This window comes from Mobula hypostoma, chromosome 2 (genome assembly GCF_963921235.1).
Source record: "Mobula hypostoma chromosome 2, sMobHyp1.1, whole genome shotgun sequence".
Taxonomy (NCBI): domain Eukaryota; kingdom Metazoa; phylum Chordata; class Chondrichthyes; order Myliobatiformes; family Myliobatidae; genus Mobula; species Mobula hypostoma.
The window spans coordinates 249,037,808-249,172,584 of NC_086098.1; the positions used below are offsets into that span (position 1 = coordinate 249,037,808).

General features: G+C 50.1%; 2 protein-coding genes across 7 annotated transcripts; one reads left to right on the forward strand and one right to left on the reverse strand.

Moving 5' to 3' along the window:
* The first annotated feature begins 21,028 nt into the window (after positions 1-21,028).
* On the forward strand, positions 21,029-90,656 carry LOC134343088 (platelet endothelial aggregation receptor 1-like). Of its 6 annotated transcripts, none has more exons than XM_063041973.1 (20): positions 21,029-21,205; positions 49,087-49,229; positions 53,831-53,932; positions 54,599-54,699; positions 56,330-56,422; positions 58,610-58,853; positions 59,746-59,854; positions 60,090-60,226; positions 61,194-61,406; positions 62,184-62,358; positions 67,581-67,701; positions 69,895-70,058; positions 70,653-70,755; positions 74,958-75,104; positions 80,775-80,951; positions 83,489-83,604; positions 86,621-86,741; positions 87,502-87,564; positions 87,873-88,064; positions 89,460-90,654. In XM_063041973.1, exons 2-20 carry the CDS (start codon positions 49,132-49,134, stop codon positions 89,600-89,602), a joined length of 2,619 nt encoding a protein of 872 aa, XP_062898043.1. In that variant the 5' UTR covers positions 21,029-21,205; positions 49,087-49,131; the 3' UTR covers positions 89,603-90,654. The 6 variants fall into 6 exon arrangements, with proteins under 6 accessions (XP_062898043.1, XP_062898046.1, XP_062898045.1 ...); XM_063041974.1 differs by having other exon boundaries at positions 21,030-21,205; positions 80,778-80,951; positions 89,460-90,653; XM_063041972.1 differs by having other exon boundaries at positions 21,030-21,205; positions 80,730-80,951; positions 89,460-90,652.
* Positions 90,657-100,998: 10,342 nt separating this feature from the next.
* LOC134343089 (ras-related protein Rab-11A-like) lies at positions 100,999-113,254 on the reverse strand. Its single transcript, XM_063041978.1, has 5 exons — positions 112,998-113,254; positions 107,138-107,333; positions 102,760-102,953; positions 102,162-102,242; positions 100,999-101,607 (listed from the first exon to the last, which is right to left on the reverse strand). Exons 1-5 carry the CDS (start codon positions 113,035-113,037, stop codon positions 101,468-101,470), a joined length of 651 nt encoding a protein of 216 aa, XP_062898048.1. The 5' UTR covers positions 113,038-113,254; the 3' UTR covers positions 100,999-101,467.
* Positions 113,255-134,777: the final 21,523 nt, after the last annotated feature.

The window sequence follows — 134,777 nt, forward strand, 5'->3', positions numbered from 1 at the left end:
CATCTGTCCTAACGAATAGTCTCGGCCCAAAACGTCGACTGTACTCTTTTCCATAGATGCTGCCTGGCCTGCTGAGTTCCTCCAGCATTTTCTGTGTTGCTACGAGTGCAGAGGAGATTTACAGGATGTTGCCGGGATTTGAGGGCTCAGTTACGGGGAGAAGTTGAGCAAGTTGAGAATGAGGAGTGACCTTACAGAGGTGGATGAAACCATGAGGGGCATAGGCAGGGTGAATGAACACTCTTTTTCCCGAGGATAGGAAATCAGGAACTGCAAGGCACAGGTTTATGGTGAGAGGGTAGAGGTTTCATAAGAACTTGAGGGGCAACTTCTTCACCTAGAGGGTGGTTAGTCTATGGAATGAACTGCCAGAGGAAGTGGTAGATTAATGACATTTAAAATGCACCTGGACAGGTACACGGATAGGAAAGGTTTAGAGGGATACGGACAGGTACACGGATAGGAAAGATTTAGAGGGATATGGACAGGTACACGGATAGGAAAGGTTTAGAGGGATACGGACAGGTACACGGATAGGAAAGGTTGAGAGGGATATGGACAGGTACACGGATAGGAAAGGTTTAGAGGGATATGGACGGGTACATGGATAGGAAAGGTTGAGAGGGATATGGACAGGTACACGGATAGGAAAGGTTAGAGGGATATGGACAGGTACACGGATAGGAAAGGTTGAGAGGGATACAGACAGGTACACGGATAGGAAAGGTTTAGAGGGATATGGACGGGTACACGGAGAGGAAAGGTTTAGAGGGATATGGACAGGTACACGGATAGGAAAGGTTTAGAGGGATACGGACAGGTACACGGATAGGAAAGGTTGAGAGGGATACGGACAGGTACACAGATAGGAAAGGTTTAGAGGGATACGGACAGGTACACGGATAGGAAAGGTTTACAGGGATACGGATAGGTACACGGATAGGAAAGGTTTGGAGGGATATGAACAGGTACACGGATAGGAAAGGTTTACAGGGATACGGACAGGTACACGGATAGGAAAGGTTTAGAGGGATATGGACAGGGAGACGGATAGGAAAGGTTTAGAGGAATATGGACGGGTACACGGATAGGAAAGGTTTAGAGGGATATGGACAGGTATACGGATAGGAAAGGTTTAGAGGGATATGGATGGGTACACGGATAGGAAAGGTTTAGAGGGATACGGACAGGTACACGGATAAGAAAGGTTTAGAGGGATATGGACGGGTACACGGATAGGAAAGGTTTAGAGGGATATGGACAGGCACACGGATAGGAAAGGTTTAGAGGGATATGGACGGGTACACGGATAGGAAAGGTTTAGAGGGATATGGACAGGTACAGCGAAAAGAATGTTTCAGAGGGATACGGACAGGTACATGAATAGGAATATGGGTCAAACACGGGAAAATGGATCTAGTTTGGATAGGGTATCCTGGTCGGCATGCATCGGATAGGCCAAATGATCCATTTCTGTATGACTCTGTGACTTACCACTCTGCGTAAAGAACTTGCCTGGCACATCTCCTTTAATGTTTTCCCCTTTCCTATTAAACCTGCACTCTCTAGTCTTTGACACTTCTACCCTAAGGAAAAGACTGTGTGTGCGTGGTAGGGATGGAGTTTGTAGGGACAGTTTTTTTACACAGAGTGGGTGGGTGCCCCGGATGTTTTGCCTGGGGTGTTGATGGAGGCAGATACGACAGTAGTGTTCAGGAGGCCCTTAGACAGACACGTGGATGTGCAGAGAATGGAGAGATATGGACCAAGTGCAGGCAGGAGGGATTTCGTTTAATTTGGTGTCAGAGTCAGCACAAATACTGTTGGTCAAAGGCCTGTTCCTGAGCTGTACTGTACCCCATTCTGTGTTCATCTCACGCTTGACAGACTTTCAGGGAGCAGAGGTTAAACCCCCTCCCCCTGGGTGAGAGGTAGAAGCTGGGGGCAGTTGATGGGAATCTGGGGAGGATAGGGAACGGGGATGAATAGAGGAGAGGGGCGGGATTTCTCAGAGAGCTGGCATAGACACGATGGGGCCAATAGCCTCCTTCGCGGTGGCAGCTGAAATCGCAGCAGTGGGATCCGTCAGCTTCGAGGTCTGGACCCAGCCGGTTGCCCTCCCTCTGGGTAATCATCCCACTGTGCCCTGGCGAGGTACTGATCCTTGGCACCGGGAGAGCTATGCCCACGCATCGGCCAGGATCGGGGTACGGATGCCAGAAGGTCGGCCTCTGTGGTGTGACTTGACCCCACGATAAACCTCTGTCCAAGTCACACACGGTTCACGCACATCCCTCCCTCACGGCCTTGGTGTGTCTCTTGCCCACCCACCGCCAACACCTCCTGCACTCCTGCTCCTCTGCTGCTTCAACCTTGGCCCCGGTTTCCCACCAGATGGACCAGCACCCTGGAGATTGCGGCAGTGCCAATCCCTGACGCCAAGAGAACGTCACTTGAACTGATCCAACCCATGATGTCACAATTCAGCAGTTGGTCAGCTGATGTGGATGGCCCATGCTGATTGGAACATTGGGCCGAGGGGCGGTGTGGTTTGATTGTGTCACAAAGGCTGCCAAGGAGACCACTGCGTGAGAAGATAGACGATCCACCATCTTACCACTCCCCAGTGAGGGCCCAAAGGATAGAGGACAGCCAGTGAGGGAAAAATGTCAGGAGGTCCCGACCTCTCAGCACTTGAATCTGTCCCAGCAACAGGGTCCTTTAAAGCAGGGTCAACATCTGGTCCTTCAGCCATGAGTCCCAAATCTGGGGACACATAAAACTGGGAGCCAATATCTGGATCTTCAAAATGGCTTCAACAACTTTGACTCCCCAACTAGGGTGCGGCACATCTGAGTTACAGAGCCTACTAACAAGGCCGATATCCTCTGGACGTTCAAAGTTGGTGCCAACATCGGTAACTCAAGGCTGGGAGTCACACCATCAAGGACCTTTTAAACCCAACGTCATGGACCAGAATTAGAAAGTGAATCAGATTTTGAGATGTGAAATTTGTTGCTTTACGGCAGCAGTAGCATGCAAAGATAAAATTACTGTGAATTACAAAAATGAATCAAGAGTGCAGAAAAAGTAATGAGGTCGAGTTTGTGTTTGTGGGTGCACTGAGGTGGAATTTGTGGGTGCATTGAAGTGGAATTTATGAATTTTCTGAGGTCAAGCTTGTGAGTTCATTGAGGTTGTATTTGTGGGTTGTTTGAGGTCATGTTGGCGAGTTAATTGAGGTGAAGTTTGTGAGTTAATTGAGGTGTTGTTTGTGGGTTCATTAAGGTCATGTTCGTGGATTAATTGAGGTTGTGTTTCTAGGTCCACTGTGATCGTGTTTGTGGGTTCCTTGAGGTGGTGTACGTTTGTATGTGGTTGTATTGAGGTGGTATTTGTGGGTTCAGGAAGTTTGTGTTGTGGGTTTCTTGAGGTGGGGTGTGTGAGGTCATTGAGGTCATGTTTGTGGGTTCATTGAGATGTGGTTTCTGGCTTCATGAGGTAGTGTTTGTGGGTGCCTTGTGGTCATGTGTGTGGGTTCATGAAGGTGTTTTTGGTGTGTTGATTGAGGTTGTGGTTATTCATTGAGGGTGAGTTTGTAGGTTCATTGAGATTGTGCTTATGGGTTCATCGAGGTGAGGTTTGTGGATTCATCGAGGTAAAATTTATGGGTTCACTGTGGTCACACTTGTGATTTCATTGAAGTTTATAGGTGCAATGGGGTCATGGTCGTGGATTAATTGAGGTTATCTTTGTGGGCGCATTGAGGTTAAATTTGTGGATTCACTGAGACCGAGTTTGTGTGTTCACTGAGGTTGTTTGATGTCATGTTGGTGGGTTAATTGAAACAGAATTTATGGGTTCATTGAGGTAGAAACATAGAAACTTAGAAAACCTACAGCACAAAACAGGCCCTTCGGCCCACAAAGCTTTGCCGAACATGTCCTTACCTTAGAAATTACCTAGGGTTACTCATAGCCCTCTATTTTCCTGAGCTCCATTTACCTGTCTGAGAATCCCTTCAAAGACCCTATTGTATCCGCATCTACCACCTTCACTGGCAGTGTATTCCATGCACCCACCACTCTTTGTGTGAAAATCTTACCTCTGACATCCCCCTTGTACCTACTTCCAAGCACCTTTAATACTATGCCCCCACGTGTTACCCTTTTCAGCCCTGGGAAAAAGCCTCTGGCTATCCACACTATCAATGCCTCTCATCGTCTGAGACACCTCTATCAGGTCGCTCCAAGGAGAAAAGGCTAAGTTCGCTCAACCTATTCTGATAAGGCATGCTCTCCAATCCAGGCAACATCCTTGTAAATCTCTTCTGCACTGTCTCTATAGTATCCACATCCTTCCTGTAGTGAAGCGAGCAGAACTGAGCACAGTACTCCAAGTGGGGTCTGACCAGGATCCTATACAGCTGCAACATCATTACCTCTCGGCTCTTAAACTCAATCCCACGATTGATGAAGGCCAGTGCACTGTATGCCTTCCTAACCACAGAGTCAACCTGTGCAGCAGCTTTGACTGTCCTATGGACTCAGACCCCAATATCCCTCTGATCCTCCACACTGCCAAGAGTCTTACCATTAATGCTATATTCTGCCATCATATTTGACCTACCAAAATGAACCACCTCAGATTTATCTGGGTTGAACTCCATCTGCCACTTCTCAGCCCAGTTTTGCATCCTATCAATGTCCTGCTGTAACCTCTGACAGCCCTCCACACTATCCACAACACCACCAAACTTTGTGTCATCAGCAAATTTAATAACCCATCCCTCCACTTCCTCAACCAGGTCATTTATAAAAATCACGAAGAGTAGAGGTTCCAGAACAGATCCCTCAGGCACACCACTGGTCACCGACCTCCATGCAGAATATGACCTGTCTACAACCACTCTTTGCCTTCTGTGGGCAAGCCAGTCTCAGATCCACAAAGCAATGTCCCCTTGAATCCCATGCCTCCTTACTTTCTCAATAAGCCTCGCATGGGGTACCTTATCAGATGCCTTGCTAAAATCCATATATACTACATCTACTGCTCTTCCTTCATCAATGTGTTTAGTCAATCCTGAAAAAATTCAATCAAGCTCATTAGGCATGACCTGCCTTTCACCAAGCTATGCTGACTATTCCTAATCATATTATGCCTCTCCAAATGTTTATAAATCCTGCCTCTCAGGATCTTCTCCATCAACTTACCAACCACTGAAGTAAGACACACTGGTCTATAATTTCCTAGGCTATCTCTACTCCCTTTCTTGAATAATGGATCTACATCTGCAACCCTCCAATCCTCCGGAACCTCTCCCGTCCCCATTGATGATGCAAAGATCATTGCCAGAGGCTCAGCAATCTCCTCCCTCGCCTCCCATAGTAGCCTGGGGTACATCTCGTCTGGTCCTGGTGACTTATCCAACTTGATGCTTTCCAAAAGCTCCAGCACATCCTCTTCCTTAATATTTACATGTTCAAGTTTTTCAGTCCACTGTTAATCATCCCTACAATCGCCAGGATCCTTTTCCATAGTGAATACAGAAGTAAAGTACTCGGTCAGTACTTCTGCTATCTCCTCCACTTCCATACAAACTTTTCCACTGTCACACTTGATTGGTCCTGTTCTCTCACATTTTATCCTCTTGCTCTTTACATACTTGTAGAATGCCTTGGGGCTTTTTCTTAATCCTGTCAGCCAAGGCCTTCTCATGGCCCCTAATTTCTTTCTTAAATTCCTTCCTGCTAGCCTGATAATCTTCTAGATCTCTATCATTACCTAGTTTTTTGAACCTTTTGTAAGCTCTTCTTTTCTTCTTGACTAGATTTATAACAGCCTTTGTACAACACAGTTCCTGTACACTCCCATTGGAATGTTCCTATGCAGAACTCCACGCAAATATCCCCTGAACATTGGCCACATTTCTTCTGTACATTTCCCTGAGGACATCTGTTCCCAATTTATGCTTCCAAGTTCCTGCCCGATAGCCTCATATTTCCCCTTACTTCAACTGAACGCTTTCCTAACTTGTCTGTTCCAATCCCTCTCCAATGCTATGGTAGGGGAGATAAGACTGTGATCACTATTGTAACAAAGGCGGGAGGAGAAGATGGCGGTGCGCCTGCATGTGCGCTGCTCTCCGGTGAAAAATGATATCATATCTGTTAAGTAGGAGCTGTGGACAATTCTGATTTGATGGAGACGGACGTGAAAGCACAGAGGAACATCTGGAGAAATTTCTGAAACGCTCGTCTGCTGCTGTCGTTACTGTGTGGTCGGGAAACTTTCGGAGGGTAGGCCTCAAAATCCCCGGCCTTACCTGCTTTTGGCAACTGAGAAGGAGGTCGAATCATTCGGCAGAGATACTGCTCAGTACTCGGTGTCGGAGAGCTGATCAGAGCTCGAAGTTTTCGGATGACTCAGAGTCGGATTGTGGTCGGGCATGGCAGGGAGAGTTTTTCTTCCTTCTCCCGTCTGCGTGAGATGTGGGACATTTGAGAAACTTTGAACTTTACTGTGCGCATGGACTTCTTCATCAAGTTATGGTATTGTTGCTCTGTTGTAACTATATGTTATAATTCTGTGGTTTTGTCAGTTTTTCAGTCTTGGTTTGTCCTGTGTTTTGTGATATCACACCAGAGGAAATATTGTATCATTTCTTAATTCATGCATTACTAAATGACAATAAAAGAGGACTACTTGTCTTCATAATCATATATCTCCAAAATGCTCTCCTACTGAGGGACCCGACACCTGACCAGATTCATTTCCCAATACAAGATCAAGTACAGCCTCTCCTCTTGTAGGCTTATCTACATATTGTGTCAAGAAACCTTCTTGAACACACCTAACAATCACCACCCCATCTAAACCCCTCGCGCTAGGGACATACTAATCAATATTTATAATTAAACTCTCCCACCACAACAACTGTGTTATTATTACACCTTTCCAGAATCTGTCTCTCTATCTGCTCCTCGATGTCCCTGTTACTATTGGGTGCTCTATAAATAACACCCAGTAGAATTATTGACCCCTTCCTTGTCATGGTCTGGTCGGTGAAGTCCGTGTTCCGGTTCACGGTCCGGTCCATGGACTCCGGACTCCAGGTCTTTCGGCTGTCCCTTGTTTCAGTTGGGATTAATCATAAGTACTTGATGCTCATCTTACGGCTGGGAATATAAGTGGCCCTGGGTTCGAGTGTGGTTGCTAGTTTGTCTTGTCAGTATCCCGTCCTTGCCTCTATGGGGTAAGTCAGGCTTTCTTTGCTGTTACCCTACAGTTGGATCTGTCCCTTTCTGTCCTTGCCTCTGTGGGGTAAGCCAGGCCATCTTTGTCATTACCCTGAGGCTGGACTGTTCCATTTCCTTCCCCTTCCTTCTGAAGCCTTGCTTGCAACCTGGTCAAGTTCAACCACCAGAGCAAGACCAGAGCCTTGCTATGTCAGGATAAGGAACTGTCCATCATTGAGTTGGAACTGTCTCTGTCCATGCCTTTGCTAGGGAGGTCCAGCTGTTTGCTGCTACCTAGTGTTGGGAACTGTCTCTGTGTCCATGCCTTTGCTAGGTAGGTCCAGCCGTTTGCCGCTACCTAGTGTTGGGAACTGTCTCATTGTGTTCAGCATTCTGTGTCTGAGTACCGGCCCTACGTCCTGTTCCCAAGGAGGGGTTCTGGTTCTGTGTTCCATGTTCCTGTCTCTCAAGTCCAAGGCTCTGTGTTCCTGTGCTCTAGACCAAGGCTCTGTGTTCTTGTCCTCCCCAAGACCAAGTCAAGGCTTCCGGCTTTGTGTTCCGAGGTTCCTGTCTCCCAAGACCACGTCATGTCTTTGCCTAGTTCCGGAGTCCGAGCCCGAGTCAAGACCCAGATTCTGGGTCCTTGTCCAGTCTTTGGCTCGGAGTCCGAACCCAAACCTCGTCGTGTCCTCGCCTCGAAGAAACCCAAGCCATGTCCAGTCCTGTAGCCACGTCATGTCTTCGCCTAGTTCCGGAGTCCGAGCCCGAGTCAAGACCCAGATTCTGGGTCCTTGTCCAGTCTTTGGCTTGGAGTCCGAACCCAAACCTCGTCGTGTCCTCGCCTCGAAGAAACCCAAGCCATGTCCAGTCCTGTAGCCATGTCATGTCCTCGCCTGGTTCCGGGTTCCGAGCCCGAGTCAAGACCCAGGTTCTCGTCCTTGTCCAGTCTCTGGATTGGAGTCCAAGCCCAGGCTCCTAGTTGCCAGTTCCTCGTCTTGGTCCCGCTTTCCCAGCCAATGTCCTAGCCCAAGACTGTGTTCCTGTTCCAGCTGCTTGTCTGCATCCAGTCACATCCCTAACTCCAGTCCTGTCCTGTTCTTAGTACTTCAGTGTCTGTGTCTTGGATTTGGGTCTGCTCCCACCGCCCCCCTTATGACATTCCTGTTCCTAACTTCTACCCACAGAGACTCTGTAGACAGTCCCTCCATGACTTCCTCCTTTTCTGTAGCCGTGACACTATCTCTGATCAACAGTTCCATGCCCCCACCTCTTTCGCCTCCCTCCCTGTCCTTTCTGAAACATCTAAAGCCTGGCACTTGAAGTAACCATTCCTGCCCCTGAGCCATCCAAGTCTCTCTAATGGCCACAACATCATCGCTCCAAGTACTGATCCACGCTCTAAGCTCATCTGCTTTGTTCATAATACTCTTTGCATTAAAATAGACTCATCTCAAACCATCAATCTGAGCGCCTCCCTTCTCTATCACCTGCCTATCCTCCCTCTCACACTGTCACCAAGCTTTCTCTATTTGTGAGCCAACCGCCTCTTCCTCCGTCACTTCAGTTTGGTTCCCACCCCCCAGCAATCCCAGTTTAAACTCTCCCCATTAGCCTGAGCAAACCTCCCCGCAGGATATTGGTCCCCCTGGGATTCAAGTGCAACCTGACCTCTTTGTACAGGTCACACCTGCCCCAAAAGAGGTCCCAATGATCCAGAAATCTGAATCCCAGCCCCTGCTCCAATCCCTCAGCCACGCATTTATCCTCCACCTCATTCTATTCCTATACTCACTGTCGCGTGGCACAGGCAGTAATCACAAAATGACTGCCTTTGAGATCCTGCTTCTCAACTTCCTACCTAACTCCCTGTAGTCTGCTTTCAGGACCAACTCCCTTTTTCTGCCATGTTGTTGGTACCAATATGTACCACAACTTCTGGCTGTCCTTCTTCCCACTTCAGGATATCATGGACATGATCAGAAACATCCTGGACTCTGGCACCTGGGAGACAAACTACCATCCGTGTTTCTTTCCTGCGTCCACAGAATCATCTGTCTGACCCCCTAACTATAGAGTCCCCTATCACTGCTGCCAGCCTCTTCCTTTCCCTACCCTTCTGAGCCACAGGGCCAGACTCTGTGCCAGAGGTGCGACCACTGTTGTTTCCCCCAGGTAGGCTGTTCCCCCCCCCCAACATTACTCAAGCAGGAGTACTTATTGTCAAGGGGTACAGCCACAGGGGTGCACTCTAGTCTCTGACTCTTCCCCTTCCCCCTCCTGACAGTTACCCACTTATCTGTCTCCTGAGGCCCCGGTGTGACTACCTGCCTATAGCTCCTCTCTTTCACCTCCTCACTCTCCCTGACCAGATGAAGGTCATCGAGCTGCATCTCCAGTTCCCTCACACAGTCCCAAAGGAGCTGCAGCTCGATGCACCTAGCACAGACGTGGCCTTCCGGGAGACTGGGAGTTTCCCGGACCTCACACATCTGACACCGAGCACAGAAAACCGGCCTCACACACATACTTTCTGTCTGTATTCTACACAGATAACCTACCTCACCTCGACCCGTTATCGCCTAAGCCCCATTGAGCCAAAGCCTTCCAACTCTGTCTCCCTCTATTCTGTCGCCCGCTCTGTAAATCTGTCTTCCTTTTAAACTCTTCTCACTGTTCTCACAGGCTGACAGCCACGCGTTTGCACAGTCGTTCCCCGATCAGGTATCCAGTTTACTACCTCATCTTGAATGCCAAACGACTGAACCTCCTTGACAAACCTCCCTTGTGGGACCTTGTCAAATGCCTTGCTAAATTCCATCCAGTAACTTTCCTAGTAACTTCCTTGACAAATTCTATAAGATTGGTTAGACATGACCTACTACACATGAAGCCATGCTGTCTATCCTTAATCAGTCCATGTCTATCCAAATACTTATATATCCGGTCCCTTAGAATACCTTTCCCACTACTGATATCAGACTCATCAGCCTATAATTTCCTGGTTTATGTTTAGAGAATTTCTTAAGCAGTGGAACAACACTGGCTGCCCCCCAATTCTCTGGTACCTTCCCTGTCACTAAGTATGATTTAAATATCTCCGCTCAGGCCCGGCAATTTCTGCACTTGCGTCCTGTAGGGTCCAAGGGAACACAAACTTCTGTCACCTGCCCTATCTCATTCCTTAATAGCAGATCAGGTATCACAATTCTCTCTTTGGTACTTCTATGTACTGCTAAGGAAACTTTCCTAAACACATTTGGCAAACTCTATTCCAAATCGTCCTTTTACAGTATGAAATTCCCAGTCGATATGTGGAAAATTAAAATCTCTTACTATAACAACCTTATGCTTCTTGCAACAGTCTGTGATCTGTCTATATCGGACTGCGTGGTCTGTAATATAGCCCCATTGACGTGGTCATATTTCTCAGTTCCATCCATAATGCCCCACTGGACGTGTTCCCCAATCTATCCTGCCATGAGATTTCACCTGACTAGTAAGGCCAATCCTCCTCCTTTAATCCCTTCTGCTCTGTCTCATCTAAAACAATGGAACCCAGTAATATTGAGCTGCCGGTCCTGCCCCTCCTGCAACCAAATCTCACAATATCATATTCCAGGTGTTGATCGGTGTCCTGAGCTCATCCATTTTTCCTATGATACTTCTTGCATTGAAATATACACAGTTCAAGACACCGGTCACTCAATCTTTTGATTCCTGACTTTGTCTGAGGTCTTACCAACATCTGTCTTCACAACCTCTCCCCTCACTGTTCTGCCACTCGGGTTCCCATCCCCCTACAACCCTAGATAAGCCCCACCATGCAGCACTGACAAACCTCCCCACTAGGATATTTCATTCCAGGTGCCAGCTGTCTCTTCTGTACAGGTCCCACCTTCCCTGGAGGAGAGCCCACAGATCCAAAAATCTTATGTCCTCCCTCCTACACCAACTCCTTAGCCACGTAATAAATGGGCAGACTCTTATTTAAATGCGGAAAGAATTCAAAGTTCTGAGATGCAACGGGACTTGTGAGTCCTCATACAGGACACCCTTAAGGTTAACCTCCAGGTTGAGTCGGTGGGGAAGAAGGCGAATGCAATATTGGCATTCATTTCCAGAGGAATAGAGTATAGGAGCAGGGATGTGATGTTGAGGCTCTATAAGGCGCTGGTGAGACCTCACTTGGAGTACAGTGGGCAGTTTTCGTCTCCTTATTTAAGAAAGGATGTGCTGACGTTGGAGAGGGTACAGAGAAGATTCACTAGAATGATTCCGGGAATGAGAGGGTTAACATATGAGGACCATTTGTCCGCTCTTGGACTGTATTCCTTGGAGTTTAGGAGAATGAGGGGGGACCTCATAGAAACATTTTGAATGTTGAAAGGCATGGACAGAGTGGATGTGGCAAAGAGGATTAAAGACTTAAGGATTGAAGGGCGCCCATTCAGAACAGAAATGCGAAAAATTTTTTTTAGTCAGAGGGTGGTGAATCTATGGAATTTGTTGCCACGGGCAGCAGTGGAGGCCAAGTCATTGGGTGTATTTAAGGCAGAGATTGATAGGTATCTCAGTAGCCAGGGCATCAAAGGTTACGGTGAGAAGCCGGGGAAGTGGGACTAAATGGGAGAATGGATCAGCTCATGATAAAATGGTGGAGCAGACTCGATGGGCCGAATGGCCGACTTCTGCTCCTTTGTCTTATGGTCTTATGGTATTGAACTGTATAATCTTCCTAATTCTGGCCTCACTAGCATGTGCTATGTGTAGTAATCCTGAATCCACAAACCTGGAGGTCCTGCCCTTTAACTAAGCACCTAACTCCCTGAACTCCCTTTGTAGAACCTCATCACTCTTCCTAACTATGTCCGAGATGTCCCAGACCCTGGCACCCAGGAGGCAACATATCATCTGGGAATCTTGTTCTTGTCCACAGAACTTCCTTTCTGTTCCCCTGACTAATAAATCCCCTTTTACCACAGCTCGCCTCTTCTCCACACTTCCCTTCTGAATCACAGGGTCAGACTCAGTGCCAGAGATCTGACTGCTGTAAATATCCTCTGCTGGGTCATTCCCCCCAGCAGTATCCAATGTGGTCTACCTGTTGTTGAGGGGTTGGCCACAGGGACTCTGCACTAGCTGTTTAACCCCTTTCCCTCTCCTGACTGTCACCCAGTTGCCTGTGTCCTGCACCTTGGGTGTAACTACCTCTCTATATGTCCTGTCTATCACCCCTCAGCCTCCCGAATGATCTGGAGTTCATCCTGTTCCAGTTCCAACTCCTTAACGTGGTTTGATAGAAGCTGCAGCTGGGTGCACTTCTTGCAGTTGTGGTCAGGAACATGGAGATCTCCCTGCCTTCCCTCATCCCACAAAAGGAGCATTCAAATCTCCTGCATGGCATCTTTACTGTTCTAACTGAGCAAGTGTAAAGAATGGGTGGGGGGGGGAGGATCTCTATGTATAACTTTTTTTTTGCCTTTTGTGACTGAAGCCTCACCTTGCTGAAGCCTTGAGGAGCTAAAGCCTCAAAAGTCTCCACTCTAACTCTGCCGCTCTGACAATGGCTGCTCTGACGATGGCCGCTCTGACGATGACCACTCCGACGATGACCACTCCGACGATGGCCGCTCTGATGATGGCTGCTCTGACGATGACCGCTCTGATGATGGCTGCTCCGATGATGGCTGCTCTGATGATGACCGCTCTGATGATGGCTGCTCCGATGATGGCTGCTCTGACGATGACCGCTCTGATGATGGCTGCTCCGATGATGGCTGCTCTGACGATGACCGCTCTGATGATGGCTGCTCCGATGATGGCTGCTCTGATGATGACCGCTCTGACGATGGCTGCTCTGACGATGGCCGCTCCAACTCTGCCATTCTGACGATGGCCGCTCTGACGATGGCCGCTCTGACGATGACCGCTCCGACGATGGCTGCTCCGACAATGGCTGCTCTGATGATGGCCGCTCTGACGATGGCCACTCCGACGATGACCGCTCCGATGATGGCTGCTCCGACGATGGCTGCTCTGACGATGGCCGCTCCAACTCTGCCGCTCTGATGATGGCCGCTCCGACGATGGCCGCTCCGACGATGGCTGCTCCGCTTGCCTCTGCGTTTGTTCTTGCTAATCAATCCCACACGCTGGTTGACCATGGCTCAAAACTGCTGCGAGCTGCTGCCTTTTCTACTTGATCAGCGAACCTGAGTGAATGGCTTCTCAGGTTACTGCCATCAGATTTCTGAATGGACCCATGAAAGCCACCTCATTGTTTTTTCTCTCTTTTTTCAATGCTGAATTAATTTATATTTATTTATACTTATTGTAATTTATAGTTTTTATTATTATTTATTGCAATGTACTACTGCCGCGAAACAACAAATTTATCAACATACGTATGGCAGATATAATAAACCTGATTCTGAATCTGATTCCCGATGGTAGTAATGAGAAGAGGACAACTCCCTCATGGGAAGTTGAAGGTTTTTAATGATGTATGCCACCGTCTTTTGAAGATATCCTGAGTGGGGGGGAGGATCGTGCCCGTGATGGATCTGGCTGAGCCTACAACACTGCAGTCTCTTGCTTTGTTTTGGAGCCTTTATTCTGGGCTGTGATGCAACCATTCAGAGTTCTCTCTCTGGTGCATACATCTGTAGAAACATCTGGACCTTCAGAACTGGGCTTCCCGACATCAAAGACACTCTACGGTTTGAATAGCAGCACATCCCAAAAACTGGATAGCAACATGTGGACTAAAGCAGCTAATTCCAACATCAGGCACCCTAAACACAAGAGATTCTGCAGATGCTGGAAATCCAAAGTAACACACAGAAAATGGTCGAGAAACTTAGCAGATCAGACAGCATCTATGGAAAGGAATAAACAGTTGATGTTTCAGGCCCAGGTCCTTCATCAGGACTGGACTGGAGTCAGGCACACAGTCTGTGCTGACCCATTTATTGTTTATTCTCCATTCATTCCCATTAATTCCTGTTGCCTGGATTGGAGACAAGAATAGACTCCAAAGAACTGTCAGGGCTGTGAAAAGGATTATTGGCGTGAATCTGCCCCCAGTCCAGCACTTATATGCATCTAGAGTCAGGAAGTGAGCAAGCAGCATCATTGTAGACCCATCATAGCATTTATAGCGAGAGGATTCGAGTACAGGAGCAGGGAGGTACTACTGCAGTTGTACAAGGCCTTGGTGAGACCACACCTGGAGTATTGTGTGCAGTTTTGGTCCCCTAATCTGAGGAAAGACATCCTTGCCATAGAGGGAGTACAAAGAAGGTTCACCAGATTGATTCCTGGGATGGCAGGACTTTCATATGAAGAAAGACTGGATGAACTGGGCTTGTACTCGTTGGAATTTAGAAGATTGAGGGGGGATCTGATTGAAACGTATAAGATCCTAAAGGGATTGGACAGGCTAGATGCAGGAAGATTGTTCCCGATGTTGGGGAAGTCCAAAACGAGGGGCCACAGTTTGAGGATAGAGGGGAAGCCTTTTAGGACCGAGATTAGGAAAAACTTCTTCACACAGAGAGTGGTGAATCTGTGGAATTCTCTGCCACAGCAAACTGTTGAGGCCAGTTCATTGGCTATGTTTAAGAGGAAGTTAGATATGGCCCTTGTGGCTACAGGGGTCAGGGGGTATGGAGGGAAGGCTGGGTTCTGAGTTGGATGATCAGCCATGATCATAATAAATGGCGGTGCAGGCTCGAAGGGCCGAATGGCCTACTCCTGCACCTATTTTCTATGTTTCTATGTTTCTATCACACCCTGGACATCACCTGTTCCAACTCCTTCCTTCTGGTAGGCGCTTTAGATCACTGTATGCCAGGACAAATAGATACAAGAACAGTTTCTTTCCGTTTGCCATCAGTCTTATAAACACTTGAATTTTAGTCTATTATAAACCAAGTCCACCTGTACATACACAGGTATACCTCATTGTATATAGTTCACGATTATTTGCACTATTGTTTTGTTTACCTTTTGATTCTGTACGGGGAAACCGACATCAAATTCCCTGTATATGTCCACATACTTGGCGATAATAAAGGATTCTGATTCTGATGTGCTGTAGTGAGGTTGGACAAGCTTGGATTGTATTCACTGGAGCGACAGAGGCTGAGAGGAGATGTGATGGAGGTTTATGAAATTCGGAGAGGCACAGACCAAAGCAGACAGCCGGTCGGTATCTTTTCCCCAGTGTCGAAGTGTCTGAAATGTTTAATACCAGAGGGCATGCATTTAGGGAGAAAGGGGTAATTTCAAATAGATGTCAGGTACAAGTTTTTTTTCACACAGAGAGGATGGTGCCTGGAATTAACTGCCGGGGCAGATACAATAGAGGTGTTTAAGAGGCTGTGAGATAGGCCCTCGGATGGAGAGAGGGAGGAGAGATATGGACATTGTGTTGGCAGAAAGATGGGTATTTAATTAGTTTGGCCCGAGGGCTGCTCCTGTACTGACCTGCACAGCTCAGCGAAGATGGAAGTATGTTGGAGAATGGAATTTCCATTGATTCACGCAGAACAGAAACAAGCCCTTCGTCCCATCAGCTCTGTGCTGACCATCAACATGGATCCCATCTTGTTTTCCCCAATCCCACCAGCTTCTACTCCACACCCAAACACGGGGGTGGGGGGTGGGGGGTGGGGGCGCTGGTTAACCCACCTACCTAGAACGTCATGGTGATGGGGAGTACCCCGGTGGCTGTGCCCCTTAACAACAGGTACTCCTGTTTGAGTACTGTTGGAGGGGACAGCTTACCCGGGGGAAGCGACAGTGGCCCTGCCTCCGGCACAGAGTCTGGCCCTGTAGCTCAGAAGGGTAGGGCAAGGAAGAGGAGGGCAGTTGTGATAGGGGACTCGATAGTAAGGGGGTCAGATAGGCGATTCTGTGGACGCAGTCCAGAGACCCGGATGGTAGTTTGCCTCCCTGGTGCCAGGGTCCGGGATATTTCTGATCGTGTCCAAGATATCCTGAAGTGGGAGGGTGAGGAGCCAGAGGTCGTGGTACATATAGGTACCAATGACATAGGTAGGAAAAGGGATGAGGTCCTGAAAGAAGAATATAGGGAGCTAGGAAGGGAGTTGAGAAAAAGGACCGCAAAGGTAGTAATCTCGGGATTACTGCCTGTGCCACGCAACAGTGAGAGTAGGAATGCGATGAGGTGGAGGATAAATGCGTGGCTGAGGGATTGGAGCAGGGGGCAGGGATTCAAGTTTTTGGATCATTGGGACCTCTATTGGTGCAGGCGTGACCTGTACAAAAAGGACGGGTTACACTTAAATCCTAGGGGGACCAATATCCTGGCAGGGAGATTAGCGGGGGCTACTGAGGTGACTTTAAACTAGAATGGTTGGGGGGTGGGAATCAAATTAAAGCGGCTAGGTGTGAGGAGGTTAGTTCACAACAGAGGGATGGGAACCAGTGCAGAGAGACAGAGGGGTGTAAAGTGAGCGTAGAAGCAAAAAGTACAAAGGAGAAAAGTAAAAGTGGCAGGCCGACAAATCCAGGGCAAGCATTAAAAAGGGCTAAGAGAGTTGTAAAAGAGCGCCTGAAGGCTTTATGTGTCAATGCAAGGAGCATTCGTAATAAGGTGGATGAATTGAAAGTGCAGATTGTTATTAATGATTATGATATAGTTGGGATCACAGAGACATGGCTCCAGGGTGACCAGGGATGGGAGCTCAACGTTCAGGGATATTCAATATTCAGGAGGGATAGACATGAAGGAAGGGGAGGTGGGGTGGCGTTGCTGGTTAAAGAAGAGATTAACGCAATAGAAAGGAAGGACATAAGCCGGGAAGATGTGGAATCGATATGGGTAGAGCTGCGTAACACTAAGGGGCAGAAGACGCTGGTGGGAGTTGTGTACAGGCCACCTAACAGTAGTAGTGAGGTCGGAGATGGTATTAAACAGGAAATTAGAAATGTGTGCAATAAAGGAAAAGCAGTTATAATGGGTGACTTCAATCTACATGTAGACTGGGTGAACCAAATTGGTAAAGGTGCTGAGGAAGAGGATTTCTTGGAATGTATGCGGGATGGTTTTTTGAACCAACATGTCGAGGAACCGACTTGAGAGCAGGCTATTCTGGACTGGGTTTTGAGCAATGAGGAAGGGTTAATTAGCGACCTTGTCGTGAGAGGCCCCTTGGGTAAGAGTGACCATAATATGGTGGAATTCTTCATTAAGATGGAGAGTGACATAGTTAATTCAGAAACAAAGGTTCTGAACTTAAAGAGGGGTAACTTTGAAGGTATGAGTCGTGAATTAGCTAAGATAGACTGGCAAATGACACTTAAAGGATTGACGGTGGATATGCAATGGCAAGCATTTAAAGGTTGCATGGATGAACTACAACAATTGTTCATCCCAGTTTGGCAAAAGAATAAATCAAGGAAGGTAGTGCACCTGTGGCTGACAAGAGAAATTAGGGATAGTATCAATTCCAAAGAAGTAGCATACAAATTAGCCAGAGAAAGTGGCTCACCTGAGGACTGGGAGAAATTCAGAGTTCAGCAGAGGAGGACAAAGGGCTTAATTAGGAAGGGGAAAAAAGATTATGAGAGAAAACTGGCAGAGAACATAAAAACGGACTGTAAAAGCTTTTATAGATATGTAAAAAGGAAAAGACTGATAAAGACAAATGTAGGTCCCCTGCAGACAGAAACAGGTGAATTGATTATGGGGAGCAAGGACATGGCAGACCAATTGAATAATTACTTTGGTTCTGTCTTCACTAAGGAGGACATAAATAATCTTCCAGAAATAGTAAGGGACAGAGGGTCCAGTGAGATGGAGGAACTGAGTGAAATACATGTTAGTAGGGAAGTGGTGTTAGGTAAATTGAAGGGATTGAAGGCAGATAAATCCCCAGGGCCAGATGGTCTACATCCCAGAGTGCTTAAGGAAGTAGCCCAAGAAATAGTGGATGCATTAGTGATAATTTTTCAAAACTCGTTAGATTCTGGACTAGTTCCTGAGGATTGGAGGGTGGCTAATGTAACCCCACTTTTTAAAAAAGGAGGGAGAGAGAAACCGGGGAATTATAGGCCGGTTAGCCTAACGTCGGTGGTGGGGAAACTGCTGGAGTCAGTTATCAAGGATGTGATAACAGCACATTTGGAAAGCGGTGAAATGATCGGACAAAGTCAGCATGGATTTGTGAAAGGAAAATCATGTCTGACGAATCTCATAGAATTTTTTGAGGATGTAACTAGTAGAGTGGATAGGGGAGAACCAGTGGATGTGGTATATTTGGATTTTCAAAAGGCTTTTGACAAGGTCCCACACAGGAGATTAGTGTGCAAACTTAAAGCACACGGTATTGGGGGTAAGGTATTGGTGTGGGTGGAGAATTGGTTAGCAGACAGGAAGCAAAGAGTGGGAATAAACGGGACCTTTTCAGAATGGCAGGCGGTGACCAGTGGGGTACCGCAAGGCTCAGTGCTGGGACCCCAGTTGTTTACAATATATATTAATGACTTGGATGAGGGAATTAAATGCAGCATCTCCAAGTTTGCGGATGACACGAAGCTGGGTGGCAGTGTTAGCTGTGAGGAGGATGCTAAGAGGATGCAGGGTGACTTGGATAGGTTGGGTGAGTGGGCAAACTCATGGCAGATGCAATTTAATGTGGATAAATGTGAAGTTATCCACTTTGGTGGCAAAAATAGGAAAACAGATTATTATCTGGATGGTGGCCGATTAGGAAAAGGGGAGGTGCAACGAGACCTGGGTGTCATTATACACCAGTCATTGAAAGTGGGCATGCAGGTACAGCAGGCGGTGAAAAAGGCGAACGGTATGCTGGCATTTATAGCGAGAGGATTCGAGTACAGGAGCAGGAAGGTACTACTGCAGTTGTACAAGGCCTTGGTGAGACCACACCTGGAGTATTGTGTGCAGGTTTGGTCCCCTAATCTGAGGAAAGACATCTTTGCCATAGAGGGAGTACAAAGAAGGTTCACCAGATTGATTCCTGGGATGGCAGGTCTTTCATATGAAGAAAGACTGGATGAACTGGGCTTGTACTCGTTGGAATTTAGAAGATTGAGGGGGGATCTGATTGAAACGTATAAGATCCTAAAGGGATTGGACAGGCTAGATGCGGGAAGATTGTTCCCAATGTTGGGGAGGTCCAGAACGAGGGGTCACAGTTTGAGGATAGAGGGGAAGCCTTTTAGGACCGAGATTAGGAAAAACTTCTTCACACAGAGAGTGGTGAATCTGTGGAATTCTCTGCCACAGCAAACTGTTGAGGCCAGTTCATTGGCTATGTTTAAGAGGAAGTTAGATATGGCCCTTGTGGCTACAGGGGTCAGGGGGTATGGAGGGAAGGCTGGGTTCTGAGTTGGATGATCAGCCATGATCATAATAAATGGCGGTGCAGGCTCGAAGGGCCGAATGGCCTACTCCTGCACCTATTTTCTATGTTTCTATGTTTCTTTGTCATTGAGATGAGGGAGGGAACTGGAGCACCCCGGAAAAACCAAGTAATCTCAGAAAATATACAAACTCAACTCACACTCACTCACAGACAGACACACTCACAGACACACCCACAGACACACACACACACACTCACAGACACACACACACACACCCACACACACACTCTCTCACAGACAGACACACTCTCACAGACACACACACTCACAGACACACATACACACACACACACACACACTCTCAGAGACACACTCACACACACACACACTCACAGACACACACACTCACAGACACTCATACACACAGATACAAACAGTCACACACAAGCAGAAACACAGACACTCACTCACACACAAGGACAGTCATAGACCACTATAGTAGAGAAGTAGGCCCTTCGGCCCATCTAGTCCGTGCCGAATTGTTATTCTGCCTAGTCCCAACGTCTCGCATCTGGATCGTTGCCTTCCATAACCATCTCATTCATGTAATTATCCAAACCTCTCTCAATGTTGCCAACACTAGAAAATCAGCAGATGCTGGAGGTCCAAGCAACACACACAAACTGCTGGAGGAACTCAGCAGGCCAGGCAGCATCTATGGAAAAAAGTAAACAGTCGCCGTTTCGGGCCGAGACCCTTCGGCAGGACTGAGTTCCTCCCGCTTTTAGTGTGTGTTTCTTAAATGCTACATTTGACTCCGCATTCACCACTTCCGCTGGCAGCTCGTTCTACGCTTTCAGCACTCCCCGAGTGAAGAATCTCCCCTTTAAGTATTTCACCCCTTAACCTGTGATATCCAGTTTTAGTGTCTCTCTCTCTCACACTCACACTCACACTCTCTCTCATTCTCACACTCCCGCACACTCTCACACCCTCATACACACTCCCTCTCTCTCTCACACACACACACACACACACACTCTCTCACACTCACACACATGACGGAGCGCCGGGGATGGTGACTGAACCCGTGTCTCCGAGCTATGATCAGCGGTTCCCTCCCGCTGCGGCGCACAGGGAGGAAACTGGATCTATAGAGGGGGAAATACGGACGGGGAATTGAGGGGAGGGGTGGTGTGCCGGGCGGGGGAGCATTGAGGCGTAGGACAGATTACCGTGGAGGGAAGGCGGGGGGAGCGGGGGGCGCTGAGAAGTGACTAATTTCCTGGCCGAGGACGGTGCTGAATCCCGCGAATTCCTGCTGTCCCGCGGGTCCCCGCTGGAGCGGCGCCAGCCCCAGGCTGTCTGCTGTTTGTCAGGCTGGGAAGGAAAACCATTTCCTCTCGGGATCCTCTGGAGATGGGGCGGGAAATGGAAGCAGAGGCTCCGAGCTGCCACTGACGTGACCGGGGAGAGTTGGGGGTGGGGGGGCGGCTACGGGGAGCGAAGAGACCGTGACCGTTGCCGCTGCTCTCTGCTCCGACGCTCCGATTCGGAGGAATCGGGCTTCGAAAGGCTTCCATCGTGGCTCGCTGCTGAAAGCTCGGGTAATTCCGGAGAGCGGGCGGTGGTGGGGGTATCTGGGGTACGGGGTGATCCGCTCCCTGAGTGTCCTCTGTCGTGGGGAACTAAAGAAGGGACACGGGCGGTGGGAGATGTACGCGGGGGCTTTGGGAAGGGAACGGGTACTGTAGTTCCAAAGTGAACGGACGTGGTGTGTGTGTGTGTGTGTGTGTGTGTGTGTGTGTGTGTGTTGTGGGGGGGGGTGCGCGGGTAGAGAGAGACTGGAGTGGGGGGAGCTGGAAGAGTTTGCGAGAAGTGATAAAGAGGGATACAAGACCCATAAAAACCCGGCATTCAGGGAGGGGCGGCTCCCGGAATCCGTGCTGGGGAAGGGTTCGATAGCGGGAGGCATGAGGGGCAATGGAGGTGTGTGGTAGAGGAGGGGACGAAAGGGAGTGCGGGGAGGTAGGGAGAGGCGGGAGATTGGGGAAGGAGGGTTTGGGGTAAGGAGAGTGGCGCGTTGGGGGAGAGGGAGCAGACAGGGGAGGGGTGACGGGAGATGCCGTGGATGGGGGGCGGGAGCGAAGGTCGAACATCAGTTCCACTTTGGGATGAATCGTTGCGCAATTGAAGTGAGAGGAGCGGTGTGTGTCTATGGTCTGCGTTGTAAATGTGCATGAACTGTGTGTGTGTGTGTGTGTGTGTGTGTGTGAATGGCAAGGAAGGGCGATCTGCGCTATCGAGGAGATTGTTGGTTCCTGTATATCCCCGGTGCCTCCCCTCCTGAGAGTCTCAGGTAGGGGTGAGGGTGCCCTTTGGGGGCGGGGCGGGGGAAATGAGTGTCACTCATGGAACGTAGAGCAATATAGCATAGGAACTGGCCCTTCGGCCCACCACGTTACGCCAAACTAATTATACTAGCAATTAAACGCCTAACCAAACGAATCCCTTCCGCCTGCACACTATCCATATCCCTCCATTCTCTGCCTGCCTAGGAACCTCATCCTCCACCCCAGCCCCTGGCAGCGCATTCCAGTCACCCACAACTCTGTGTAAAAAGATGCCTCGCAATTCCCCCCCCCCCGCCAAGCACACACACACTTTCAGGGGTTTCAGATCCACAATCACCGCGGGGGACTCAGGATCTTGTTCGGGGTGGGGGGGGGGTTGTCTCAGACTCGGGGTGAACTTGGACCCAGAACAGGCTCCCCGGGGAAAGGACCGCTGAGCAGTTTATCCATCTGGCGTCCGGTTCCCCGAGCGGGGCTCTTGCTCTCTGTCGGTCCAACGGGGCAGCCGCTCGCCGCGGTCAGCTGGCCAGCTCTCGGAGCAACGGACCAGCTGCGGACCCGGCCCTCTCCCCGGGACCAGCCGCACCCACTGCCCGCCTGAATCCATTGGGATTCTCCGGAATGAGAGGGGTTGTGAAACCACTCTGAAACCCACTGAGTGTGAAACCCGGCCGACCCGTTTGCCCCCCCCCCCCCACCGCGCACCAACACCCACCACCAGCGTACTGGTCGGGAAATCCCACTGTGAAAAAAAAACTCGCAGATGCCCCTGGAATGATTCAGTCAGTTCCAGATGCCGCCCTCCTGTACTCAGCTTAGGAGAGATATTTAACAACCCCCCCCCCCCAGGGTCAATGAAACTGTGCTCGAACTAGCGTGTCACAGCCCAGGCTCTGGAAAGTCCCGGCACTAGATGGGATGTCCTCTCCTCGTGAGGCAGTCACTGGCATCGCCGGCGTACCTTGCACAGGGCCCTGACGTACGGTGGCGGAGACTAAATGCCGGAGAAACTCGGCAGCTCAGGCAGCATCTGTGGAGGGTCGAGACCCCTTTATCGAGACAGACGCGAGAATAAGGTGGGGAGGGGAAGAGGCACAAGGTGTCTGGTGATAAGTGAGAGCAGGTAAGGGGAAGGTGGGCGACGGGAGGGGAGGAGGAATGAGTCTGGGAGGTGACAGGTGGAAGAGGTAGGGGGCTGAAGAAGGCAATGGACCATGGAAGAAAGGGAACGAGGGAAACGTATGGACAGGGGAGAGATTACCGCAAGTTCGGTAAATCGGTGTTCATGGCGTATAGTTGGAGGCTCCCCAATCGGAAGATGAGGTGCGGCTCCTCCTGCCTGAGTGTGGCCTCATCGTGCCGGTGGAGCAGGACATGGGCTGACATGTCAGAATGGGAATGCGAAGACACATTTGAACGGTAGCCACCGGCGGCGAGAGAACGAAGGTGCTCGATAAAGCGGTGTCTACGTCGGGTCTCACCAATGTAGAGGAGGCCGCACCGGGTACAACGTATGATTCCGACAGACTAGCAGGTGAAGTGTCACCTCGAAGGACTGTTTGGGGCCCTGAATGGTGGTCAGAGAGGAGGGGTAGGGGCAAGTGCGGGGGGGGGGAAGGGGAAGAGATCAGTGGGGAGGGACAAGGGGTTTACGTATAGGGTGATCCTACGGAAATCGGAGAGGAAGCGGGGAAGGAAACTAGTTTATTATTGTCACTTATATTGATGTCTCATTTTACATATTGTCATCTGAGGTCCCATTTTACATACTAACTGATTAAACCGTCGATGTTTTGGGCAAAGTCCTGTTTAGTCACTTCCATAGATGATAGCTGACCCGCCGAGTTTCTCCAGCATTTTGTATGTGACACACAATAAAGAATCAGAGAGAAAGCGGAGCGCAGGGAGACAGTAAGGTGAACGATCATGACCAGGTAGACTGTGAGGTCAAGAGACCATCTTATTGTAGCAAGGGAACGTTGAGTAGTTTTCTAACGCGGGATAGAGGTTGTCCTTGAGTCCGGTGGTACGTACTTTCAGACTTTTGTATCTTCTGCCCGATGGGAGAAGAAAGAAGCGAGAAGTGCCGACAGAGTCCGTGGAGGGGAGGTTCGCTTCCCTGACGGGCTGATCTGTGTCCACAACTCTCTGCAGTTTCTTTCTACCACAGGCAGACGAGTTTCCATACCAAACTGCGATGCATCTAGATGGCATCCTTTCTACGGTGCATCGATACAGATTGGTGAGGGTCAAAGCGACCGTGCCATTTTTAAGCGTCTTGGGGGAAGTAGAGGTGCTGGTGAGCTGCATTGGCCGTGGCGTCTACGTGGTTGGGCCAGGACACGTTTCCGGTGATGCTCACACCTAGGAACTTAAGCTCTCAACCTTCTTGACTTCAGAGCAGGTAATGTAAACAGGGACACGTGCAGCACCCCCTTCCTGAAGTCGATGACCAGCTTTTGTTTGTTGTTGGCATTGGGGGAAAGGTTGTTGTCATGACACCGTGTCACTAAACTCTCTGTCTCTTCCCTATTCTCCGACTCATTCTTATTTGAGATACATCTTAAACGTAGTCGAATCTGGCCACGCAGTGGTGAGTGTAGAGGGAGCAGAGTAGGGGGCAGAGGACGCACCCTTGTGTGACATCAACTGTTGAGGGTACTCATAGGCGATGAATATTTACCACCTGCGAACGGACGCGCTGGAGTGAGTGACCGCCCGCCGCGACACCGCGGCCCAGACCCATCGCAACCATCCATTGCTTTCCTCTGGATCGCAGCGGCGAAGGTGGGAGCGAAGATCAAGGGAGGGAGTGGCCCCACTCTGGAGACCTGCCCGTCCCTTATGCACTCGGGAGGGGCGGCACCGAACTTCCTCGGTCTGCACCGTAAACCCTTCCCCAGCGCTGTGTGTGGCCCTCCGCGGAAAAAGGCATCTTCCTCTGCGCTGGTGAGTCCATCCGCTCCTGACCCACCGGGGGCTCGGAACATTTCTCCCGGCTAACCCGTGCGGAGGACGAGAGGCCCGCTGGCACTCACGAACCCTCCACAGGACCGCGGGGTTGGTGACCATTAGCCAGTGGATCTGGGCAGGGGTCTGGGGGACCTTTTGTGTGTCCACGGGGTGCGTGTGGATTTTAGTAAGGCGATCGACAAGGTAGGCTCATTCAGAAAGTCGGGAAGCATGGGATCCAGGGAAACGGCTGCATGGATTCAGAATTGGCCTGCTCACAGAGGACAGAGGGAGCGTATTCTACCTGGGGGTCGGTCACCAGTGGTTTACCCCAGGGAGCCGTTTCGGGACCTGCGCTGTTTGTGGTTTTTTATAAAACATTTAGTTGGAGAAATGGACACAAAGCGTGGCGGTGTGGATACCACGCGAGGAGATTATAACGGGATATTGATGGGAAGCAGGGCCGGGCTGAGAAGTGACAAATGGAGTTCAACTGGGAAATGTGCGAAATGATTCACTTTGGAAGGTGGAACTTGGCGCAGAGTACAAAGTTAATGTCAGGATCCTTGGCAGCGTGAAGGAACAGAGGGATTTGGGGGTCCAAGTCCATAAATCTCTCAAAGTTGATCGGGTGGTTAAGAAGGTGTGTGGTGTTTTTGCCTTCATTTTTCGGCGGATTGAGCTCTAGAGCCACGAGGTAATGTTGTGGCTTTATAAAACTCCGGCTATCTGGAATATTGTGTCCAATTCTGGTCACCTCCTTATAGAAAGGATGTGGACGTTTCACATGGAGCACAGAGGAGACTTACCAGGATCAGATGACGCGTCTTATCAGGAAGGGTTCCACGAGCTAAGAATTTTCTCTTTGGAGCGACGGAGGACAAGAAGATACTTGGTAGAGGTGTATAAGATGATAACAGGCACAGACAGAGTAGACAAGCAGGGCCTTTCCCCCAGGATGACAATAGTTATATGAGAGGACACACTGTTAAGGCGATTGGAGGGTAGTATAGAGGTGGTGTCAGTCGTGGTTTTTTTTTACACAGAGCGCGGTGGGTGCGGGACCTCACTGCTGGCGTGGTGGTCAATGCAGATACATCAGAGACATTTAATAAACTTAGATAGGATATGGATAGAAGAAAAATGGAAGACTATATGGCAGAGAAGGGTTAGATTGATCTTGCAGTGGGTAAAAAGGTTGACCAAAGGGCCTGTACTGTTCCGTGATCTCTGTCCTATCCCTGAAGGTGCACTGCAGGGAGTTAGAGTGGGACAGGCGCCGTAAGAATACGCCCTCATTACCGAAGGACAGAACATAGAAAGACTTGGGTTACGCTCCGACCTTATCTAACATTGGTCGGGCCACAGCTGGAGCACTGTCTCCGTTCTGGTCACCGCACCATAGGAAGGAGGTGACTGCACTGGAGAGGGTGGAAGGGAAATTCCCCGGGACCTTGCCTGGGACGGAGAGTTTCACTTATCAGGAGGGACAGGGTCTCTTCTCCCTGGAGTGGAGGAGGTTGAAGGGAGACCTGACAGAGGTGGACAGAATTGTGAGGGGCATAAACAAGAATAATGTTCAGAAATTACATCCTCATAAAGCTAGAGGATAGAAGTGACCAGGAGTGTGTGATGGGACGGTGTGGAGGGAGTTTCAAGCTGTGTCTGACCCCGGGAGTGTGTGATGAGACGGTGTAGAGGGATCTTCACTCTGTGTCTGACCCCGGGAGTGTGTGATGGGACGGTGTAGAGGGATCTTCACGCTGTGTCTGACCCCGGGAGTGTGTGATGAGACGGTGTAGAGGGAGTTTCACTCTGTGTCTGACCCCGGGAGTGTGTGATGAGACGGTGTAGAGGGATCTTCACGCTGTGTCTGACCCCGGGAGTGTGTGATGAGACAGTGTAGAGGGAGATTTACTCTGTGTCTGACCCCGGGAGTGTGTGATGGGACGGAATGGAGGGAGCTTCACTCAGTGTCTGAACCCGGGAGTGTGTGATGAGACAGTGTAGAGGGATCTTCACTCTGTGTCTGACCCCGGGAGTGTGTGATGGGACGGTGTAGAGGGATCTTCACGCTGTGTCCGACCCCGGGAGTGTGTGATGGGACGGTGTAGAGGGATCTTCACTCTGTGTCTGACCCCGGGAGTGTGTGATGGGACAGTGTAGAGGGAGTTTCACTCTGTGTCTGACCCCGGGAGTGTGTGATGGGACGGAATGGAGGGAGCTTCACTCAGTGTCTGAACCCGGGAGTGTGTGATCAGAGATCCGGGTCAGTAGTGGAAAGGGAGGGGAAGTTTTGGGTACGCTGTGTTGGGCGAATGGCGTGTGTTTGGCACAGGACCTGGTGAGTAAAAAGAGGCCAACACCAGTCCCTGGCCGGACATCCTGAGGAAGTTGAGTTGGGGCTGATCAGAGTTGCTGCCTGTCCGGAACTGGAGCCGAGTGAGGACTCGGGCTGCGTGAGGGACTGGCTCAGGTCGCCGGTCCCGGTCACACCTGCATGTGGATTGTGTCTGCAGCCTGGCTGGACCTGCTGTAAAGAGTACGGTCCGGGAGCAGCGCCACGCGGCCTTCCCAACAAGCAGCCTGCACTTTCCCGGGGTTACGACGCTGACAAGTGTCCTTTAACGGGGAGCAAGCGGTCACTATGGGTACAGTGGGGGAGTTCCGAGAACGATTACCGTCCGCCCCCCCCCCCCCCCCGGGAGCTGAGTGTTTGTAGATAGTGGTATCCGGATTAAATTTGAAATTATTATTAGTCCTGTAAATCCATGATGTTTGTTTTCACTGGTCAATAAACATTTGTAGTTTTGTTTAAAAAAAGGGCAGCGAGAGGGTAAAGAAGGAACTCATATCGTGGGAGGGGCGGTACTTGAAGGATTGATGGAGGGGCGGTGCTGTGAGGGAGTGTTTCACTGAGGGAGAGATGGACTGTCCGTCATGTGTGTAGGGCAGGTGGAATAATGAGGAGAGCGGGTGACAGGGGAGAGTGATGAGGGGAGTGTGTGGGTGACAGGGAGACAGAATGTGTGGACGGGACAGCGGCGCAGAGGGAGGGGTGAACCTCTGCGGTAGGAGCCCAGCATGTCTACCGTGCCGAGTCCAGATGGAACCTCTCTCTGCGGATGAGAGCACCAGCTTTAAAAGCTTTAGCCTGACACTGAGGGCCAGCGAACAATAAACAGAACTTCCCGTCGATGTTTACAGCGATCAGGAAATAACTGTTCCAATTCCCCACCCCCGTGTCAGAGCACAAGATGTTTCCGATCTCCCTGCTCGTGTCGTCTTGTCAGGGAAACGGTCAGAGTCTCAGCTCTCTGTCTGTCACCATCAGATCCTGTGTGCCAGTATGTGTATACGTGTGTACGTGTGTGTGTGAGAGAGAGAGAGAGAGGAGAGAGAGAGACAGAGAGAGAGAGAGAGAGAGAGAGAATGTTACAGTTACCGAGAAAGTGCAGAACAGGTTGACAGTAAGGTACAAGTGTCATGAAGAGATAGAATCTCTTAGTTCTGTCCTAGAGTCTGATACCAGCGGGATATAAAGTGTCCTAGAGTCTGATACCAGCGGGATATAAGCTGTCCCAGAGCCTGGTGGTACGTGCTTTCAGGTTGTTGTACCATCTGCCGATGAGAGAGGGGACAAGACAGAATGCGGGTGGTCGGGGTATATGATTATGCTGTCGGCAGTGAGAAGTGTAGACGAGTCCGTGAAGGCAAGGCTGGTTTCCGTGCTGCGTCCACAACTCTGCAGTTTCTTGGGATCACGGGCAGAACAGCTACCGCGCCAAACCGTGAGACATCTGGATAGGATGCTTTCTGTGGTGCAGCTGTAAAAGTTGGTGACGGTTATCGGAAGCAACCGAGTTCTCTTTTTTTTTAGCTCCCTGAGGAGGTACGGGCATTGGTGAGTTTTCTGGCCGTATCCCTGGGTGAGACAAATTGTAGGTGAGATTTAAGCTCAATCTTTCTCAGCCTAAGCACCGTTAATATAAACAGGAGGATGTGCCTGCCCGTCCCCTTTCCTGAGGTCAATGACCCACTGAATGATCTCGGCAGTTTGTGTACAAATTGTGGAGACAGAAGAGACCGCAGTTGCTGCGATCTGGAGCAAATAACAAAATTCTGGAGGGGGTCGGCGGGTCAGGCAGCGTCTGTGGAGGAAAGTGGACAGTTGATGGAATGTCGACAGCCTCTTCTCCTCCACAGATGCTGCCTGACCGACCAAGTTACTCCAGAGTTTTGCTTTCTGTAAAAAGTTATGACAGACAGAGACGGGTAGATACCAAGAAACTGTTCCCACGACAGAGATGTCTAGACACAGAGTGCACAAGTTGTGTGTATGTGTGTGTGTGGTGTGTGTGTGTGTGTGTATGTGTCTGTGTGTGTGTGTGTGTGTGTATGTGTGTGTGTATGTGGTGTGTGGTGTGTGTGATGTGTGTGTGTGGTGTGTGGTGTGTGTGTGTGTGTGTGTGTGTGTGTGTGTGTGTGTGTGTCTGTGTGTGTGTATGTGGTGTGATGTGTGTGTGGTGTGTGTGTGTGGTGTGTGGTGTGTGTGTGTGTGTGTGTGTCTGTGTGTGTATGTGTGTGTGTATGTGGTGTGATGTGTGTGTGGTGTGTGTGTGTGGTGTGTGTGTGTGTGTGTGTGTGTGTGTGTGTGTGTGTGTGTCTGTGTGTGTGTTGGATATAGTACGGATCAGAGAGGGAGATTTTCCCCTGGGAGCTGGAATCTGGGACACACTTCCTGAGTGGAGTGGTGGAGCCAGAGACTCTCACAACATTGAAGAATTATCTGAAGGAGCACTGAATCACCGAGACAGAGAAGGGGACGGTCCGGGGCTGGGGAATGGAATTGCTGCAGAGGGGTCAGCAGGCACATGGTGGGTCGAAGGCCTGTTCCTGTGCTGCAGGAATGGTTACATTCAGTTATGACGATGACTTAATGAAGCAGAGACGGACAGGATGCATCCTGTTTACAGATACAGTAATTGAGGACTTAATTAGATTAAATCACTTCCTAGAGGAACAGATGGAACTTGGAGATTCCGGGCACTGTGATTGTCGGAATTAGTGGGGAGGGGGAAATGCAAAGACTCGAAATGGATGAGGGCAGAATAAAATGTGGCGACCGAGGGTCATGGCCAGGTATTGCACTCATCGAATGTAGACTGTAACCCAGCTAAATAAAGATTTAGGATATCTGAGCCACAGATGCTGGGGTTCTGCGTGACGGCAGAGGACCCCGCCTCTGCAGGGTGACTCGATGGGTTGAGTCAATCTGAGTAGTAGGGGGAATATTCAACTACACAACTCAAGGTCGTGGGCAGCGCAAATCCCCTGAGGGTCCCGGAGTTAGTGGTTGTTCCACTATAACTTGTAAACCGACCACATGGCACAATATGGCTGATTATGGGATCATATTGTGCCCAGCTGGCTCTTTCAGTTTAGCTTTTCAGTGCCGGGGGCTGCAAGCAAGGCTAGCATTTATCACCCATCTCTAAATGCCAGCATTTATCACCCATCTCTAAATGCCAGCATTTATCATCCATCCCTAAATACCAGCGTTTATCACCCAACCCTAAATACCAGCGTTTATCACCCATCCCTAAATAGCAGCACTTATAACCCATCTCTAAACGCCAGCATTTATCACCCATCCCTAAATACCAGCGTTAATCATCCATCTCTAAATGCCAGCATTTATCACCCATCCCTAAATACCAGCACTTATCACCCATCTCTAAATGCCAGCATTTATCACCCATCCCTAAATAGCAGCGTTTTTCACCCATCCCTAAATACCAGCGTTTATCACCAATCCCTAAATACCAGCGTTTATCACCCACCCCCAAATGCCAGCGTTTATCATCCATCCCTAAATGCCAGCATTTATCACCCATCTCTAAATGCCAGCATTTACCACAAATCTAAATGCCAGCATTTATCACCAATCTCTAAATGCCAACATTTATCACCCACCTGTAAATGCCAGCACTTATCACCCACCCTTAAATGCCAGCGTTTATCACCTATCTCTAAATGCCAGCATTTATCATCCATCCCTAACTAACAATGTTTATCACCCATCCCTCGGTGCGAGCATTTATCACTCACCCCTCAGCGCCAGCATTTATCACCCATCCCTCGGTGCCAGCATTTATCACTCATCCCTGAGTGCCAGCATTTGTCACCCATTCCTCAGCTCCAACATTTATTACTCATCTCTCAGTGCCAGCATTTATCACCCATCCATCAGCGCCAGCATTTATCACCCATCCCTCGGTGCCAGCATTTATCACTCATCCCTGAGTGCCAGCATTTATCACTCATCCCTTATGCCAGCATTTATCGCTCATCCCTCAGTGCCAGCATTTGTCACCCATTCCTCAGCTCCAACATTTATTACTCATCTCTCAGTGCCAGCATTTATCACCCATCCCTCAGCGCCAGCATTTATCACCCATCCCTTATGCCAGCATTTATCACTCATCCCTGAGTGCCAGCATTTATCACTCATCCCTTATGCCAGCATTTATCACCCATCCCTCAGCGCCAGCATTTATCACCCATCCCTTATGCCAGCATTTATCACTCATCCCTCAGTGCCAGCATTTATCACTCATCCCTTATGCCAGCATTTATCACCCATCCCTCAGCGCCAGCATTTATCACCCATCCCTTATGCCAGCATTTATCACTCATCCCTCAGTGCCAGCATTTATCTTCCACCCCGATCAGCAGCATTTATCATTCCTATAGCAGGGTGAACAGAACTGAATGCAATATTCCAGTTGCAGCCTCACCAACGCATGGGGCCGAGGATCCCCAGGGGCCGGTCAGGCTGCTACACGTCTTTGCCGAGGCTTTGGGAACATCATTGAAGGATGTTCCTCCGTCCACCGGTAGCTCTCTTCCCCTTGACAGAGCTTGGACTAGAGGCTTTGGGAGCATGGGGTCCAACAGAGCAGCGGATTGGGGTAGCCAACGGCAAGACATTGTTGGTCCGGGACGGGATAATGGCCCGCATTCACTCCTCTTCCAGTGCATTTGCTGTTAGAAGTGATGAGGAGAGTCTGGCTAGGCTGCGACTGTTTCCCCAGGAGCCAGGGAGTCTGAGGGGTGACGTTATAGGGCTTTACGAAACCACGAGGGGTGTAGTGAAGTCTTTTTCACGGACTTTTCCCCGAGGGTAGAGGAGTCTACGACTAGGAGGCATCGTTTTAAAGTGGGAGGGGAGGGGGGACGCACACACTAACTTACACTAAAGGGGAACTCGTGTCCTCCCACTCCACCTCCTCGTGGCCCTTGCGCCTGGTCGGCACGTTCTACGCGGCTGTAACACGGCATTCTGTATTCTTTTTCTTTAGTGCAATCACTATGTACAGTACTTGTGCACGGATTGATCGTTCCGGTGCCAACACACAGACGCTTTTCACTGCATCTTGGTACGGGTGGCAATAAGAAACCAATTCCTGTGCCACGGCAGGACTGTCTAAACCTAGGAGGCGCGAGGGGAAAGATTAAAAGGGACCTGAGCAGAATTATTTTTCCACTCAGAGAGCGGTCAGTATATAGAACGAACTGCCAGAAGAAGAGGTTTCAGACAGGTACATGAACAACACTTAAACGGCAACTGGACAGGTACACGGATAGGAAAGGTTTAGAGGGATACGGACAGGTACACGGATAGGAAAGGTTTAGAGGGATATGGACAGGTACACGGATAGGAAAGGTTTAGAGGGATACGGCCAGGTACACGGATAGGAAAGGTTTAGAGGGATAGGGACAGGTACACGGATAGGAAAGGTTTAGAGCGATATGGACAGGTACACGGATAGGAAAGGTTTAGAGGGATATGGACAGGTACACGGATAGGAAAGGTTTAGAGGGATAGAAACATAGAAAATAGGTGCAGGAGTAGGCCATTCGGCCCTTTGAGCCTGCACCGCCATTTATTATGATCATGGCTGATCATCCAACTCAGAACCCCGCCCCAGCCTTCCCTCCATACCCCCTGACCCCCGTAGCCACAAGGGCCATATCTAACTCCCTCTTAAATATAGCCAATGAACTGGCCTCAACTGTTTTCTGTGGCAGAGAATTCCACAGATTCACCACTCTCTGTGTGAAGAAGTTTTTCCTAATCTCGGTCCTAAAAGGCTTCCCCTCTATCCTCAAACTGTGGCCCCTTGTTCTGGACATCCCCAAAATCGGGAACAATCTTCCTACATCTAGCCTGTCCAATCCCTTTAGGATTTTATACGTTTCAATCAGATCCCCCCTCAATCGTCTAAATTCCAATGAGTACAAGCCCAGTTCATCCAGTCTTTCTTCATATGAAAGTCCTGCCATCCCAGGAATCAATCTGGTGAACCTTCTTTGTACTCCCTCTATGGCAAGGATGTCTTTCCTCAGATTAGGGGACCAAAACTGCACACAATACTCCAGGTGTGGTCTCACCAAGGCCTTGTACAACTGCAGTAGTACCTCCCTGCTCCTGTACTCGAATCCTCTCGCTATAAATGCCAGCATACCATTCGCCTTTTTCACCGCCTGCTGTACCTGCATGCCCACTTTCAATGACTGGTGTATAATGACACCCAGGTCTCGTTGCACCTCCCTTTTCCTAATCGGCCACCATTCAGATAATAATCTGTTTTCCTATTTTTGCCACCAAAGTGGATAACTTCACATTTATCCACATTAAATTGCATCTGCCATGAATTTGCCCACTCACCCAACCTATCCAAGTCACCCTGCATCCTCTTAGCATCCTCCTCACAGCTAACACTGCCACCCAGCTTCGTGTCATCCGCAAACTTGGAGATGCTGCATTTAATTCCCTCATCCAAGTCATTAATATATATTGTAAACAACTGGGGTCCCAGCACTGAGCCTTGCGGTACCCCACTAGTCACCGCCTGCCATTCTGAAAAGGTCACGTTTATTCCCACTCTTTGCTTCCTGTCTGCTAACCAATTCTCCACCCACACCAATACCTTACCCCCAATACTGTGTGCTTTAAGTTTGCACACTAATCTCCTGTGTGGGACCTTGTCAAAAGCCTTTTGAAAATCCAAATATACCACATCCACAGGTTCTCCCCTATCCACTCTACTAGTTACATCCTCAAAAAATTCTATGAGATTCGTCAGACATGATTTTCCTTTCACAAATCCATGCTGACTTTGTCCGATGATTTCACCGCTTTCCAAATCTGCTGTTATCACATCCTTGATAACTGACTCCAGCAGTTTCCCCACCACCGACGTTAGGCTAACCGGTCTATAATTCCCCGGTTTCTCTCTCCCTCCATTTTTAAAAAGTGGAGTTACATTAGCCACCCTCCAATCCTCAAGAACTAGTCCAGAATCTAACGAGTTTTGAAAAATTATCACTAATGCATCCACTATTTCTTGGGCTACTTCCTTAAGCACTCTAGGATGCAGACCATCTGGCCCTGGGGATTTATCTGCCTTCAATACCTTCAATTTACCTAACACCACTTCCCTACTAACATGTATTTTGCTCAGTTCCTCCATCTCACTGGACCCTCTGTCCCCTACTATTTCTGGAAGATTATTTATGTCCTCCTTAGTGAAGACAGAACCAAAGTAATTATTCAATTGGTCTGCCATGTCTGATATGGACAGGTACACAGATAGGAAGGGTTTCGAGGGATATGGACAGGTACACGGATAGGAAAGGTTTAGAGGGATATGGACAGGTACGCGGATAGGAAAGGTTTAGAGGATACAGACAGGTACACGGATAGGAAAGGTTTAGAGGGATATGGACGGGTACACGGATAGGAATAGTTTAGAGGGATACGGACAGGTACACATATAGGAAAGGTTTAGAGAGATACGGATAGGAAAGGTTTAGAGGGATACGGATAGGAAAGGTTTAGAGGGATATGGACAGGTACACGGATAGGAAAGGTTTAGAGGGATATGGACAGGTGCACAGATAGGAAAGGTTTAGAGGGATACGGACAGGTACACGGATAAGAAAGGTTTAGAGGGATACGGACAGGTACACGGATAGGAGAGGTTTAGAGGGATACGGATAGGAAAGGTTTAGAGGGATATGGACGGTACATGGATAGGAAAGGTTTAGAGGGATATGGACAGGTACACGGATAGGAAAGGTTTAGAGGGATACGGACGGGTACACGGATAGGAAAGGTTTAGAGGGATACGGATAGGAAAGGGTTAGAGGGATATGGACAGGTACACGGTTCGGAAAGGTTTAGAGGGATACGGACGGGTACACAGATAGGAAAGGTTTAGAGGGATAAGGACGGGTACACGGATAGGAAAGGTTTAGAGGGATACGGACAGGTACACGGTTAGGAAAGGTTTAGAGGGATACGGACAGGTACACGGATAGGAAAGGTTTAGAGCGATATGGACAGGTACACGGATAGGAAAGGTTTAGTGGGATATTAACAAGTACACAAATAGGAAAGGTTTAGAGGGATATGGACAGGTACACAGATAGGAAAGTTTCAGAGGGATATGGACAGGTACATGGATATGAAAGGTTTAGAGGGATATGGACAGGTACACAGATAGGAAAGGTTTAGAGGGATATGGACAGGTACACAGATAGGAAAGGTTCAGAGGGATATGGACAGGTACATGGATAGGAAAGGTTTAGAGGGATATGGACAGGTACACAGATAGGAAAGGTTCAGAGGGATATGGACAGGTACACGGATAGGAAAGGTTTAGAGGGATATGGACAGGTACACAGATTGACTAATCTTTTGGAATTTTTTGAGGATGTAACTATGAAAATGGACAAGGGAAATCCAGTGGATGTAATGTACCTGGACTTTCAGAAAGCCTTTGATAAAGTCCTAGATAGGATATTATTGGGCAAAATTGGAGCACATGGTATTGGGCGCAGGGTACTGACATGGATAGAAAATTGGTTGGCAGGCAGGAAACAAAGAGTAGGGATTAACGAGTTCGTTTCAGAATGGCAGGCAGTGACTAGTGGGGTACCGCAAGGCTCGGTTCTGGGACCGCTGCTATTTACAATATACATGAATGATTTAGATGAAGTGATTAAAAGTAACAGCAAATTTGCGGATGTCACAAAGCTGGGTGACAGTGTGAAATGTGAGGAGGATGTTATGAAAATGCAGGGTGACTTGAACAGGTTGGGTGAGTGGGCAGATGCATGGCAGATGCAGTTTAATGTGGATAAATGTGTGGTTATCCACTTTGGTGGCAAGAACAGTAAGGCAGATTACTATCTGAATGGTGTCAAGTTAGGAAAAGTGGAAGTATGACGAGATCTAGGTGTCCTTGTTCATCAGTCACTGAAAGCAAGCATGCAGGTACAGCAGGCAGTGAAGAAAGCTAATGGCATGTTGGCCTTCATAACGAGGGGAGTTAAGTATAGGAGCAAAGAGGTCCTTCTGCAGTTGTACAGGGCCTTGGTGAGACCCCACCTGGAGTATTGTGTGCAGTTTTGGTCTCCAAATTTAAGGAAGGACATTCTTGCTATTGAGGGAGTGCAGCGTAACTTCACGTGGTTAATTCCCGGGATGGCGGGACTGTCATTTGTTGAAAGATTGGAGCGACTGGGCTTATATACTCTGGAACTTAGAAGGCTGAGAGGGGATCTGATTGAAACATAAAAGATTATTAAGGGATTGGACACGCTAGAGGCAGGAAACATGTTACCGATGTTGGGGGAGTCCAGAACCAGAGGCCACAGTTTAAGAATAAGGGGCAAGCCATTTAGAACGGAGTTGAGGAAAAACTTTTTCATCCAGAGAGTGGTGGATATATGGAATGCTCTGCCTCAGAAGGCTGTGGAGGCCAAGTCTCTGGATGCTTTCAGGAGAGAGTTAGATAGAGCTCTTAAAGATAGCGGAGTCAAGGGATATGGGGAGGAGGCAGGAACTGGGTACTGATTGTGGATGATCAGCCATGATCACAGTGAATGGCGGTGCTGGCTCGAGGGGCCGAATGGCCTACTCCTGCACCTATTGTCTATTGACTATTGATAGGAAAGGTTTACAGGGATATGGACAGGTACACGGATAGGAAAGGTTTAGAGGGATATGGACAGGTACATGGATAGGAAAGGTTTAGAGGGATATGGACAGGGACACGGATAGGAAAGGTTTAGAGGGATACGGACAGGTACACGGATAGGAAAGGTTTAGAGGGATACGGACAGGTACACGGATAGGAAAGGTTTAGAGGGATACGGACAGGTACACGGATAGGAAAGGTTTAGAGGGATACGGACAGGTACACGGATAGGAAAGGTTTAGAGGGATACGGACAGGTACACGGATAGGAAAGGTTTAGAGGGATACGGACAGGTACACGGATAGGAAAGGTTTAGAGGGATACGGACAGGTACACGGATAGGAAAGGTTTAGAGGGATACGGACAGGTACACGGATAGGAAAGGTTTAGAGGGATACGGACAGGTACACGGATAGGAAAGGTTTAGAGGGATACGGACAGGTACACGGATAGGAAAGGTTTAGAGGGATACGGACAGGTACACGGATAGGAAAGGTTTAGAGGGATACGGACAGGTACACGGATAGGAAAGGTTTAGAGGGATACGGACAGGTACACGGATAGGAAAGGTTTAGAGGGATACGGACAGGTACACGGATAGGAAAGGTTTAGAGGGATACGGACAGGTACACGGATAGGAAAGGTTTAGAGGGATACGGACAGGTACACGGATAGGAAAGGTTTAGAGGGATACGGACAGGTACACGGATAGGAAAGGTTTAACGGGATAGGGACAGGTACACGGATAGGAAAGGTTCAGAGGGATATGGACAGGTACACGGATAGGAAAGGTTTAGAGGGATACGGACAGGTACACGGATAGGAAAGGTTTAGAGGGACATGTGGGCGAATGGGGCTGGTTCATGCAGACAAACTCTGATAAACTGTTGGTCAGCTTGGACGAGTTGGTCCGAGGGGTCTGTTTCTGTGCCGTGCGACTCTGATATAACTAACTACCAAGGACTTTGCTTGTAATCTCGTGCTAATTCAATTCTGTGCGTGTGGCATCCGTTGCCTGTAGTATAGGGATGGCGAAGAATATAAACAGGCACAAAATTCCGGTCTCAAGAGCAGGTCATGTCAATGCAGAGATACGCGGGGAGCCAGAACCACAATAATCCGCTAGTTTAATTTTAATTAAAATCAGATTTTATTTCAATGTTTTGCAAACTGTGCGCATATTCTCTGACTCCCACGGCAGGGTTTGAGCTCGCATTCCCTGGATTGGCTGACTGTGGTAATTAATTCCTGGCGAAACAGGATACTCCCCTGCATCTCATTTGCGATACGGCGGGGGGACGGGAGGCAGGGGAACGCCAGCGGCAATTTACAGTTCACGCCGTTTGATCACTGGTGTAAAACAAAAAGAAAAGCGGTGTGGGGTTTACGTTTCTGAGAACTGGACTAGCACGCCACAGGCCCTTCGGCCCGTCGTGTTGTGCCGAACTAGTAAATAAACACCTAACTAAACTAACCCTTCTGCGTGCACATTATTCACCTCCCGCCGTTCTCTGCACCTTTATGTGCCTGTCCAAGAGCCGCTTACCGCCTCTATTGTATCCGCCTCGACCACCACCCCGACAGGCATTCCACATACCCACCACTCTCCACAAAACCTGCCCCACCACACATCTCCTTTTTAACTCCACCCCCCCCCCCGCCCACCTTAAATGCATGCCCTCTGGTGGTAGAGGTATCTGACCATCAAGCATCAAAGGGTCACAGTCACAGCCAACACCAAGCTCCTTGGATCTCCCATGCCGAGACACCGCCTGACCTGTGACCACTAACCTGTCTGTGAACCCCTGATCTTTTACCACATGACCTTTGATACCCTGACGTTTTTCACTATTTGACCTGCGTCTCCCTCCGACCTGTGACTACCCTTGAACTCTAACACTCGTCACCCTGATCCATGATCTCTTGACCCCCAGCGTTCCTATAACGACCTATTTGCCCCTCTACTGGGTCACACCGGCTGGGGGCAAGCTCGGGACTCTCTATCAATTGTCACGAGGCAACAAGTGACAGGGTGTGGGTGAGGCCGCCCCTGCAGACCAGTACATCGTCCTGGCCCCACTTTTAAAGGGAAGGCAGCGGTAAACTAGAAGGGTGTAGGGGAGAGTAACCAGGCTGTTGCGAGGTCGCCAGGGACAGGTCGGGATTTAGGGTGTGGGAGATTGAGGGGTGACCTTACACATGTGCCTAAAATCACGAGGGGGCATGGGCAGGGTGAAAACTCACAGTCTTTATCCTAGGTTGGCAAATCAAGTACCAGAGGGCAGAGGTTTAAGGCGGGAGGGGAGATAACTAATAGGGACCAGAGCGCAACTTTTTCACCCGGAGGGTGTTCAATATATGGAATGAGCTGCCAGATGAAGTGGTTGAAACGGATACATTAGTAGCATTTAAAAGCCACATGGATCGGTACGTTGATAGGAAAGGATTAGACTCACAGAAAACAGAAATCTACAGCACATTACAGGCCCTTCGGTCCATGATGTCGTGCCGACCATGTAACCTACTCTGGAAACTGCCTAGAATTTCCCTAAAGGATAGCCCTCCATTTTCTAAGCTCCATGTACCTATCTAAGAGTCCCTTCAAAGACCCTATTGTATCCGCCTCTACCACCTTTACTGGCAGTGCATTCCACACACCCACCATTTCACCTCTGATATCTCCCTTGTACCTGCTTCCAAGCACCTTTAAACTATGCCCCCCTCGTGCTAGCCATTTCAGCTCTGGGAAAAAGCCTCTGGCTATCCACACGATCAATGCCTCTCATTATCTGAGACACCTCTATCAGGTCACCTCTCATCCTCCGTCGCTCCAAGGAGAAAAGGCTGAGTTCACTCAACCAATTCTAGTAAGGCATGCTCCCCTATCCAGGCAACATCCTTGTAAATCTCCTCTGCACTTTCTCTCTATAGTATCCACATCCTTCCTGTAATGAGGTGAGCAGAATTGAAGTGGGGTCTGATCAAGGCCTTGTATAGCTGTAACATTACCTCTCGGCTCTTGAACTCAGTCCCACAGTTGATGAATGCCAACACACCATACACCTTCTCAACAACACTGTCAACGTGTGCAGCAGCTTTGAATGTGCTATGGACTCGGACTCCAAGATCTCTCAGATCCTCCACACTGCCAAGAGTCTTACCACACACACTCTTGTCTTTATGTCTTCAAATTTGATCTACTGAAATGAACTACTTCACACTTATCAAGGTTGAACACCATCTGCCACTTCTCAGCGCAGTTCTGTATCCTATTGATGTCCCGCTGTAACCTCTGACAATCGTTCAGACTGTCCACAACAACCCCAACCTTTGTGTCATCAGCAAATTTACTAACCCACCCTTCTACTTCTCCACCCAAGTCATTTTTAAAAATCACAAAGAGGAGGAATCCCAGAACAGATCCCCGTGGAACACCACTGGTCACCGACCTCCATGCAAAATACAAACCATCTACAACCACCCCTTGCCTTCCATGGCAAGCCAATTCTGGATCCACAAAGCATGGTCTCCTTGGATCCCATGCCTCATTACTTTCTGAATGAGCCTCGCATGGGGAACCTTACCAAAAACCTTTATGAAATCCATATACACTACATCCACTGCTCTACCTTTATTAATGTGTTTTGTTACACCCTCAAAGAATTCAATTAGGTTCGTAAGGCATGTCCTGTCCTTGACAAAGCTAAGTTGACTATTCCTAAGCAGATGATGCCTCTCCAAATATTCATAAACCTTACCTCTCAGGGTCTTCTCCAACAACTTGCTCACCACTGAAGTAAGACTCTCTGGTCTATAATTTCTGGGGGTATTTTTACTCCCTTTCTTGAATGAGGGAGCAACTTTTGCAACATTCCAATCCTCTGGTTCTTCTCCTCTCCTTACTGATGATGCAAGGATCATTGCCAGAGGCTCAGCCATCTCCTTCCTCGTTTCCCACAGTAGCCTGGGGTATACCTCTCCCAGTCCCGGTGACTCAAAAGCTCTATCACATCCTCTTAATGTCTATACACTCAAGTGTTTCAGTCTGCTGTAAGTCATCTTCACAATTGCCAAGGTCCTTTTCCCTGGTGAATACTGAAGCAAAATATTCATTAAGTGCCTCCGCTCCCTCCTCCGAGTCCATGCACATGTCTCCACTCTCACTGCTGACTGGTCCTATTCTCACACGGATTATCCTCTTGCTCTTCATATATTTGTAAAATGCCTTTTGGGGTTTTCCTTAATTCTGCTTGCCAAGGCCTTCTCATGGCTCCTTCTGGCTCTCCTAATTCGATTCTTAAGCTCCTTCCTAGCAACCTCGTAATTTTCTAGAGTTCTAGCAGTACCTAGTTTCTTGAACCTTTCACAAGTTTTTCTTTTCTTCTTTAACTAGATTTTCTACATCCTTTGTAGACTATGGTTCTTTTACCGCACCATCCTTCCCCTGTCTCAATGGAACATAATTATGCAGAACTCCATGCAAATGTTCCCTGAAGAACCTAAACATTCATACACAGGCGAAATGTTCCCTGAACATTTGCCACATTCCTGCCGTGCGTTTCCCTGAGAACATCTGCTCCCAATTTATGTTCCCACGTTCCTGCTTAATACCATATATTTCCCCCTACCCCAATTAAATGGTTTCCCAAATTGTCTTCCCCTATCCCTCTCCAGCACTATGGTAAAGGGGATAGAGTTGTGATCACTACCTCCAAAATGCTCTCCCACTGAGAGACCTGACACCTGACCAGGTTCATTTCCCAATACCAGATCAAGTACAGCCTCTGCTGGCTTATCTACATATTGCATCAGGAAACCTTCCTGAACACACCTAACAAATTCCACCCCATGCTCTAAGGAGATGCCAGACAATATTAGGAAGGTTAAAATCACCCATCACAACAACCCTATTACTGTTGCACCGTTCCAGAATCTGCCTCCCGATCTGCTCCTCGATGTCTCTTTTACTATTGTGGGGAGGAGGGGGGTGTCTATAAAAACCGCCAGTAGAGTTATTGCCTCCTTCCTTTGTCTGACTTCCACCTGCAATGACTCAGTAGTCAACCTCTCCACGACCACCTCCGTTTCTGCAGCCATGATACTAACCCTGATTAGCAGTGTCACCCCACCACCACCCCTTTCGCCTCCCTCACTGTCCTTTATGAAATATCTGTAGCCCAGCACACTCCGCAGCCTTTCCTGCCTCTGGGTCATCCAAGTCCACAACATCATAGACCACCACAACTTCACGGACATGGGCCAAACACGAGCAAATGGGACTCGCTTGGATGGACATCTGGGTCAGCATAGAACAGCAGGGCCGAATGGACTATTTCCCTGTTGTGAGAAGTTGGCCGACTGTCCGCCAGAGATCCCACAACACAGTGGACATGACATCAGTTCGCCAGAGGTCACTTCACACCAGTACCAGGGGCCACTCACGTCCTCGCTCCCGCGGATGGATCACACCAGCAATCATCTAACACTGATTCCCAGACCTTCTCGGCTCAGCTACCGACGGTGAAGTCAGATGGACAGACACTTTTAATTTTGCCTGTGTACAAATCCTCTGTAATCCCAAATATCACTCCCCCCCACCCAACCCCCAGGATGTGTGCGCCAATGAGTTCCAGATGCTGGGCTCTCTGAAACCACACACTGGCCACAGGGCGTCACAGACAGGAATGGGGGCAGGTTCTGCGATGTCAGCGCGTGGGAGTTTTACAATGTCAGAGTGAGAGGCCGGGGGAAATCAGCTGAGACGGAGCCGGGGAGGGTCAGGAGAGGAATGTGATCGGATGGTATAGAGTGAGCTTCATCCTATATCTGGCCCGGGAGTGTGTGATGGGACGGTGTAGAGGGAATTTCACTCTATGTCCGACCCCGGGAGTGTGAGATGGGATGGTGTAGAGGGAACTTCACTCTGTGTCTGACCCTGGGTGTGTGTGATGGGATGGCATGGAGGGAACGTCACTCTGTGCCTGACCCTGGGAGTGTGTGATGGGACAGTGTAGAGGGAGTTTCACTCTGGATGTGGGGGTAGAAGGGTGGGTTGACAAGTTTGCAGACAACACAAAGATTGGTGGTGTTGTAGATAGTGTAGAGGATTGTCAAAGATTGCAGAGAGACATTGATAGGATGCAGAAGTGGGCTGAGAAGTGGCAGATGGAGTTCAACCCAGAGAAGTGTGAGGTGGTACACTTTGGAAGGACAAACTCCAAGGCAGAGTACAAAGTAAATGGCAGGATACTTGGTAGTGTGGAGGAGCAGAGGGATCTCGGGGTACATGTCCACAGATCCCTGAAAGTTGCCTAACAGGTGGATAAGGTAGTTAAGAAAGCTTTTGGGGTGTTAGCTTTCATAAGTTGAGGGATAGAGTTTAAGAGTCGCGATGTAATGATGCAGCTCTATAAAACTCTGGTTAGGCCATACTTGGAGTACTGTGTCCAGTTCTGGTCACCTCACTATAGGAAGGATGTGGAAGCATTGGAAAGGGTACAGAGGAGATTTACCAGGATGCTGCCTGGTTTAGAAAGTATGCATTATGATCAGAGATTAAGGGAGCTACGGCTTTACTCTTTGGAGAGAAGGAGGATGAGAGGAGACATGATAGAGGTGTACAAGATAATAAGAGGAATACATACAGTGGATAGCCAGCGCCTCTTCCGCAGGGCACCACTGCTCAATACAAGAGGACATGGCTTTAAGGTAAGGGGTGGGAAGTTCAAGGGGGATATTAGAGGAAGGTTTTTCACTCAGAGAGTGGTTGGTGCATGGAATCCACTGCCTGAGTCAATGGTGGAGGCAGATACACTAGTGAAGTTTAAGAGACTACTGGACAGGTATATGGAGGAATTTAAGGTGGGGGCTTATATGGGAGGCAGGATTTGAGGGTCGGCACAATATTGTGGGCCGAAGGGCCTGTACTGTGCTGTACTATTCTCTATCTATGTTCTATGTCTGACCTTGGGAGTGTGTGATGGGATGGTGTAGAGGGAGTTTCACTCAGTGTCTGACCCCAGGAGTGTGTGATGGGACAGAGTAGAGGGAGCTTCACTCTGTGTCTGATCCTGGGAGTGTGTGATGGGAGAGTGTAGAGGGAGTTTCACTCTGTGTCTGACCCCGGGAGTGTGTGATTGGAAAGTGTGGAGGGAGCTTCACATTGTGTCTGACCCCGGGAGTGTGTGATAGGAAAGTGTGGAGGGAGCTTCACATTGTGTCTGACCCCGGGAGTGTGTGATGGGACAGTGTGGAGGGAGCTTCATGTTGTGTCTGACCCCGGGAGTGTGTGATGGGACAGTGTGGAGGGAGATTCACTCTGTGTCTGACCCCGGGAGTGTGTGATGGGCCGGTGTAGAGGGAGCTTCACGTTGTGTCTGACCCCGGGAGTGTGTGATGGGACGGTGTAGAGGGAGTTTCACTCTGTGTCTGACTCTGGGAGTGTGTGATGGGACAGTGTAGAGGGAGCTTCACTCTGTGTCTGACCCGGGAGTGTGTGATGGGACGGTGTAGAGCGAGCTTCACTCTCTCCGACACCACTCCCGGTGAGTGTGTGAGAGGTACAATCCAGGAGGAGTCAGTGGGGATGTACAGGAAATAAGTCACAGGGATGTGGGGCTTGCAGGTACAACAGGTTATTAAGAAGGCAAACGGAATGTTGGCCTTCATTGCTAGAGGGATTGAATTCGAGAGCAGGGAGGTCATGCTGCAACTATACAGGGTACTGGTGAGGCTGCACCTGGAGTACTGTGTGCAGTTCTGGTCTCCATACTTGAGGAAGGATATACTGGCTTTGGAGGCAGTGCAGAGGAGGTTCACCGGGTTGATTCCAGGGATGAAGGGGTTAACCTATGAGGACAGATTGAGTCACCTGGGACTATACTCTCTGGAGTTCAGAAGAATGAGAGGGGATCTTATAGAAACTTACAAAATTTTGAAAGGAATAGATAAGATAGAAGTAGGAAAGTTGTTTCCATTGGCAGGTGAGACTAGAACTAGGGGACATTGCCTCAAGATTCGGGGGAGAAGATGAGGAGAAACTGTTTTTCCCAGAGAGTGGTGAATCTGTGGAATTCTCTGCCCAGGGAAGCAGTTGAGGCTTCCTCACTAAGTATATTTAAGAAACAGTCCATAGGTTTTTACATTGTAAGGGAATTAAGGGTTATGGGGAAAAGGCAGGTAGATGGAGCTGAGTTTACAGACAGATCAGCCATGATCTTATCGAATGGCGGGGCAGGCTCGATGGGCCGGATGGCCTACTCCTGCTCCTATTTCTTATGTTCTTATGAAATAAGGAGAGTGGGTGTGGGACTGGGCAGATTGTTCCTCTAGAATAACACACTCAAAATGTGGGAGGAACTCAGCAGGTTAGACAGTGTCCATGGAGGCGAATAACAGTCGCTCCTCTGGGACAGACGTAGATACAAGGGCCATGTGCCTCTGCCTGTGCGCTGCTACGAAATGGTGCAATCTGATGCTAATGTCCAGAGGCAGAAGGAGGGGTAGTATGGCGGGCTGGTCAACGAGTGGTCGAGGAGCTGAGAACTATAGGACACAGGTTTAAGGCGAGAGGGCAGAGATTTAAAAAGAACCTGGGGGGCAACTGCTTCACCCAGAGGGTGGTCAGTGCATGGAACAAGCTCCCAGAAGTGGCACATTAACAACATTTAAGAGACACTTAAGTACATAGATAGGAGAGATATGGGCCAAGCTCCAGTCAGTGGGACTAGCTTGGCTGGGGCATCTTGGCCAGCATGGAGATGTAGGGTCAAGATGCTTGTGTGACTCAATAATTGTGGTTAATTCCTCTGCAGTTTCATAATCCAAGTCTGACATTTGCTCTCGCCAGCCTTTCACATACTCATGGACATCCTGCACTTCATTATATCTTTCTCGTTAGCACACTCTCAGGGTCTGCCTTCCGTTTTCTTTATCAGCTTCCTGGACATCCTTTGCCGAGTTCTAAAAACAAGTAGCAATACTCCACTGTACTCTCTTTCGGAAACCTTATCGCTCTTTACTTTAAGTTTAATATAACTTTAAACTTACTCTGTAATCCCTGATTGGGCCATATCTGCTGTTGCGTCTTTGACCCTTGAAGGAATGTGGATTTAGTGCAAACCACGAGTGGTTTCTTTAAGCGCTCCACATTTTTCTATTAGTACGCCCTGTTGTTCTAGTTTCCTTTGTTTAGATGAAAAGTCCTGGTTTCAGTTTGAACTATGACATGGTTCAGTTTAGTGGAATAGTATGGCCAATATTTCATCAGTGTCTTACTGCAAGATTAATTAATGTTTCCCATGATACTCAGCTGGCACTGTTCCAGTTCATCTTCAAACTGAATGTAAACATTTCGGAAGTCCTCCACTACAGAGTTCACACGAAAGTATTTGTGCAAATTGTGTGCACACTAAAGCCCCGTGTTTGCTGAGTTTGGTGGGGCAGATTGAGGGAGATGTGGTGTCCCCTCCGTCCCAGCCCCATCAGCTAGCTCAGGCCGTTGGGCGGAGTTCTTCACCCAAGGGTCCACCCCTCAGCCAACAACTCTGGGACCAGGAAGGAAGTCACTGTTCATGGGATCTTGCTGTGCATCAGCCGCCAGTTTGGTTCCCCAGGTTACATCAGGAATGGTCGCCCCCGCCTGGCTGGCTGAGGTGGGGCTCAGTGGGTGGATGTGTCTAATTTTGGAGAGAGGGCTGTGGGTCGGAGTGAGGTCGAGGGATGATTGGGTTGAGGTGCTAGGTTCCGGAGAGGGAAACCTTGGTCTGATGTTCCATTGACCCTTTATGTCGGGCACCTTCACTGTTGGTTAGGGAACGTGTGGAGGTGTATTGACCCCCACAGAAGCATCTCCTATGTCAATGATACATTCCCACCAACACCCATCCCCTTGAAGTCTGGCACAATTTTCATATTCTGATCCCTTGTAATTTGGCACAGTTTCCCTATTTTGATCCCACCCAGTCCGTCACAGTTTCCCTATTTCAATTCCTCACAGTTTGGCAACTTTTCCTTACTCCGATCTCTTGCAGTCTGGCACAATTTCCATATTCCAACCTCTAGCAGTCTGGTCAGTTTTCTAACTCTGATCCCTCACAGTTGGCACAGTTTCCATAGTCCCATCCATCGTAGTCTGGCAGTTTCCTTATTCCGATTCCTCACAGTCTGGCACAGTTTTGATATATACCAATCCCTTGCAGTTTGGCACACGTTCCATATTCCAATCTCTTGCCGTCTGAGACAGTTTCCTGACAAGATTCCATATTCTGATCCCCGACAGTCTGGCAAGATTCCATATTCTGATCCCTCACTGTCTCACTGTCTGGCAAAGTTTTCTTACTCCAATCCATTGCAGTCTGGCAGTTTTCATATTCTGATCTCTCACAGTCTGGTATGGTTTTCATATTCCTATTCCTCACAGACCGGCACAGTTTCCTTATTCTGATCACTCGCAGTCTAGCAGTTTCCTTACTCTGATCCCTTGGAGTCTGGCACAGTTTCCGTATTCCGATCCTGTGCAGTCTGGCACAATTTCTATATTCCAATCCCTTGCAGTCTGACACAGTTTCAAGGTTCTGATCCCTTGCAGTCTGGCGGAGTTTCCATATTATGATCCCTCAAAGTGTGGCACCATCTCCATATTCCAATCCCCTGTAGTCTGGCACAGTTTCCTTACTCTGGTCCCTCCCAGTCTGGCAGTTTCCATATTCCAATCCCTGCAGTCTGGCACAGTTTCCATCTATGAATCCCTTGCAGTCTGTCAGTTTCCTTACTCTGATCCCTCACAGTATGGCACAAAGTCCATATTCCAGTCCCTGACAGTTTGGCACAGTTTCCTTATTTGATCCCTTGCAGTCTGGCAATTTTCATATTCTGATCTGTCGCAGTCTGGTACAGATTCCATATTCTGATCCGTGACAGTCTGGCACAGTTTCCTTACATCCCTCACATTCCAACAAAGTTTCCATAATCCGATCCTCTGGAGTCTGGACAGTTTCAATATTCTGATTCTTCACAATCAGGCACAGTTTCCATATTCCTTTCATCGCAGTCTGGCTGAGCTTCCATACTCTGATCCCTTGCATTCTGGCACAGGTTTCATATTCTGATTTGTCGCAGTCTGGTAGTTTCCATATCCTGATCCCTGTCTTGACAGTCTGGCAAGATTCCTTACTCCGATTGCTCACTATCTGGAAAAGTTTCCTCACTCCAATCCCTCGCAGTCTGGCACAGTTTCTATAATCCAAATCCTGGTCGTCTGGCACAGTTTCTATATTCTGGCACAGTTTTGATATTCTGATCCTTGCAGACTTCCACAGATTCCTTATCTGATCCCTGACAGTCTGGCAAGATTTCTTATTCTGATCTGTCACTGTCTGTCAAAGTTTCCTTACTCCAATCCCTTGCAGTATGGCACAGTATCTTTATTCAGATCCTTCACAATCCAGCATGCTTTTCATATTCTGATTCTCACAGTCTGCCACAGCTTTCATATTCTGAGGTGTCGCAGTCTGGCAATTTCTTTATTCCGATCCTTTGCAAACTAGCACAGTTTCCATTTTCCATTCCCTGACAGTCTGGCAGGATTCCTTGCTCTGATCCCTCATTGTCTGGCAAAGTTTCCTATTCTGATCCCTTGCAGCCTGGCACGGTTTCAATATTATGATCCATTGAAGTCTGGCACAGTTTTGATATTCTGATCCCTCGCAGTCTCACACAGTTTGCACATTCCTATCCTCTACAGTCTGGCACAGTTTCGATATTCCGATCACTTGCAGACCTGCTCAGTTTCCTTACTCCAATCACTCGCAGTCTGGCACAGTTTCGATATTCCGATCACTTGGAGTCCGGGACAGTTTCCTTTCTGTAATGTCTCGCAGTCTGGCACTGTTTTCATTTCCGGATCCCTTGCTCTGATCTTTCGACACTGTCCCTCTACAACCACGACCTCCTCTCACACTCCCTCCCGCCACCGATCACACCCTCTTACCCACTGATGATGTGTTTTTGGGTTCTCGGGGCCCAGGAAGCCTTTCCTCAACACGCACATTGCACACCCCGCCCCGTAACACTTTCCACAGACACACTTAGTGGTTGTTCGGTATCTGACAGAGTTCCCTTTTTTCTCAGTCTGTTTCCAGCCTGACCTTGTCTTCCATTGCCAAGTGGTGAAGGATGGTGCTGGTGTGTTCCCTCGTTCTGTTCTACGTCCTGCTCCCGTCCGCCAGCCCTTTGATGCCTAATGATCCCAACGTGTGCAGCAGCTGGGAGAGGTAAACTGACAGGCGGGGTCCACGGGAGGGCAGGGCGTGGGGATAGGTCGGGGGAGGGGGAGGGAGTGTAGCGTGGGTGAGTGAGTGGGGGTGTTGGGTAAGGGGGGGAAGGAATGTGTGAATGGGGAGAGGAATGTGAGTCGGGAGAGGTAGGGGGTGGTGTAGTGGCCAGAGCGTGAGGGAAAGGGACATGAGAGTTGTGCTGTGCATTGAACTGCGATCGGCGCACTGACTTCCATCCCTAGGCTCTAGAATTCTTACTTTAAACATCTCTCCACACTTAAACTACCCCGATCCCTGCCCACTAATCGCAACACCGAGCTTTGTGTTATCTATTTCTTTTAGAACAATGACCCCCCCCCGCACCGCCCTTAGCACTACATACTACCTGTTGTCTACCCGTGCACATTGTTCCCCCGCTGTCCCGCTGCAATGTGAATACACCATCTCCCGCTTGATACGTGGTTGTGCACAAACACAACAAATTGGTGATGAGTGCGAACCTGAATGTCAGTGAATATCACAAACCTCACAGACAGTTACGGGACAAAACAGCGAGAGTTAATCGGCGTGAGTAACAGTGAAAGATGCATTGGTTTTAAAATGAAAATAACGCGGCGATGGCTTCAGTCAGAAAAGTTGTTGAACTTGATAGCGCTAATGAAGACTGGGAGCCGTATATCGAGAGGGTTGAACTGTACTGTAATGTGAACAATATGGGGGAGCAAAAGAATGCCCCTGCACTTTTCGGCCCGAAACATCGACCACTTTCTTCCAGAGATGCTGCCTGGCCTGCTGAGTTCCTCCAGCATTTTGTCTGTGTTGTCCCTGTGCTTCTTAGTTTAATAGGTGCAAGGACATACAGTCTCCTATGCAACCTAGTAACCCCTGAAAACCCAACAAGCAAGATATTCGACAAAATTGTTACAATTTTACAAAATCACTTGAGCCCTAAACCACTGGCAATAACTGGGAGACTTTGATTGTACTAAAGGATCCGGTCAAAAGATGAAAGCATTTCTGAACACATTGCAGAAATGTGCAAACCTTCCCAGTACTGTGACTTTAGAGATGGACTTTCTAATGCATTAAGTGACGGGCTTGTATGTGACATACGTCGTCAAAGCACTCAAAAGAGGCTACTATCTGAATGAAACCCAACCTTAGAATAGGCATTGACCATTATAGACTGCAGCAGAACCACAGAAAAGGAGGTTAGAATGTGAAATGCACAAAATGTCCCCGAATGGTGCAAAAAGCCAAAGATGTTATCGAAGTGGCAAATCCTCCCATGATTCAAATAACTGTTGGTTCAAAGAAAAAGTCTGCAGGAAGTGTCACAGACAAGGTCACATAGAGAGAGTGTGCAAGGCTGACAAAAAGCACAACCAAATGAAAAGTCTCAAACACAAAACTTGGCAAATGCATAAAGTTACTGACTGTAAAACAGAATCTGACAACATAGGGTCTGACAAAGGTGAACTGTCATACCTAGAACTGCATAGTATAACTGAAGCAGGTCACAAAATTATCTGACTCACAATAGATGTGTTTGGTGTAAAACTGAAAACGGAGCTGGATCCAGGGGTCAGCTTTGTCCATAATTTTAGAGGTTGACTACAACAGAATGTTTTCTAAGATACCATTAGAGAAGACCTCAGTGGTGCTAAAGACTTACATTGGCTAAAAAGCATCGACCTAAGGCAAACTAAGGTAAATGTGATGTATGGAGGAAACACAACATTTAGAGCTTTATGTATTGAAAAGTGGAGGGCCAGCACTTTTCGAACGTGAATGGTTGAGAAAAATCCAGTGAGATAGACAGTCAATCAAAGCTCTCGGTGTGACATCAACAGGCAACCACAGCCCAAATGGTAGCACTAACCAGAGACGGTCACAGCTGCTTTATGCTAATGCAAAAGTGTTTCAGAGGGGATTGGTAAATTCAAAGGCACGAAGGCCAGAATTGAATTGAATGAAGCAGTAACGCCAAGATTCCATAAAGCACATCTAGTGCCTTATGCACTACATCCTAAACTGGATGCTGAACTTCAGGACTTGGAGCCCACTTTTATGACATAGAGTTCAAGGTTACCAAACAACACAGCAATGCTGATGGCCTGTCATGCCTTCCACTATTGGCAACTGAAGAAGAAAGTCTTCATAGTGATCCAGCAGAAGTGTTCCAGTTGCTAGTACCAGATTCTGAAATACAAAGGGAAATAAGGAATGACACGACATTGTCAAGAGTCTATGACATCACCAAAGAAGGATGGTCAGCTCTTGGTAACCCTATGTTTCCAGAGTTCTCGGCAAGACAAGACCAACTACCAGTATGTCAAAGAATGCTGATGTGTGGATCTTGTGTTATGGTTTCCTTTAAAATCTGCATGAAGCACACCTGGGTACAGTCAAGATGTAGAGCCTCACCTGGAGCTATGCTTGGTGGCCGGGAATAGATGAGCAGATTGAAGTCTTGGCCAAAAGCTGTTGGGGATGTCAAAAAGTTCACAATGCAACCCCACAGGCACCATTACACCCGTGGGAGTTGCCATTGTCACCATGACAAGAGTACATATTGACTTTGCTGGGCCATTCATGGACTCCATGTTCCCGATTGCTGTGGGTGCTCATTCAATGTGGCCGGTGGTTATACTGATGAAGTCAACCACCTCAGCATAGACTGTCTCTGCCCTGAGGACAATCTTCACCAGAAATGGCTTTCCTGAACAAATTGTGAGTGACGACGGACCACAATACATGTCAGAAGAATTCTGACTGTTCATGAAGAAAAATGTCATCAGACATTTCAAGTCAGCTCATCACCACCCAGCAATGAATGGATTAGCTGAAAGGTTTATCCAAACATTCAAGAAGTCCATTAAAGCAATGGACAAGGAGGACGTTTCTCTCCAGCACAAGGTGGAGACTTCCTTTTTGTGTATTGAAACTCTGTTCATGTGACAACAAATCAAACACCTGTGATGCTGTTCATGAGTAGGAATCTGAGATCTCGCATAGACCTCCTGAAACCAGACCGCCAGATGGAATAAACAGCAGAATAAACAGTTCATCCAGTTGCCAAGTGAAGCAGCAAGGAGTTTCGAGATTGGACAGGAGGTCCTAGCGCGTGATTACTGAGAAGACAAGTGGACACCCGGTTGGGAAGCTACAGGAACTGGACCAGTGACGTACTCAGTGGATGTTGGAGATCAGACATGAAGACCTCATGTGGACCAGGTACTCGATGCTCAACTGAAGAACACACCTGAGTCGTTTGCATCCAACAAAATGGACACGTTACAGTCACCGGACTTACCTCTCCAGTGACGATGTCACTGACAGCGACGTGACACTGGAAACAGAGAACATTGTCTTAGACAAGACACCTACCAAACCTGATGCCCCTCCACAGGTCCAGAGGCTCTATCCTGAAAGAAACAGAGCGCCGCCCAAAAGACTGAACCTTTAGAACAAGAAGTTAGTTATGGACCGTTATGTGAAAGCATGTTAATTTGGTATATGGATTTATGAAAGGGAAATTGAATGTTTTGTACATATACAATTTAATGTTGCATTAATCTAAAGGGGGAGGATGTGTAATGTGTGGATCTATTTCTTTTAGAGCAATAACATCCACCCCCCGCCCCTTTAGTATCTCGTTGGGATCTGTTGTCTGCGCATGCGCGTTATTCCCTCTCGCTGCAATGTGAATACACCAGTTAAAGCCATCTCCCACGTGCGTGCTTTTATTTAATTGTGCACAGACACAACACTAGGGTCACAAATCTCGTATGGCGAGGGTTAGGCTTGCTCAGGGTTTACAGTATTTCGGGCTGAGGACGCGTTAAGAGCAATGTTCCGTTAAATCCCAGCCGGCCGACACCCGACCGGTCAGAAATTCCGGGGTTTCGGCATTCATCCCATCGGATCATGATCCCCGCCCTCCCCACTCACTGGGGTCCCACTTTCTTTTAAGAGACTCCTGGACAGGTACATGGAGCTCAGAAAAATAGAGGGCTATGAGTAACCCCAGGTAATTTCTCAAGTAAGGACATGTTCGGCACAGCTTTGTGGGCCGAAGGGCCTGTATTGCGCTGCAGGTTTTTCTGTTTTCCCACTCACATTAAACTGGGGCCCCAGTTCCGACATCTCCCCTTAACCAGTCTGGGTTCACTGGAACATAGACCGCTGTAATTTAACAATCAATAATCCATGAAACCGTCTTGCCAGGCACTGGCAGTGCCAACGCCTCCCAGTGCCAGATTATCGAAACCCACAAGTTCGGTCTCTCCCCAGCCGCAGCTCCCCCACCCCAACTTCTGCCATTGGTCGATCGGCACGCCAATCAGAGCCTAGGCGGGCGGCCATAGGGCGAGGCTGGAACTTCCCCCGGCACTCCGTTACCGGACGGTTTTCAGGCGCATGGGGACCGAACGACCAACTGCTCGGCCCTTGAGTCCCTGTGTGAGGCGCCGTCCCTCCCGGCTGACCGTGGGGGTGCTGGTTACACCTCCGGGCTGACTGTGCGGGGCTGCGGGGGTGGTGGTTAGACCGGTCTCTTTCTGTGAATTGACAGGTCCCTTCCCCCTCCGCCCCAGGTACACTGTCAGCAGACAGGAGGAGTACGCGATTCCCCAGGTCGAGACGACGCAGGAGGACTGCGATGATCCCAGGAGCAACTATCGGTGCACCAGGCACAGGTCAGGCACTGTGGCTGGGACTCCGGGAAACCCCTCAGTGTGACGAGGAGAAACACGTTCTCTCTCTTCGCCCACTTCCCATTTCCTCTCTTTCCCTCGTGATATCGGGTTCTTTCTCTCTATTTATCTACCCCTTTTCCGTCTTTCAGTCGATCTCTGTCCTCTCATCACTTTCTCTCTCTCTCTCTCACTATCTTTCTCTAAATCTCTTTCAATCTCCTTCTCTATTTCTCTCTCCCACGTCCCCTCCCTCACCCTCTTCCCATCCAACCCTCCTCTTGCAACCACCCCCCATCCGTCCAACCCTCCCGACCTCCCACCCCCACCCACTCTCAATCCCCCTCCCCCGGTCCCCCGCGGCCAGCCCACTCCCCATGAACATGACACCCCTTCTTTTATGGAAGAGGAGCGGGATTTGCCCTTCCCCCAACCGTCCGTGCTCCTTGCTACCCCTTCCGCACCTGCCAACCCTCCCCGATCCCACCCTCCCATCCCTGGCTGACAAACCTCCCCCTCCCCCGACTACCCCTCCCCTCCACGCAATGCAGGCCCCTCCCTCCCCCGGCCCAGCCCGCCACTTCTCTCCCCACCCTCCCTCCCTCCACTCCCCCGGTCTTCCTTCCTCAGCTTCTGCGGGGTGATGACTGGCCGATGCCTGTGTTGCAGGATCACCTACCGTCAGATGTACCGGCCGGGGGTACAGACTGACTACCGGAAACGCACGCGCTGTTGCCAGGGTTACTACGAGAGAAGGGGTATCTGTGTGGGTAAGTGGCGGATCTTGGGTGGGGTTTCCCCTCCTTCTTGTACTGAGAGCACAGGGACCCGCCAGGGTATAGCGCGTAATAGTCATGGTCATACTTTATTGATCCCGGGGGGAATTGGTTTTCGTTACAGTTGCACCATAAATAATTAGATAGCAATAAAATCATAAATAATTAAATAGTAATATGTAAATTATGCCAGGAAATAAGTCCAGGACCAGCCTACTGGCTCAGGGTGTCTGACCCTCCAAGGGAGGAGTTGTAAAGTTTGATGGCCACGGGCAGGAATGACTTCCTATGACGCTCTGTGTTGCATCTCGGCGGAATGAGTCTCTGGCTGAATGTACTCCTGTGCCCACCCAGTACATTATGTAGTGGATGGGAGACATTGTCCAAGATGGCATGCAACTTGGACAGCATCCTCTTTTCAGACACCACCGTCAGAGAGTCCATTTCCATCCCCACAACATCACTGGCCTTACGAATGAGTTTGTTGATTCTGTTGGTGTCTGCTACCCTCAGCCTGCTGCCCCAGCACACAACAGCAAACATGATCGCACTGGCCACCATGGTGAAAGGCCACACCCAATCAACGTGCAAAAGACAACTGTGCAAGGACAGTTATCGAAATCATGAGACGAAGCGTTCTTGAAAGCCAACGGCGAATCAATAAAAATTGACAAGGGTTGACGGGTCGGGGGAGGGGTGGGGGATGTGACAAATCTCTTTAGCCTCCTGAGGATGTACAAGCGTTGGTGAGCTTTCGTGACTGTGTTGGACCAGAACAGGTAGTGATATTGGAACTTGAAATTCTTATCTCAAAAGTGTTGATGTAGACGGGAGTATACACCTCCTTTCTGATGTCAGTGACCAGCTTTTTTGTATTGTTGACATTGGAGGAAAGATGATTGCTTTGACATCATGCCATTGGGCTCCAATCTCCTTCCCGTAGTCCGACTCATCGTTATTTGAGATGAGGCCTACTATCTGCAAGCTTGCAGCGTAGACCAGTATCTGGCCACGCGGTCCTGCATGCCCAGGAGATTGAGTTAGGGGGCAACAGGTCTTGGGAAAATTGTGGCAGTGGTGGGAATGGCCGAGTGGAAGCGGTGGGTGCGCGATTATCAGGAGAGTGAGTGGCGGGGGATTGCCAGTGGGTCGGGGGAAGAGAGGGCAAGGCGAACAGTTACCGGAAGCTGGCGAACTCAATACTTGTGCGGTCGGGTTAACGGCGTAGTTCCGAGTCAGGAGGGTGGGGAATGTGCCGGATGTGGTACTCCCCGTGACTGGGAGCAGGAGGGGGAGAAATGCCAATCCTTCACCCAACACGTGGCAGTTCACCTTCCTCCTGTGACCCCACATCCCTCGGTCTGTATCCTGGCAGACTGAGGCTATGGGAGAGAGAGGTCCAGGTATTCTCCGTCCGGATCGGATCGCTGACCGGTGGTCTTACACTCCTCCCCACCAATTCCACACAACGCATCCAAGGGAAACTCACTTGTTTTGTTTTGTCGCGTCCCGTCAGGGTTTCGGCCATTGGTGGGATGTCCCGTGGGTTGATGGGGTCCCGGGAGAGGGTGGGCGTGGAGGAGTTTGCCCGCAATGATCCGGCCTCCCGCGCTCTCGTCCACAGCCCAGTGCAGCCAGGAGTGTGTCCACGGCCGGTGTGTGGGACCCGATCGTTGCCAGTGCGAGCCGGGATGGCGAGGGTCCGACTGCTCCAGCAGTGAGTGCGGGGATGGGTGTTGGGGAATTGTGGACGGGGCTAAGGATAGAGCGGGTGACAAAATAGCGAATCGCCTCTGGGATGGGTGACCCCTCTGCAGTGGCTGTGGGCAAGAGGTTTCTGCGGTGCTGTGGATCCAGCCGGTGAGGGTGGAGGGAGGTACTTCCTCACCTCCGCTCCAGGATCCCCTGTGGGGCTCGCCTCGTCCCCTCTACCTTCCGCTGTGTCCCTGCCCGTTCCCTGTCAACCTCATCCCACCCATCACACTCACCCCTCACCCCTCTCAAAATGCGATGCCTCAAAAAGGCGGCGCCCACCTTCTCATTGCTCCCATCAGGGAGGAGGTACAGGCGCCTTTTAATAAACAACTGCTGATTTAATTTGATTATATCTGTCTGTATATTTCCTATTGTAATTTATAGTCCTGCTGCCAAAAAACAACTTTTACGACAGACGTTGGTGATATTTTGCGTGATCCTGATTCCCCTCCATCTTATCCCACGTCCTCCCCTTCCCTCCTCCCTCACCTCCTCTTCTCCCTCTCCTCCCCCTCCCCCTCTTGCCTCCTCCCTTCCCTGCTCCCCCTCCTCCCCACCCCCTCCCCTCCTTCACCCTCCTCTCTCCCTCACTTACCTCCTCCCCCTCCCCTCCTCCCTCTCTCCTCCTCCTCCCTCCTCCTCCCCTCCCCCTCCCCTTCCCTCCTCCTCCCCCTCCCCTCCTCCCTCTCTCCTCCCCCTCCCTCCTCCTCCCCTCCCCCTCCCCTTCCCTCCTCCTCCCCCTCCTTCCTCCTCCTCTTCCCTCCCCCTCCACCCTCCTCCCTCCTTCACCCTCCTCTTTCCTCTCCTACCTCCTCCCCTCTTCCTCTTCTCTCCTACCCCTCCCTCCCCCCTCCCCCGCTCTCCCTCCCCTCCCCCTCCCTCCCCCTCTCCCTCTCCCCCTCCTCTTCCCTCCTCCCTTCCCTGCTCCCCCCTCCCCACCCCCTCCCCTCCTTCACCCTCCTCTCTCCCTCACTTACCTCCTCCCCTCCTCCCCTTCCCTCCTCTCCTCCTCCCCTTCCCTCCTCTCCTCCTCCTCTCCTCCCCCTCCCTCCTCCTCCCTTCCCCTCCCCTTCCCTCCTCCTCCCCTCCTTCCTCCTCCTCCCCCTCCACCCTCCTCCCTCCTTCACCCTCCTCTTTCCTCCCCCTACCTCCTCCCCTCTTCCCCTCTCCTCCCCTCTTCCCCTCTCCTCCCCCTCCTCTCCCCCTCCCCCTCCTCCCTACCCTCTCTCTCCCTCTCCCTCCCCTCTCTCTCCCTCTCCCTCCCCTCCCTCCTTCCCCTCCCCTCCCCTCCCTTCCCCTCCCCTCCCTCACCTTCCCTTCCCTTCCCCTCCCCTCCCTCCCCTCCCTCCCCTCCTCCCTCCCCTCCTCCCTCCCCCCTCCCTCCCCTCCTCCCTCCCCCTCCCTCCCCCTCCCTCCCCTCCCTCCCCTTCCCCTCCCCTCCCTCCCCTCCCTCACCTTCCCCTCCCCTCCCTCCCCTCCCTCCCCTCCCTCACCTTCCCCTCCCTCCCCTCCCTCACCTTCCCCTCCCTCCCCTCCCTCACCTTCCCCTCCCCTCCCTCACTTCCCTCCCCTTAGGGCGAGTCCTTGCTTAGCAGCACACCGTCGAACCCCCGACAACACTCCTCCACCAGCCCCCGCACCCATTGAGGTTCTGAATCTAAAACCATTCCCCTCCAGTGGATGACGGGGGGTGCCTGCCCTGTCCGGAGTGGGGAGAGGAATCGGACCCCCCCCCCACCCCAGTTACTGGCGCCACTGAAATGCAGAGTCTGTGACCATGTCCATGCTGTCAGTCACCCAAAGGTGGGCGGGGCGGAACTCCGAGCTGCAACAGGATTGGGTGGGATCGGTCGGGGAGGGAGGGGCCAGGGAAGTGGGCGTGGAATGAGGGGGGGTGTGGGGGCGGTGAGTTTGGACCTGCGGAACTGTGACCGATTCTTTCTCCTCTCCCCTCCCCTCCCCTTCCCTCCTTTACCCCCTCCCACACCACTCCCTCCTCTGCCTCCTCTCCCCCTCACTATAACCCTCCCTCCACCCCTGCTCTCTCACCCTTCTCTCTTTCCCCTCCCTCTACCTTCTTGGCTCCCCGATTCACTCTCCCCTTCTTTTTGTCTCCCTTTTCTCTCTTCTCCCTCCTCGCCTCCCACAGACTGCTCTCTGCAGACCTGGGGCCCTGCCTGTGCAGACTGTGGGTGCAAGAACGGGGGGATCTGTGACCCCACCTCCGGCCGCTGTTCCTGCCCCTCTGGGTATCTGGGTGCCAGCTGTGAGGACACCTGTCCGGCAGGGACCTACGGACTGCACTGCCTGAGGAGATGCCGGTGTCGGAACCAGTCGAGCTGTGACCCCTCCTCTGGGCAGTGTTGGTGTGCACCCGGGACTACTGGAGCACTGTGAGTCTCACCACCCATCCCCTCACCCTGCTGATCACTTTCTCTGACCCCTTGCCCCCTTCCGCACCACTTACCTCCACCTCACTAACTCCCTTCCTGACCCCTCACCCCACCCGACCTTTCAACCCAATCTCTCACGCCTTTCCAACCGTCTTAACCCGACCCCTCACCCCATTCGATCTCTCAACCCGACCACGCATCCCTGCCCGGCACTTCACTCTGACATCTCAACACGACCTCATCTACTCACCTTGACCCCTCACTGTCTGCTCTGACCTCTGACCCCTAAGCCTGCACCAACATCTCTCCCTCTCCTCCCGCCCCTGTCTGTTACGTTCTCCGTCTCACCTTGGGTGTAGAGATAGGCGAGACCATTTAACCATCAGTCTAGTTCTGTACGGGCAGTGGGGTAGGACTGTGGGTGAGAGGGGGATGTGGGTCTACCCCCTGCTTATTAACTGTCCCCAGTGGGACAGTGTCCCCTCCCCAGAATCACTGTGGTTAATGTCAGCGCCTGGTGAGTGAAGGGGGAAAGGCTGAGGATTTGGGTGAAGATGGAGGACAAGGGAAGGGGGAAAGGGGAGGGCAAGAGAGGAAGTGGGTGAGGTGTGAGGGATGGGGTGAGGATCCAGGAGGGGGAGATGGGAAGGGGTGAAGGGTTGTGGATGAGGGGTCAGGGAAGGGGTCAAGGGGCTGAGGGATCAGAGTAAGAGATTGGGAGGAATGGCTGAAAGAGAGGAATGGTCAGGGATCAGAGGTAAAGGTTAGGGGGTGAAGGGTCAGGACAATGATAGGGAGAGGTCAGGGATGAGATGAGTGAGGGTTCAGGGGTCATAGGTGAATGGTGAAAGGTTGAGACAGCGTTGTTCATTAACTCCTCATTCTCTTCCAGCTGTGAACGACCGTGCAAGGAAGGAGACTGCGGTTCCCAGTGTCCCTGTCAGTATGGGGGCACGTGTACCGCAGGGGATGAGGCCTGTCTCTGTCTACCTGGCTGGATGGTAAGTGGGGAGGAGGGGGAAGGATGTCACTACCATCCCTCCATACACCCCATCCTCCTCCCTCCCCTGCCCCTCCCTCTCTCCCTCACTGCTGCCAAAACTCAACCCCTCCCGCACACACCTCTTCCACCTCACACCACACTCCTCCCTGTCACAGACCTACTCCTTGCTTTCCCCCACAGCCCTCTCACTCCCCCCCTGCAGAGCCTTGGGTAACACCCCCTCTCCGGGCCAGGGCTCCGTTTGCGCCCTGCCCTGCCCACAGGGAACCTTCGGACAGAACTGCAGCCACCAATGCCAGTGTCACAACGGAGGGCAGTGTGACCACGTCAGGGGACAGTGTCGGTGTGCGCCAGGCTACACTGGGGACAGGTACCGGGGGTTGAACAGGGTGATGGGGGTACTGCTCGTGTACGATACACCCGGGGGGAGGGGGGAGACACGGGGTGTATCCTCACGGAGCAGGATGAGCAGAGATTGTATAGAGATGGGATGGGGGAAAGCGCCAATGTGAGCTGGGGGGGAGTGCGTCTGTGGGGGAGGAGTGTGTCTGTGGGGTGGGGAATGCATCTGTGGCAGGGCAGTGTGTCTGCGGGGGCGACTTTGTGCATCCTTGCATCGGTCTCTGGTTTAGGACTGGGATTGGTGTGAGGGGTTGGGATTTCAGAGTAGCAATGGGATAGGTGTTTTGGGATTGGCTTTTGGAGATTGGGATTGGGATTTTCCGAGATGGGGGCGGTGGTCTTTGAAACAGCGTGTGTGTGGACGGTTACTGGTGCTGTCTCAACCTCTCCTGATGAAGCAGCGGATGAGGTGGGTGTTGAGGGAGAGGGTAGTCTGTCCCACCTGTCCATTTTAGAATGGGGTGGGGGTGTCAGGGTGTTAGGGGAGGGGGGAGGGCGGAGGGCTGGGTGGGGTGTGAGGGTGAGAGTGAGAGTGGATGGAGTACCAGGCTGGTGTTGAGGGTATTAATAAGGGGTAGATAGGGTGGGGTTGTGAGGCTGTTAATGGACGTGTGATGTGGGGTGGTGGTGTGAGCGTATTAGTGGAGGGGTACTGTGCTGGGGGTGAGGGTGTTGGGGTTGTTGGATGGATTTGGGGTGGACTATGCAGGGTTGGGGAGATGTGAGTATGTGGGGGTGTGGGCTGGGATTTACTGGGTGTGAGGTGTTGGGGACTTGGGACCGTTGAGGGGTGTGGGTAAGGTGTTACTGGAGGTTGGGGTGTGTGTACATTGAGGTCCAGGGCCTGGGCTTGGTGGGTGATCTGGGCTGAATGATGAGTGGTCTGAACCCCTGTATCCACCTCCCTCCATCCCCCCCCCCCACCGTGCCAACAGATGCGAGGAGGAATGCCCACAGGGCACGTACGGCCTGGACTGCGCTCAGACTTGCGACTGCCTGAACCAGGCCCAGTGCATGCACGTCGATGGGGCCTGTTTGTGTGCACACGGTTTCGAGGGTGCACGCTGCAGCCAACGACACTGTCAGGACCAGCTCTATGGCCACCAGTGTAACATGCAGTGTACATGTGATCCCCTGCACACACAGAGGTGGGTGGGGAGGGGTGGGGAGGGGGTGAGGGAGGAATGGATTGGGGCCACAGGAAGGCTGACACTGGAGGGACTGCAACAGGGAGAGGCCGATTAACCCTGGCGGGTCCTCAGAGACGCTCTCTCCTCTCACCTCTCCGTTTCTCCCTCCCCTTCCCACCATCCCTCTCCATGTCTCCGTCAATCCCTCTTCCTTCCATCTGTCCCTTCCTTTCTTCCTCTTTGTTCCCTACCTCACTCTCCTTCCTTTTTGCGCTCTTTCACTTTCCCTCTCTCTCCTTCTATCTCTGCCTCCCTAACCCTTGCCCTCTGACCCCCTTGTTCCGTATCCCAGTTGCCAGCGTGTTGGCAGTGCCCACGGCCCGGCTCTGGAACTCTCTCCCCGAACCTGCTTGAGAGGATCTGCTGACCGCTGGCTGCGGGACCCAGAGCGCAGGGGGTGGGGAGAAGATCAGGTCACGGGTCCTGGCTTGGGCACAGGGCTTCACGGTTTGGTCCTGACCTCGGGCGCGGTGCGTCAGTGTGCCTGTGTGTGCAGTTCGCTCCCGCGTCCCAAACACGGGCAGGGTCAGTGGGTTAACCACACAGTATCTGTGGGTGAGGGGTAGAATCTCGGGGTTGGTGGGCATGTTAGAATGGGATGGGGATTGGTGTAAATGGTTGTTTGGTAGCTGGCACGGACTAGATGGGCTGAATGGCCTACTTCTCTGTGGTGTACATTGTCTGACTCCCCCAATCCCTCTTGCTCTTTCTCTCCTCCTCGTGGCCACCCCTCAGCTGCCACCCTGTGACAGGAGTCTGCACCTGTGACCCCGGCTGGTCCGGACCCCAGTGTAACGAGAGCTGTGCTCCCACTTTGTACGGGACAGGCTGCCTGAAAGGCTGCCTGTGTCTGAACGGAGGCAAATGCAACCCTGTGTCTGGCCAGTGCGCCTGTACTCCCGGTTACACGGTAAGATCCCACAGGTGTGTGTGATGGGACAGTGTAGAGGGAGCTTCTGTGTCTGACCCCGGGAGTGTATGATGAGACAGTGTAGAGGGAGTTTCACTCTGTGTCTGACCCCGGGAGTGTGTGATGGGACGGTGTGGAGGGAGTTTCACTCTGTGTCTGACCCCAAGATTGATGGGACAGTGTAGAGGGAGTTTCACTCTGTGTCTGACTCTGGGAGTGTGTGATGGGACGGTGTAGAGGGAGTTTCACTCTGTGTCTGACCCCGGGAGTGTGTGATGGGACGGTGTAGAGGGAGCTTCACTCTGTGTCTGACCCTGGGAGTGTGTGATGGGACGGTGTGGAGGGAGTTTCACTCTGTGTCTGACGCTGGGAGTGTGTGATGGGACGGTGTGGAGGAAGTTTCACTCTGTGTCTGACCCCGGGAGTATGTGATGGGACGGTGTGGAGGGAGTTTCACTCTGTGTCTGACTCCGGGAGTGTGTGATGGGACAGTGTAGAGGGAGTTTCACTCTGTGTCTGACCCCGGGAGTGTGTAATCGGATGGTGTGGAGGGAGTTTCATTCTGTCTGACCCCGGGAGTGTGTGATGGGACAGTGTAGAGGGAGTTTCACTCTGTGTCTGACCCTTTTTTTTTTACAAAATTCTTTATTACACATGTCGGTGCTATACAATATTTACAAACCCAGTGACTAACATATTTACTACACTACAAACAGACAATACATCTTAAACCAATATATTGCCATCCTCATCAATGATGGCATTTACACCCCGCGGAGCCCAACGGTCCCGGAACACCTCTACGGTCGCCGTGGACTGTGCGTATTCCTTTTCAATGTTCACCCGGGCACGAACATACCCCCTAAACATAGCCAGGCAGTCCGCCCGGGGAGAACCTCCTGCCACCCTTTTCCAGGAGCCACGGATGGCAATTTTCGCCAGCCCCAGGAGCAAGTTGACAAGGACATCCTCATCCCTCTGTGCCCCCCTCCTTACTGGATGACCATATATGAATAGGGTGGGACTGAAATGCAACCAGAAGGCGAGAAGTAGCCCACGCAAAAACGCGAAAAGGGGCTGCAGCCTCACACACTCCACGTACATGTGGTACACGGTCTCCTCCAGCCCGCAGAAGTGACACGCGGCTGGGAGATCCGTGTACAGACTAAAGAACTTATTGCAGGGCACCGCTTTATGCAGCACCCTCCAGCCGAGATCCCCAAGGTGCATGGGGAGGACTCCCTTGTAAAGGGACTTCCATTGGGGACCCCCCTCACCTCCAGGTGGAAAGACCGACCGCCATGGCGTGTCGGGACGGTGGACAAAGGCTAGGAAGTGGAGGGTGTGGAGCAGCAGCCCATAAAGGTACCTCCTGCCTGCATCCCTGAATGGGATTGTGGGTGTCGATGAAAGACGGCTCAAGTTGTGTGGATTCGTCTCTCGGGTAAGGCTGCGGGGCCTGGGCCCGACGAGCAGCTCAGCTTGAGTCGATCCACACACCTGAGCCGCACCGACATCCGCTGAGGCAGGGCAAGGGTCGGCCAGGACCCCGCCCTCTGCCAGAGGAGGGGATTCCCGGCCTGAGGCAACCATGTTCCAGACTCTCAGTAGGTCCTGATAGAAGCCGGGCAGCCTCTGCCAAGCAGCACGGCTGACGCCTGCCGGTGGTAGCTGCATATCTTCGTGAAGGCAGCAGCCCCTCCGGAGGAAGAAAGTCGCCAACACGTGCCACCTGGGAGGGCGCTCGGCGTACAGGAATCTCTGCAGAGTCCTGAGGCGGAGAGCCGCCAGTCGTGTGCGTACACACACCAGCGACTGTCCGCCCTCTCCTACTGGGAGACTCAGAACCGCTGCAGAAACCCAGTGTTTCCTGTTTCCCCAGAAGAAGTCCACCAGCTTCCTCTGCATTCTCGCAACAAAAGGGGCAGGGGGGGCCAAGGTGACCATCCGGTACCACAACATGGAGGCCACCAGCTGGTTTATGACCACCACCCTGCCTCGATAGGAAAGCACCCTGAGAAGGCCTGACCAGCGCCCTAGCCGGGCCATGACCTTTGTCTCCAGGTCCTGCCAGTTCGCCAGCCAGGTCTCCCCAGAAGGACTCAGGTAGACTCCCAGATAGAGAAGACGTCTGGTGCTCCACTCAAAAGCTCTCATCTCCTCCGGCAGGGAGTCCACCTGCCACTGGCCTACTAAGAGTCCGGAACATTTCGCCCAGTTGATCCTGGCGGAGGATGCCGCCGAGAAAACATCTTGGCACTCGCGCATCCTCCGCAGGTCACAGGGGTCTGTCATCATGAGGAGTACGTCATCGGCGTAGGCCGAGAGGACGACCCTCATGTCCGGTTCGCGCAGAACCAGACCTGTCAGCCTTCGCCGAAGAAGGCCGAGGAATGGCTCGACACAGATCGCATACAGTTGACCGGACATGGGGCACCCTTGACGCACTCCTCTTCGGAAGTGGATAGGTCCTGTCAGTGATCCGTTGATCTTAACTAGGCACTCTGCGGCAGAGTACAGGAGCCGAACTCGGGCCACAAAGTGTGGTCCGAGCCCAAAAGCCTGCAGGGTGCCCAGCAGGAAACTGTGGTCCACCCGGTCAAACGCCTTCTCCTGGTCAAGAGAAAGAAACGCTGCCGGGGTCCCAGTCTCCTGGAGCAGGTGGATCAGGTCCCGTACTAGGTGGACATTGTCCTGGATGGAGCGGCCCGGGACCGTGTAAGATTGGTCAGGATGGACCACCTGTCCAATTACCGAACCCAGACGGTTGGCCATTGCCCGGGCGAAGATCTTGTAGTCCGCGCACAAGAGGGAGACCGGCCGCCAGTTCTTTAGCAGGCGGAGGTCTCCCTTCTTGGGCAGTAGGACCACAACAGCTCTTCGCCATGAGAGGGGCATTTCTCCGGTGGCTAGGCTCTCCCCTAGGACAAGGCTGTAATCATCCCCCAGGACATCCCAAAAAGCCTGATAAAACTCAACACTCAGTCCATCCAAACCAGGGGACTTGCCCCTCCGGAGTTGCCGAAGGGCAGTGGACAGCTCTTCCCGAGTCAGGGGGGCATCCAGACGCACTGCATCCTCTGGACTGACCTTAGGCAAATCCTTCCAGACCTCATTGCACGCCTCCGCATTTGACGGATCAGGCGAGAATAAGGACCGATAGAATGAACGGACCTCGTTGTTAATTCCATCAGGGTCCGTGATGGAGGAGCCATCGGCAGCCAGCAATTCCACTAGCTGCTTTTGAACTCCCCGCCACCTCTCCAACGAGTAGAAGAAGGGTGAGCCACGGTCCAAATCCTGCAGCATTTGGATCCGTGACCTCACGTACGCACCTCGGGACTGCTGAAGCTGCAAGTCCCTTAGTGCGTCCTTCTTCTCCTGGTATTCCTGCCACAGCTGCTGGTCTCCAGTGGTCGGACCGAGGCGGGGCTCCAGGTCAAGCAACGCTCTCTCAAGCCGCTCAATCTCAGAGCCCCGCCCTTTGGTCGACCCCCTAGTGTACTCCCGACATAAAAACCGGATGTGGGCTTTGCCCACATCCCACCATAGCCGTAGGGAGCAGAACTCTCTCCGCCTCTCCTTCCAGGAGACCCAGAACGCTCGGAACGAATCCCGGAAACGGCTGTCCTCCAGCAGCCGGTTGTTAAAATGCCAATACCCGGATCCCACCCGAGGGTGTAGTGGAATAAATTCCATCCACAGAAGGTGATGATCCGAGCACGACACTGGCCGCATGGAGGACGCCGACACGCGGGAGGCGTAGGCCCGAGAGATGTAAATGCGGTCTATCCTGGAACCTCCTTCTCTAGACCTTCTCGAGAAGGCGCTAGAGTTGGGGTGAAAATTCCGCCAGCTGTCCACCAAGTCAAAGGAGCCGACTAGCTCCTTTAACTTTTTTGCTGATGCTGGGTCGCGTTGGAGGCCCGAACGGTCCTCCGCCTCGAGGGTACAATTGAAATCTCCCCCGAGGATGACGCAGTCCCCAGGATCGATGGAGCTCAGCAGGGTGGACAGCTGACATAATAGGCGCGTCTGCATCACACCGCGCCTGGGAGCGTACACATTGATAAAATGCAATGGTACGCCATCCAGGCGACAGTGTAGAGGGAGTTTCACTCTGTGTCTGACCCCGGGAGTGTGTAATTGGATGGTGTGGAGGGAGTTTCATTCTGTCTGACTCCGGGAGTGTGTGATGGGACAGTGTAGAGGGAGCTGCACTCTGTGTCTGACCCCGGGAGTGTGTGATGAGACAGTGTAGAGGGAGTTTCACTCTGTGTCTGACCCTGGGAGTGTGTGATGGGACAGTGTAGAGGGAGCTTCACTCTGTGTCTGACCCCGGGAGTGTGTGATGGGACGGTGTGGAGGGTGTTTCACTCTGTGTCTGACCCCAAGATTGATGGGACAGTGTAGAGGGAGTTTCACTCTGTGTCTGACTCTGGGAGTGTGTGATGGGACGGTGTAGAGGGAGTTTCACTCTGTGTCTGACCCCGGGAGTGTGTGATGGGACGGTGTAGAGGGAGCTTCACTCTGTGTCTGACCCTGGGAGTGTGTGATGGGACGGTGTGGAGGGAGTTTCACTCTGTGTCTGACGCTGGGAGTGTGTGATGGGACGGTGTGGAGGGAGTTTCACTCTGTGTCTGACCCCGGGAGTGTGTGATGGGACAGTGTGGAGGGAGTTTCACTCTGTGTCTGACCCCGGGAGTGTGTGATGGGATGGTGTGGAGGGAGCTTCACTCTGTGTCTGACCCCGGGAGTGTGTGATGGGACAGTGTAGAGGGAGTTTCACTCTGTGTCTGACCCCGGGAGTGTGTGATGGGACTGTGGAGGGAGTTTCACTCTGTGTCTGACCGCGGGAGTGTGTGATGGGACGGTGTAGAGGGAGTTTCACTCTGTGTCTGACCCCGGGAGTGTGTGATGGGACGCTGTGGAGGGAGTTTCACTCTGTGTCTGACCCCGGGAGTGTGTGATGGGACAGTGTAGAGGGAGTTTCACTCTGTGTCTGACCCCGGGAGTGTGTGATTGGATGCTGTGGAGAAAGCTGCACTCTGTTTAACCCCTGAGTGTCTGATGGGACAGAGAGTATTTCACTCAGTATCTTACCCCAGGAATGTATGATGGGATGCGCAGGAGATTTTAGGTTGTTTATGAACCTCCCTCTGCTGAATCCTCCTGTTGGTCCTGTGTCCACTCCCTGATCTAAGCTGTGCCTCTCTCCCCAGGGTAGCCACTGTTCTGAGGTGTGCCCACTGTGGACCTACGGACAGAATTGCTCCTTCATATGCCAATGTCAGAATGCTGCCTTCTGTTCGCCTGTGGATGGGAGTTGCCACTGTCTATCAGGTGATGAGTGCTCTGGGGTGGGCTGAGCGGGGAGGAGGGGTCCTCTCTTTGGTATGGATCGTATCTGCTAAATCTGTGGAGGCAGTGGGTGAAGGAGAACAGAACAGTGCGGTTCGGGGTGCTCACGAAACACCCATGTGATGGGCAGGAGTCTCGTTTCAGGATACACCCACATCTGGGTCTTGCTGCTTGGGGCAGGGAGCAGCCAAAAAGCTCGTCGTTCCTCTACTTGGTCAGGAAGCTAAAGGAATGTGACATGTCCCGATTGATTCTCACCACGTTTTATCCTGGAGGTCATGTCTTTGGGTATATTTAAAGCACAGGTTGATAGGTTCTTGATTAGTAAGTTTGGCAATGGTTATGGTGCAAGGACAGATAAATGGGGTTGAGAAGGATAATAAATCAGCCTGATGGAATGGCTAGATGAGATTTGATGGTCTGAATGGCCTAATTCTGCTCCTATATCTTATGGCTTTGTAGAAAGCATCCTATCCAGATGTATCACAGCTTGGTATGTTACTGCTGTGCATCTGCCCACAAGAAATAGCAGGAAGTTATGGTTGTACAGTAACTCAGCTCATTACGGAAACCAGCCTCCTCTCCATGGACTCTGTCTATACTTCACTGCTCAGCCAGCGGAATCAAAAGCCGCATCCACCCCAGGCATTCTCTTCTCTCCACCCACTCCCCCTGGGAGTACAGACTTTCAGGCTACTACAGTATGTACCACCAGCTTCTGTCTGGCTCTTACCAGACTCTGGAATAATGAAATTTCAGTTTCACAATCTACCTCGTTATGATCTTGCACCTTGCTGTCTGCCTGTGCTGTACTTCCTCAGCCCGTTACACTTTATTCTGCATTCTGCATTGCTTTACCTCGTTCTACCTCAGTGCACTGTGTAACAGTGTTGTCTCTATTTCCTGAGGAGACTGAGATCCTTTAACATCTGCCAGACGATACTGAGGATGTTCTACGAGTCTGTGGTGGCCAGTGCGATTATGTTTGCTGTTGTGTGCTGGGGCAGCAGGCTGAGGGTAGCAGACACCAACAGAATCAACAAACTCATTTGTAAGGCCAGTGATGTTGTGGGGATGGAACTGGACTCTCTGACGGTGGTGTCTGAAAAGAGGATGCTGTCTAAGTTGCATGCCATCTTGGACAATGTCTCCCATCCACTACATAATGTACTGGGTGGGCACAGGAGTACATTCAGCCAGAGACTCATTCCACTGAGATGCAACACAGAGCGTCATAGGAAGTCATTCCTGCCTGTGGCCATCAAACTTTACAACTCCTGCCTTGGAGGGTCAGACACCCTGAGCCAATAGGCTGGTCCTGGACTTACTTCCTGGCATAATTTACATATTACTATTTAACTATTTATGGTTTTATTACTATTTAATTATTTATGGTGCAACTGTAATGAAAACCAATTTCCCCTGGGATCAATAAAGTATGACTATGACTATGACTATAATGATCTGATCTGAACGAACAGTGTGCAAGACTAGCTTTTCACTGTATCTCGGTACCTGTGACAATGATGAACCAATTCCAATTTCTCAGATGCTGGCAATGTTGCCTCTTCCGAGTCAGGATCAAGTTTGTTACTTGTTCTTTTATGGAAGCAGCGTAGTGCAAGTTGTGAAAATTACAACACAAAGTGAATGAACAGCAAAGTAGTGTTGATGTAGTGGATCATTCTGAAATCAGATGGGAAGGCGAAGAAGCTTTCTCGCCTGAAACGTCCCTTCAGTTAGTCCTGACGAAGGGTCTCGGCCTGAAACGTCGACTGTACCTCTTCCTAGAGATGCTGCCTGGCCTGCTGCGTTCACCAGCAACTTTGATGTGTGAAGCTTTATATAAAATGTTTTACCAAGCTCCCCCAGACTTACCCCCGGGCTCAGGAAGATGTTCTGTCAGTGGGCCATAAAGACCAATGGAGCTGGGAAACAGGCCCTTTGGCCCATCTGGTCCATGCTGGCCACAGTCAGCGTGTTCCATCCATCAGTACCATGACTTCCTGCCCTGGCCGTGTGCCGGCAACACAGGCAACTCTTGCCGAGTCTTGTGCTGGGGATTTTCGTGGGGGGTGGGGGGAGAACATGTTGCAGAGGGGCGGGGTTCTGGGGTCAGGCAGAGATATGTTCAGGACCGCTCTGTGATAGTGCTGTGCCTCCCCCATCCTACAGGATGGACGGGGTGGGACTGCACTGTGCCCTGTGATCGCAGCCGCCGGGGTCTCAGCTGTAACAACACCTGTCTCTGTGCCAATGGGGCCACCTGCCACCCCGTGGATAGGACCTGCACCTGCGGCCCAGGGTGGCAGGGGCCCAGGTGTGAGAAACCGTGCCTGGTGAGTAGGGGAGAGGGGAGAGCCCTCGGGTGCGCAGGGAGGGCAGTTGGGAAAGTGGGCCCGTGGTGGTGAGGGAGTGAGAGGAGGGAGCTGGGGGTGGGGGGAGAGAGTTGGGGGTGGGGAGGGAGTGAGGGGAGAGAGCTGGGGGTGGGGACGGAGTGTGGGGAGAGAGCTGGGGTGGGGACGGAGTGAGGGGAGAGAGCTGGGGGTGGGGGGCGGATGGAGAGGGGAAAGAGCCTGGATGTGGGGAGTGGAGAGGCCAGGGGTTGGGAGGGGTGGGAGTGCGGAGAGAGGCTGGGGCTGGGGGAGGGGAGAGAAGCCAGGAGGTGGGGAAGGACTGATATGGTGGGGGGAGGTAGGGTGTGGGGAGAGATGAAGGGTGGACGGGGTGGGGAAGGAGAAAGCCCCAGGTGTGGACAGAGGGTTGAACTTTGATAAGTGTGGGATCTCTTATCTCATTGGTTGCCTGTTCAACCCTGGGTCAGAGGCCATGGATGGGACAGCTAGCCCATGAACCATCAGGGTGGGGCGGGGGCAGCCGGAGCAGGGGTCCGACGGCGGAGGGGTTTTGACCGTGATCCCGATTTCTTCCAGCCCCACCAGTTCGGTCCCGGCTGCACCGAGCAATGCAGCTGCAACAGCCCGAAAAGTTGCAACGCACGAACCGGCTCCTGCCAGTGCCCTGCTGGTCGAACAGGTACGGCAAGGTCACTGACCCCGAGGGTGGGGAGCACTGCATGCAGACCCGCACCGAGGCGATGATCTACATGTGCAGTGCGCAGTGCAATACTAAACTACGATCTCGGGATACTAAACTACAATCACCGAGGGGATACTAAACTACGATCTCAAGGGGATACTAAACTACGATCACTGAGGGGATGATCTCCATGTTCAGTGGGCAGTGCAATACTAAACTACGACCTCGCGTTGCAGTTTCAAACAGTCTACAGAGTCTATTTCTCACTGCACTGCATCAGTTTGCAGAGTCTGGTCAGTGCCACACCACATGGAGCCTATTTAAGTAATCCACTAAAGCAAGCAATTTACAGATCTATTCAAAAAATGAGAAGTCTGCAGAGCCTACTTGAACCAGGGTCCCCATAAACAACAGCACTGTCTCGGGATTACTGCCTGTGCCAAGTGACAGTGAGCATAGGAATAGAATGAGGTGGAGGATAAATGCGTGGCTGAGGGATTGGAGCAGGGGCTGGGATTCAGATTTCTGGATCATTGGGACCTTTTTTGGGGCAGGTGTGACCTGTACAAAAAAGACAGGTTGCACTTGAATCCCAGGGGGACCAATATCCTGGCGGGGAGGTTTGCTAAGGCTACTGGGGAGAGTTTAAACTAGAATTGTTGGGGGGTGGGAACCGAACTGAAGAGACTGGGGAAGAGGAGGTTGGCTCACAAATAGAGAAAGCTTGTAGACAGTGCGAGAGGGAGGATAGAGAAGGGACGCGCTCAGACTGATGGTTTGAGATGCGTCTATTTTAACGCAAGGAGTGTTGTGAACAAAGCGGATGAGCTTAGAGTGTGGATCAGTACTTGGAGCTATGATGTGGTGGCCATTACAGAGACTTGGATGGCTCAGGAACAGGAATGGTTACTTCAAGTGCCGGGTTTTAGATGTTTCAGAAAGGACAGGGAGGGAGGCAAAAGAGGTGGGGGCGTGGCACTGTTGATCAGAGATAGTGTCACAGCTGCAGAAAAGGTGAATATCATGGAGGGAATCTCTGTGGGTGGAGGTTAGGAACAGGAAGGGGTCAATAACTCTACTGGGTGTTTTTTATAGACCACCCAATAGTAACAGGGATATTGAGGAGCAGATAGGGAGACAGATCCTGGAAAGGTGTAATAATAACAGAGTTGTCGTGATGGGAGATTTTAATTTCCCAAATATCAATTGGCATCTCCCTAAAGCAAGGGGTTTAGATGGGGTGGAGTTTGTTAGGTGTGTTCAGGAAGGTTTCTTGACACAATATGTAGATAAACCTACAAGAGGAGAAGGCTGTACTTGATTTGGTATTGGGAAATGAACCTGGTCAGGTGTCAGATCTCTCATTGGGAGAGCATTTTGGAGATAGTGATCATAATTCTATCTCCTTTACAAAAGCATTGGAGAGAGATAGAAACAGGTAAGATAGAAAAGCGTTTAATTGGAGTAAGGGGAATTATGAGGCAATCAGGCAGGAAATTGGAAGCTTAAATTGGGAATAAATGTTCTCAGGGAAATGTACGGAAGAAATGTGGCAAATGTTTAGAGGATATTTGTGTGGAGTTCTGCATAGGTATGTTCCAATGAGACAGGGACTTACGGTAGGGTACAGGAACAGGGTGTACAAAGGCTGTAATGAATCTAGTCACAAAGAAAAGAAAAGCTTATGCAAGGTTCAGAGAACTAGGTAATGATAGAGATCTAGAAGGTTATAAAGGCTAACAGGAAGGAGCTTAAGAAGGAAATTAGGAGAGCCAGAAGGGGACATGAGAAGGCCTTGGCAGGCAGGATTAAGGAAATCCCCAAGGCATTCTACAAGTATGTGAAGAGCAAGAGAATAAGACGTGAAAGAATAGGACCTATCAAGTGTGACAGTGGAAAAGTGTGTATGGAACCGGAGGAAATAGCAGAGGTACTTAATGAATACTTTACTTAAGTATTCACTATGGAAAAGGATCTTGGTGATTGTAGTGATGATTTTCAGCAGACTGAAAATTTTGAGCATGTAGATATTAATAAAGAGGATGTGCTGGAGCTTTTGGAAAGCATCAAGTTAGATAAGTCACCGGGAGTGGATGAGATGTACCCCAGGCTACTGTGGGAGGCGAGGGAGGAGATTGCTGAGCCTCTGGCAATGATCTTCGCATCATCATTGGGGATGGGTGAGGTTCTGGAGGATTGGAGGGTGGTGGATGTTGTTCCCTTATAGATAGTGGATAGTCATACTTTATTGATCCCGGGGGAAATTGGTTTTTGTTATAGTTGCACGATAAATAATAAATAGTAATAGAACCATAAATAGTTAAATAGTAATATGTAAATTATGCCAGGAAATTATGAAATAAGTCCAGGACCAGCCTATTGGCTCAGGGTGTCTGACCCTCCAAGGGAGGAGTTGTAAAGTTTGATGGCCACAGGCAGGAATGACTTCCTATGACGCTCTGTGCTGCATCTCAGAGGAATGAGTCTCTGGCTGAATGTACTCCTGTGTCCACCCAGTACATTATGCAGTGGATGGGAGACATTGACCAAGATGGCATACAACTTAGACAGCATCCTCTTTTCAGACACTACCGTCAGAGAGTCCAGTTCCATCCCCACAACATCACTGGCCTTATGAATGAGTTTGTTGATTCTGTTGGTGTCTGCTACCATCAGCCTGCTGCTATTCAAGAAAGGGAGTAGGGATAGCCCAGGAAATTATAGACCAGTGAGTCTTACTTCAGTGGTTAGTAAGTTGATGGAGAAGATCCTGAGAGGCAGGTTTTATGAACATTTGGAGAGGCATAATATGATTAAGAATAGTCAACATGGCTTTTTCATGGGCAGGTTGTGCCTTTCGAGCCTGATTGAATTTTTTGAGGATGTGACTAAACATATTGATGAAGGTAGAGCAGTAGATGTAGTGTATATGGATTTCAGCAAGGCATTTGATAAGGTACCCCATGCGAGGCTTATTGAGAAAGTAAGGAGTAATGGAATCCAAGGGGACATTGCTGTGTGGATCCAGAACTGACTTGCCCACAGAAGGCAAAGAGTGGTTGTAGACGGGTCATATTCTGCATGGATGTTGGTGACCAGTGGTGAGCCTCAGGGATCTGTTCTGGGACCCTTACCCTTCGTGATTTTTATAAATGACCTGGATGAGGAAGTGGTGGGTTGGGTGAGTAAGTTTGCTGATGACACAAAGGTTGAGGGGTGTTGTGGATAGTGTGGAGGGCTGTCAGAGGTTACAGTGGGACATTGATAGGATGCAAAACTGGGCTGTGAAGTGGCAGATGGAGTTCAACCCAGATAAGTGTGAAGTGGTTCATTTTGGTAGGTCAAATATGATGGCAGAATTTTGTATTAATGGTAAGACTCTTGGCAGTGTGGAGGATCAGAGGGATCTTGGAGTCCGAGTCCAAAGGACGCTCAAAGCTGTTCCGTAGGTTGACTCTGTGGTTAAGAAGGCATACGGTGCATTGGCCTTCATCAATCATGGAATTGAATTTAGGAGCCGAGAGGTAATGTTGCAGCTATATAGGACCCTGGTCAGACCCCACTTGGAGTACTGTGCTCACTGCACAAGGATGTTGCCTGGATTGGGGAGCATGCCTTTTGAGAAAAGATTGAATGAACTCAGCCTTTTCTCCTTGGAGCGACGGAGGATGAGAGGTGACCTAATAGAGGTGTATAAGATGATGAGAAGCATTGATCATGTGGATAGTCAGAGGCTTTTTCCCGGAGCTGAAATGGCTCCCACAGGAGGGCATAGATTTAAAGTGCTTGGGAGTAGGTACAGAGGAGATGTCAGGGGTAAGTTTTTTACTCAGAGAGTGGTGAGTGCGTGGAATGGGCTGCCGGCAACGGTGGAGGCGGATACGATAGGGTCTTTTAAGAGACTTTTAGATAGGTACAAGGAGCTTAGAAAAATAGAGGGCTGTGGGTAAGCCGAGTAATTTCTAAGGTAGGGACATGTTTGGCACAACTTTATGGGCTGAAGGGCCTGTATTGTGCTGTAGGTTTTCTATGTTTCTATGTCTCCTGATCATTTCCCCAGCACCAGGCAGTGAGCGGTGGAGAGCAAAGATAGGGGGCAATCCTTCTGGGACAGAGGGGAATAAAGGAGCAGTTTCCAGAGGCGGGGAGACTGTGGTGAATGTAAAGCAGAGACTGTTGTGTGTTTACGGTATGCGCAGGGCCTTGGTGTGAGGAGGTCTGTGAGCTGGGGCGCTGGGGACCAGACTGTGCCTTCGAGTGCCGCTGCCTGAATGGAGGTCGTTGCCACTGGGAGAACGGAAACTGCCTGTGCGCGCCGGGCTACAGTGGTCCGAACTGCCAGCACCGTGAGTAAACACTGCAAACCCTTACCCCGTGCCCAGCTTCAGGCTTGGGGAAGAGTCTGGGCCTCTTGCTCCAGCTAGCAGCTCGGTCCCAACCACCTCCAGGCCCAGGCCTCCATCACCACCATTGCGTCGTACTGCTCCCCTGTTTCCACCACATTCCTCACCCCTCGCCCCCCCATCACTCCTCTGAGCCCTCCCTCTTCCTGCCACTTGACTTCCACGAACACCCTAACCTCCTCTCTCCTCTGACCCCGCAAATGCTCCCTTACCCCAGCCCCTGCTGCATCTTCACCTTTCCTTCTGACCTTACCCTCTCTGAGGCAAAATGTTCTGTCCACAGCAAGGAACTTTCCTTTGTCCCCTTCCACACATACCTCAGTGAGTTCTGCACCCACCATGACGCCAAGCTCATCTCCAGCTTCGAGTCTACTTCCTTGACAAGGATTCCACCCCCTGCACTGATAACCTTAAAAACCATAGGATTAAAGGAGCAGAATTAGGCCATTTGGCCCATCTGCTCGGCTCCACCATTTTATCATGGCTGATCCAATTTTCCTGTCAGCCCCAATCACCTGCCTTCTCCCTGTATCCCTTCATGCCCTGACTAATCAAGAATCTATCAACCTCTGCCTTAAATATACATAAATATTTGGCCTCCACAGCCGCCTGTGGCAAAGAATTCCACAGATTCACCAGTCTCTGGCTAAAGAAATTCCTCCTCATCTCCATTCTAAAAAGACGCCCCTCTATGCTAAGGCTGTGTCCTCTGGTCTTAGACTCTCCCAGCAGAGGAAACATCCTCTCCACTTCCACTCTGTCAAGGCCTTTCACCATTCGATAGGCTTCAATGATGTCACCCCTCATTTTTCTGAATTCTAGTAAATACAGTCCTAGAACCACCAGACGCTCTTCATATGACAAGCCATTCAATCCTGGAATAATTTTTGTGAACCTCCTTCGAACCCTCTCCAGTTTCAGCACATCCTTTCTAAGATAAGAGGCCCAAAACTGCTCACAGTACTCTAAGTGAGGCCCCACCAGTGATTTATAAAATCTCAAAATACATCCTTTTACATTCTGGTCCTCTCGAAATGAATGCTAACATTGCATTTGGCTTCCTCACACAGATTCAACCTGCAAATTAACCTTTAGGGACTCCTGCACAAGGACTCCCAAGTCCCCTTGCACCACAGTTGTTTGCACTTTCTCTCCATTTTGAACATTGTCAACCCTTTCATTTCTTCTACCAAAGTGCATGACCATACACTTCCTAACACTGTATTCCATCTGCCATTTCTTTGCCCATTCTCCTAATCTAAGTCCTTCTGTAGCCTCTCCACCTCCTCAAAGCTATCTGCCCCCCACCACTCTTCATATCATCTGCAAACTTTGGAACAATGCAATCAATTTCATCATCCAAATCATTAACGTACAATGTAAAAAGAGTTGGTCCCGACACAGGCCCCTGTGGAACGCCACTAGTCACTGGCATCCAACCAGAAAAGCCTCCCTTTATTCCCACTCTTTGCCTCCTGCCAATCAGCCACTGCTTTCCCCACACTAGAATCCTCCTGTAATACCATGGCCTCATAGCTTGGTAAGCAGCCTCATGTGTGACACCTTGTCAAAGGGCTTCTGAAAATTCAAGTACACAAAATCAACCAATTCTCCTTTGTCTATCCTGTTTGTTATTTCTTCAAAGTATTCCAACAGATTTGTTAGGCAAGATTTTCCCTTCAGGAAACCATGCTGACTACAGCCTATTTTAACATGTGTCAACAAGTACCCTGAGACCTCATCCTTAATAATTGAACATCTTCCCAACCACTGAGATCAGACTAACTGGCCTATAGTTTCCTTTCTTCTGCCTCTCTCCCTTCTTAAAGAGTGGAGTGACATTTGCAATTTCCAGTCTTCCGGAACTATTACAGAATCTAGTGATTCTTGAAAGATCTTTACTAATGCCTCCACGATCTCTTCAGACACCTCTTTCAGAACACCATCTGGTCTAGGTGACTTATCTACCATCAGACCTTTCAGTTTCCCTCGAACCTTCTCTCTAGTTATGGTAACTTCACACACTTCATGCCCCCTGAGTTTTGGAACCATACTGCTAGTGTCTTCCACAGAGAAGACTGATGCAAAATTTTTGTTCAGTTCATCCGCTATTTCGTGTCCCTCATTACTACCTCTCCAATTTTGTTTCCTAGCGGTCCAATATCCACTCTCACCTCTCTTTTATACTTTATGTATCTGAAGAAACTTTTGGTATCCTCTCTAATATTATTGGCTAGCTTACTTTCGTATTCCATCCTTCCCTTAATGACTTTTTAAGTTGGTTTTTAAAAGCTTCCTAATTCTCTAATTTCCCTCTAATTTTTGCGCTAACCCCTAATCCCATTGTAACGCTCAGCTATATCGGCTCGTATTTATCCAGGGGAAATCCCATCCACCGCCCAACCTTGCCTCCCGGTTGCGTCGTTGCTGTGCGATGCCACCCGATACGGCCTCAAACATCAATCATCAGACAGCACACAATGTACATTTTACAGATTACACTTCATAAATCTTACTAGGACTATGAGATTAATAGAGATACAATATTAAATGGAAAAGAAAAAGGCACCAGACTTATCAAAGTACAATTTCTTTGTGCACGGGGTCTTGGATGAGGGAATTAAATGCAGCATCTCCAAGTTTGCGGATGACATGAAGCTGGGCGGCAGTGTTAGCTGTGAGGAGGATGCTAAGAGGATGCAAAGTGACTTGGATAGGTTGGGTGAGTGGGCAAATTCATGGCAGATGCAATTTAATGTGGATAAATGTGAAGTTATCCACTTTGGTGGCAAAAATAGGAAAACAGATTATTATCTGAATGGTGGCCGATTAGGAAAAGGGGAGGTGCAACGAGACCTGGGTGTCATTATACACCAGTCATTGAAAGTGGGCATGCAGGTACAGCAGGTGGTGAAAAAGGCGAATGGTATGCTGACATTTATAGCGAGAGGATTCAAGTACAGGAGCAGGGAGGTACTACTGCAGTTGTACAAGGCCTTGGTGAGACCACACCTGGAGTACTGTGTGCAGTTGGGTGCTCCCGATGTGGCCTTTTATATATTGGTGAGACCCGACGCAGACTGGGAGACCGCTTTGCTGAACATCTACGCTCTGTCCGCCAGAGAAAGCAGGATCTCCCAGTGGCCACACATTTTAATTCCACATCCCATTCCCATTCTGACATGTCTATCCACGGCCTCCTCTACTGTAAAGATGAAGCCACACTCAGGTTGGAGGAACAACACCTTATATTCCGTCTGGGTAGCCTCCAACCTGATGGCATGAACATTGACTTCTCTAACTTCCGCTAGGCCCCACCTCCCCCTCATACCCCATCTGTTACTCATTTTTATGCACACATTCTTTCTCTCACTCTCCTTTTTCTCCCTCTGTCCCTCTGAATATACCTCTTGCCCATCCTCTGGGTCACCCCCCCCCCCCGTCTTTCTTCCCGGACCTCCTGTCCCATGATCCTCTCGTATCCCCTTTTGCCTATCACCTGTCCAGCTCTTGGCTCTATCCCTCCCCGTCCTGTCTTCTTCTATCATTTTGCATCTCCCCCTCCCCCTCCAGCTTTCAAATCCCTTACTCACTCTTCCTTCAGTTAGTCCTGACGAAGGGTCTCGGCCTGAGACGTCGACTGCGCCTCTTCCTATAGATGCTGCTTGGCCTGCTGCATTCACCAGCAACTTTGATGTGTGTTGCTTGAATTTCCAGCATCTGCAGAATTCCTGTTGTTCACCAGATTGATTCCTGGGATGGCAGGACTTTCATATGAAGAAAGACTGGATGAACTGGGCTTGTACTCTTTGGAATTTAGAAGATTGAGGGGGGATCTGATTGAAACATATAAAATCCTAAAGGGATTGGACAGGCTAGATGCAGGAAGATTGTTCCCGATGTTGGGGAAGTCCAGAACAAGGGGTCACAGTTTGAGGATAAAGGGGAAGCCTTTTAGGACTGAGATTAGGAAAAACTTCTTCACACAGAGAGTGGTGAATCTGTGGAATTCTCTGCCACAGGAAACAGTTGATGCCAGTTCATTGGCTATATTTAAGAGGGAGTTAGATATGGCCCTTGTGGCTACGGGGATCAGGGGGTATGGAGGGAAGGCTGGGGCGGGGTTCTGAGTTGGATGATCAGCCATGATCATAATAAATGGCGGTGCAGGCTCGAAGGGCCGAATGGCCTACTCCTGCACCTTTTTTCTATGTTTCTATGTCTTCTCTCTTCGCCCTGCGATCCACTCCGACCCCCTCGACTCGCAGCTCGAGACCACCCAAGGTGATTGACCAGGGCGCTCCCAGCACGTCCGTCTTACTCCTGGTCTCTCCTCCAAAAAGCCGCCAAAAACACCGTATCCCAGCCAAATGAGACAGAATATCACCCCAAAAAAGAATAACATGGACACCCATGGTTCATTCGCTCTCTTATCAGTAATATAACCCAAACAAGCCACCAGCGAGAGAACCTTCTCAGCATTTAACATAACAGAAACCATTTTAATTATAACATAACAAAGAAGCCATTTTGATTAACATACGCAGTAACATAAAAGAAGAAACCCCTTACACCATTTTCAGCTTTCTTCCTTTACTTGGACACCCTGCACGGGATCCTTTTCATCTCTAACTGCTGACAAGAGATTAACTGTCTTGTCCTTACACCACTGTTCTATTCCAACCCCGCTCACTCTGAACGCACTGCCATCCACTTCTACCACTCTGTGCACCAATCCCAGTCCCGAAGAGGGACCGTGGCCCATAATGTCGACTGTTTATTCCCCTCCGTACAAGCTGCTTGACCTGCTGAGCATTCTGTTAGTGTGTTGACTGTGGTATGGTGGGTATACCTGCTGCCCTCCAGCCCTTGAGGTCTGGGTTCAATCCCAAGCTCTGGCACTGTGTGTATGTGTGGAGTTTGCACATTCTGTGCAATGTCCGTCTCCCTCTGTTCTCTGCACGTTCCACGGTGCTGTGCAATGTCCGTCTCCCTCTGTTCTCTGCACGTTCCACGGTGCTGTGCAATGTCCGTCTCCCTCTGTTCTCTGCACATTCACATGCCTTTTAAGCCGCTCTATTGTATCTGCCTTGGGGCAAAAATTACCCCACACACCACCTTTGAACACTCCCCCCCACACAGTTAAATATATGCTCTCTGATATTGGACATTTTCACCCTGGGGAACAGATGCTATCCACTATGCCTCTTATAATCTTTCGTCAGCTTCTGCTGCTCCAGAGAGAACAGCCCAGGTTTGTCCAATCTCTCCTTGAAGCTCACGCCCTCTAATCCAGGCAGTGTCCTGGTGAGCGTCTCCTGCATCTTCTCAAAAGCCCCCTCAAGCTGCCCGCAGGAGGTAAGGCTCGGGGTTAGGGAGCAGCTCTCCCCACGGTCCTGGGTCCCACCTGACCAGATGCAGATTCGTCTCCCACGTGGGGGAGATTTGGGACGACCTGTGTGAAGGGAAGTGGGAGGACAGAAGCCAGTTGCTGTCTTGGGGGGGGGCGCGGGATGTGGGGGATGCATCGAGACGTGTGGCCTCATATCTTCTCCGGCCTCCCGTCAGATCAGCTGGGGAATAATTCCAGTAAGATCACCCCAGCTCCTTCAGCAGATGGACTGTCACTTGGGGCCACGATCAGCATTGTGATCCTGCTAGCTGTGGTTGTCTTCCTGCTCTCCTTCTTCATCTGCCTGAGACACAAGTACGGAGGGAAAGCCACCAGACTGCCTCCAGTGACCTACACAGCAGCCGTGGCGATGAGCAACGGAGAGTACGTTGTACCAGGTGAATGCGCAACGCACGCGGCAGGGCAGAGTGGGGAGTGTGGCTTCAATAACACACACTAACCTAGTGAATCTTCCTCCAGACACACGTAGTGCCCTGGTTCATACTCTTACTGTTATGCTGTATGTACCTCATTTTGGGCAGTTCTGTAAGAGCAGTCTGTTTTCAGCTTGTTTGGGTTATTGTCGAAGATGAGAGATGAGAAATGTGTGCCATCCAATTAGGATGGTCGGATAAAGGGGAGGTCCCTCCGGTGAGGGACACTAAGATTGGGCTTGGGGCTTTTGTTCGAGAGGAGATGGAGAGAGAAGGCACAGGGGAGAACCAGTTGTAGCGTGTGATCCAGTGGGAGACCTGTTTGTTCGAGATGGATTGCGAGTGACGTTCGGATGGTGGTGTGTGCTTTCACGTTGACCGAGGGCCCAGTGTGTGAGTGACAGAGAAGTTCAAAATGAGCTCCAACTTGTGCACTTTTGACTGTTTAATTAGAATGGGCCTTTTTCTTTTTGTTATGCCTTACTAACCCTTTAGTTAAGATTCATACATATAATTCCGTTAATCGTATGCAGTGTGCTGTCTGTTGTTTCGTGGCGTTAATTTGTAACAGGGTAGCGAATGACACAGCGTCCACACAAACCAGGGTTTGGGTGGGATCGAGTGCGTTTTAATCTCATGGGTTTGGTGGGGCCGCAGGTTGTCTTTTCTACACTTACAGACAAGGAAACGGGGTGTCTCACACAAATCCCCAGGGTCAGACACAGAGTGAAGCTCCCTCTACACCGTCCCATCACACACTCCCGGGGTCAGACACAGAGTGAAGCTCCCTCCACACGGTCCCATCACACACAACCCCAGGGTCAGTCACAGTGAAGCTCTCTCTACACCATCCCATCACACACTCCCGGGGTCAGACACAGAGTGAAGCTCCCTCCACACCGTCCCATCACACACAACCCCAGGGTCAGTCACAGTGAAGCTCTCTCTACACCATCACATCGTATGCTCCCCGGGTCAGACACAAGAGCTGCAACACTTGGGAGGCATTAGCAGGGGACTGGAAAGGTCAGTGGGGGTTAGCAAGATGGAGGTGGGGTTTAACCACTCTCCTGGGGTTGTCTGGAGATGGGACACATCAATGACAAGGGAGCATCACCCATCGCAGAGGTTGAGAAATTTGTGGATATCCGGAGAGTTTCGATAAGGTCCCGGGTGTGAGGGCCATATGGAGGGCTAATGTCGATGGGACTGGGTTGCAACGTACTGACAAGGACAGAAAACAGTCCAGTTGGTGACGTGGTCACCCTTGGGATCTGCGTTGGGACTATCAACATCGATAATATGGCTGAGGGGGAACTATATGTAACGTCTTTCCCAGAGCCTGGGCTCTGGGGCAGGGAGAATGTGTCCGCTGGGGAGGATGCAAAGATATCCAAAGCGAGTTAACATCAGAGTTAAGGTTGATTTTATTGCCAAATGCACAGGTCCATTGACATACAGGTCCAAAGCAAAAGTTGTTTGCAGCACGTAGCGCATTGATTGGGTAGGCAGCGTTCACAAGAAAAACATATTTTAAACATAAAATATACAGAAATCTCCAAGCGAGAACAAAGAAAACAAAGCCAGTTCCATTGCCAAGTGTTGCTGTGTTGCTGTGTTGCTGTATTGCTGTACTGCGGTGACTCAAGAACCGAACGGTTGAAGGGAAGTAGCTGTTCCTGAACCTGGTGGGGTGGGGCCTGAGGCCTCTGTACCTCCTGCCCAGTGGTAGCTGTGAGGAGATGGCATGGCCCGGATGGAGGGGTCTTTGTAGGTGGACTTTGCGTCCTCGAGATAGCGCCTCTTGTAGGAATCTTGGGGCTCCAATCCCGTAGCTTCCTGAAAGTGGCTGTACAAGCTGACCGGGTGGTAAAGGAGGAATGTGGCGTTGTTTGCCGTTACTAGTCAAGGAACTGAGTTCAAGAGTTAAGGAGTAATGTTGCAGTTTTATGAAACTCTGGTTGCATTGCGTGTGGAGAATTGCACTGAGTTCTGGTTGCCCCATTAGAGGAAGGATGGGAAAGCTCTGGAACAGGAGCTTCACCAGGATGCTGCCTGGATTAGAGGGCGTGAGCTATACGGAGAGGTGGGACAGACTGTGACTGTTTCCCCTGGAGTGGTGCAGGCTGAGAGGAGACCTGACAGATGTGTATAAAATCATGAGAGGCACACATAGACTAGTGAGCCAGTCTATGTTCCATGGTAGGAATGTAAACTACCAGAGTAGGTGAGAGGCAGAAGGCTTAAGAGAAATGTGTGGGGCAAGTTTCTTGTTAAACAGAGTGGTGGGTGGCTGGAATGTGTGGCTAAGTTGTTAGAGGGGCAGATAGAGGCAAGCAAGAGTCTCTTAGATAGATACATAGGTGTAGGGAATGGGACATTGTGTAGCCAGAAAGGGTCAATTTAGTTAGAATTGGCACATGTAAGGGCTGGAGGGCCTGTTTTGTGGTGTGCTGTGCCTTGCCCCGATCTCAATGAACATTGTTCCCCTCTCTCCTTAGACGTGCCACAAAGTAACGTCCATTACTACGCCAACCCCAGCTACCACACCCTGCCACAGCGACCACCCTGCCAACCACCCCTCCCTGAGCTACCCGGCAACAGGAACAGCACCAAGGTAAGGCCTCCCTCATTGGCTGGGCCGGGCCAGTGGGAGTGAGCAGCAAACCAGAGTCACTGTGTTCTGATTAGATGGTCCATGGGCATGAGCCGCGGTGGTCAGTTGCCACACACAGAGAGTAGAGCGGGGAATTCTACATTCAGAGACGAGACCAAATCCCAGTTGAGCTGAACTGACCAAAACTCAGTCAACACACCCTATCGACTCCTGGGGCTCTGGCTTCCACAGCGCCCATTCGCGGCTGGTCAGGTCCCCTCGTTCTGAGGGCCAGAAAAAGTAAATTTATTATCAAAGTACTTGTATGTCACTACATATAAACAAAGACAGACATTTAACCAATGTGTAAAAGGACAAACTGTGTAAATTAATAATAATAATATTGAGAACATGAGTTGTCGAGCGCTTGAAAGTGAGTCCATAAGTTGTGGAGTCAGTTCAGTGTTGAGCTGAGCGACGTTGTCCATGTTGTTTCAGGAGCCTGATGGTTGTATGGTAAAACCTGGTGGTGTGGGAGCTCCTTCCCAATGACAGCAGTGGCCTGGGTGGTAGGGGTTTTGATGATGGATGCCGTTTTCTTGAGGAAGCGCTCCTTGTATATGAGCTCAACAGTTTCTCAGTTCCTGGGCACTGGTATTTCCAACAAATCATGGCACTGTCCGCTGTGCCTTTATAGACGTTAGGTTATGAAGACACGTAGTCCTCTTTTATTGTCATTTAGTAATGCATGCATTAAGAAATGATACATTATTTCCTCCGGTGTGATATCACAAAACACAGGACAGACCAAGACTGAAAAAATTGACAAAACCACAGAATTATAACATATAGTTACAACAGTGCAACAATACCATAACTTGATGAAGAAGTCCGTGAGCACAGTAAAGTTCAAAGTCTCTCAAATGTCCCACATCTCACGCAGACAGGAGAAGGAAGAAAAACTCTCCCTGCCATGCCGACCACAATCCGACTCTGAGTCATCCAAAAACTTCGAGCCTCCGATCAGCTCTCCGACACCGAGTACTGAGCGCCATCTCTGCCAAACGATTCGACCTCCTTCTCGATCGCCAAAAGCAGGCAAGGCCGGGGACTTTGAGGCCTACCCTCCGAAAGATTCCCGACCACACAGCAACGACAGCAGCGGACGAGCGTTTCAGAAATGTATCCAGATGTTCCTCTGTGATTTCACATCCATTCTCCATCAAATCAGAATTGTCCATGGCCCCTATTTAACAGATACGATATTATTTTTCACCGGAGAGCTGCGCACGCGCGGCACTCCACCATCTTCTCCTCCCGCCGAATTTATTAAAGTTTATTAAAGTTTTAAATGAAGTGCTGCATCTACGCAAATTTCTAAGAAAGTAAAAAGTCTAAGATTAAAGTCTTGCCGCCTTTGTGATGGCATGTATGTTCTGGTCCCAGGACAGATCTTCTGATATGATAACACCAAGGAATATAAAAGTACTGACCCTCTCCAACTTTGATCCCCTAATGAGGACTGGCTCATGGAGCTCCAGTTTCCTCATCTTTATAAGTCAGCTCTGGTTTGGCTGATGTGGAGTGAGAGGTTGTTGTGACACCACCCAGCCAGATTTTCAACCTTCCTCCTATATACTGATTCATCACCACCTTTGATTCAGCCAACAACAGTGACGACATCAGCAAACTTAAATACGGCTTTGGAGCTGGCTTAGTCACACCTTCGTGGACATAAAGCAAATCGAGCCGCTGGAGCAACAGTGCTGATGCTGATTGCGAAGATGTTGTTTCCATTTCATACTAACTGGTGCCTGTCGGTGAGAAATTCAAGGATCCAATTGCACAGGCAGTTATCGAGGCCCAGGTCTTGGAGCTTAGTGATGAGTTTCGAGGGGATGATGGTATTGAATGCTGAGCTGTAGTCAATGAAGAACATCCTGATGTATGCATCTTCATTGTCCAGTTGTTCCAGACCTGACTAAAGAGCCAATGAAATGACTTTGACCTGCTGTGATGGAAGGCAGATTGAAACAGACCCAGAGCACTCCAGGAGTTGATATGCTTCATGACCAATCTCTCAGAGCACTTCATCACTGTCGATGTAAGTGCTCCTGGACAATAGTTATGAATCAAGTTACTATTTCATTCTGGGTACTGGTATGATTGAAGCCTGTTGCTCCTGAAGGATGCTTTCACATTGGCCTCAGAGACTCAAATCACAGGGTCATCACGGGCTGTGGGAATTACTGAGGGTGCCTCCATGGTCAGTCAAAGTGAGCATAGAAGGCATTGAGCACATCTGGGAGCAAAACTTGTCATTTATGTTACCTGGTTTTACTTTGTAGGGGGTGATGGCATTCACAACTGTTAAACATCCTTCAAGCTCAGTGCAGAATTGCCACTTTGCATGTGAGATGACGTTTGGAGGTTATACCAGGACCTCTTGTAATTTCCTCAATTGTCAGACCTGAATGCCGTCAATCTAGACTGTGAATGCAGGTCTTCGGGTTGGGGAAGACGGAATGATTTTGTGGTGACACACTCGTGCACAAGTGCACTTATTCATTCAAGTCCTCGGAGTCCTTGAACACTGTCCACTCCACTGACTCAAAGCAGTCCCATAGCTGTTCCCCTGCCTCCCAGGACACGTCTTTGTTGTCCTTACCTCAGGCACGAACTCTTGATGGTAGCGTAACAGTGGTCAAGTGTGTTGGGTCCTCTGGTGCTGCAGCTGATGATGGCTGGCAAAGATTTCTTTAAGGCAGCCTGATTAATTCCTTCAGCAAAGGATGGGAAAGGCGTCAGGCTAAGCCATTTCTCGTTTATTAACCAACGGTTTCAGTGAAGTGCTTTCGGAGGGGAAAAGGGTCTGGCTGTTCCTGAGGCATAGACCTGGGACCTCCCCCACCCCCCCACTGAAGAGTGGGAGAGATTGGGACTAACACTTATGGTCGCTGTGCTCTTTCACCAGAACTCTGTGTCCTTGGTATGACCCACCCACTCACTGTCCTCTCTGCTCCCCACCCCCCAACAGAAGACCGACAACCTGTTCTGGAGCAAGAAGAACCTGGAGGTGGAGAGTCCTGGGCTGCTGCTGGACTGTAACGCCACCTTGCCCGCTGACTGGAAGCACAGCGCCAAGCACAAGGAGCTGGGTAAGGCCGCGACACTCAGTGAAATCCCCGTGCTGAGTCTACGTCCAGCATCCTTACCTGTCTGTGGCCAAGCACGCACGCCACTGACCCACAGAGGTTCTGCCGGCCAGTCTGTGCTGAGGGTGGGATGTGGGTTCTGTGGGTCTGTGCCCTCAAGGAGAACGTAATTGGCATGGGCCAATGCTCCTTGTTCTGGTCTGAGCAGAGTCGAATACCCACCCCTCCCAATTTCTGGCTTCTCCCCCCTCTCTCCCACATCCCCCCCTCCCACCAGTACAAACCCTCTGTCTCTCCATAACCTGTCCCTCTAAATTCCTACTCTGCCCTCCACTATTTCCCTCTTTCCCCACTCTCCTGCTTGCTACATGCACAGTGCCAAAGATGGGAACTGAACCAGTGTTCCTGGAGCTGGGGTGGTGTGGTAGGCAGCCTCTGAGCCAGTGGGATGTTTAGTCTGCAAGTGCTGGGTCGATGGACAATAATCCTGTGTTAAACTTTGTAGGGAAGTTAGAGTTGAAGCTCAGAGATGCAAGAGTGTACTTACAGACTGTTTTCTCCCTCCCCAAACCCCTCAATCCCATGACACTCTCTACCCATGTTCTCTGCTCCTCTATCTGCTTCCTTGCCGAGTTAATTCCCTCTCCTGTCCCCTCCTCTCTACACCACTGTCAACACCCATTCCATCTGCCCTCTCTTCCGTCTCCCGACCTCCTTCTCCCGCCCTCTGCCCCCATCCCATATCTCGGTATTCTGTCCACAGGCATGTGTCCAATGGACAGAAGTTATAGTTGCAGCAACAATCTCCCCAAGTACATCAACACAGGTAGTGACATTCCCCTGCACCCCCCTCGCGACTTCCTTCACCATCCCACCCGCTCAGTCCCCATCCCTCCCAACACTGTCCCCCTCCCCCTCCCCCTCCCCCCACCCCCACCAGCATGGTCCCCCTCCACTTCCCTACCCCCCCTCTCAGTTTGGTCCCCACCCCCTGCCCCCAGCACTCTTGCCCTTCCTCCCAGCCCAGCCCAGCCCTTTCCTGGACTCGCCCCTCTCTCCTCGTCCCGTCCCACTCGGGTACTGCCAGTCCCCCCCCAGCCGCCGGGTGTTGGTGACCCTGCCCTCTACCCCCAGTACTCCCGGCTTCCGGGCCCGACGCCGGCTCCAACGAGGGGTCGCTGAGCAGCGGGGAGAATGTCTACGCCACCATCCAGGACCTGCCGTCCCTGGAGGGCAGATTCCCCGAGAGCAGCTACGTGGAGATGGGGTCACGGGGCGGACACGAAGAGACCCACGCCGGCAACGCAAGGGAGAAGGTCAACACAGGTGAGGGGAGCGGAGAGGTGTGGGAGGGAGTGAGCGGAGCTGGTGGAGAGTGAGAGGGGAGGGGAGGGGGATGGTGACGGGATGGAGGGGAAGGGGAGGGAGTAGGAAGTGGGGAGGAGGAAGGGGAGGGGAAAAAGAGGGAGTGGAACAAGAAGGAAGGGGAAAGAGGAGGGAGACGGGCAGGAAATAGGGAAATGTGATGGAGTGCGGTAAACGCGGGGGGGGGCGGGGGGGTTGGGAGAGAACTGATCTCACCACTGCCTGCACAACTCGAGTGTTCCTTCTCTCCTCGCTCCCTTCACGTTACTGGACCACTACCCGTCCCTTTCTCTCCTTTCCATTCCCTCAGATCCTTCCTATCCTCCTCCCCCTCCTCCCCATCCTCCTCCCCCTCCTCCCCTATCCCACCACCCCATTCCCATCCCCTCCCCTCCCATTCCTCTCCCTTCTCCCCCAGTATAACCCCTTTCTCCTCTACAACCCCCTTCTCCACTTCCCCTTACAGCACCTACCCTACTCCCACCTTCTCCTCTCCCCACCCCTTTTCACCTCTCCTGCCACTATCCTTCATTCTCTCCCCTTCATCCACTCCCCGTCCCCCTCCCCACCTGTCCCAACCACTTCTTGCCTCCCCTTCTACACCCTTCACCTCATCCCAACCAGCTCCTCTCCGCTTCCCTCTCTAACCCCTTCCCCTGCTCCTCTCCCTCCTCCCGTTTCCCCTCCCTTCTCCTTCACCTCCCCCTCTCCTCCTCACCCTCCCCCACTCACCACCTTCTAATCTCTTCTTCCCTCCCCCTTCTAAGTCTTCACCCGCTCTCCTGGTCCCTCTCCCTTCTCCTTCAACCGTCTTAACCTGTCTCCTAACTATCCTCCCCACCAATCCCTCCCCTTACCCATCTCTCCCCCTCCTCCTTCCCCCTCTCCCCTCTTTTCCCCTTGCCCCTCCAACCACACCACTCCCTTTCCTCTTCTAATCCCCTCCCCAACCCCTCTTACTTCTCCCTTTCTATCCTTCCTCTCCCCTCCTACCTTCCTGTCTTCCCCTTGTTCCCTCCACTTCACCCACTCCTTCAACTTCTCCCCTTTTAACCTCTTTCCCCTCCCCTTCCCCTCACCCCTCACATCCTCCCAGTCTCCCTTCTGACCTCTTCTCCCCCCTCCCCCACCTCACCCCTGTTCCCTCCCTCCCATATCCTCCCATATCCTGTCCCCTTCTCCCTCCCCTCTTCCTGTCTCCTCTCTATCCCCTCTCTATCCCCCACAAATCCCCTTTTTCTCCTTGTTCCCCCATCTCCCTCTCCCCTGCCTTCACCCTACCCCTACCCATCCATAGGCAGGTGGGATTCGATCAGAAATCTTTCCCTGACCCGTGTTTTTTCTTTCCCCGCCCAGGGCCACCTGTGCGAGGAGAGACCGTTCCGGTATCCCGGGACAACCCCGGCCACTACTCCTGGCCCAGGAACAGCGACATCCCCAGTCACTACGATCTTCCCACCAGCCACCCCCATTGCCCCTCCCTGCAGCAGCAGAGATAGAGTCTGGGAAGGGACGGATTGGGGCAACCCCAGCGGCCTTGCGCTACCTGCCCATTGCCCCTCCACCACGCCACTCGAGTACTGAAACCATCATTAGCCACCACTGTTCCCTAGATCTGAGGAGCTGCCGACGGACCTATCTTCCCAAATACCTGCCTCCCACTGGATTTCCCAGTTGGTTACTAAGCTGCCGTCTAATGTCGTAGCAAGGCTGGAATTGTGGAAAATTCCCTCGGGCTGAAGACGGCATTTCCAATCAAAGGAGACTAGGGCAAACGCAGGCCCTAAGGAAATGCAAGACACTGGGAAACGCAGACTGGGGAATGTGGGCCACTGATGGCAAGCGGGGACAGAGTGCGATTAAAATGCCCCCAGCAAACACACAGACTGTGTTGGGGTGGGGGCGGTGGAGATGACGGAAAACGCAGGCTGCAACACAGACCACGGGGAAACAGCATGCAAATCTGAGCAGGGTTGTTAAATGCGGCCCGAGCGCAGATCTTTGATTCCGCAGGTGAATTGCGGGTTTATTGTTGGGCGAGGGGTGGGAAGGTACGCTTGCTCGGCTCCCGTTGGATAGTATCGTCGCTTTGTGGGAGGGGCGGTGCTGAGGGAGGGAACGTCGCACCGTGAGAGGGGCTGAATTGTCATCTTCTGTGGTGTATTGAATGCTGCATTATTGCCAGTGCTGATGCCACGATTAGCGATTTTCCTTCTGTTACCGCTCCGAGCCCCGACTTCGTTTGGAACTGTGAAAGTATGTACCTGAACACTTCCTGCTTCTCGATTCCTGTGTGATGAGGTGTGGTCGGGCCTGCAGATCCGAACCCAACTCTCACAATAAGGTTTATAAGCACTGACGTATATGACAAAATTACTGAAAATGAATAAATGGTGCGGGGGAAAAAATAGAATAACGAGGTAATGTTCCTGGGTTCATGGACTGTTTGGAAAACTGTTGGGCGAGGGGAAGAATCGTTGAGGCTCCTGTATCTCCTCCCAAAGTGGGCATGTCCCCAGTGGCTGGGGTTCTCAGTGATGAATGCACCTTCTTCAGAAGTCACCTTGACGAAGATGTCAAATTTCCCAGCTGGAAAACAGCTTTGGAACAGTTTAAAACCATCCTTTGCTCCCCTCTTACCCTTTTTTTTCTCCTCACCTGCCCCCCTTCCCTTTCTCCCGTGGTCCACTGTTCTCTCCTATCAGCTTCCTTCCTCTTCAGCTCTTTGCCTTTTCCACCCGCCACCTTACAGCTTCCCACTTACCGTCCACCGCAACAGGCTTCTCCCAACACTATCCAGCTTCTGCTCTTCTCTTCCCTTCAAAACCTGATAAAGCCCAAAACTTCCCCCATTTATTTCCCTCCATAGATGCTGCCTGACCTGCTGCGTTCCTCCAGCAACCTTCAGAACAGAACGACTGTCGTATTTATTCCAATCAGGAGAATGCCCGGGAAACGTGGTCCTCTAGCGGGCGGCTCCAGACTGTGGATCCCACCGCCCCAAACTTCGGGCCCAACGACCCCAGACGCCTTGGGACTGTGAAGTATGCGGCCTCTAGCTCCGGGTCCAGCTCGGACTCAGCCTCGGCCGTCACCACGTCCTGCCTGAGCCCCTCCTCGCTGCCGCTGGGCCCCCGGACCACCAGACCACCACTCTGCAATGCTGGTCTCTCAGGCTGCCCTGTCATCTCTTAGGTCGTCAGACCCTCCACCTTCCCCTCCCTGAACACCCCAACCCTCCCCCTTCCTCTGATCCCAGCTCTAATGCCTGCTGTATCTTCACCATTGCCTCTGATCTTCCCCTCTCTGAGTCAAACTCAGCAAGGGCCTTACAGTTGTCCCCCTTCTCTCATACCTCAGTGAGTCCCACGACACCAAACTCTTCTTCAGTTGCCTCCGTCTCCCAGCCTACTTCTTTGACAAGAATTCCCACCTGGTGCCAATGACCCTTTTTCCTGCCTTCAAACTTCTTCCTCTTCTTGGACACTCCACTCTGGTTCTCTGCCAGCTCTGCATCCTTTCATCTCAAATTGCCAGTGAGACATCAACCATCTCGGCTTCAGCACTCCTCTTTACTCCTCAAATGCACTGCCCTCCACCCTCTTCCCACAGATCCCAACCTTGCCATCAAACCCACAGATAAAGGTGGGTGCTGCTGTAGAGTGGCGGACTGACCTTTTCCTCGCGGAGGCCAGGCAGCAACTCTCAGGCATCTCCTCATACCTACCCCTCGAAGAGTATCCCACTGCAGACCATCAAAATAAATCTGTCTCTGACACCATCACTAACCTCATCAGCTCCAGAAAGCTTCCATCTATTGCCAACAAACTCATAAATCCCTTACCCTACACTGCTCGTTTCTACCTCCTGGCCCACTGGACTCGTGTATGCATACCTCCGCTCCATTCTCTCCCTCTTGGTTCAATCCCTTCCAACTTGCATCCACAACACTTCTCATGCTCCATCTCCTCAATGACTTTCAATTCCCCAGCCCTGACCATGGATGTCCAGTCCCTATACACTTCCATGCACCATCAAGACGACCTTAAGGTTCTCCGCTGAATTCTGAACAAAAGGCATCCTGCAAATCACCCCTTCCCTTACCTCAATTCAGGGCCCCAAACAGTCCTTCCAGCTGAGGCAACACTTAACCTGCAAATCAGTCATGGGGGACTGCTTTGTCGAGCACTTCTGTTCCATCCGCCAAGATCAGAATTTCCCGGTGGCCAACTGTTTTAATTCCTATCCCCATTTGTGCTTTGACATGTCCATCCTTGGCCTCCTCTTCTGCCACAATGAGGCTCCTCTCAAGGAGGAGGAGTGATACCCTATATCCGTTTGGGCAACCTCCAACCTGATCGCGTGAACGTTGATTCCTCATTGTTTTCCTCCCTCCCCTTCCCTCTTATTTTCCACTCTAGTCACTTACTTCTTCTCAACTGCCCATCGCCTGCCCCCTGGTGCCTCTCCTCCTTCCCTTTCTCCCATGGTCCACTCTCCTCTATCAGATTCCTTCTTCTTCAGCCCTTTACCTTTTCCATCCACCTGGCTTCATCTATCACCTTCTCGCTATCCTCCTTCCTCCCCCCACCCCACCAACCTTTTTTATTCTGGCGTCTTTCCCCTTCCTTTCCAGTCCTGTAGAAGGGTCATGGCCTGAAACATTGACTGTTTACAAGACCAGATAGACCATAAGACTTAGGAGCAGAATTAGGCCATTTGGCCCATAGAGTTTGCTCCGCCATTCAATCATGGCTGATCCTTTTTCTCCCCCTCAACCCCATTCCTCGGCCTTCCCTCCGTAACCTTTGATTCTACACCCAGTCAAGAACCTATCAAGCTCTACCTTAAATACACCCAATGACCTAGCATCCACAGCTGCCTGTGGTAACAAATTCCACAAATTCACCACCCCTTAACTAAAGAAATTTCTCTGCATCTCTGTTTTAAATGGTGCCCCTCTACCCCAAGGCTGTGCCCTCTTGTCCTAGACACTCCCACCATGGGAACCATCCTTTCTACATCTACTCTGTCCAAGCCTTTCAACATTCGAAAGGTTTCAATGAGATCTAAATTCCAGCAGGTACAGAAGCAGAGCCATCAAACATTCCTCATATGATAAGCCTGCCCCATTCCTGGAATCATCCTTCTGAACAAGTCTCAGCATCACATTCCTGCTCCTGTATTCTAGACCTCTTGAAATTAATGCCAACATTGCATTTGCCTTCCTCACTACCCTCACAACCTGCAGGTTCACCTAAGTGCCTTTGCATCTCAGATTTTTGTTTGATTTTTCTCCCCATTTAAATGCCCATTTATTTCTACTACCAAAGTGCATGACCATGCATTTTCTAACATTGTATTTCATTTGCCACTTCCTCGCCCATTCTCCTAATCTGTCTAAGTCCTTCTGCAGCCTTCCGGTTTCCTCAACACTACCTGCCCCTCCACTAATCTTCATATCATTTGCAACAAAGCCGTCTATTCCATCATCTAAGTCATTTATATACAGCACAAAAACAAGGTTTCTCAACACTGACCCCTGCGGAACACCTCTGGCAGCCAACCAGAAAAGAATCCTTTTATTCCCACGCACTGCCTCCCATCAATCAGCCAATACTCTAATCATGCTAGCAACTTTCCTGTAATACCATGGGCTCTTAACTTGGTAAGCAGTGTCATGTGTAACACCTTGTCAAAGGCCTTCTGAAAATCCAAATATACAAAATCTACCACATCCCCTTTATCTATCCTACTTGCAATTATTTGAGATTACAATAAGTTCGTTAGGCAAGATTTTCCCTTAAGGAAACCAGGCTGACTTTGTCCCGTGTTACCAAGTACTCCACAAACTCATCCTTAACAACTGTCTCGAACTACTGAGTTTAACTAGTCTGTGGTTTCCTTTCTGCTGCCTTCCTCCTTTCTTAAATAGTGAAGTGACATTCGCAATTTTTCAGTCATCTGGCATCGTGCCAGAGCCCAAAGGTTCTTCAAATGCCACCACAACCTCTATTGCAACCTCTTTCAGAGCCCCAAGGTGCAGTTCATCTGGTCTGGATAACTTACATACCTTTAGTTCTTTCAGCTTTTTGAGCACCTTCTCCCTCATAATAGCAACTTCACTCACTTTCCTTCCCTCGCACGTTTCAACACCTGGCATGCTGCTAGTGTCTTCCACAGTGAAGGCTGATGCAAAATACTCATTTAGTTCATCTGCTATCTCCTTGTCCCCTATTATTTCTTCAGCCTCATTTTCTAGAGGTTTTGTATCCACTCTCATCTCTTATTTTTATATTCTTCCAAAATCTTTTTCCATCCACCTTGATATTGTTTGCTAGCTTGTTATCATAGTTCATATTTTCCCTCCGAATGATTCTTTTAGTTGCTTTCTGTAGGTTTCAAAAATGCTTCCTGACTGTCCATCTTCCTGCTAATTTTTGCTTTGTTGTATACCCTCTCTTTTGCTTTTACTTCCCTTGTCAGTCACAGTTGTACTATTTTGTCATTTGCATTGGAATACATCTCTCTTTGATTTTGGAATACATCTATCCTGCACTTCCACATTTTTCCCAGAAGCTCAAGCCATTGCTGCTCTGCTGACATCCCTGCCAACAACTCCTCTCTCATACCACTGTAATTTCCCTTACTCCAATGAAATACTGCTACATCAGACTTTACTTTCTCTCTGTCAAATTACAAGTTGAACTCAACCATATTGTAATTATTGCCTCCCAAGGATTCCCCTCCAGTTCATTACGTAACACCCAATCCACTATAGCTGATCCCCTAGTAGGCTCAATGACAAACTGCTCTAACAAGCCATTTCGTAGGCATTCAACAAATTCACTACTGAGATCCTTTACCAACCCAATTTTCCCAATCTACCTTCATGTTGAGATCTCCCATGACTATCATCGTGCCCTTTTGATAGGACTTTACTATTTACCATTGTAATCTGTAGTCCACATCCCAGCTACTGTGTAGAGATCTGTGTATAACTGCCATTAGATTTCTTTTACCCTTGCAGTTTTTTTTAAAAAAAACTTAACCCACAAGGATTCAAAACACGAGGAAATATGCAGATGCTGGAATTTCAAGCAACACACAAAAGTTGCTGGTGAACGCAGCAGGCCAGACAGCATCTCTAGGAAGAGGTACAGTGGACGTTTCGGGCCGAGACCCTTCGTCAGGACACTGAATTCCACAAGGATTCAACATCTTCCAATCCTATGTCACAGCTTTCTAATGATTTGATGCCATTCTTTACAAGCAGAGCCACTCCACTTCCTCTGCCTACCCTCACATTCCTCCGATATGATGTGTAACCCTGGACATTCAGCTCCCAAATCCAACCATCCTTCATCCATATAACCATATAACAATTACAGCACAGAAACAGGCCATCTCAGCCCTTCTAGTCCATGCCGAACTCTTACTCTCACCTAGTCCCACCGACCTGCACTCAGCCCATAACCCTTCATTCCTTTCCTGTCCATATAGCTGTCCAATTTAACTTTAAACAACAACATCGAACCTGCCTCAACCACTTCTGCTGGAAGTTCGTTCCACACAGCTACCACTCTCTGAGTAAAGAAGTTCCCCCTCATGTTACCCCTAAACTTTTACCCATTAACTTTCAACTCATGTCCTCCTGTTTGAATCTCCCCCCATCTCAATGGAAAAAGCCTATCCACATCAACTCCATCAATCCCCCTCATAATTTTAAATACCTCTATCAAGTCCCCCCTCAACCTTCTACACTCCAAAGAATAGAGACCCAATTTGTTCAACCTTTCTCTGTAACTTAGGTGCTGAAACCCAGGCAACATTCTAGTAAATCTTCCCTGTACTCTCTCTATTTTGTTGACATCTTTCCTATAATTCGGTGACCAAAACTGTACACAATACTCCAAATTTGGCCTCACCAATGCCTTGCACTATTTCAACATTACATCCCAACTCCAATACTCAAAGCTCTGATTTATAAAGGCCAGCATACCAAAAGCTTTCTTCACCACCCTATCCACATGAGATTCCACCTTCAGGGAACTATGCACCATTATTCCTAGATCCCTCTGTTCTACTGCATTCTTCAATGCCCTACCATTTACCTTGTATGTCCTATTTTGATTAGTCCTACCAAAATGTAGCACCTCACATTTATCAGCATTAAACTCCATCTGCCATCTTTCAGCCCACTCTTCTAAGTGGTCTAAATCTCTCTGCAAGCTTTGAAAACCTGCTTCATTATCCACAACTCCATCTATCTTAGTATCATCTGCATACTTACTCATCCAATTTACCACCCCATCATCCAGATCATTAATATATATGACAAACAACATTGGACCCAGTACAGATCCCTGAGGCACACCACTACACACTGTCCTCCAATCTGACATACAGTTATCCACCACTACTCTCTGGCGTCTCCCATCCAGCCACTGTTGAATCCATTTTACTACTTCGATATTAATACCTAACGATTGAACCTTCCTAACTAACCTTCTGTGTGGCACCTTGTCAAAGGCCTTACCAAAGTCCATATAGACAACACCCACCACTTTACCCCCATCAACTTTCCTAGTAACCTCTTCAAAAAATACAATAAGATTTGTCAAACATGACCTTCCACACACAAATCCATGTTGACTGTTCCTAATCAGACCCTGTCTATCCAGATAATTATATATACCATCTCCAAGAATACTTTCCATCAATTTACCCATCACTGACGTCAAACTCACAGGCCGATAACTGCTAGGTTTACTCTTAGAACCCTTTTTAAACAATGGAACAACATGAGCAGTATGCCAATCCTCTGGCACCATCCCCGTTTCTAATGACATTTGAAATATTTCTGTCAGAGCCCCTGCTATTTCCACACTACCTTCCCTCAAGGTCCTAGGGAATATCCTGTCAGGACCCAGAGACTTATCCACTTTTATATTCCTTAAAAGCACCAGTACTTCCTCTTCTTTAATCATCATAATTTCCATAATTTCCCTACCTGTTTCCCTTATCTTACACAATTCAATATCCTTCTCTTTAGTGAATACCGAAGAAAAGAAATTGTTCAGAATTCTCCCCCATCTGTTTTGGCTCCACACATAGCTGTCCACTCTGATTCTCTAAGGGACCAATTTTATCCCTTACTATCCTTTTGTTATTAATATAACTGTAGAAACCCTTGGTATTTATTTTCACCTTACTTGCCAAAGCAACCTCATATCTTCTTTTAGCTTTTCCAATTTCTTTAAGATTCTTTTTACATTCTTTATATTCCTCGAGCACCTCATTTACTCCATGCTGCCTATATTTATTGTAGATATCTCTCTTTTTCCGAACCAATATCCCTTGAAAACCATGGCCCTCTCAAACTTTTAACCTTTCCTTTCAACCTAACAGGAACATAAAGATTCTGTACTCTCAAAATTTCACCTTTAAATGGCCTCCATTTCTCAATTACATGCACGTGGCCAAGTGGTTAAGGCATTGGACTAGTGACCTGAAGGTCGTGAGTTCGAGCCCCAGCCGAGGGAACGTGTTGTGTCCTTGAGCAAGGCACTTAATCACACATTGCTCTGCGACGACACTGGTTCAAGCTGTATGGGTCCTAATGCCCTTCCCTTGGACAACATTGATGTTGTGGAGAGGGAAGACTTGCAGCATGGGCAACTGCTCGTCTTCCACACAACCTTGCCCAGGCCTGCGCCCTGGAGAGTGAAGACTTTCCAGGTGCAGATCCATCATCTCGCAAGACTAACGGATGCCTTTATTTCTTCCCATAAAACAAATTGTCCCAATCCACTCCTTCTAAATCCTTTCGCATCTCCTCAAAGTTAGTCTCTCTCCAATGAAAAATCTCAACCGAGTCCAGAACTCTCCTTCTCCATAATTATATTGAAACTAATGGCATTGTGATCACTGGACCCGAAATACTCCCCAACACATACCTCCGTCACCTCACCTATCTCATTCCCTAACAGGAGATCCAACACTGCCCCTTCTCTAGTTGGTACTTCAATGTATTGCTGCAAAAAACTATCCTGCACACATCTTACAAACTCCAAACCATCCAGCCCTTTTACAGTATGGGCTTCCCAGTCTACGTGTGGAAAATTAAAATCTCCCACAATCACAACCTTGTGCTTACTACAAATATCTGCTATCTCCTTACAAATTTGCTCCTCCAATTCTCGCTCCCCATTTGGTCTATAATACACCCCATAAGTGCTACTACACCTTTCGCATTCCTCAATTCCACCCAAATAAGCCTCCCTAGTCGAGCCCTCTAATCTATCCTGCCAGAGCACCGCTGTGATATTTTCTCTGACAAGCAATGCAACACCTCCCCCTCTTGTCCCTCCGATTCTATCACACCTGAAGCAACTAAATCCAGGAATATTTATTTGCCAATCACACCCCTCCTGTAACCATGTTTCACTAATAGCTACATCATACTTCCAGGTATCAATCCATGCTTTAAGCTCATTACTCAATCCATGATTCAGTGATGGCCACAACATCATACCTGACAATCTGTAAAGGGGAACAAGATCATCCACCTTATATCTCATACTCCATGCATTGAGATAAGGACATTGCTACCCTTTACGATTCTGCATCCCTAATGCACTGATACTCACCCTGCCGGCTGCAATTTTGACCTATCATCTGCCGGCCCTTCCTGACAGTCTGACTGTACACTATCTTAGCTCTTTTTTTTAATCCTGAGTCTCCTCACTCCAGTTCCCATCTCCTTGCAAAATGAGTTTTAACCCCTCCCCAAAAGCTCTAACAAACCTGCCCGCAAGAATATTGGTTCCCCTGGGATTCAGGTGCAACCTGTCCCTTTTGTACAGGTCATACTCCCCCAGAAGAGATGCCAATGATCCAAGAACCTGAAGCCCTGCCCCCAGCACCAGCTTTTCAGCCAAATCATCCTGTTTCTACCCTCACTGGCATGTGGCACAGGCAACAAACTAGAAATTACTACCCTGGAGGTCCTGTTTCTCCGCTTTCTGCCTAGCTTTCTAAGTTCTCTCTTCAGGACTTCTTTCTTTCCCTCCCAATGTCATTGGTACCAATATATACTGAGACATCTGGCTGCTCTCCCTCCCCATCCAAGATGCTGTGGATGCAATTCACGACATCTCTGTCCCTGGCACTTGGGAGGTCACACACCACCCAGGTGTCCCATTCATCTGCACAGAATCTCCTGCCTGTTCCTCTGACTATTGAGTCTCCTATCACTACCACTCCCCCTCTTCTCCCTTTTTCCTTTCTGCACCATGGACCCATGCTCAGTGCCAGTAACCCAGTCTCCACAGTGGCCATCCCCCAAAACTGTATACTGTACTTATTACTGAGGGGTGCTCTAGCTAACTGGTTATTCACCTTCCCATTCCTCCTCACGACAGTCCCCCAGCTACTGTCCTCCTGCAACTACTTCCCTGTAACTCTGATCCCGTACAAGCCGAAGGTCATCCAGCTGCTGCTCCAGTTCCTTCACCGGGTCCTCAAGGAGCGGTACTTCGTGCAGGTCTAGTTCCCTGGGAGACACTGGGTCTTCCAGGACTCCAACATCTGGCATGAGGAGAGCACAACTGCCCTCTTCGCCAAGTACTCCTGACACAGTTATTTACTTCCATAGATGTTGCCTAAACTGCTGAGTTCCTCCAGCACTGTGTGTGTGTGTGTGTGTGTGTGTGTGTGTGTGTGTGCGCGCGCGCGCGCACGCCTTTACTGTACCTTGGCCTGTATCTCCTCCATTGTTGGTCCTTGGGGGAGTCCCCCAGCTCCTCACCTCCCACCCCACCAGGCCCCACAATAAACCAAGCGATTTTCACGATCTCCATCAGGTCCAAAGAGAGAGGGCTGAAGTTCAGTGGAGATGTACAGGGCAAGTTTTCTTTAATGACAGTGGTGGGTGCCTGGAATGAGCTGCTGGGAGAGGTGGTGGAGACTAGCAGCATAGGAATGTGGAAGAGAAGCTTAGGGAGGCAGGTGAGAGTGGGGAGGACATGGTTAACATCCAGGAATGAGAGATTAGATTATTTGGTTTAATTAGTTCCACATAAGGCACCCCTCCAACACTCACTCCCCTTTGCCTCCTAGAACATTAACAATCATCAAGCTGTCTTTGCTTGGTTTCCCCAACAAGGACAGCAGAACCTACTGTTAGCAACACAGGCAGCAATATCCTCTCTTCACGGCCACATTAATCCAGCTGGTCTCACCCTACCACAGATATTTCCCCTGTTGTAACCCTCCCCCATTACCTGCTCCAATACCAAAATCCAACCCATTTTCTCCCTTCCCAGTTTTGGGAAAGGTTGTCAGACCTGAAGCACGAACCATTTCTCTCTCCATAGATGCTGACTGACCTGCTGAGTGTTTCCAACATTTGGTTTGAATGTTGTCATTGAGGAATTGGCCCTCCCTCCTGTTCTAACACCTCACTCTCAGAGTGGGGAAGCAGATCCCCCCTCTACTCCTTCGCCAGCTCAATAATCAAACCCAAGGGGAACCCTCCCCTCCTGAACCTTACAACCTGTCCAAACCCCAACGCAAAGAGTTGATGTCCTCGTAACCCTGTCCCCACGGGCAGTCACAGTAACCAAGGGAGAACTGCTTGCATTGGATTTTAATGCGATATAATTTACTTACAATAAAATAAACATCTTTTACAAACAGGGCAGGTACTGCACAGGAGAAACAACTGACGGAATAAGAACCCTCCACTCTGGCAATGGCTCATGTCTGAACCCCAGGAGCATGACCTGAGTGTCTGAACAGGGGGGGAGGGGGGGGGAGAGAGGGGGGGGGAGAGAGGAGGGGGGAGAGAGGGGGGGGGGAGAGGGGGGGGGAGAGAGGGGGGGGGAGAGAGGGGGGGGGAGAGAGGAGGGGGGAGAGAGGAGGGGGAGAGAGGAGGGGGGAGAGAGGAGGGGGGAGAGAGGAGGGGGGAGAGAGGAGGGGGGAGAGAGGGGAGAGGGGGGAGAGAGCAGTGGAGGCATGTAGGTACAGGTAGAGAGAGTTGAGAGGGAGGGAGGAAAAGGAAAAGGCAGAGAGGCAAAAAAGATATCCAAGGCAGAAAGAAGGGTGGGTGGGGTGGAGGGTGGGGGGGGAATGGTAGAAGATGAGAAGTAAACTTGTGGTCTCAGTGGGTCCTCCTGCCATGACCAGCTCAAGGAAACGTGCCCGGGGTTAAAGTTGTCCAGTTTCCATGGTAACCCCCATCCCAACCTGGTCTTCGACTGGAATCATATGTCCTTCCCTAGCCTCAGTGGTACAGTGGTGCAGACAGGTGGGGGTGAACAGGCAGGGAGGGGACGGAACGATTGGCAGAGGGCCCTGATCTACATGTCCTGGCAGCATTGGACTCTGCGCCCCTTGTCCGCAGGGGGTGGGGAGATGGACACGATGTCCCGGCCGGGACCCAACTCCCATTCTTCTGGGTCCGCAGCGAACTGGCGCTGAGACATGATCTGGTAGATTTCTGTGGGGGAGGGAGCAGGAGGACGACAGTTATTCCAGGCGCTTACCTTCCACCACCAAGCCACCCACCCAGGGTTTCTGGAAGACAATCTCACTGACAGTCACAGCTGAGGAGTGGGGAAATATCAACAGGGCAGTGTGGACAAATGGTGATAGCAGGGGATCAGTGGGCAGTATGGCCTCAGGGACAAGGAGGTGAAATGACAAGCAGACCCCTTACAACCTCTTCCCTCTGGCATCAGACTACAAGTAGACAGAATGGAAGAGAAGGCATATGGAATTCTTGCCTTCATCAGATAGAGGGTTTGATTGCAACCAGCGGTGCAGTGTGGAGTCTGCACGTCTGCGACCATGCAAGGTTGCCCCCAGGTGCTGCAGTTCCCTCCCAACAACGTGGGTTAATTGGCCACTGTGAACTGCCGTCGAATGGCAAATGGATGACACGGGGATATGAAGGAGGGAAGTGGGAGTGGGGTGTTAAGTGGGTGATCAGAGTTGGCATACGTGTGATGGGCCGAAGAGTCTTGAGGAGAGGGAGTAATGGAGGGTTCCTACCGTTGAGGAGGGTGTGGAAGGCTATCTCCACGTTGGTGGAATCCAGGGCCGAGGTCTCGATGAACAGCACGCTACTCTTCTCTGCAGGAGAGGGGGGGTGTTAGTGGCCCTGCAAGTCCGCAGTCATCCCTCCAGAACCCCTCCCACAGCAACCTTCTCCCCACACCCTCTCCCCTGCCTCCCACCTCCTCCTCACACCCTCTCATCATTCAGGGGGCTGGGCTTCTGGGGGCTAGCAGAGACACGATGGGCAGAGCAGTTGACCTGGGCCGTCACCTGACGCCAATTTCCCAAGATCAGGCTCGAGGCAGAGGGCGGAGGCCACACGTGGAGTCTGCACATTCTCCTGATTACCACACCACACACATTTCCCCTGGGGTGCTGCAGTTCCCCTCCCACATCCCAATGACATGCCAAGTCAGTGGTTAATCACGCCTTCCCCCTCTTGGAGTGTGGGTAAGGGGTAGAAACTGGGGAGTGAAATGGGGGGGGTCGGGTATAAATGGGAGGGACAAAGAGCCCACTCCCCTGTTCGTCCCTTCATCGTTCCCTCTGACACCCCCTCCCCGTCCACTCCCGCCCCCTTTGCCCACACCACCTGCAAAGGCCCTGGCCTCTTCGGTAGGCACTGCCCGCATGTGCCTCAGGTCACTCTTGTTGCCCACCATCATGACCACGATGCTGGGGTCGGCGTGGTCTCGCAGCTCCCACAGCCACCGCTCCATGTTCTCGTACGTCAGGTGCTTGGCAATATCGTACACTAGGAGCGCCCCCACTGCCCCCCGGTAATATCTGGCGGAGAGAGGGGAAGAGGGGGGAGAGACATCACCGACAGGGTTGACCAGTAGAGAAATAACGCCCGTGACTTTGCACACCGTCCGCCACGGCCCGGGCTGAACCCAATGCCCGGGCTCTGGGAAGCCGAGGCAGATCTCTGACAGGAGATCAGTGGCCAGGTTTCACAGCCCAAGGTCGGGGTGAGGCAGGAGGAAAATACTCGAGATGGGCATGAGATATTTCCTCCTGAAGTCTGAGAGCCCGGGGGGATCCAGCAAAGAAGTTGAAGCCAAACTATTCGAGATGGTGGTGCGGGGGTGTGGAGTCACTGCTGGGGACAGGGGAATGAGGGGACTGAATCTGGGTAGTCAATTCCAATCAGATTACACGGTGGGCTAGGCTCGCAGGGTGATATGGCCTCCTCCTACTGCCTGCTCAACCCCATCCACACGCTAGGAAGGGTGTGTCTGCACTGGAGAGGGTGCAGAGGAGATTCCCCAGGACTTTGCATGGGACAGCGTGTTTCAGATACGAGAGAGAGACGGGAGAAATCGGGTCTGTTCTCCCTGGAGAGGAGGCTGCTGTGGGAGGTGCACAGAGTTACGAGGGGAAGGGACAAGGTGCAGCGAGGGCAATGTTTCCCCGGACAGAGTTTTGAGGGAAGGGGAATGAGATTTTAGTGGGGATCCAAGAAAGGTTGGAATCTGGAACATGCTGCCTGAGGGGGGGGGGGTGGATTCTCAACATTGAAGAGCTTGTATCCTTGTTGCAGAGAGGTCCAAAACTGAAGGAAATAAGAGAGCAAGGTAACGGTGGGGGAGAGTGGAAGGGATTTTGAGGGTGAATTTTTCCCCGGGGGAGGGTGTTTGGAATCTGGGATGCCTTGTCTGAAAGGGTAGTGGGGGCAGAGACTCCCACTTTACTGTAGTGTCTGCACGAGTGCTTGAATCACCGAGGCGGAGAGGGGGGTGGATCAAGTGGTGGGGAATGTGATGGGGGTAGACTGAGACAAAGGACCCGTTTCTGTGCTGTGCCAATCCAAGAGCTGCGGAGCCTTGCCCAGCTGGCAAGGACGTCCACCATGTTCCCTACACACCTGCTCTCACTCCACCGGGAGCAGGACTGACTGCCTCCTCATCCTCACCTGCAGTGTGATTTTTGACTCCCTGCTGCCCCTTCACAGCACGCTATTCATTTCCTGACCCTCCCATCTGCCGTCCTGACCAGCCAGAGAATGGCTGGTGTTTGACCTCACTGACTCCTTCCCGTATTGGAATGAGCTGCCAGAGGAAGTGGTCGAGGAGGGTACAAATGCAACATTTAAGAGGCGTGTGGAGAGGAGGGGCTTGGAGGCTTATGGGCCACATACAGGCAACCAGGACAGTGCGGCCAGAATGGACCAGTGGGCCGAAGGGCATTTTGTGACCCAATTGCTCTATGGCACCTCCCTCCCACCCGCCTGTGTCTCACACCAAACCTCTTGGAAGCAGTGGGTGACCTGTGCCCAGAGCACCTAGGGTAGGCAGCACCATAGGTCAGTCACCCTCTGCTGGAAGAGAGCTCCTCATCTCAGTCTGGAACAGCCAAGCCCTTCCCTCCCCTTCCCACTCTCCCTCCTCCCACCCCAGCCAGAGGAAACATGCACACTGGACTAACACAGCACTATTCCTCCGCACCCCCACTCCCCAAATACTGCTCGGACTGCAGTGTCCCTGATCCAGATTCTGCTGCCCCTGGTCTTCTGTGACATCTACCCTGTTTCACTGGGTCCTCTCATTCTAAGCTGATGGTCTGTAATCTCCCCGCACAGCAGAGACCCCCTGTCCCAGAGACTGACCCACTGAAAGAATGATTGTCCAGTGCAGACACTGGAATTTGATGGAGATTGAAAGGTATCTCCACCACCTTTATGTTGTGAAAGGGCCATTGTCTTGGCAACGTTCTCTTCCATCCCCACTGACCGCTTTGCCCTACACCCAGTGAGGGGGGAGTGTGTGGGGAGGGGGTGGGGAAAGAGTGCCAAACCAGCTCACCCACCTCACAGGAACCCAAACAGCCGGGGCAGTGATGGACTTGTGGTTCATTCAGCCCCAGACCTGCACTTGGTGCTCCCAGCTGGTCCCATGGTCGGTCCTGAGCTTCCCATCGCTACTTCAATTCTCCACCCTCTTCTCCCTCACCTCCCCCCCCCCATGCCTCCTCGAGGCAAGATTGTGGGACAGGTTGGGAGACGCAGGAGAGTGCTGATGCTGGAACGTGGAGGAACTCAGACGGCGTCTGAGAGAGGGAAATGGACGGTCATCACTTCTGGCCAAGTCGCTTCATCCAGGCTGCAAGGGTAAGAGGGGAGGGAGGCGATGTGAAAGAGGCAGGTGACAGGTGGGTCCTCATGAGGAGGAGAGAGGGCGAGCAGTGACAGAGGATCAGTGGGTGGGGACTCTAGTAAATTTCTACAGTTATACATTTCTGACAGGTTGCATGACTGTCTGGTAAGGAGGCGCAGGATCAGAAAACTCTGCAGAGTTGTAGACCCAGCGCGGGCACAGTCCTCCCCTCCCCTCCATCGAGGTCATCTACAAGGTGAAGCCTCAACCCACTCATTTCACCTGCTCTGACAATGGGGTCAGGGAACCCCACTTCCTCGCCAATCCTTGGCATCTCACATTGCCTGAGACCCTCCCACCCAAAGTGTTTGGAGTTTCTCTCCCCTCCCTGTCACAGTATCCCCTACTGAGTGCTTCTGGCGTGTTCTGGTCCAGCTTGCCAGTGAGCAGTGGAGGGGGGTGGGGGTGGGCTTTGGGAGCACCAACAGAGTAGGGACTTGGGTTGAACAGCCGATCTTCTCAGACATGTTTATATTTTATTCCATCATAACCCGGGCAGAACCTGTTGCTGGGAAAACAGGGTCACCATGGACACCTACAGGTAAGGTGAGCCCCTTGTCACCGCGCCCAGTAACAGGATACAGAGAGAACACACCTGCCTGTGCAACTCTGCCTCCAGGTGACCCTGGCATCCGGCACTGATCGGGGAGGGTGGGGAGAGAGGGAGGGCCACAGTTTACCCACAGACCACTCTCACATCTGTAGTGGAGTCAGGGATTAATTTATCGTGATGTACATATTTGTGAGAGGATTAGACAGGGTGGGTACACACAGACATTCTCGCAGGGTTCAGGAATCAAGAACTATAAGGCACATGGGTTAAGGTGAGAGGGGAGATTTGAAAGGGGCCCAAATAGGCAATGTCTTCACCCAAAACGAGTTCCTGGAGCAAGTGTTTGAGACATTAACAACATTTAAAAGACACTTTGACAGGTACACGGATAGGAAAGGTTTAGAGGGATACAGACAGTTACACGGATAGGAAAGGTTTAGAGGGATACGGACAGGTACACGGATAGGAAAGGTTTAGAGGGATATGGACAGGTACACGGATAGGAAAGGTTTAGAGGGATATGGACAGGTACACGGATAGGAAAGGTTTAGAGGGATATGGACAGGTACACGGATAGGAAAGGTTTAGAGGGATACGGACAGGTGCACGGATAGGAAAGGTTTAGAGGGATACGAACAGGTACACGGATAGGAAAGGTTTAGAGGGATACGGACAGGTACACGGATAGGAAAGGTTTAGAGGGATACGGACAGGTGCACGGATAGGAAAGGTTTAGAGGGATACGGACAGGGACACGGATAGGAAAGGTTTAGAGGGATACGGACAGGGACACGGATAGGAAAGGTTTAGAGGGATATGGACAGGTACACAGATAGGAAAGGTTTAGAGGGATATGGACAGGTACACGGATAGGAAAGGTTTAGAGGGATATGGACAGGTACACGGATAGGAAAGGTTTAGAGGGATACGGACAGGGACACGGATAGGAAAGGTTTAGAGGGATACGGACAGGGACACGGATAGGAAAGGTTTAGAGGGATATGGACAGGTACCCGGACGGGAAAGGTTCAGAGGGATATGGGCCAAATGTGGGCATTGGGACTAGCTGAGATGGAAATCTTTGTCAGCATGGACCAGTTGGGCTGAAGGGCCTGTTTTTGTGCAGTGTGACTGTGACCATCTGGGGATAAGGCAGGAGAGTGGTGCTGAGGGAGAGCGGAGGGGCCTGGGCGAGGGCTCGTGGGTGCTGAGGGAGAGCGGAGGGGCTGGTTTAGTGGAGGGCAGTTCTGTTGTTCACTCACGCTGAGGTGATGGCCCGGTACCGCTCCTGCCCTGCTGTGTCCCAGATCTGGGCCTTGATGATCCGGTTTTGGAGCTGGACGCTGCGGGTGGCGAACTCCACACCGATGGTGCTCTTGGTCTCCAGGCTGAACTCGTTGCGTGTGAAGCGGGACAGCAGGTTGCTCTTCCCTACCCCGGAATCGCCGATCAGCACCACTGCAGCGGATGGGCAAGAGGTCAGGATCTTGGCTGAACTCAGACAGCAGCGCCCCCCCCCCCCACCGCACCTTCCTCAGCCCTCAGTCACTCCGGACCTTCACCCCGACTGGAACCGAGAGAGGAAACCCCCCCTCCACAGTGGGAGGAATGCCCACCACAAACTTCAACCTCCCCACCCCCCGCTACATTCTAAGACTAGTAGGCCCAACCCTAACCGAAGGTTTGCCTGTTCCCACAGTCCAAGACACCCCTCCTCCCTGCCACCTACCCCCCCGTCCCCCAGACATTGATGGGCTGCTTGTGTTATCTGGCTGTGTCAAGTTTAGCCGCAATCGATTGGCTGCTGCGGGTAGGGGAGGGGTGCAAAGTGGAGAGAAGACTCCATGGTTACCATCCACCGGGGGGAGAAGTGGGGAGAGAGATGCCACCCCCTCCCCGCTCCCCCTCGGTATCCTGACCCCAGAGAGAGTGCTGTCCCCCAGTGGCAGGCCGGATCAGCGGTGCAGTCGCCCAGAAGCTGGGGTCAGGCTCACGTCCCACAGTGCATTGTGGGGCTCTCAGACATTGGGCTTCACCAGAGTGGGGTAAGGGGCCCCATGTTCCGGGCCAGGTCAGCGGCTGCAGGGCGTGGCCCAGAGCCGTCTCAGTTTCAGAGTTACACCGCATTCAAACAGGCCCTTCAGTCCAACGTACTGACCAAGGTGCCCCATCTGGACTCGTCCCATTTGCCTGCACTTGGCTCACGTCCCTCTCTAAACCCTTCCATGCACATGACCAAATGTTGTTAATGTCCTTGCCTCAACAACTTCTGGGTGAAAAATTTGTCCCCCACATCCCCTGTAACACTTACCCCTTGAATCCCCTTTCAAACTTTACCCCTCACCTTAATTCTATGCCACTAGTTTAGCGTGGGGAAAAGGCTAATCATCTTCCTTGTCTACAAAACTTATGATCCCTTCGCTCCGGGGAAAACAGTCCCAGCCTCCCCAGTCTCTCTTTATAGCTGAAACCCTCCAGTCCTGGTGACATCCTTGTGAATCTTTTCAAAATCAAATCAGGTTTAATTATCATTCAAACCATACACAAATACTGCTGAACGAGACACCCTTCTTCTGGGTCCAATGAGCAAAACTTTTGAAGGTAGCAAGTAATATAATTCAAAATATCAAGCAAAGAAGCATATTCACTCAAAAAAATCCCAACGTATATAGTCCCAGACTCTGAGTGACAATTGACGATATCGTATCCCGGCACGCAACCAGCCTGTCATTCCACTGCTTGAACACAGGAGGGCAGCACCAACAGGCGAGGCCAGGCCCCAGCCAAGCACAACCACATGACTCTCACCTGGTCTACAGCAGCAGGCAAGCCCAAGGCTTGTGGACCTAGTGTTTACTACAACTGAGGCTCCCATGTTAACTGTCCCGCTACCTGACAAGGGTAACAGGTCTGCGGCAACTTACATTATCACCGTCCAAAAGAGTCTTGCAATTGCAAGTGAAATATCCGTGACAGTCTGCCACGGTTATACTGCACCAACTCTGATGCTTCCGAGCAGTCAGCAACAGGGTCTGAAGCCAGGTCGGATCCCCCATACCCAAACGGGCTCCTCCAATATCCCAATGGGCTCCTCGGTACCAAACCAGCTCCTCTGACTCATCAAGCAACACACGTAAAAGTTGCTGGTAAATGCAGCAGGCCAGGCAGCATCTCTAGGAAGAGGTGCAGTCGACGTTTCAGGCCGAGACCCTTCGTCAGGACTAACTGAAGGAAGAGTGAGTAAGGGATTTGAAAGTTGGAGGGGGAGGGGGAGATCCAAAGTGATAGGAGAACACAGAGGGGGAGGGATGGAGCCAAGAGCTGGACAGGTGACAGGCAAATAACAACCTTGCGAATCTTTCCTCCAGCTTAATCACATTCTTCCTATAGCCAGGTGACCTGAACTATGCAAAAGTTTTCTACACTCATAACATGACATCCCAACTCCTGTACTCAGTGCCCTGACTGATGATACCGAATGCCTGCTTCACTGCTGTCTACCTGTAGCACCATTTTCAAGTGCATCACTTTGCCAGTACAGATTCAACCTGGCATTGCTCTGCACGTCTTATCAGCCGATTAACCTGGCCAGTGACACGGCAGGCAGTGCCACTGCATCACAGCTCAGAGACGCTGGTTCAATCCACTTTGCACCTTCTCCCCGTGGCCGCGTGGGTCTCTCTCCCACATCCTGAAGGGGTGCAGGGTCAGTAGGTAAATTGGCTGCTGTAAAATGCCTCCTCCGCCTTAGTGTGTGGGTGAGGAGTAGAATCTGTGAGGAGTTAGTGGGAATAAGGGAACCGGTGTAAATGGGTGGTTTGGGGTCAGCACGGACTGGGTGGGATGAGGGGCCTGTTCTTAGGCAAACGTCCTCAATGATTCTCCATTATTAATACCCTGTAAACTGCAATAACCTGCACCACCCACCCCCCCAACTCCCAACACTAACTTTCACATCACCTGCAAACTTCCAAATCACATCCACCACATTGGCTTCAGAGAGCAGTAGCAGACGATTGTTACTCTGACTGGCGGCCAGCATCTACTGGTGTGCTTCAGGGGTCAGCACTGGGTCCATTGTTGTTTGTTGTCAACAATAAGGTGGTAAACTGGATGAGCAAATTTGTGGAAGACACCAAGACTGGCACTTTGGTAGGACAAACCAGGGCAAGACTTGCACAGTGAATGATAGGACTCTGAGGGGCACAACAGAACTAAACAATCTGGGGATATGGATCCACAATTCCCTGAAAGTGGCACCACATGTGGATAGGGACCTAACATTGGCCATCCTAAACCAGGGCATTTAGTACAGGAGATGGAATGTTACTTTGAAGCTATGGAAGACGTCGCTGGGGACAAATTTAGAATATTGTGTGTAGATCTGAATCACCTTTCTGCAGGAAAGATATCAATAAGAAAATTTACAAGGATATTGATGGGACTTGAGGACCTGGAGCTACAGGGAGACATTGAGTAGGTCAGGACTTTATTCTTTGGAGTGCAGGAGAATGAAGGAGTTTCTCATAGAGGTGTACAAAATCATGAGCGGTATAGATATGGTGAACGCAAGCAGGCTTTCCCCCCTCCCCTCAGATTGGATGAAAATAGTACTAGAAGTCATAGGTTTAAAGTGAAAGGTGAATTATTTAAGGGGAGCCTGAGGGAGAATTTCTCCAATTAGAGCAGGAGTTCCCAACCTTGTTTATGCTATGGACCCCTACCATTAACTGAGGACCTCTGCTCCAGGTAATAAAGTCCTAACCTACTCGACCTTTCTCTAGGTGCCACTGAGAACAAATCCAGACTGTCCAGTCTCTCCTTATAACCACTGCCGTCCATTCCAGGGAAGACCCCAGCGAGTCTGTCCCACACTCTATCACTCCCATATCCTTCCTGCAGAGTGGCTGCAGTTGGGAGGAGCAAGTACGGAATAAGGTGCCGATGGAGGTGGTAGAGGTGGGTTCAACTGTAACAGTTAACAGAAGTCTGGATAAGTAAATGGACAGGAGTGATATGGAGGGCTACGGTCTGGATGCAGGTAGATGGGACTGGGCAGATAATAATTGGGCATGGGCCAGCTGGTGTATTTCTGTGCTTTAGTACTCTATAAAACAGCGAGACCCCCCAGAACTGATCCCTGTGGGACACCCAAGTCACAAAAACACACAGAGCACTCTGCAATTCTGGTCGCCACTCTGCAGGAAGGATGTGGGAGCAGCAGGGATTCACCAGGTCTTTTCCGGAATGTACGGCAGTGATTACAGAGAAACTGGACAGGCAGGGTTTGCTCTCAGAGGCTCCCAGCGGGGTAATCAGAGGGGCAGGGGAGAATTGGGGAGTTTGAGTGGCATAGTGAAAGGTTGAGTTGTACAGCATAGAAATCTACAGCACATTACAGGCCCTCTGGCCCACAATACTTACGTTTCTCTCATCTTTAGTGGTCTTAATGAGAAAGGTCGGGCAGGTTAGGGTTCTATTCCCTGGAGCAGAGGAGAGTGTGGGGAGATTTAAGAGGAACATAAAATTATGAGGGGTACAAATAGGGTAAATGCCAGCAGGGTGTTTCCACTAAGGTTAGGTGAGTCGAGAACTGGGGTCCATAGGTTAAGGGTAAAAGGTGAAATATTTAAGAGCGAACTTCTCCACGCTGAAGGTGGTGCGGGCGGTGGATGCAGTTCTATGCCAACATTTCAGGTAAGTATCTGGATGGGAGGGGTATGGAGGATGAGTCCCGGTGCGGCTCAATCGGAATAGGCAGAGAAACAGTTCGGCGTGAACTAGGGGGACCCGTTCCTGTGCTGCGGCGCTTTGACTCCACAGGCAGTCCTCTTCCCGGGACAAGGGAGTCTGGAACTAGCGGCCCCGGGTCTACAGTGAGAGGGGAGAGGGTTCACGCACAGGGTGATGGGTGCATGGATTCAATTGCCAGAGTAAGTGGAGGGAAAAAAAGATAATATGGTAATTATAACATTTAAGGCATTTGGACACGAGCTGGGAAAGGTGAGGCGCGACGGGAGCCAAAGGCAGACGAGGTGCGGGTGCGTTTCGCGGTCGGCATGGGGGTGTTGTCCCTCTGTAAGGGAATCCTGGATGTGGAGACGGCAACGCACCGATTAGGCCAGAACACACATTTCGTACGGCAGGGAGTGGCAGACGGCCCGAAAATCAGCCGCACATTACACTACACCATCACAACGAGCCATCTCCCCGACCCCCGTCGCCCCCAACCGGAGGCTTCAACCACTCCGTGACCGGCAAGAGGTGGGTGGGGGGAGGAGGCAGAGTGAGGCAGAGGTTCGAACCCTGCGGTCGTTGTACGTACACACACACTATAAATAATACACTTTTATACACACACTACAAATAACGCACACACTATAAATAATACACTTTTACACACGCACACTATAAATAATACTTTTACACACGCACTACAAATAACACACACTATAAATACAAATTTACACACACACACAATAAATAACACTCACACACACTATAAATAATACACTTTTACACACACACTATAAATAACACACTCACACACCAGTAGGGACGGACCGGGCACACTCACCCATAAACCCAGGGGGAGAAGAGATGGTGGGGTAGAGCGGAGAGAGAGTGAAGGGGAGGGAAGAGATAGAGATGAGAGCAGTGAGGGGACAGGACGTTTTCCCGGGGAGGGAGGTGTGAGTACATAGGAACGAACCGATGGGGGGGGGGGTGGTGAAAGAGGTAGGGACAGATCGAACGGACTCATCCTTAAACAGGTAGTGACTGGGAGAGAGAGAGGGGTCGGGGTGGAAGAGAGAGGTTCCGGGGGTGGGAGGTGGACTCACCCTTACACAGGTAACGAACGGGAAAGGGGCCTGGCGGGCAGCCTTCCCTCTCCTCGCCCTTGAACAGGTGTCACGGGGAGGGTGATGGCTGAGAGGACGGGTACCTGCCCCTGGGTGGAGGTGGTCTTGGGACTCACTTTTGAACAGATGCTCACGGGGAGGGTGTTGGGATTTACCCTTAAAGCTGCTCGTGGCGGGGGTGGGGATCTGTCCCGGGGTGGACGAGGGAGGGCGGGACCCTCTCCCAAGGGTGGTAACAGGCAGGTGAGCACGGACTCACCCTTGAACAGGTAGTCATACTCGTCGTCCTTGCTTCCCATCGTCGCCACTCAGACTCACCCGGTCACTCCCCGCTCCAACTTGTTCTCGCCTCGCTTCTCCGCTCTACCAATGAGCGTAGACTTGGACCGAACGACCAATGGAGGTCGGGCATCTCGGGGTGAACACTCCGAGATCAGGAATCTGCCCCGGCCGCTTCAGACACACCCAGCGGACCAGCCGGTGTGAACACCCCCGGGACAAGCCAGCCAGGCTCACGTGACCCAACCAGCTGGAGAAACTCATTGGGAAGTTGCCCCTGAGCTGGGGGGGGGGAGGTCTCGGGACTGATTGACCAATCCCGCGACAGAACGTTTCAGACTAACCAATCCGGAGTGTGCCAGATCCGGAGTCCAAACATTCCCGAGACAAAATGCCTCAGTCGGGAACAATCCAGGAAACAACCAGGCAGGAGATCAACCAATTCCGAAACTGAGCGACTCCAGACTCAATCCTTGGACAGGCTAATTCCAGAACAGACAAATCCCGGGACAAAATACTGATAGAAGTTGTCTAAAACTACGAGGGGCGGAGGTAGTCAGACACTCTGAAAGTCAGAGGCAGGATATAAACGTAAACACGAGGAATTCTGCAGATGCTGGAAATTCAAGCAACACACATCAAAGTTGCTGGTGAACGCAGCAGGCATCTCTGGGAAGAGATAGAGTCGACGTTTCGGGCCAAGACCCTTCGTCAGGACTAACGAAGGGTCTCGGCCCGAAACGTAGACTGTACCTCTTCCTAGAGATGCTGCCTGGCCTGCTGCGTTCACCAGCAACTTTGATGTGTGTGGCAGGATATAAAGTTGGTCATCAACTGGGAGCACGAAATTCGTGAAGTCTCCAGTTTTGGATGGATGAGAAGCGAATAAGCATAAATAAGCACAGAATTGTGTTCTCTTTCTATCACTCCTCCACGGCTCTCCCCTTTGGCTGTGGTCGGGTTGGCCCTGCAGGAAGGGATCAAGGTGAGGAATGAGTGTTCATTAGCAGCACCGGAAGCTCAGCAAGGCAGATTCCAGCATATCGACACGATGTTTGGAAAAAGTCCTGTGACGGGCCTTTCAGGTGTTTCTCTTTATATTCCCAAGTTTCAGGTGACTAATAAGAAAAGATTATCAGACAAAGTATCAGTATTTGTGTCTGAGATGGTTGCTATCATTTTAGCCTTGGAAAGCGCCCCTGATGATGTACTTCTGTACTTTGATTGGGTCTCAATTAGAACAGATACTCCAAATTGTAGGCACATCTTCTTGAGATTGGAAAACATCTGTTGAGACTGTAGGGCCCAGCCTGCGTACAGTTCACAAGGGTTCCTGCCCATGCTGGGGTTGAAGAAAGATGAGGTGACAGACATTCCCGCCAAACAATCACTTACAGTTAAGGATATAAATGTAGTCGTGCATTGGCATAAGACAGAAGTGAAAGCCATAACTGAAAGGTCTATTCGATTACTGTGGCAACATCGTTGGGTTAAGAAACAGAAAGGATGGCATTTATATAAAATTCAGAGGATGGTGGGAACTCAAGTGGGTGATGGGTATGAAAGGAGAGAAGTTACACTTACACATTAAATATTGGACATGCCAGGCTGAATAACTCCCTGTTCAGATTTAATATGCATGATCTGTATGTGATACAGCATATATTGTTTGTATGGAGTTCCTGTGCAGTGCAAAGGAAACATCTAATTAATAAGTTGGACAGAGAGAACAGGCAGAAAGTTTGAAGTGGAAAGTTTATTAGGCTATCACTGCCATCCATCCTAATATATATAATTGTATCTTTTAGGAGGACTAAGCCTGAACTATTGATGGTGAGGATGTGGATGTGGTGAGGACCTACAAGTACCTGGGGGTGCACCTGGATGACAGACTTGAGTGAAGCACCAACACAGAGACTGTGTACAAGAATGGTCAGGGTCACCTCTACTTCCTGATGAGACTGAGGTCCTTTGGAGTGTGCAGGCCTCTCCTTGACATGTTCTACCAGTCTGTTGTCACCAGTACGATCTTCTGCACAGTGGTGTGCTGGGGCAATGGCATCAACATGGGTGATGCCAACAGGCTCAATAATCAGATTATAAAGAATGGCCCTGTTATAGGAGTCAAACTGGACATACTGGAGACTGTAGCAGAACAAAGGACCCGATGGAAAATCCTGGCAAATCTGGACAATATTTGTCACCCTCTGCATGTCACCTTGGCTGAACAGAGGAGCTCTCAGTGATAGACTCAGAGAACTGCTCTACTCCGAAGAGTGCTACATCGGGTCACTCTTACCCTCAGCCATTAGGGTCTGTAATGAGTCAAACTACAGCTGGGGAAGTGATGACCCCCTCCTGTTAGACTGTTTGTGGTAAATCATTTTTTATTCTTTCTACTTCTGCAAACTTAAAGCACATGGTATTGGGGGTAAGGTATTGGTGTGGATAGAGAATTGGTTGGCAGACAGGAAGCAAAGAGTGGGAATAAACAGGACCTTATCAGAATGGCAGGCGGTGACTAGTGGGGTACCGCAAGGCTCAGTGCTGGGACCCCAGTTGTTTACAATATATATTAATGACTTGGATGAGGGAATTAAATGCAGCATCTCCAAGTTTGCGGATGACACGAAGCTGGGCGGCAGTGTTAGCTATGAGGAGGATGCTAGGAGGATGCAGGGTGACTTGGATAGGTTGGGTGAGTGGGAAAATTCATGGCAGATGCAATTTAATGTGGATAAATGTGAAGTTATCCACTTTGGTGGCAAAAACAGGAAAACAGATTATTATCTGAATGGTGGCCGATTAGGAAAAGGGGAGGTGCAACGAGACCTGGGTGTCATTGTACACCAGTCATTGAAAGTGGGCATGTAGGTACAGCAGGCGGTGAAAAAGGTGAATGGTATGCTGGCATTTATAGCAAGAGGATTCGAGTACAGGAGCAGGGAGGTACTACTGCAGTTGTACAAGGCCTTGGTGAGACCACACCTGGAGTATTGTGTGCAGTTTTGGTCCCCTAATCTGAGGAAAGACATCCTTGCCATAGAGGGAGTACAAAGAAGGTTCACCAGATTGATTCCTGGGATGGCAGGACTTTCATATGATGAAAGACTGGATGAACTAGGCTTATATTCATTGGAATTTAGAAGATTGAGGGGGGATCTGATTGAAACATATATAATCCTAAAGGGATTGGACAGGCTAGATGTAGGGAGATTGTTCCCGATGTTGGGGAAGTCCAGAATGAGGGGTCACAGTTTGAGGATAAAGGGGAAGCCTTTTAGGACTGAGATTAGGAAAAACTTCTTCACACAGAGAGTGGTGAATCTGTGGAATTCTCTGCCACAGGAAACAGTTGAGGCCAGTTCATTGGCTATATTTAAGAGGGAGTTAGATATGGCCCTTGTGGCTAAAGGGATCAGGAGGTATAGAGGGAAGGCTGGTGAAGGGTTCTAAGTTGGATGATCAGCCATGATTGTACTGAATGGCGGTGCAGACTCGAAGGGCCGAATGGCCTACTCCTGCACCTATTTTCTATGTTTCTAATATTCCTGTATCTGTGCACTTGTAGTGCTACTGTGACACTGTAATTCCTTTGGGATCAATAAAGTATCTATCTATCTATCTAGTTTACTTTCCTTCAGGTTATAGCTGGGGTGGTAATGGGGACGAGCTCCAACTACCTGTTCAATGCTCCCACTAGCCTCTGACAACAAAGTCCAGCTCCTGGCCTCCACGTGTGGCTTAGCTTCTAAGCCTCGCAGAACCATTTCTACTGACAGGAGAAGGGGCAAAGGCATGTTGCTGGCACCTTAAAACCAGTCATTTCGGGAAGTTGGGACTTGTCAGCTGTTGTTCGTAGCTCATCCAGGAGAAGGAAAACTCTGATCTGAAACTTCTGCTGCCTTGCAGCTCTACTCCCTCATGGGGAGGGCTTCAGGAGTAAACCCGAGGGAAAATTCCAGAGCTGGTGTCCCTAAGACAGTCCTACATTGAGTTCAATGCTGACTGACAACTCCTGTGATGCTGCTGGTACCAAACTGTATCAGCCTCTGTCTCGGCCTTTGTGTTCACCAGATGCGTGGAGAGGGGGAGCTTGCTACATGGGCTACAGCTTGCTCTCCACATATTAAAGTTGCTGGTGAATGCAGGAGGGGGAGGGATGGAGCCAAGAGCTGGATAGGTGATTGGCAAAAGGGATATGAGAGGATCATGGGACAGGAGGCCCAGGGAGAAGGAAAGGGGGGAGGGGGGGAAAAACCCAGAGGATGGGCAAGGGGTATAGTCAGAGGGACAGAGGGAGAAAAAGAAGAGAGAGAGAAAGAATGTGTGTATATAAATAAATAAACAGATGGGGTAGGAGGGGTCGTGGTGTATTAGCATCACCTATGCTCTGTCCACCAGAGAAAGCAGGATCTCCCAGTGGCCACACATTTTAATTCCACCTCCCATTCCAATTCTGATATGTCTATCCACGGCCTCCTCTACTGTAAAGATGAAGCCACACTCAGGTTGGAGGAACAACACCTTATATTCCGTCTGGGCAGCCTCCAACCTGATGGCATGAATATTGACTTCTCTAACTTCCGTTAATGCCCAACCTCCCCTTCGTATCCCATCCGTTATTTATATACACACATTCTTTCTCTTTCTCTCCTTTTTCTCCCTCTATCCCTCTGACTATACCCCTTGCCCATCCTCTGGGTTCCCCCCCCCTTTTCCTTCTCCCTGGGCCTCCTGTCCCATGATCCTCTCGTATCCCCTTTTGCCAATCACCTGTCCAGCTCTTGGCTCCATCCCTCCCCCTCCTGTCTTCTCCTATCATTTTGGATCTCCCCCTCCCCCTCCCACTTTCAAATCTCTTACTAACTCTTCTTTCAGTTAGTCCTGACGAAGGGTCTCGGCCTGAAACGTCGACTGTACCTCTTCCTAGAGATGCTGCCTGGCCTGCTGCGTTCACCAGCAACTTTCATGTGTGTTGCTTGAATTTCCGGCATCTGCAGAATTCCTCGTGTTTGGTCTTGCTCTCCATATCGTACTGCCCAGGCTTGCATATCTAGACAGCCAGGATGCAATGTCCATGGTTGACTCTAACCGACGGAGGCCTCACTCAACTTGACTTTCAGAAAAGCACTAGACCTTTTGATATTCGTTGAGTTTTTTTTGGTGGGGTGGAATTTTGTAGGTATACTTCCTGTCTCTTTGCTCCACACTCCAACTCAGTACGTGGCGGTAATGAACCTTATGTTGTAATCGCCATTGACATCACAGGAAGAAGCTGGTGACAGTCAGGATAATTTCCCCAGGATGGGAATGTCTAATACCAGAGGTTGGAGGGGTGGGGGGATGTTAGAGGAGGAAAGCTTAAAGGAGATTTTTGGGGTAAGGAATTTTTTATACAGAAAATGGGTGTTGCCTAGAATGTGCAGCATGGTGAAATTCAAAGATGAGTTATTATCATATACACGAGTGAAATGAAAAATATTGTTGGAACATCAAATCCTCCTACTGTTCCCCTTTGTCCCTTTCCCCTCTCCTTCTTATCCAGTGGCTGCATCCCCCTTTCTTTCCCCTCCCCACTCTCTTCATCTATTGCACACTCTTTCCTCCTGTCCCCCTCCCCATCTCCCTCCCTTTGTTCCATACTCAACCTTCCTTTCCTGTCGGATTTCACCATCTTCAGTCCTTCATCACTCCCACCAATCACCTCCCAGTCTGTCACTGTTCCCTCATCCACCCCACCAATCACCTCCCAGTCTGTCACTGTTCCCCCAACCCCCCCACCAATCACCTCCCAGTCTGTCACTGTTCCCCCAACCCCCCCACCAATCACCTCCCAGTCTGTCACTGTTCCCCCAACCCCCCCACCAATCACCTCCCAGTCTGTCACTGTTCCCCCATCCCCCCCACCTGGTTCCACCAAGCACCTCCCAGCCTGTCACTGTTCCCCCATCCCCCCCACCAATCACCTCCCAGTCTGTCACTGTTCCCCCATCCCCCCACCTAGTTCCACCAATCACATCCCAGTCTGTCACTGTTCCCCCATCCCCCCCACCTAGTTCCACCAATCACCTCCCAGTCTGTCACTGTTCCCCAACCCATTTTTCTATAAACCCCTCACCTGGATCCTTATAAAGCATCCTGACTCAAAATATCAGCTGTCCATTTCCATCAATAGAGGCTGCCTGACCCACTGAGTTCCTCCAGCATTTTGTGTGTGTGTGTGTGTGTGTGTGTGTGTGTGTGTGTGTGTGTGTCTGTGTGTGTGTGTGTGTTTGTGTGTGTATGTTTGTGTGTGTGTGTGTGTGTGTGTGTCTGTGTCTGTGTGTGTGTGAGTTTGTGTGTGTGTGTCTGTGTGTCTGTGTGTGTTTGTGTGTGTGTGTGTCTGTGTGTGTGTTTGTGTGTGTGTGTCTGTGTGTGTGTGTGTGTTTGTGTGTGTGTGTGTGTGTGTGTGTGTCTGTGTGTATATGTGTCTGAGAGTGTGTGTGTGTGTGTGTGTCTGTGTGTGTGTGTGTGTGTGTCTGTGTGTGTCTGTGTGTGTGTGTGAGTGTGTGTGTGTGTCTGTGTGTGTGTGTGTGTGTGTGTGTCTGTGTGTGTGTGAGTGTGTGTGTGTGTGTGTCTGTGTCTGTGTGTCTGTGTCTGTGTGTCTGTGTTTGTGTGTGTGTGTCTGTGTGTGTGTTTGTGTGTGTGTGTGTGTGTGTCTGTGTGTGTGTGTGTGTGTGTGTGCTGCAATGAAAAACTTACTTGCAGCACCATCACAGGCAAAGAGAATCAAATACACAACATTCATAAGAAAACTATAAATTAAACATAAATCATACGCAACCTTTACAAGAAGGAACACAACTGGAACTAAAACAAAGTGCATTGTGGTGCAAAGTGGTCATATACTGAGGTGGTGATTGGGGTTGTGACGGTCGGTTCAAGAACCGAACGGTTGAAGGGAAGTCACTGTTCCTGAACCTGGTGGTGTGGGACTTCAGGCTTCTGTACCTCCTGCCCGATGGGAGCTGTGAGAAGATGGCCTGGCTCAGAGGGTGAGGTTCCTTTCAGCTTCACACTTCATCCCCCTTCTCCCTTACCTGGTCTCACCTGTCACCTGTCAGCTTGTACTACTTCCCCTCACCCACCCCCGCCTTATTGTGGGCTCTGCCCCCTTCCATTTCAACACAATGAGGTAAAGAACACAATAATAATGTAAAAAACACAAGATAAATTCTTAAACTAGCTTATATATATGGAATAATTGTATGTAATAACAAATACACTCAAAAACCTCTATAGATGTACCATGGAGAGCATTCTGACCGGCTGCATCACTGTCTGGTATTGGGGGGGGTGAGGGGGCTACTGCACAGGACTGAAAGAAGCTGCAAAGGGTTGAAAGTTTAGTCAGCTCCATCTTGGGTACTAACCTACAAAGTATCCAGGACATCTTCAAGGAGCAGTGTTTCAGAAAAACAGGATCATTATTAAGGACCCCCAGCACCCAGGGCATGCCCTTTTCTCACTGTTACCATCAGATAGGAGAATTGAATTGAATTGACTTTATTTCTTACATTCTTCAAATACATGAGGAGTAAAAATCTTTACGTTATGACTGTCTAAATGTGCAATGTGCAATTTATAGTAATTTATAATAAATAGTATGTACAACAGGACAGTCAATATAACATAGAAATACAGTTGTATCAGCATGAATTAATCAGTCTGATGGCCTGGTGGAAGAAGCTGTCCCGGAGCCTGTTGGTCCTGGCTTTTATGCTGTGGTACCATTTCCCGGATGGTAGCAGCTGGAATAGATTGTGGTTGGGGTGACTCGGGACCCCAATGATCCTCTGGGCCCTTTTTACACACCTGTCATTGTAAATGTCCTGACTCATGGGAAGTTCACAATTACAGATGTGCTGGGCTGTCCGCACCTCTCTCTGCAGACTCCTGCGAATGAGGGAAGTGCAGTTCCCATACCAGGCAGTGATGCAGCCGGTCAGGATGCTCTCAATTGTGCCCTTTAGAAAGTTCTTTGGATTTGGGGGCCCACACCAAACTTCCTCAACCATCTGAGGTGAAAGAGGTGCTGTTGTGCTTTTTTCACCACACAGCTGGTGTGTACAGACCACGTGAGGTGGGTTAGCCCATCTCCATTTCTCCTGTAGTCCACAACCAGCTCCTTTGTTTTTGTGACATTGAGGGAGAGGTTCTTTTCTTGACACCACTGTGTCAGAGAGGTGCCTTCTTCTCTGTAGGCCACCTCATTATTGTTTGAGATTAGGCCAATCAGTGTAGTGTCATCAGCAAATTTAATTAGCAGATTGGAGCTGCGGGTGGCCACACAGTCATGGGTATACAGAGAGTAAAGGAGGGGGCTTAGTTCACAGTCCTGAGGGGCACCTGTACTGAGGGTCAGAGGGGCAAGGGTGAGGGAGCCCACTCTTACAACCTGCTAGCGATCTGACAGGAAGTCCAGGATCCAGCTACACAAGGCAGGGTGAAGGCCGAGGTCTCTGAGCTTCTTGTCGAGTCTGGAGGGAATTATGGTGTTGAATGCTGAACTGTAGTCCAAGAACAGCATTCTCACATAAGCATCCCTCTTCTCCAGGTGTGTAAGGACGGTGTGTAGAGCTGTGGCTATTGCATCATCTGTCAATCGGCTGTGTCGGTAAATGAATTGTAGGGGGTCCAGTGTGGGTGGTAGCAAGCTGCAGATGTCGTCTTTCAACGTGCTCTCAAAGCATTTGCTTATTACCGAGGTGAAGCCTGAAGGTACACACTCAGCGATTCAGGAACAGCTTCATCCCCTCTGCCATCCGGTTGCCGAGTGGACATTGAACTCATTAACACCATGTCATTTTTAATAAATATTGTTACTGTTTTTGCACAATTTTTAATCTATTCAATATACATATACTAGAATTGATCTATTTATTTATTATTATTATTTTATTATTCTTTTCTTCTTCAATGTTATGTATTGCATTGAACTGCTGCTGCTAAGTTAACAAATTTCATGACACATCATAAACCAGATTCTGATTCTAAAGTGTCTTGCAGCAGAATCAAAGGTACATAGGATCAGATAGGCAACATCACAAGAAAACTATAAATTAACAACATCAGCTATGCAAAATTATGCAGAGGAGCACACGTAGAACAAAAGAGATCTTTTGTGGTGATTCTAGTGCAAAGGGGTTAGAGTAGCCATGGTGTTGCTACACTGAGTTCGTGATTGTGGTTGCACTGGCTGCCCGATAACCACGTGATTGAAGGGAAGTTACAGCTTTTGAACCTTCTGCCTGATGATAGCTGCAGGAAGATGACCTTCCCTGGATGGTGAGGATCTTTGATAATTGACGCTGCCTTTTTGAGATAGCGTGTCCTGTAGATACAACCACTAGTGGAGAGCGATGTGCCTGTGGTGTATTGGGCAGAATCCACTACCGTCTACAGCTTCTTACGTTCCTACGCATTCGAATTGCTGTACCAAACCATGATGGAACTAGTTAGGACTCTAGTACAATTGTAGAAGTTTGTTAGAGCATATAGTGACAAGCTGAATGTCCTTGGCCTCCTAAGAAGGTAAATACACTGGTGTGCCTTCCTTGCGTTTGCGTCCATGTCCCCAGAACAGGTCATCCAATATCTTAACAGCCAGCAACTTAAAGCAGCAGACTCCCTCCACCGCCAATTCCCCAATGTAGGCTGGTGCACGCTTTCCCTTCCCATTCCTGAAGTCAGCTCTTAGTTTTACTAGCGATGAACTCGAGCTAGAGGTCGTTGTTGCCGCACCAATGAACCAGGTGCCCTATCACGCTCTGGTCGTCTGACTCATCACCACCTTGTAATTCATCCAACAACAGAAGTGTTGTCAGTGAATTTGATGGCATTGCAGATGTGCTCATCCACACAGTCGTGTGTGTGTGTGTGCGCGCGCTCAGAGAGTAACGTGGGGGCTCAGTACATGGCCTCAGGCACACCTGTGTTGATGGTCAGTGAAGAGGAAATATTGCAACCGATCCTCAGCAATAGCGGTCTGCTGATGAGGAAGTTGAGGTAAAGAGGCCGTGCTCAGCACAGACATGGTGCACCAAAAGGCCTGGTGCTATACTGGAAACCCCTCAGTTATTATTGTAGTAGTAGATCACTTCACTGTTGGCGTGTGGCCAAGTGGTTAAGGTGTTCGTCTAGTGATCTGAAGGTCGCTAGTTCGAGCCTTGGCTGAGGCAGGGTGTTGCGTCCTTGAGCAAGGCACTTAACCACACATTGCTCTGCGACGACACCGGTGCCAAGCTGTATCGGCCTTTGCCCTTCCCTTGGACAACATCAGTGGCGTGGAGATGGGAGACTTGCAGCATGGGCAACTGCCAGTCTTCCATACAACCTTGCCCAGGCCTGCGCCCTGGAAACCTTCCAAGGCGCAAATCCATGGTCTCACGAGACTAATGGATGCCTATATATATCACCCCGGGGCAGGGGGTGGGGGAACGTGAGCAGCACAGTCCTTTGGATTTTAGTACTGTAATAGAACAGTACCAGAAGCATTGACTGTGAATTTATAATGAATAAAGTTTATTTTGATATTCACATTTTACCACGAATGCCCGCAAGAAGATGAATCTCGGGAAGTATATGGTGACATATATGTACTTTGATAATAAATTTACTTTGAACTATATAAAACCTGTGTTTTACCAGTTCTTCCGCGGGGGGCACGTGAGTGGCAATGGGGCTATCGGTTGTAAGGGATGTGATAGAACAACACTTAAAGCATTGGCTATGGATGTAAGAGTGAAAAGGCATTGCAGTAAGCCGAACCCTAATTCATGGCTTATTCTTGTAAATAATTTTTATTATAAATGAAGCTTAGCTTGATAAATAAAAAAATACTGTTCTATCACCAACGATACGCAGACTAAGGTTAGATAACATCGCCCGAGGTCATTGCTTCGGTTCTTGAAAGGTTTTTTTTTAACTCTTTGCTGCCCAGACGTGAGGGCCAGAGGACAGCAAATATGGTTGCTCTATTCAAGGAGGGCAGAGGGGCTGGGCCTCCCGTATCAGTGGTAGGCAGGCTACTAGATAACATTCTGAGGGTTGGGATTAATGATTACCTGGAAAGACAGGGGCTAATCGGGGTACTCACAGGGCTTTGTTTGTGGAAGAGTGAGTCCAGACAATTCAAGACCCTTTGTCTGGCCTGCTCTCCAGAGGGAGATTCTGGGTCCATAGGGCACAGTCTCAGAATAGAAGGATGTCCCTTTAAAACACCAGGTGAGGAATTTCTTTAGCTGGAGGGTGGTGAATCTGTGAAACTCTTTGCCACAACTGGCTGTGGAAGCCAGGTCATTGGGTAGTTTTGAAGTGAAAGCTGATAAATTCTTCATTAGTAAAGGCGTCAAAGGTTACGGGGTGAAGGCAAGATGGGCGAAAGATGTTGAGAAGCAAAATGAATCAGCCATGATCAAATGGTGGAGCAGACTTGATGTCTTATGGTCCATTTCCCTCCACAGATGCTGCCTGACCTGCTAAGTTCCTCCCGTAGTGTGTTCTTCCAGAATTGGAATCATGTTTATTATCTCTGAAATTTGTTGTTTTGTGACAGCAGTACAGTGCGAAGTATTTGGGATTATTCAGGAGTTATAGAATTAGGTGAACAAAGTAGATATTAATTAAAATGAAAGCCAGTCTTCAGGAAGTAAAACTTGTTCAAATTTAACTTCCAACTGATAAACTGGAGATTTTTTAGATGCTGGAAATCATGATCAACAAACACAAAATGCTGGAGGAATTCAACAGGTCAGGCAGCATCTACAGTGGGGAATTAACAGTTGACGTTTTGGGATGATACCCTTCTGTAGTCATGATGAACATCAACTGTTTATTCTTCTCCATAGATCAGCGGCCCCCAACCTTTTTTATGCCATGGACACCTACATTAACCAAGGGGTCCGTGAATCCCAGCTCGGGGAGCCTGACTTGCTGAGTTCATCCAGCATTTTGTGTCTGTTATTCACAACTTCCAAATGAAACTTGTGGTTCGTGAAACCAGTCATTGGATATGGTAAGTCCTGATTCTTCCCATTGAAACTATGTGGAGGAAGACAATAGATGAATGTTCATGTTAATTGGTGGTCAGTGGAAAAACTTCAGCATAAGACAAGGGAAGGCATTAAGATGTGGAGAGTATTCTGACTGGTTGCATCGCTGTCTGGTATGGAGGGATGGAGGGGCCACTGCACAGGATCGCGGGAGGCTGCAGAGGGCTGTAGGCTTAGTCAGCTCCACCTTCCAGGCACGATCTTCCCCACCATCAAGGGCATCTTGGAGAGGTAGAGCCTCAAGAAGATGGCATCCATCATCCAGGACCCTCACCACCCAGGACATGCCCTCTTCTCACTGGAGAGGCACAGGAGCCTGAAGACACACTCTTAGCAATTTAGGAACAGATTTGTCCCCTCCAGTGCTGGAGGCCAAGTCTGTGAGTACATTTAAAACGGAAGTTGATAGTTTCCTGATTGGTCGGGGCATCAAAGGATATGGCAAGAAGGCAGGTGTATGGAGTTGAGTGGATCCAGGATCAGCCACGATGGAATGGCGGGTAGACTCGATGGTCTGAATGGGCTAATTCTGCTCCGGTGTCTTACGGTGTAAGGTAGGATTCTGTGTTTCATAATAAACTCTTTGGGGTGCAGGGACACAGCAGTCCTGTTCCCTGGGGCCCTGAATGGTGTTGCTTGAATTTCCAGAGCATTCACCAGCAACTTTGATGTGTGTTGCTTGAATTTCCAGCATCCGCAGAATTCCTCATGTTTATGATGTTAAACAAGCATTCAGCTTATTGAAGGCCGCGATTTAGCGAACAAGAAACAGCCTACCCTGACACCTTTCAAATCATTGTCAGGGACTTCAAAGAGGCTTGTTTGAAGAAAGCCCTGCCCTGTTATCATCATGTCACCCGTAACACCAGGGGTTACAATGCATTCAAACACTATGATTAGGAATGCCTATCATTCCGAGCCTAGGCTGCATTTCGGGAAATCCAATTGTTCAGCTGTCCTCCCACCTGCATACAGGCAGAGGCTAAAGAGATAAGGACACCAATGATGTGGCTGTACGAGGCTGAGGAGTGGCTACAGGATTGCTTCGGATTGTTAGACTGAGCTGTGTTCACGGCCCCATGACAGGATCTGAGCAAACACACCACAATTGTCACAGGCTTTATAAGAGCAGTCATAGGTGAGCATATCCCCACAAAATCATTCAGATTCTTCCCCAACTAGGAGTCCTGGATGAACTGTGAGATCTGCAATCTGCCAAGGGCCAGATCAGGTCTAGCAACCAAAGTGAAATACAAGAGGTCCAGGCATGTTCCCTGGAAAGGCATTTCAGGTGTACAGTGGCAATTCCAGACCAAACTTCAATCACTGAAGGATGCTCGACAGCTGTGGCAGGACTTCAATGCTATAACCTCCTGAAACAAGAAACCAAGTAACATAGGTGACAGCAAGGCTTTGCTCCCAGGTGAGCTCAATGCTTTTTATGTTCATTTAGATCATCAAAACATGGAGAACCTTCACAAACTCCCACAGCCCCCGATGACCCTGTGATTTCAGTCTCTGAGCCAACATGAGAGCATCCTTCAGGATCGTGAACCCATGGAAAGAATTTGGCCCCAACAGGGTACCTGGCCAAGTACTAAAGACCTCTGCTGATCAACTGGCTGGAATGTTCACCAATATTTTAAACCTCTTGCTTCAAATAGATTTCAATTATACTGGTTCTCAATGTGGTAACCTGCCTCAGTGACTATTGTTCAGTACACTTATATCCATCCATTATGGTGAGGTGCTTTGAGAGGTTTGTGATGAAAAATATCAACTGTTGTCTCAGAAGCCACTTGTATTCACTGCAATTTGCGTACCGTCACAACAGGTCAACAGCAGATACCATTTCATTGGCTCTTCACTCAACCCTGGAACATCTGGACAGTGACGATGCTTACATTAGGGTTGTCTTCATGGACTACAGCTCGGCATCAGTGCTATCATCCCCTCAAAAGTAATCAACAGACTTTAAGGCCTTGGCCTCAGTATCTTACTGAGCAACTGGATTGTCAATTTCCTCACTTGCAGACCCCAGTCAGTTCAAGATTGGCTACAACATCTCCTCAGCAATCTTCCTCAGCACAGATGCACCACAAGGCTGTGTGCTTAGCCCCCTGCTCTACTCCACAAGACACAGGAGCAGAATGAGACCATTTGGCCCATTGAGTCTGCTCTGCCATTTCATCACGGCTGATTTATTATCCCTCTCAACCCCATTCTCCTGCCTTCTCTCCATAACATTTAGTCCTAGACTCAACCACTATAGGAAACATCCTCCCTACATCCACTCTATTCAGACCTTTCAATATTTGATAGGTTTCAACGAGAGCCTCTCATTCTTCTAAACTCCCTTGAGTACAGGCCCAGAGTCATTAAGTGCACCTCATACTCTAACCCTTTCATCCCCAGAACATTCTCATTAGAACATTAAAATTTTTTTGACAAGAACTAGGCCATTTGGCCCAACAAAGCAAGCCAAACCCATGAACCTCCTCTGGACCATCTCCAATGCCAGCACATCCTTTCTTAGATAAGGGGCCCAAAACTGCTTACGGTACTCAAGTGCATTCTAACCTATGCCTTACTACACCTCAGCATTACATCCTTGCTCTTATATTCTATTCTTCTCAAGAGAACTACTAACATTGCATTTGCCTTCCTTACCACAGACTTAATCTACATAACCTTCAGGGGAATCTTGCACAAGGATTTCCAAGTTCCTACGCACCTCTGATTTTTGAATTTTCTCTCTGCTTCTAATCCTTCTAAAAGTGCATGACCACACACTTCCCTACACTATATTCCATCTGCCACCTCTTTGACCATTCTCCCAATCTGTCTACGTCTTTCTGCAGACTCCCTGATTCCTCTCCACCTAGCCAGCGTGGCCACAAAGCCATCAATTCCATCATCCATATCATTCACTTATACTGTGAAATGAACAATGATCTCTGCAGAACACCACTAGTCACTGCAGCCGACCAAACAATCCCTCTTTATTCCCTCTCTTTGACTCCTGCCATTAAGCAAATCTAACCGCACTCACAACACGCTGGAGGAACTCAGCAGGTCGGGCAGCATCTGTGGGAAAGATCGGTCGACGTTTCGGGCCGGAACCCTTCGTCAGTCTCTGACTCTTCTAACCGCATTGCTATCTTTCCTATAATAACATGGGCTCTTACCTTGTTAAGCAGCCTCATGTGTAGCACATTGTCAAAAGCCTTCTGAAAATCCAAAGAAACAACATCCACTCACTCCCTTTCATCAATCTTGCTTGTTGGTCCCCAAACAATTCCAACAGGCAAGATTACTCTTTAAAGAAACTACGGTGACTTTGGTCTATTTTATCATGTGCCTCCAAATACCCGGAAACCTCATCCTTTCTAACGAACTCCAACACCTTCCCAACCACTGAAGTCAGGCTAACTGGCCTATAATTTCCTTTTGATTCTGACCCCCATCCCCCACTTCTGAACAGTGCAGTGACATTTGCAATTTGCCAGTCCTCTAGAACCTTTCCAAAATCTAGTGATTCTTGAAATATCTTTACTATAATCTCCACAATCTCTTCAGCTACCTCTTTCAGAAGCATTGGTTGTGATACAATTGGTCCAGGTGACTCATCTACCTTCAGACCTTTCACCTTCTCCTGAGTAACAGCAACACCACTCACTTCTGCCTCCTGACACTCTCGAATTTCTGGCATACCGCTAATGTATTCCATAGTGAAGACTGATGCAAAATAGTTTGAAGTGTATTTATCATCAAAGAATGTATAAATTATACAATCTTGAGATTTGTTTGCTTACAGGCAGTTTCAAATAGTTATTAACTTCCTCCACCATTTCTTTATCCTCCAATACTACCTCTAAAATGTCATTTTCCAGAGGTCCAATATCCACTCTCACCTCTCTTTTACCCTTAGGTATTTGAAAGAACTTTTGGTATCTTCCTATATTATTGGCTAGCTTCTCTTCATATTCCATCTTTTCTCTCACCATGGGATCTTTAGTTGCCTTCTGTTGGTTTTGGAAAGTTTCCCATCTTCCAACTTCCCTTTGCTCACGTTATACTTCTGATCATGAGGCTAAGCACAGCTCCATCGCCCTATTCAAGTTTGCTGATGACACCACTGTCATTAACCAAATCAAGGGTGGTGACGAATCAGCGTGTAGGGGGAGATTGAAAATCCGGTTGAGTGATGCCACAACAACAACCTCTCAATGTCAGCAAGACCAAGGAGATCATTATTGAATTCATGGAGGTGGACACGAGAGGTCGATGAGCCCATCCTCATCGGGGTATCAGAGGTGGAGAGGGTCAGCAACTTGAAATTCCTCGGTCATTTCAGAGGATCAGTCCGTTACAAAGAAAGCACGGCAGCACCTGTATTTTCTTAGAAGTTTGCTAAGATTGTACAGAAAGGTCTACAAAAAGTAATGGATACAGCCCAGTCTGTGGGTAAAGCCCTCCCCACCAATGAGCACACCTACATGGAGTGGAGTCACAGGAAAGCAGCATCCACCATCCAGACCATGTTCTCTTCTCACTGCTGCCACCGGTAAAGTGCTGCATGAGCTGCAGGACCCGCACCAACTGGTTCAACCTTTAGGATTAGGATTATGAAGACACGTAGTCCTCTTTTATTGTCATTTAGTAACGCATGCATTAAGAAATGATACATTATTCCTCCGGTGAGATATCACAAAACACAGGACAGACCAAGACTGAAAAAAACTAACAAAACCACATAATTATAACATATAATTACAACAGTGTAACAATACCATAACTTGATGAAGAAGTCCGTGAGCACAGTAAAGTTCAAAGTCTCTCAAATGTTCCACATCTCACGCAGACGGGAGAAGGAAGAAAAACTCTCCCTGCCATGCCCAACCACAATCTGACTCTGAGTCATCTGAAAACTTCGAGCTCTGATCAGCTCTCCAACACCGAGTACTGAGCGCCATCTCTGTCCGAACGATTCGACCTCCTTCTTGGTCGCCAAAAGCAGGCAAGGCCGGGGATTTTGAGGCCTACCCTCCGAAAGATTCCCGACCACACAGTAACGACAGCAGTGAATGGGCGTTTCAGAAATTTCTCTGGATGTTCCTCTGCTTTCACGTCCATTCACCATCAAATCAGAATTGTTCACAGCCCCTATTTAACAGATACGATACCATTTTTCACTGGAGGGCTGCACACACGCAGGCGCGCCGCCATCTTCTCCTCCCTCAGCAACTTCACAGTCACAAGTGTAAAGCAAGTGGAGCAGGGAGCTAAACACACAGCCTTGTGGTGTATCTGCGCGAAGGGAGGCTGTGGAGGAGGTGTTGCTGCCAATCCAAACTGGGGTCTGCAAGTGAGGAAACTAATGATTCAGTTGCTCAAGGGAGGTAAAGACACCTAGGACTTAATGAAGACCATCTTGATGTACGTATCTCTGCTGTCCAGATGTTCCAGAATTGAGCACAGAGCCAATGAAATCTGCTGTCGACTATATTCAAAATGTTAAAGTTAAGTAGGTAATTACAGGCAGTGAAACTAGTTCATTGCTATGTTGTTTATAAAAAGCATAAAACCTTCTGTCAGGAGAGTGAAATTCTCTTGGCCTTTCTCTCTCCTAAAGGACTGGAGTGTGAATAAAGACTTTTATATTTCCCAGTTACGGCTTCCATATGGCTCAGCCACAACATCACAGGAACAAGTCACAAAAATAAATAAATAAATACATAGCACAAAATGAGGAAGCGCGAACTCATGCTCATGGGCTCGTGGGCTGTCCAGAAATCTGAAATATTGGTTTGGTCTTCAGCCTCCCTGATGGTTGTAATGAGAAGAGGGTGTATTGTGGATGCTGAGGGACCTGAGTGACAGATGCCACTTTCTTGAGGCACTACCTTTAGATGGTAGTGAGGGTTTTGCCCATGAGTAACAGGCTGAGTGTGCAGCCTTCTGCAGTCTTTTGTCATCCTGTGGATTGAAGGTGGCTCCGTACCATCTGCTTTCCCAATTCTACAGACTCTTGTGTTGACAGGACCACATTGGGCAGTGCGACGGCAGATGCAGTTTAATACTGATGAATGTGAGGTGATGCATTTATGGATTTTCATAACAATCAGACATCCAGAGTTAATGGGCCCTGAGGAGAACTGAGGGACAGAGGGACCTAACCCAGGTAGGTCAGCTGACCTTGAGCTTACAGGATGGAAATATATCATTTGAACTGATGAGGAACACCAAGAGCTTCAAATGCAAAGGAGTGACAACTTTCCAGAGACCAACCATCACAGATGGTGGATACCCCAAGGACACATGGAGATGAGATAGGAACAATGAGGAACACATTGCCGGCAGACTCCTTTACCTTTTGTATTCTTTAACTGTTCACAGAGGGTCAGGAAAACTAATTGGATGTGAAAACAGATATTCAGTTGTGTAAATTCATGTAAATTCAGTTGAGGCAATAAAGGTACTTGTCGGTAAATGCAGATGATCTCTGCACCTCTCTGATCATTATCACTGTAGAAAATTCTTGTAACAGAGGGTAGGACACACACTGTGAACGGTAGGGAGTACTGAGGGACAGAGGGACCTCCGTGTACGAGGGTGGGACACACCGTGAACGGTAGGGAGTACTGAGGGACAGAGGGACCTCCATGTACAAGGGAAGGACACACACTGTGAACGGTAGGGAGTACTGAGGGACAGAGGGACCTCGGTGTACAAGGGTAGGACACACTGTGAACGGTAGGGAGAACTGAGGGACAGAGGGACCTCGGTGTACGAGGGTAGGACACACACTGTGAACGGTAGGGAGTACAGAGGGACAGAGGGACCTCAGTGTACAAGGGTAGGACACACACTGTGAACGGTAGAGAGTACTGAGGGACAGAGGGACCTCGGTGTACAAGGGTAGGATACACTGTGAATGGTAGGGAGTACTGAGGGACAGAGGGACCTCGGTGTACAAGGGTGGGACACACAGTGTGAACGGTAGGGAGGACTGAGGGACAGAGGGACCTCGGTGTACAAGGGTAGGACACACACTGTGAACGGTAGGGAGGACTGAGGGACAGAGGGACCTCGGTGTACGAGGGTAGGACACACACTGTGAACGGTAGGGAGGACTGAGGGACAGAGGGACCTCGGTGTACGAGGGTAGGACACACACTGTGAACGGTAGGGAGGACTGAGGGACAGAGGGACCTCGGTGTACGAGGGTAGGACACACTGTGAATGGTAGGGAGTACTGAGGGACAGAGGGACCTCGGTGTACGAGGGTAGGACACACTGTGAATGGTAGGGAGGACTGAGGGACAGAGGGACCTCGGTGTACGAGGGTAGGACACACTGTGAATGGTAGGGAGGACTGAGGGACAGAGGGACCTCGGTGTACGAGGGTAGGACACACACTGTGAATGGTAGGGAGTACTGAGGGACAGAGGGACCTCGGTGTACGAGGGTAGGACACACACTGTGAACGGTAGGGAGTACTGAGGGACAGAGAGACCTTGGTGTACAAGGGTAGGGCACACACTGTGAACGGTAGGGAGTACTGAGGGACAGAGGGACCTCGGTGTACAAGGGTAGGACACACTGTGAATGGTAGGGAGTACTGAGGGACAGAGGGACCTCGGTGTACAAGGGTGGGACACACAGTGTGAACAGTAGGGAGTACTGAGGGACAGAGGGACCTCGGTGTACGAGGGTAGGACACACACTGTGAACGGTAGGGAGTACTGAAGGACAGAGGGACCTCGGTGTACGAGGGTAGGACACACACTGTGAACGGTAGGGAGTACTGAGGGACAGAGGGACCTCCGTGTACGAGGGTAGGACACACACTGTGAACGGTAGGGAGTACTGAGGGACAGAGAGACCTTGGTGTACAAGGGTAGGACACACTGTGAACGGTAGGGAGTACTGAGGGACAGAGGGACCTCGGTGTACGAGGGTAGGACACACACTGTGAATGGTAGGGAGTACTGAGGGATGGAGGGACCTCAATGTACGAGGGTAGGACACACTGTGAACGGTAGGGAGTACTGAGGGACAGAGGGACCTCGGTGTACGAGGGTAGGACACACACTGTGAACGGTAGGGAGTACTGAGGGACAGAGGGACCTCCGTGTACGAGGGTGGGACACACCGTGAACGGTAGGGAGTACTGAGGGACAGAGGGACCTCCATGTACAAGGGAAGGACACACCGTGAACGGTAGGGAGTACTGAGGGACAGAGGGACCTCGGTGTACAAGGGTAGGACACACTGTGAACGGTAGGGAGAACTGAGGGACAGAGGGACCTCGGTGTACAAGGGTAGGACACACTGTGAATGGTAGGGAGTACTGAGGGACAGAGAGACCTCGGTGTACGAGGGTAGGACACACACTGTGAATGGTAGGGAGTACTGAGGGACAGAGAGACCTCGGTGTACGAGGGTAGGACACACACTGTGAATGGTAGGGAGTACTGAGGGACAGAGAGACCTCGGTGTACGAGGGTAGGACACACTGTGAATGGTAGGGAGTACTGAGGGACAGAGGGACCTCGGTGTACGAGGGTAGGACACACTGTGAATGGTAGGGAGGACTGAGGGACAGAGGGACCTCGGTGTACGAGGGTAGGACACACACTGTGAATGGTAGGGAGTACTGAGGGACAGAGGGACCTCGGTGTACGAGGGTAGGACACACACTGTGAACGGTAGGGAGGACTGAGGGACAGAGGGACCTCGGTGTACGAGGGTAGGACACACACTGTGAACGGTAGGGAGTACTGAGGGACAGAGGGACCTCAGTGTACGAGGGTAGGACACACTGTGAACGGTAGGGAGTACTGAGGGACAGAGGGACCTCGGTGTACGAGGGTAGGACACACACTGTGAATGGTAGGGAGTACTGAGGGACAGAGGAACCTCGGTGTACGAGGGTAGGACACACACTGTGAACGGTAGGGAGTACTGAGGGACAGAGAGACTTTGGTGTACAAGGGTAGGACACACACTGTGAACGGTAGGGAGGACTGAGGGACAGAGGGACCTCGGTGTACGAGGGTAGGACACACACTGTGAACGGTAGGGAGTACTGAGGGACAGAGGGACCTCGGTGTACGAGGGTAGGACACACACTGTGAACGGTAGGGAGTACTGAGGGACAGAGGGACCTCCATGTACAAGGGAAGGACACACACTGTGAACGGTAGGGAGTACTGAGGGACAGAGGGACCTCGGTGTACGAGGGTAGGACACACACTGTGAACGGTAGGGAGTACTGAGGGACAGAGGGACCTCAATGTACGAGGGTAGGACACACACTGTGAACGGTAGGGAGAACTGAGGGACAGAGGGACCTCAATGTACGAGGGTAGGACACACACTGTGAACGGTAGGGAGTACTGAGGGACGGAGGGACCTCAATGTACGAGGGTAGGACACACTGTGAACGGTAGGGAGTACTGAGGGACAGAGGGACCTCGGTGTACGAGGGTAGGACACACACTGTGAACGGTAGGGAGTACTGAGGGACAGAGAGACCTCGGTGTATGAGGGTAGGACACACACTGTGAACGGTAGGGAGTACTGAGGGACAGAGGGACCTCCGTGTACGAGGGTGGGACACACCGTGAACGGTAGGGAGTACTGAGGGACAGAGGGAC

Bases quoted from the DNA above. Each gene is read 5' to 3' on its own strand.
- LOC134343088 (XM_063041972.1), top strand. From the start codon at position 49,132: ATGGTGCTGGTGTGTTCCCTCGTTCTGTTCTACGTCCTGCTCCCGTCC. The intron at 49,230-53,830 runs GTAAACTGACAG...CCTCCGCCCCAG, and splicing joins GTGTGCAGCAGCTGGGAGAG to GTACACTGTCAGCAGACAGG. The intron at 83,605-86,620 runs GTAAGGCCTCCC...ACCCCCCAACAG, and splicing joins GCAACAGGAACAGCACCAAG to AAGACCGACAACCTGTTCTG.
- LOC134343089 (XM_063041978.1), bottom strand. From the start codon at position 113,037: ATGGGAAGCAAGGACGACGAGTATGACTACCTGTTCAAGG. The intron at 102,243-102,759 runs GTGGTGTGGGCA...CCTCTCCTGCAG, and splicing joins AGAGGCCAGGGCCTTTGCAG to AGAAGAGTAGCGTGCTGTTC. The intron at 101,608-102,161 runs GTAGGAACCCTC...CCTCCCCCACAG, and splicing joins CTTCCACACCCTCCTCAACG to AAATCTACCAGATCATGTCT.